Source organism: Rhizophagus irregularis, chromosome 2 (genome assembly GCF_026210795.1).
Source record: "Rhizophagus irregularis chromosome 2, complete sequence".
Lineage (NCBI taxonomy): Eukaryota > Fungi > Glomeromycota > Glomeromycetes > Glomerales > Glomeraceae > Rhizophagus > Rhizophagus irregularis.
In genome coordinates this window covers 1,121,055-1,247,233 of record NC_089430.1, presented here as the reverse complement: position 1 = coordinate 1,247,233, position 126,179 = coordinate 1,121,055, and the positions used below count along the sequence as shown (strand labels likewise).

Here is a 126,179-nt window from a genome sequence, read left to right as displayed (position 1 = left end):
CGCCCATTACATGATTACATCCTATTAAAGACGGAGATTATATCGGTTGGGAAGCTAAGTAATAATAATGGATGAACATGAATCCGTACGATTCTACTTCAGCTAAACTCTCGAAATATGATCTTTGATACAAACTTAAAAGTCTCAACTTTTCTCTACATATGTCAGACCTTCTCAAAGGAACTGGTGATTGTAGTCACCGTGGGTGATGATCACGTGGCGGACAGAGAAATTCATGTGATCGATTTTTTTTTCCATAGTGCGCAGACATATCATGATAGACTATGACGCGCCGTACTGATCAAAAATCCAGGGTAGCTACCCGGGATGTATCCAGGATTTACCCTGGATCATCAAACGCCGTACTATTCAAAAATCCAGGATGACCCTGGATACATCCCGGGTGGTCACCCTGGATTGATCCCGGGTAGCTACCCTGGATGCATCCAGGGTGATCACCCGGGATTTTTGAACATTTACCCTGGATGCAAATTTTACCCTGGATGATCATTGAATTTCTACACCGGTTGTTACATATTATCGGTCACGTGATACATCACATTTGTCGTTAAAACTTCAAATTGAAATATCTCAGCCAATAAGAATTCAATTTTTATGATATTATCACCCTTAAGCAAGATGAGGCCAATGAGATATAAATTATTAGTTTCTAATATACAGTACATTATTTTTATTATTAAAAAAAGGTAAAAAAAATTTCTATAAGATTTTGTTATATCTATTGGCATTAAAAAAAAATTGGAAAATTTTATTTATGATACAATATTTGTCTTATATATTATACAATCATTAGAAAAAAAAATTTAAAAAAAGATCTATAGTGATCTATTAATATTATTAAAAAATAAATCAAAAAATTTTATTTATGCAATATCTGTCTTATATTATATCGACTGTTATCATTAGAAAATAAAAAAACTTTTAAAAAAATTCTGATTTTGTTATTTCTATAGCGATCTATTGGAAAATTTTGTTTATACATGTACACTCCCCTACAAAAAGTATCCGACCACCCTAAAAATTAAAAAATCATAAAAAATTCGGGAGGCCCAATAATAAATTTATATCTATTTTAAAAGTTCAAGACATGAGACACTTTTTAAAAGGGTTTTTTTAGCTTAATTATTAGTAAAAATTGGCAGAAATTTTTAATTTTAAAAATGGCAAAATTCTTAACTTTTTAACTAGAGCAGTTACGGCCAAATGAATGCCAGAAAACAATTCTTTGACTAAAAAATAGCTTATGTTTAAAAAATCAGAAAGGTTGGACTGGTAGTTGCCGAAAAATCCACCACTGAAGATCACTAAAATTTGGCAAAAATGGTGATTTTTACGGTGTACCGTTTGGATGAAAAGTGCCAAAATTTCGAAAAATTGATTTTTCGAATTTTTGAATTTTAAAATCTCCTTATAAGGAGATTCTCCTTATAAGGAAAATCTCCTTTTATGGCAATGTAACGTTACACAAATGTCTAAATAAGGAAGTTGGTGTTACCAAATTTCCTTTTTGGACGTTTTGTGTAACGTAGATCTATCCTATAAAAGGAAAATTTCCTTATAAGGCGATTTTAAAAGTTCAAAATTTCAAAATTTCGAAATTTCAAAAAAAAATTACCATAAAAGGAATTTTTTTTTAAGATTTTTGAAATTTCGAAATTTCAAAATTTTGAATTTGAAAATCGCCTTTTAAGGAAATTTTCCTTTTATGTAAGGGATCTACGTCGCACAATATTTAATTTATAGTGCCAGCCAGAATTATAATCTCCTTATACAGAAATTTTGTTTAAAAATATTTTTTTAACAAATCTGGTGGCTAAACTATTTACCCGAATTCCAAAATCATGTGATTGTAATTCTGGCCGGAATTATAATTGATTTTATTAATTTTACAGTTACTTGTGATCAATTTTTCAAAAAAGGAAATATTTAATTTCTACCAAAAATTGGAGTAATTCTGGGCGGATTTAAGAAAATTATTAATGTAACGTTACACAAATTTCCAAAAAAGGAAATTTTACTTCTCGCAAAAAATTGGAAATTTGGTTTCACAAATACTCCAAAAAAGGAAATTTATATGGAGATCACTTAATTCCGGCCAGCATTATAGCTTAATTATAGTGTGATAATTTTTTTAATATTCTTTTTAATATTCTTTTATATTCTTTAATTTTTATTTAATTTATTAGTAGTATTACTACAAAATTTTTTTTTTCATGATTTTTTGGCTAGCATTATGAACCATATGATAAATAAGATCATAATAAATAGATTTTAATTACTGAAAAAATTCTGTTTTTAGAATACTTATAAAAATGGAAATGTGAAGAGTATTTAAAGTATTTATTATATAAGGAGATAAATTTTTGCTATAATTATATAAGAAAAATTTTGTAATAATACTAAAAAAGCTATTTATTACAGACATTATACTTTCTATTTTTTATTTTCAATAATTAATCTGTTATTATTTATTATTAGCTAGTGGTAATGTTGTAGGCTAAATTTTAACAATTGTTTAACTGCTAAATTTTATTTTAGATAATTTTACCTAAAATGCAAATTAATAAAATTTATTTTTTTAATAAATTTTTTATATTTTTTCCAATAAGTCTCTCCAATATTTGCCTTTAATATTCTTTTTATATTATTTTATTATAAGTAAATTTATTCATTACATATATAATGCATTACACTTTCCTTTTTGAAGAATGTCTAAAGTAGAAGTAAATTATATAATTTCAAAAAAAAATTTTTTTCTAAATAAAATTTTCACCATATATATAAAATAATACAATCTCTTAAACATACACTACTTGGAAAAAAGTAGGCGGACGTCATATTTTATTAATTACTCCAAGATGTACATAATAATTTGGGCTGAAATTTTATCACGTGATAGTTTATGGTATAAATAAACAATGACGTAATTGTTATTTCATTTATAGACAACCATCAAATGTGATCGACAAATTAGGATTTTGTACTACTTCGCACCATGTATGATTTAACGGAAGCTGAACGCAACCAGATTATTGGTCTATTTAAAGGTGGCGCCACCAGACAAAAAATTATTAAAATGCTTGGCTTTTCTAGAACAGCAGTTTACCGAACTATTCAAATCTTTTGTGAAGGAAAAAGTCTTGAAACTCAGCCACGAAGTGGTCGTCCTAAACTTTTAAATTGCCAACACCAAAAAACATTAAAAAAAATTGTCAAAACAAATAATCGTCAATCAGCTGAACAAATAAAAAATAATTTTCAAGAGAAAACTGGACTACAAGTTACTACCAAGACTATAAGGAAAAATTTGCATGAACTTAATATTTTTTCACGTATTCCAGCATTCAAACCTCTTCTTAATGATAAACAAAGAGAAAATCGTTTAAACTGGTGTATTGAAAGGAAAGACTGGTCTGTTAGAAAATGGAAGTCAGTTATTTGGAGCGATGAAAGCCGCTTTACTATATTTAAAAATGATGGTCCAGGTCGTGTTTGGAGAACCCCCGGAACAAGGTTTAATGTTAAAAACATGGTTCCTTCAATAAAACATGGTGGTGGAGGTGTAATGATGTGGGGTTGTTTCTCAGGAAAGGGGTTAGGGCCGCTAATAAAAATTAATGGTAAAATGAACCATCGTGACTATATACAAATACTCGAATCACATTTACTTCCATTTATTAATAATAATTATAATGGACGAGGTTATTTATTCCAAGATGATAACGCCCCTGTCCACACCGCTAAAAATGTTAAAAAATGGATAGAAACAAAAAAGGTTAAAATTTTAGAAAATTGGCCGAGTCAGTCACCTGACTTAAATCCTATCGAGCACCTATGGTCAGAGCTGGAAAGGCGCATTAGAAAACGTCCCAATCCTGCAAAAAATGTGAGAGAATTGGAGTGTGCTTTACATGAAGAATGGAATCAAATTCCTAATAATACGTTAATTAATTTAATTGAAAGTATGCCACGCAGGGTTGAGGCGTGTATTAAGAATAATGGATGGCCAACTAAATATTAGTTTTGTATATGGTTTAACTAATAAAATTTAAAATTTTGACCCCACTTATTATGTACGTTTTTGAGTAATTAATAAATATGGTGTCCGCCTACTTTTTTCCAAGTAGTGTATATATTAAATGTACTATTTTAATCTGCTCAGTATCTGCTCTATAAGTTTACTTAAAATACAAAATGAGGTTTTAAATGCCATTTTCAATTTATTTAAATTTTTATTTTTTGTTTTTCTATTTTTGGATATAATTAGCAAAATCTTTGTTTAAATATAAAGTTAAAAATAGTATTTAAAAACTATTTTTTTTCTTTAAGTAAACTTATAAAACAGATTAAGATATGCTTATTTTATGATTTTCAAATTTATATTAATTTTAATTTATAAAAAAAAGAATATTTATTAAAACAATTTATTAAAAAGAAAAGAATATTTATTAAAAAGAATATTTATTAAAAAATTTTATTAAAAAGAATATTAAATAAGTTTATTATATATTGTTTTCTTTTCATTAAAAATATGTTTAATATATTACTTAAATACAAATATTGAGTTATTAATAAAATCAGTAATAATTATTTTGTATAATTGAAAATTTGATAAAAAAAATTAACAAAAAAAATTAAAAAAAATTAAAAAGCTTATTAAAAAAAATTAAAATGTTTATTAAGAAAAATTAAAAAGTTTATAAAAAAAGTTTATTAAAAAAAATATAAAAATTATTAAAAATTTATTAAAAAGAATATTATATAAGTTTTATCATATATTGCTTTTTCTTTATTAAAAATATTAATATATCGCTTAAATACAGATATTGGAAAATGCTAGCCATTAGTAAAATTGATAATCATTTTGTATAATTGAAAATAATTTGACAAAAAAAACAAAAAAAAATTAAAAAGTTTATTAAGAAAAAAGCTAAAAAGTTTTTTAAGAAAAATTAAAAGATAAAAATATAAAAATTATAAAAAAATTTATTAAAAAGAATATTAAATAAGTTCATTATATATTGTATATATTGTTTTCTTTTTATTAAAAACATATTTAATATATTACTTAAATACAAATATTAAGCCATTAGTAAAATTAATAATTATTTTGTATAATTAAAAATTTGTTAAAAAAAAAAAATTAAAATGTTTATTAAAAAAATTAAAAAGCTTATTAAAAATGTTTATTAAGAAAAATTAAAAAGTTTATAAAAAAAGTTTATTATAATTTATTAAAAAAATATAATAATTATTTAAAAAGAATATTATATAAGTTTTATTATATATTGCTTTCTTTTCATTAAAAACATTAATATATCGTTTAAATACAGATATTGGAAAATGCTAGCTATTAGTAAAATTGATAATTATTTTGTATACAGTCAACCCTTGATATAGTGAATTTTTCAGACAACTATAATAAATTTCCCTTGTTATAATAAATTAACTAATTAAATCTCTTAAAATCTTCACTATAGCCTTATAGCGAAGTTGAGGTCTAGAATCTAGGGTTTGTTATAACAAGGGTTGATTGTAATTGAAAATTTGATAAAAAAAAAAAATTAAAATGTTCATTAAGAAAAATTAAAAAGTTTATAAAAAAAGTTTATTATAATTTATTAAAAAAAATAAAAAAATTATTTAAAAAGAATATTATATAAGTTTTATTATATATTGCTTTTTCTTTATTAAAAACATTAATATATCATTTAAATACAAATATTGGAAAATGCTAGCCATTAGTAAAATTGATAATCATTTTGTATAATTGAAAATAATTTGAATAGGATACGGAAAAATGCACAATTCCATATCACCAAAAATATGGTTTGGATATGGAATTTGCACGGGATTTATATGGAATTTACATGATTTGATCACTGATTTTATCACGAAATTTATATGATTTGGTCACTGAATTTACTATTTGTATTACAGTTTACTATAATTGTATTTACATAAATCTAATTTCACTTTATTAAATTAAATTAAAAATAAAAAATAAACAAAGTACAAATACATTATGAAAATTCCCTCTTTATTAAAACCACCTATTGCAACCTAAATTATCTATAAGTCCAGGTTCATTTGGATCAAACAACCTAAAAGAACAAAAAAAAGAAACATAAGAACGTCTAACTTAATTGGAAACAAAACCCCCCCTTCATATAGTATCTGCAATCGTCCAAGTCACCAAAGGTCAGCATTCCTACAAAAAAAGAAAGAGAACTCCAGAATGTCTGACCTACATAAATGAAAAGAATTATGAAGCATCTGATAAAAAAGAAACTAAAACAACAAAATAAATCCAAAACTGACCTACAAAAAAAGAAGACTCTAAAGCAACAAAACTGAAACAACCTACAAAAAGAAAAGAATTTGAACCTAACATACAAAAAAACAAAAAAATTTGAACTGACTTAAAAAAAAAAAAAATCCTGAATCATCCTACAAAAAGAAAAGGACTCCCAAACTGATCTACAAAAAAAAAAGAAACTGAATATTCTCACAAAAAAAATCTGCTGGCCTATGAAATTAAATATAAATAAAGAAGAAAGGGGAATAAAGAATAAACCAAAAAAAATATTTTTTAAAAAAAAGGAATAACGAAGTTAGGAAAGTTAAAAAAAAATTTTTTTTTAAAGGGAGGACGTCAAAGTTAGAAAAATAAAAATTTTTTTATAAAAAGGAAAAGGAAATAGAAAGAAGAAATTTTTTTTCAAAAAAAAGAAGAGTGGAAATAAAAGAAAAAAATTTTTTTTAAGGGAGCGACAAAAAAAAATTTTTTTTCAAAGGAGAGTGACGAAAAAAAATTTTTTTTAAAGTGAGGTACGAAAAAAAAAATTATTTTTAAAAGGGGGTGACAAAGAAAGAAGAAAAATTTAGAAAAAATAACAAAAATAAGATAAGAGAAAGAGAAAGGAAAGGAAAGACAGAAAGGAAGATCAGAAGATCAAGTAAGGGTTTATATAAAAAACAAAAAATGTATCATAATAAAACAATAAACAATCATGTGATCTTGTGTTATGATAGGTAAAATTATCTTAAGTTTAAAAATTCCGTATACATTCTGCATGATTAATTTTTTTCGTATACATTAGTTTTTTTAAAAAATGTTCAAAAATGAATTGCTTATTAAATATATGGAATTTGTATACGGAATCTATAAAAACATACATAAAATGTATACAAAACGTATCCTTTCCGTATACATATTTCTTATAAGGATTCCTATAACATATTACATATAAAAGTCAAAATGACAATTTAAATCTCTTTTGATATATTGAGAAAACTTGCAGAGCGGTTAAAAATACAATAGTATAAGGTTTCTTATAGTACATAATAAGTGCATAAGGTTTCACACCAGGATTTTTTAAAAAAATGGGAAATCTTAACAAAGTTATATGATCAAAATGATCAACATAATTAATATATAAAAATTACCAAAAAAAAGGAAGATGTGACATATTGCAAGTGAAAAAAAAATATATTCCTATAAAAATTATAAAAAATTTTATTAAAAAGAATATTAAATAAGTTTATTATATATTGTTTTCTTTTCATTAAAAATATGTTTAATATATCACTTAAATACAAATATTGAGTTATTAATAAAATCAGTAATAATTATTTTGTATAATTGAAAATTTGTTAAAAAAATTAACAAAAAAAATTAAAAAAAATTAAAAAGCTTATTAAAAAAAATTAAAATTTTTATTAAAAGTTTATAAAAAAAGTTTATTAAAAAAAATATAAAAATTATTAAAAATTTATTAAAAAGAATATTATATAAGTTTTATCATATATTGCTTTCTCTTCATTAAAAATATTAATATATCGCTTAAATACAGATATTGGAAAATGCTAGCCATTAGTAAAATTGATAATTATTTTGTATAATTGAAAATAATTTGATAAAAGAAAACAAAAAAATTAAAAAGTTTATTAAGAAAAGTTAAAAGTTAAAAAGTTTTTTAAGAAAAATTAAAAAATAAAAATATAAAATTATAAAAAAATTTATTAAAAAGAATATTAAATAAATTCATTATATATTGTTTTCTTTTCATTAAAAACATATTTAATACATCACTTAAATATAAATATTTATTTTGTATAATTGAAAATTTGATAAAAAAACAAAAAAAAATAAAAATTATTAAAAATTTTATTAATATAAATTTTATCATATATTGCTTTTTCTTCATTAAAAATATGTATTATTCAAATACAAATATTAGAAGATACCAGCCATTGGTAAAATTGATAATTATTTTGCATAATTAAAAAATTAATATAATGCTAATAATAATAATAATTATTATTATTATTATTAAAAAAAATTAAAAAGTTAAAAAATTAAATTTTTTTAATTAATAAAGAATATAAAAAATTTATAATGCTGGCCGGAATTAAGTGATCGACATGTAAATTTCCTTTTTTGGAGTATTTGTGAAACCAAATTTCCAATTTTTTGCGAGAAGCAAAATTTCCTTTTTTGGAAATTTGTGTAACGTTACATTAATATTTTTCTTAAATCCGGCCAGGATTACTCCAATTTTTGGTAAAAATAAATATTAACACATGATTTCGGAATTCGGGTAAATAGTTTAGCCACCAGATTTGTTAAAAAAATATTTTTAAACAAAATTTCCATATAAGGAGATTATAATTCTGGCTGGCACTATAAATTAAATATTGTGCAATGTAGATCCCTTACATAAAAGGAAAATTTCCTTAAAAGGCGATTTTCAAATTCAAAATTTCGAAATTTCGAAATTTCAAAAATCTAAAAAAAAATTTCCTTTTATGGTAATTTTTTTTTGAAATTTCGAAATTTCGAAATTTTGAACTTTTAAAATCGCCTTATAAGGAAATTTTCCTTTTATAGGATAGATCTACGTTACACAAAACGTCCAAAAAGGAAATTTGGTAACACCAACTTCCTTATTTAGACATTTGTGTAACGTTACATTGCCATAAAAGGAGATTTTCCTTATAAGGAGAATCTCCTTATAAGGAGATTTTAAAATTCAAAAATTCGAAAAATCAATTTTTCGAAATTTTGGCACTTTTCGTTCAAACGGTACACCGTAGATTTTACCGTTTTTACATATAAAAATTCTGATCTTCAGTGGTGGATTTTTCGGCAACTACCAGTCCAACCTTTCTGATTTTTTAAACATAAGCTATTTTTTAGTCAAAGAATTGATTTCTGGCATTCGTTTGGCCGTAACTGCTCTAGTTAAAAAGTTAAGAATTTTGCCATTTTTAAAATTAAAAATTTCCGCCAATTTTTACTAATAATTAAGCTAAAAAAAACACTTTTAAAAGTCTCATGTCTTGAACTTTTAAAATAAATATAAATTTATTGTTGGGCCCACTGAATTTTTTATGATTTTTTAATTTTTAGGGTGGTCGGATACTTTTTGTAGGGGAGTGTACAGTATATCAATCTATTGTTACGATTAGAAAAAAATTTAAAAAAAATTCTGAAAGATATTTAATGAACTATTGACATTATTAAAAAAAAAATCAGAAAATTTTATTTATACAATATCTGCCTTATGTATTATTATACTATCTATTGTTATTAGAAAAAAATTAGAAAAAATTTCTGAAAGATTTTGTTATATTTATAATGATCTATTGGCATTATTAGAAAATTTTATTTACACAATATTCTTATGTATTATAAAAAAAAATTTTTAAAAAAAAATTCTGAAAGATTTTATTATATTTATAACAATCTATTGGCATTATTAAAAAAAAAACCAGAGAATTTTATTTATACAATATCAGTTATATGTATTATACAATTTATTGTTATTATTAGAAAAAAAAATTAAAAAAAAATTTCTGTAAGATTTTGTTAGGTTTATTGGCATTATTAAAAAAAATCGGAAAATTTTAACCTATTAGAAAAAACAAATTCAAAAAAAAATTCCGAAAGATCCATAACGATCTATTGCTATTATTAAAAAAAATTGGAAAGTTTTATTTATACAATATCTGCCTTATTTATTATTATACGATCTATTGTTATTAGAAAAAAAAATTTAGAAAAAATTTTTGAAATATCCTATTATATCTATAACGATCTATTAGCATTATTATAAAAAAAAAATTGGAAAATTTTATTTATACAATATTGTCTTACGTACTATACCTATTATTAGAAAAAAAAAATTTTAAAAAAAAATTCTGAAAGATCTATAGCGATCTATTGGCATTATTATAAAAAAAAAAATTGGAAAATTTTATTTACACAATATTATCTTACGCATTAAACCCATTATTAGAAAAAAAATTAAAAAAAAAATTTCTGAGATCTATAGCGATCTATTGGCATTAAAAAAATAAATCAGAAAATTTTATTAGAAAAAATTTAGAAAAAATTTCTGAAAGATTTTATTACATTATCTATTGGCATTATTAGAAATTTTTATTTATACAATATCTGTCTCACGTATTATACCTAGGGATGGCAACGGTCACGGTCATTAACCGGTTATGACCGGTCATGACCGTGACCGATATCGGTCGGTCAAAGACCTCTGACCGACCGTTTGACCGACCGGTCTGACCGACCGGTTAACCGACCATTTGACCGACCATTTAACCGATCCTGAAAACGTTTGCGAAATGTAATTTAATAAAAAAAATGTTTCACAAACGTTTTTTTAATTATTTTAATAGAAAACGTTGCGAAAACATTTTTTATTAAGTATTTCAATTAAATTACGTTTCGCAAACGTTTTCAGGATCGGTTAACCAGTCGGTCAAACGGTTGGTTAACCGGTGGGTCAGACCGGTCAGTCAAACGGTCGGTCGGTCAGTCAAAGGTTCTTGACCGGTTATGACCGACCGATGACTGACCATGACCGACTGTTGCCATCCCTAATTATACCTATTATTAGAAAAAAAAATTTAATCTGAAAGATTTTATTATATCTATAACGATCTATTGGCGTTATTAAAAAAAATGTTTTTCTATCTTTTTTATCAATAATAATATAAAAAAATGTTGTGAAACATTTTTTATATTAAAATACTAAAACACTTTAAAAAAAAACGTTTATACTTAGAAAAAAAACGTTTCACAACGTTTTTTATCAATAATAATATAAAAAAATTTTAAGTGTTTCAATATAAAAAAACGTTTCGCAACATTTTCTTATATTATTATTGATAAAAAACATTGCGAAACATTTTTTTCTAAGTGTTTTAATATAAAAAAACGTTTCTTAATATATTTTTATATTATTATTAATAAAAAATGTTGCAAAACGTTTTTTTAAATGTTTTAATATAAAAAAACATCCTGCAACATTTTCTTACATTATTATTGATAAAAAACGTTGCGAAACGTTTTTTTCTAAGTGTTTTAATATATAAAAAACATTTTGCAAATATTTTTTTATATCATTATTGATGAAAAGCGTTGTACAAAATATTGCTTGAGTTATCTTATAACATTAGGAAATTTTTCCAGGTGATATATAGCAATATATATCACTTTATCGATATTTATCGCTGTAAAATGCTGATAATTAACAAAATATGATAATTAATAATAATTATCTGCGTTATCTGCAGATATGATTATCGATAGTTATCATCAAGTTATTTCATGATATTGATGATTATCAAATATTATCATAATGATAATTTGGGATACTGTCAATTATCAAAAATTATCACAAAGTAACTGTTAGTAATTGAAAGTTATCCATAATTAAGTTAGCAATATTGTTTTATAAAGTTAATTGGTGATATTTAATGTACATATATACACATATTTTAAATCTCAATATAACTATATAAAAAAGAGCCACATCGCCTGGGTCAACAGCTTTAATATTTGATTGGCCAGATTGGCCACATGATCACGTCATGTTTATTTGTTCGTTCCCCATCACTTCTTTTCGTCTCCCATCACTCCTCTTCATTTCTTTTCGTCTCCCATCACTCCTTTTCGTCCTCCGTTACTCCTCTTCGTCTCCCATCACTCCTTTTTATTTTCCATCACTCCTCTTCTCCTATCACTTCTTTTTGTCTCCCATCACTCCTCTTCGTCTCCCATCACTTCTTTTCGTCTCTCATCACTCCTTTTCGTCTCCCATCACTTTTCTTCATCTTCCCATCATTTCTTTTATCTCCCATCGCTACTTTTCGTCTCCATTAAGCAGTATAACGAGAACATCGCTCCTCTTCACTTCTTTTCGTCTCCCATCACTCCTCTTCATCTTCCCATCATTTCTTTTCGTCTCCCATCACTCCTTTTCGTCTTCCATTATTTCTTTTCATCTCCCATCACTCTCTTCGTTTCCCATCACTCCTCTTCGTCTCCATCACTCCGTCCTCTTCGTCTCCCATCACCACTTTTCGTCTCCCATCGTTTATTTTCGTCTCCCATCACTCCTTTTCGCCTCCCATCACTCCTTTTTGTCTCCCATCATTTCTTTTCGTCTCCCATCACCATTTTCGTCTCCCATCACTCCTCTTCGACTCCTATCACTCCTTTTCATCTCTCTATTTCTCCTTTTTGTTTCTTATCACTTCTCATTACTCTTTTTTACTCCCTTTCATCTTTTATTACTTTCCATTACTCCATTGTTATTTCATTTTTTATTAGCATCTTTCTCCTTGATCATTGTAATTTACTTATCTTTTTTATTTATTGATATTATTTTTTTTTGTACCACTTGATTAAAAATAAATGCGGGATTTTTTTCTTTAAAATCGTAAATGTGTGACTTAAATTTTAATATAAAATTCATTAAATAAGATTATTTTGAATAAATAAATATGTTTGCAAAATAATTTTTTTAAAAAATATTTTTGCAATAAAATTTTAAGTTTCACCGATAACTGAATCCCCTCTATTCTTATAAAATTATGTATTACGCATATTACGTATCACGTAATACTAATAATCTACTTTTTTAAACTATTTTTAAACTTTTTTTAACAAAATACCCCTCCCTCTCTTCCATTTTTCCCTTTCCCCTTTTTTCGTTCTTCTTTTTTCCTCCTCTCCTCCGTTTTTGCCTTTTCCCACTTCTTTTGTTCTTCTTCTCTCTCCGTTACCCTCTCTCCCTTTCTTTTATTTCCTCCTCTCTTTCATCCTTCCCTTCACCTAAATTAACCGCTTTTCACCAAGTAAAAAAATTACGAATTTTTTTTAGGAACATTTTCATTTCAGCTTGTGAATTTTTGGGTTTAATTTTTTTTTTTGACCTTACTAACCTTTCTTTTTTTTTTAGGGTTTATCACATTTTGACCTTTGGACGCGTGGAAAATTCTAGACAGCCAGGTCTTTTTTAACGCTTTGGAATTCAGTGGTTAGTCCTTATTATTTTTTTTTTTACAGTAACGAAGCGTTTATTAACGTTTCATATTCTTTCTTTTTTTTAGATATTGGCTTTTCTTCCTTTTGGGCTTTGGAGTTTGGATAGGTAAGTTTTAAAGTGAAAACTTTCGAAACTTTAGTAATATTTTTTTGAAAAAAAAAACTATTTTTTTTTCTTTTTTTTTAGATATCGGCTTTAATCTTCCTTTTGGGCTTTAGATAAGTTTCGAAAGTTTCTTTCTTTCTTTCGAACTTAGGTTTTTTTTTAATAAAATAATCTAATTATTTTTCCTTTTTTTTAGGTATCGGTTTGGTTTTGCGCTTCAGATCAGTAAGTTTTGAAAGTTTCATTTCAAAACTTATTTCTTTTTATTTTAAAAATAAAAAATTTTTAATTAATTTCTTTTTTTTTAGGCATATATTGGCTTTAATCTTTCTTTCAGATTGGTAAGTTTCAAAAGTTTCTTTTCGTTTTGAAACTTTTTTTGGCTTTTTTTTAAAGTAAAATTTTCTAATTTTTTTTTTATGTATGTATCAGCTTCGACTTTAAATTTTGGATCGGTAAGTTATAAGGGTTTCATTTCGAAACTTTTTTTTTTTAAATAAAATTTTTAATTTTTTAGGTCTTTCTTTTTTTTTTAGACGGCTGGGCCTTTAGACATGAGAAATTTGGTGTATAAGTTTTGGATTCTGCCATTTTGGTTTCGCAACATCCTGTTGTGAACCATTTATTATTTTATTTTATTTAATTAGAAATATATTTAATGTTGTATTTATTATATTTTTATTTCGTTTTATTTGTATATTACAATAATTAAATAAAATTAAATTTTGATGTGTAAAATTTGATATCTATTGTTTAAGTTAAATATCGATTGTTGTTAAATATCGATTGTTTATTATTTGTTAAATATCGATATTTATCATTTAGGTTTAAATTTGATGATTTATCGTTTTTATCTATATCGATACTACTCGACGAGTGCGATTATTATCAATATATATCACATTTTATAAATAATAAGATATATATCGATAAAGTGATATATATTGCTATATATCACCTGTAAAATTTCCTGATGAAACTAATAATTAGAAACCAATAATTTATATCTTATTGGCTTCATTTTTGCTTAGATGAATCTAATGGTAGTAATATAAGAATGATGATATCACAAAAATTGAATCCTCATTGGCTAAGACGAGCAATGTGATATATCACGTGACCGATAATATGTAACGACTCGTGTAGAAATTCAATGATCATCCAGGGTAATGTTTGCATCCAGGGTAAATTTTCAAAATCACCCTGGATGCATCCAGGGTGGCCACCCGGGATTTTTGAACAGTATGGCGCATTATAATAGACTTTACCAGCGTAACCTGAAAAAAATGTCACGAAAAATCACGTGACTTTTTGTGTCACAACCGTCACACCCCACTGCATTATTTGATTGGTTATCGAGTTCATGTGTACGTTCCAAACTTTAATAGGAAACTTTTTTTTACTAATTAACGAAAAAAAGCTTAGTTTGTATTACTAACTCGATACAATGCGTTCGGTCAGTTCCAGTTTTTTTTTAAAACCGAATTTTTTTTTAATTTTTTCAATTATTTTTTAATTTTATTTCCTTTATAATATTCTATATTAATTATATTAATGTTTTTATACATATATTTTCTATATATAAATGTATTTAATATATTTCTTCTTTTAGGCTTAATCGGTGTTCAGATCGATGATCGATGTTGCGGTGCTACAGTGTTTTCCGAATTTTATTTTTAATAATTTTTTTCTTATTATTTTTACTAATTTTTTTTCGAAATTTTTTTTTCTTTTCATTCTTATGCCTCTTAAGTTTGGATCAGTGATCGGAATTTATTCAAATGATTATGTTTTGTAAGTTATAGAATAAGTATAGAAAAAACATAAAAAAACAATATTAAGAAGGTTTATTTGTTTAAATTAAAAATAATATAGATAATTTTTTTTAATACTTATAATTTGTAAAATTATTGTACACAATAATGTATGCAAACAGAGTAAATTTTAAATTGTTTACTAGTTTATCCGAGACCATAATCTTTTACCATAAAGGAAAACGTATAAATTATTAGATTAAACAACACTTAGTAATTTATCCCATGCTTACAAAAATGGTATAAACTAATCAATTTCCTTCATGAAAATACAGATACTTTCTTATTTCGCTTCCTTTTTTTCTTTCAAAATTGAAAAAAATTATTCTTCATAAAAATGACACGCCACGAGGTAAAACACGACTCTTCACTTCATAGACCAGAGGACCCCGAGCAATACTAAATAGGTAACGAAATAAACGCGTAGGATATGTCAAAATAGCCATGAAAATCTTTCCTTTTTTAGATAATTTCCAATAATGTTGGTCAGAATTTTATTACTTATTGTAGTAGGTGACTGACATTATCATAATTCCGGCCCTGAAAAAAATGCGTAGAGCTAATAGTAAATTTTTGCTCCTTTTTTAAGTATGGATAAAGGTATATGTAGATCGCTAGACAAAAAATAAATGGCTTGGGTTGACTGGTTAGCATAATTAGTATACCATTATTTCAGTAATTGCAAAATTTAAGGTAAAATTTCGCAATGAAACTTGAGTATTAGTTTTTTTAATACATTTATATCATTCACACAAAACTGTACATTCAATGAATATAATGGTTAGGGCTAAACAGAAATTAAAATGAACCAACAAAAGGGAACAAAGCTATTGTAGAATGCGTACTCAAATATTTTATGCGTGATAAGTATATAATGTAAATTACTCAAAGAAAGTATTGAATATTAACAAAAATTATTTTTTTATTATTTATAAAAACTATCTAGAAGGTTTATTTAATGAAGCCAAAATTAATTCTAATTTAGAATTCAGAGAAGTTTGTGCTTCCTGCATAGCTTCAAGTTTAGAATCTATGGAAGATTTAACTAAATGAATTTCAGATTGAAGATAAGATTTAAGATCTATTTTAAGAGCACTGACTTTAGCTTCAATTAAAGACTCAATTTGAGTTTGAGCCTGCATGACCTCAAGAATTTGAGCAGTTTGTAACATGCTATTTTGTTTGCATTGAGGAATAGGTTTTGGAGAAGTTTCAGGACCAAGTTGTCGCAGGAAGGTTGTACCATCTTCCAGCAGTTTGTCTAAGACTTTTAGGTAGGCATCTTTCATATAGGTTGAAAATGCCTGTGGTTCTAACACCTTGGAATGATTCTTTCGCAATGCTTGAATACAAGAATGGTAGACTTCTTCTTCGATGAGTTGAATGCGCCTTTCCTGGTTTACAAGTAGCCGTTTTAACAGTTTGAAAAATCCTATATGCACACCTTGATCTTGATAGGTTTCTTCACCATTCCAATTCCCTGGGACGTACAAAGAAGGCTCATAGATGCAAATGGTGGTTGATTTTACAATGAATGCCGGAAAGCATTTCTGAAATGTTCCATTGAGTAAAACTGGAATGATACCATGATCTTCTTGCTTGTAATCATACCGAATATGCAAAAAGGCCAGTTCTGTTAACACATGGTGAAACTCCTTTTCCTTCAGATTGTGATTAACGACCTCACGTAATGCCTCCTTGATGCTGTCGATCCCATCAAATTGTTTTAAAGCTTTTTGATAGGCACTTTTGAGTGACTGATAATAGCTCTGGTAATATGAAGTTTCTATATAGCGTCCCAGTACTTCTGATCCACATAAAATAACTCTATCTACAGACTCTGAGTGATTCGGCAATAAACAAAGCTGACTGGACAGTACGTCATCAGCCTTGGCTGTATTCATCAAAGTGGTTTGAAACGCTAAAGTATTATATCCGCTTACCGTGCAGTCAGAATAAATATGGAAACGTAAACTGGACAACCATTGAATCAAATTCCGGGAAACCCCAGCGTCAGCTCGACCAACAGAGGGATTGTCATAGGCATACACCAGGAAAAGGCTGGGCGATTCTCGACACAGATCCCAGTCCCGAAATCTTTCTAAGATCTCTTTAAAGAGACCAGCGACCAACTCATGTTTTCTCTGTATTTGAGTTTTAGGCAGTTGAAAAGCTGAGAAAGAGGTAGGGGGCATTTGAGACTCTTGAACTTCCTTTAAATAGATAGGCTGATAATGAAGAGTAACCTCAAAGTTAAGCGTAAGAGATTAGAGGAAGCTAAGTAGAAGTAGCATGAGTAAAGAAGGTTAAATTTGATCATTGTTAAAAACAGTTACAAATAATTACTAGGAGTTCTTTTACAGAAAAGGTAAAATTTCCAAACACACCTTAAAACTTTTTTGATGTAAGAGTATTTTGTTAATAGGTTTATTATCCTACTGACAAAAGTTCATTTATTACACCGATATTTTATAAAATTTTTGAATATGCGTATTACCATTTTGATTATTATGAATACATATTTTGATTCAGCCTCAATGTATCAAATAAAATACAAAGTACACATTTTTCTGAAAAAAAAAAAAAACTAGTAACATAAAATAACAAAGAATTTCTTTTAATTCTATTATTTCTATAAATAACGTCATTCTTTTCCACATAATTGGAAATAAAAAAATGGAAGTTAAAATAAAGTTTTCTTAATTATCAATATATGTATATACACATTATTACAAGTTTCTGTATATAATGTATGGCTTGACAAAAGTGTGCATCATTTCGCGACCTGTTTTAGGCGCATAAATCTGCATAAATGTGCCTGAATGCGGCTGGTGCGGCAGTTAACAGCAGGAATTACTTGCTTTGGAAAATTAAAATCACTTGAAACTTTTAGTATAGATCTACAATTAATTTATTTTACAAATTTAGGAATTTACTATGGCAAACATTTCTATGCCAAAAAGTCTGCTAGTTTCAGCCGTCCCCCGCTGTAGTTGCAGTCAGGTGATTGTTACACAAGCAGATCAGCAATAAATTTCATCTTTACCGAATTTTTTAGAAAATAAAAAATGAATTTGATAATTAAAGTAAAAAGATAAATTTAGAATAATTCGTCCATTATTCATCTGCAATTTATATTCGTCTAAAATTGTTTAGAATTTGCCTCATGTATATATTTCATTTAGATACTCTAAAGATAAAAATTCTGCCTTATATACTAATTGATTTATATCTTAAACGAAATTTCTTGTTGCTTAATTTTATTAATTTAACTTGCCAAAATAAATTATACTCCACGATAGTTCTTGAACATCTGTTTTCATAAATATAAATGTCAAGTTTATCAGATAGAAACCGGATATTTTTTTTATTTATTCATTTATCTGGACAATGTTTTTTATCCGGATCAAAACATCAAATAAAATTCTATTCGATTTTTTAGGCTATACTAGAGACTTATTTAAATAAAAATAAAAAAAAGTCTTAATTTCAGTAAATAAATAAATAGAAAAATAAAATTCTATTTAACATATGAAAAGAAGGCATACCTAATACATGAAATGTCTACATTAAGAATACAAAATTATTTTTACAGTAAAATAAAAAAATTGGATTGCTAAACTATAACAGATAATGACGTGCAGAATTACGAATGATAAATCACGTGACAATCGGACATGGGTTACACTAAAGTCTTAATTCTGGCCGGAATTATAAGCTTGGCCAGAGTTACCGCCGATCACTGATTATTATTATAATAATCAAATGATTTATATGTTAAATTTGTGGTCATCGGAAATTTTCCTTTCACAAATTTAATGTTGCACGATCGATTAGAAACGATTAATCGAAATCGAAAATCGAATTTTAGAATCAAAATTTGAGAAACGATTAATCGCGATTAATCGATTCTAAAATTGATTCTAATTATGGAAATCGATTCCAATCCCCTAGATAAGTTATTATGGCAAGAATGATTATTCTAAGATTTAGATGATCATCATTATCAACCAGAATAAGATAGGCTTTTTTTGGCGCAAGTATGGAATCATCTATCTATGCTTGATCGACCGAAATAGGAAAATTGAATGAGTCAAATCTTGCATGAAATTTGTGATACGAAAAAAGGTATATCCAAATTTTTCATGTGTAAATATAGACAAACAAGTAAAAAATAATAATATCTAATTTGTGAACGAATACTAAATTTTATTATTTCAAATACTTATTATATTTTTATATCTAGTCTGATCACCGCTCCGAAAAGTAATTAATTTCAAACTTTAATTCCAAATTTTTTTATAGCAAAAATGATTCCCTGTCGTGCTTTGAATATGTGTTAGTTGAGAAATTTATTTATAGCAAGAATGAACCATGTAACAATTTCACATAAATTATGCTATTCTTTTTGTAGCTCATTGTGGTTAAGGATTATAAGCTTTTATGGGAAGAATCAGTATAAAGTAGGCGATAGAACCCTATTTATGGAAATAAGCATACCACTATACTGTATTCCTCCGAAATTAAGCACTACCGGAAAATAAAGCGCCCTGACCAGAATTATGATTTTGACCTAAATTATGTTTATTCTGGCCGGAATTATATGCAAAAAGAGGTGCTTAATTTCGGAGAAATATGTTACTTTGATGATGATATTAATTGATCACATTTCTTTATTATCTCGTAAATTGTTTGAAAACTGCTGATTATATATTGATCTTGTTTATTATACTTAATATTATTTGTATTTTCCTACGTAAAGAATGGTTGATGCAAATAGTTCTTGAAAATATATATATTTATTTATTTGTATTATTTATTTCATGGGTAATTCCCTGGAGCGTGTCACTCATTAAATATTAACTATTTTAAACTTAACTATTTTAAACTAAAATTAGTAATTTCCCGGCTATCTATATGAGGCCGGGAAATATCTAAACGATGATTCCCAGTCATTTATAAACTCAGCTAATCACTCGCAATTTTTAAAAATTAGTATGAAGGTGATCATGAGTGCGACAGGGGATTAATTTCGTAATTTCTGGGTCAAAAAATTTATAAATCATAATTAACCGCACAACTTATAAATTAATCTCAGAAGATCATTAATTTGTGAATATTCACGCCTACTTATGAAATGAATGAAAATTTATTTAGTGTAATAATTTTATATACTTTCTCTTAAAAAACATATATATATAATAAAAAATAAAATAAATATGCATATAGAGAGAGATTTAATGACGCATTCTGTTTATCAATATAGCAATCGTTTGAGTTTAATAAAATATATTAATAATTTTTTTAATGCTGTATTCTTGTTATAATTGTCCATAACGCTCTAATGGTATTAAATATTAATAAAACTTAGTTTTTCAATCATGATTGTTTAAATTTGGGATACCATCAATTTGTCGTAATAAATCACAAATCTACGTCCTCTGAGTATAATAATTGATAATTGAAAATCAAATAATGTATTACACTAGGATCCAGAAATATATATATAAGGGTCAGGTGGCGAAAAATTTTTTTACTATGAGCTGTACGCAGGGACTTTTCATATGAGTAGTACGCATAATTGACACCTGATATTGAAAATCCTACAAAAATACGCAAATAAATTAAGTTCATATTAATTATTGACCTTTATACATCAGCAGTTATATTTTTTATAGAGTTTATGTAATGTCTATAACCCTATATATACCCAATATAAATTTTTTATATAAATTTTTATAAGTCTATAATACGTATATATTTTTTATTTGGTTTTTATTTAGCTATAAAAATTTTATAAATATTTTATTTAAAATTTATATAAATATAAATCTATTTAAATATAAATTTATATATAATTTATGGTCAAGTACACATTACGCAATTATTAAAAGTAAAATTATATAGATATAGAATTATATAAATATAACTTTACATGTAAATTATAGTCAAATAAATATTATGCAAGTATTTCATATACTAATTATATAAATATAAAAATTTAATACATATTTCATATAAAATTTTTGTATAAATTTTTATAGGTTTAAAAAATATTCATATATCTTTTGATTTTCAAATTTGTTTCATAATTGAATTTGTGACTTGTCAATGATTATAATAACTTGTTGAGTGATCAAATGTTTTAAAGCAAATATTACATGTCCACATTATTGAAAATTAAAAGAACCTTTAATTAAATTTGATAATATAAATAGTGTACTATTAATTTTATAAAAGTAATAAAATCATGTTAAATGATCAAGAAAAAACATTTAACGCACTTATACTATAAAATCATTATTAATGGCCATTTATAGTAATGAATCAGCCCATAGATAACTTAAACTAAAAAGGGTAACAAATTTTATAGCGAGGTCAGTATATTTTCTATAATGATATCATATCATTTTATACTGTATAAATAGTTTATTTTAGTAAAAATAAACTTTTTTACTTTTTCGTCTCCTTTTTATATCTATTTTTTTTCATTTTTTCGTCTCCTTTCCATATCTTCTCTATTTTTTTTCATTATTTTCGTCTCCTTTCTCTCCTTTCCATATCTCCTTTTTATATCTCTTTTTTTTTCATTATTTTCGTCTCCTTTCCATATCTCCTTTCCATATCTCCCAATCTTTTCATTATTTTTTTATTTAGTAATAGTATAAATAAACTTAAACTTTCTAAAATAGTATAAATAGGAATAAACTTTTTATCCTTTTACTTTTACTTTTGCCTTTACTTTCTCGTTTTCTTTTTAATTTTCATATTCCCTGTTATTTACTTTATCTTTCATTATTTATTTTATTATTCCTTTGTTAATTTTTTTAAACCATAAGGAATCTTAGATCAAATTCAAAGCGTAAAGTGAAAGATCAACAAGACATTGAAACTGTAAATACTATTGAATAATATTTGTCATTTGTATATTTTACAGTACATGTATTTTTTTTTATTTAGATTATTGATAAATTTGAAACAAATACGAACTCTGCATTAAACAATGAAAAGAAAAAACGGAAAACTCATACACAGAAAGTTAACAAGCCACTAGTTTCAAAATTTACAATCAATAACACATTGACTAGCGATGATACATCTAAGCCATCTAATTTGAAAACTATGCTTAATACTAATGATAATTCTCCCACTCCAAAATTTGTGCTTGATATATCATCATTGACCGATGATATAATTAGTATTACAGATGATAATCTATTGAAAGATTCATCTGAACCACAATTACCAATTACAGTTGAAGATAGAAACGTAAATGCTCCCTATTTACCATTGGTTGACATTGACCAAAATCAAATTCATACTGGTGTTACCAATCAAAATATTAATGGTATGTTTCAAAACTAATATAATTAATAATTAATATATACTAATTTTTTTAATAATTTAAATATTCAATATAGTTATTGAAGATCAAATAAAGAGACTTTTTGACCTTCATGAAAAGATGTTTGATCAAACCATGATTATGTTTCAGAAACAAGAAAAGTCTATGAGCCAAATTCAAACACAAATCAAACAAATTAGATCTATAACTGAAAAATTGGAAAGTAATATAGAAGGAAAGAAAAAGTCTGAGTGGTGGGAGGTATGCATATTTGTAAAATACTTTTTATATCTATTTTTAATTTTTATTTATATAGCAATATGTGGAAGATGGAGTTAAGGAAATAATAAATGATTGCTTATATCAGAAGGAAGAATCCCTTTCATTACATATAAAAAGACATTTAACGGTAATGGCTCCTGAGAAAATGCAAAAATATGAACAACCAACTAAATGGAACATCTTGTGGCGGAGAATTGAGGAAAAGGTAAATTTAAATGGTTTATTAGTAATTTTTTTTTTATTTATTCATATTATGCTAATAATTGTGCAATTATATGAATAATTGTTTAGGTTGGTTCATATTGCTGTTCATATCGTGGAAGTTTATTCGGAACAATACGTCGACATACATGGTCATGTTTAAAAGGTCAATTAGATAAAGTGGATACATCTACTAGCCAAACAGAACTTGCTATATGGAAATCAAGTGATAAAGTCCGGTAGTGGTACAAAAATCTTGAAACCTCCGATGAAGATAATGAGTCGCTACTTTATCAAATTGTTACAAAAGTGTTTGGTAAAAGTGCAACTAAAAATAACACTTTTGTAATTAAGGCATGTGTTCAAAATATGCTGGATCCTGAACATCCAAAGATTGAAATGGATGAAGACTATATTATTTCAAAATTAATTAAATATGCAGTAAGTACAATGTAAATTCAATATTAATTATCGTATATAATATTTTTTATTAATGTCACGGGAATTTTTTATATAGTTATTCTTATATGATTTATTTTTTTATAGTATATTTTATTTATTTATTTATTTATTTATATTTAGTTTATTTTATTTTTATTTGATATAGTTTATTTATATAGTATAGTTTATTTTATTTATATAGTTTATTTATACAATTTATATATATAGTTTATAGGAAATGTGGCGTATGGCTTGGTGGGAATCAATTATGGCTGTGATGGGCGATTCGTACAATGGACAATTTGACCGGAAAACGAGTTGTACTTTGGACGATTTGAATAACGGGCGAGTTGGCCAAAGCACTAATCGTCCCAAATTTTGAATAATATTTAAGGGAAGAAATTCCGCTGAGGTTTCGGGGAAGTGATTTTTCGATTATTAACACTTAGATAGAACCTTGGGAATATTACAGAGCGCCGGCAGAGGCAGTAATATTAGGAAATTCTTTTGTAATTGTTAATAAAGAACCCGCCGATCACTCCAATTTTATACATTTCGTTATTGTTTTTATTGTCAATTTTATTTCCGATTGTTATACATTCAATAAATATACATTGTTTATAAATCTATTGCTAATTGTTGATAAACCCTACCCATTTCCTCACGATTTATTGCCGATTACTGCCTATTGTTAGTCAAATTCTATAAATTAACCCGTATATATTTCTGTTACTGCCCTCCCGAACTACACAAATCGGTGGTAACAACTTGGTGCTCCTTATAAGGATCGGCCCTTACTATTTTGTATGGTCGATTACGAGATATTATTTACGCAGAACCGAATACATAACCGTTGGCATCGCCTTTATAACCGAATAGATCAAGTTACCTTTTATCATCGCGACCCATCGTGTATCCGTTGCCATCCGCCTCTACCCAATACATTACAATTTGACCATTTCTGGAACTGGTATTCCGTTGAGAATCCAGCTATCGAATACACACGAAATACCCAACAGGCTCTGATAAACCTTGACGCCTCCCTAACTGTTGTAGAAACTTGGGAAGCCATTTACTCGATTGTTTTTAGTATCCGGTATTCTATTGAGCCTCGACCCTACACTCAATTACGACAAGAGTTATATAACGCGTATATCCTTACCGATACTTTTCGAAAGGATCCCTTTGAAGAATTATACCAAATTAGCGAAGCAAACGCATCAACCGACTCCGATAGTTCCACCGGAAGTTTTGATATCCCCAACAATTTTCATCCCTTACTTCACGGATTATTAAACCAGGGACCGGCGACCCCAGGACTATTATTTACTGACGAATACTTACACATCGAAAGTCTTTTCAGGGAAGAACCAGTAGGATTATTATTTCTTGACGAAGATTTAAACTTAAACCGATTATTCCCTGAGCCGGAACCAGTTGGGCTATTATTCGCTGACGAAGACTTACATCTCAACCAGCTATTCGAAGAACCAGAAGTACCCGGAATGGCCGCCCTTGGTGGAGGATTCAATCCTAATATCTTGTTGAACGCCCTAAATAATTTAACGAACGCTCTTGGCGCTGGAGGAAACAATTGGGCGAATGTTAATAATGCCGTAAACGCATTAAACGCTACTCTTACCGCCAATAATAATGCGATGCATAACCGAGGAACACAAGCTGCACAAGTTCCGACCTTCTACGGAGGAAATCAAGACCCAATCGCCTGGTTAAACGAATTTAATTTAGCTTGCGCGGCCAATGGATGGAATAACGTTCGTAAACTCCAAGTCGTTCCAGCGTATTTAAAAGGAGCTGCCGCCGTATGGTATCAGACGGTAGTTGGGAATCCTATCAACGCCTGGGACGGTGCTGCCAATAATAATACGTTCGAACATGTTTTTAAACAAAGGTTTCGAACGCCCGCTTTAGTCGAATTATGGTCAACAGAACTCGATCAACGACAGCAGCAACCCGGAGAATCTGTGGATCAATATGCGTCCTCAGTACAGGAACTATACCAACGAATTAATGATGGAGCGTTTGCTTACCCGGACAATATTCAAGCGCGGAAATTTATCTCCGGATTGCTACCCGAACTATATGTAGCCGTTAAGCCTTTTGCTGATCAGACATTACAGGCAGCTATCGATAGAGCTCGTGCATGTGAACTCACTTTGAGGGAAGGAAAGAAGAAGCCGAGTAATTATGCAACTACCGTCCAATCAGAAACGACCGAGTTAGCAAAGATTGTCTCCACCCTCGTTACGCAAGTTGGTGAATTGACCAGGAAGGTCGAAACACAACCCAATCGATATCGACCTCCACGAAATAACGATCCTAATCCTCGAGATAATGTAAATAACCGAAATGTAATTCCTGGCAACCCTTCGGTTACTTGCTATGCTTGCGGACAGCCCGGACATATCAGTCGACGATGTCCGAATAGAGGAACAAATACCATTAACGATAAAGCGGCCATAGATCCAAATACACTTCAGACTTTAATACAACAGTTAGCAGCGCAAAATCAGCTCGGAGCTACCAGTCAGTCTTTAAACTAGAAGGTGCATCCTTTGAGGGTAAGGGTGCGAAACCGGAACAAAACCCCTCATTTTGTACGTTGTTCGAAGCGTATCCTGCTGAAAGAAATCGACCGGTCACGAGGAGTCATCCTTATGCAAAGACCAAAGAAGAGAAAGAAGATCCCCCTATTACGACTGATGTTGCTGTTGAACCGACCGTAAGAATGGAAGAAATTCGACCAACAGGGAGTACCGAATCTGTGCAAGGGAATGTACAAAGAATAGTCCAACCTACCATCTCCACAGTTCAACCTACTCCAATCCGACTGAAGAAAAAAATGGTAGCCCGAAAGAGGCCACTACAAAAACCTCAACCATCTATTGCAGCCCACATTCAACCGTATAATATTGTTGCCGATTTGCAACAGCAACGAGCGAATATTTCGTTCAGACAGTTGTTCCAGATTTCGCCTAAATTACGAAGTGACGTCGGAAAGAGTATACGAAAACCGGGTACCCGAACAACTAAGTTAGCTGCCCAATTTTCCGATCAAGATAATCCGAATGCGACGGCCTTATATTGTGACGCTAAAGTAAAAGGACAAGAGATCCCTTTGATTCTCGATAGCGGGGCAGCTGGAAGCATTGTTTCATGCCGACTATTAAATGACCTTGGAATAGCTATCGATCGGCCTTCGACCACTTTGATGATTAACGTTAACGGAGAACGAAAACGGCCTTTAGGAGAAGTACTTAACTTTCCCATTACTATTAAAGGAGTGACCATCCCAGTTGATGTGGTGGTCACCGACGCTATGACCTATAGTGCGATTGTTGGAAACGATTGGTTATCGAAAGTAAAAGCTAATATTGATTATGAAACTGCCAACATGCTCATCCACTGGGAAGGAAAAGACATTGAAGTTCCGATCGAATATTTAGAAATACCAATGGAAAGACGGAGGAAACAAGAGGAGACAAATCGAAAAGGAGAAGAAGAGGAGGAAGATATGAGCGAAGAAGAAGAGGAGACAGAGGAAGAATACGAGGAAGAAGACCTTGACGAAAAAGTATTCTGTCATTTTAAAGTAAAACAAAGGCCTTCCCCGCGCATCGAACAGAATTTTTCGCTCCAATTGACCTGCCGATTTCAAGAAGTTGTAATCAACGGAATTTACCCCAAGGAAAATTTTGTATTAACCAAAGGAGGAGTCTATTTAGACAAGTCTTTCTATCTATGGACCTATTTCGCTCGACTAAATGAACAGTTTCAAAGAAAGCCACCCAAACGAGCGACCTGGACATATGACTGGAAAGGGCCTACCGCCCGATGTTGGTGTGGTGACCGATTAGTTTCACCAAGCGATTCCTGCTCCCGATGTTATGAAGAATTAACTAACTACATTACTGTACAACGGTTATCGCCAAGAATCGTCGCAGAAATCAGTTCCGATTTCGAGAACCGAAATCTGGATCCTGACAATTTAGTACAAGATGCAATGCCGAGCGAAGTACAGTTAGAAGAAGTAGTTGACGTCGCTAATGAACATGATCGACAACTCTGTTTCTATTGCAAAAAGAAAGATCCTGACGAATGGAAACGCCAGAACGAGGTCCCTTTACACTTCGGACATGCCGAACTCACTCAAGAATGGGACGCCAAATTATTTGAGTTACCAATGGGAGATTTGACGAAGGAACAGAAAACGAACCTTGTAGACCTTCTGCAACAGTACCAACATTTGTTTGCGTGGGATGCAACTCAGTTAGGTCGGACTGATCTTGTGCAACATACGATTGACGTCGGAAACGCTACTCCCATTAAAAAACGATGGTATCGAACCTCAAGAATGGAAAGAGATTTATCGCTGGTGAAATTGACCGAATGTTGCAACAAAATTTGATTGAAAAGTCGCGAGGACCCTGGGCTTTTCTGGTAGTTTTGGTTCGTAAGAAGAATGGAAAGCTTCGATTTTGTGTTGACTATCGTCCGTTAAACAAAGTGACCAAACGGGACGAATATCCTTTACCACGCATCGATGACATGTTGGATTCGCTTGGAGGATCCGCCTGGTTTACCTCGTTGGACCTGGCCAGCGGTTATTGGCAGGTAGAAATGAACCCTAAGGATAGGGAAAAGACCGCCTTCATTACCCAGTTCGGCACTTTCCAATTTACTGTAATGCCGTTTGGGCTATGTAACGCACCCGCTACTTTCCAACGTCTGATGGATGAGGTGCTTCGCTGATGAACTATGGAAATTCGTCGTTGTATATTTGGACGATTTGAATATCTATTCCCGAACGTTTGACGAACACCTCCAGCATTTACGAAAAATATTCGACCGGTTGAGGGATGCAGGGCTTAAATTAAATCCCGAAAAGTGCAAGTTTGCTTCTACCGAATTAGCTTTCCTTGGACATGTTATCAGCAAGGATGGAATCCGTACTGATCCTGGAAAAATTAGTAAAGTCAAGGACTTCCCGCGACCAACGAACTTGACGCAATTACGCGGATTTTTAGGATTAGCCTCGTACTACCGACGATTTATTAAAGATTTTTCAAAAATCGCCAATCCGCTAAATAAACTATTGAAAAAGAACGTCCCGTTTAATTGGACCAATGCGCAACAACAGGCGTTTGAATATTTGAAGAACTGTCTCATTTCTTCTCCCATTCTTACGTATCCTCAATGGAACCGACCTTTTATTCTGTTTACCGACGCGTCTACGTTTGCCTTGGGAGCTGTGTTATCGCAAAAGGATGAAGACGGTAACGAACGGGTTGTTGCGTATGCTAGTCGCTCCTTACTACCCGCTGAAAAGAACTACACTGCTACTGAACTGGAATGTTTGGCCGCTGTTTGGGCCATTGGAAAATTTCATTATTATCTGCACGGAAGCCACTTTTCGCTTATTACTGACCACTCTGCGCTTTGTCATCTATTTAATATGACGACTCCAAACGGAAGATTGGCCCGTTGGGTCATGAAACTACAATCGTACGATTTTGATACTATTCATCACGCCAGAAAAAGACACTCTAACGTAGATAGCTTATCGCGCATCTGATAGAAGTAAAATCTTTTTCCAAACAATACCCGGGACACACGCATTTTTTGATTTTGATTTTCGGATTACCCTATTGATTTAACCCAGCCATGGATACGGATACATACTACCGATTGATACGATACTTGGATGACTTAACGCTACCTGCAGACTTCGATACTACTCAATTAAGGAATTTTAAGAATAAAGCCCGCAGTTATATAATAAAGAATGGCATATTATACCGACGAAATATAAGAAATCCTCAACGACCGATGCGAGTGATCAAAAAGAATGAAATGGAAATAATATTGCGTGGCTTCCATGATGATCCACTCGCTGGACATTTTGGATTCAATGAAACTTTTCGCGCAATAAAGGAAAAGTATTTTTGGCCCCAGATGGGCGACGACATCAAAGCTTATGTACAAGCATGTGATACTTGTCAAAGAAGGAAGCGGCCGATCAAAACCGAACCTCTTCACCCTATTAAAGTGGGTCAACCTTTCGACCGGATTGGGATGGACATCGTGGGACCCCTACCATTGACCAAGAAAGGCAATCAGTATATTGTAGTAGCCACCGAATATCTGACAAAGTGGCCAGAAGCACGTGCTCTTCCGGACGCAAAGGCTACTTCGGTAGTCTCGTTTTTCTACGAAGATATTGTTTGCCGCCACGGGTGCCCCAAGGAATTGTTAACCGACCAAGGGACACACTTCGTTAACGAGATGCTCGATTCGTTGTGTAAACGCCTTGGTATAACGCACCGATTGTCTGTTGCCTATCATCCACAGACGAATGGTCTCGTAGAAAGGTTTAATCGGACCCTTTGTGAACTTTTAGCGAAATATTGTATAGAAAGAAAAGATGATTGGGATTTATTCATCCCTTCGGCTTTGTTTGCCTATCGAACCATGCGTCAAAACATTACCCGTTATGAACCTTTTTACCTCACCTATGGGCGAGACGCAGTATTGCCGATCGAACTGGAAGTTCCAACTTATCCTTTTGAGGATAGATCCGATCGAGGCTTTGAAGATTTATATTTCCGACGATTAGGTCAGCTAGCCGGAAACTTGATTGATGATCGACAGCAAGCAAATGAGAATATTCAACATGCGCAAAAACGGCAAGTAGAACGACATAACAAACAAATTAAGGAACACCGGTACCAAATTGGTGAAAAGGTCCTATTACGCAACTTTAGAGCCAAGAAACTTGACTCAAAGTGGCATGGCCCTTATTACATTCATGATGTGAGACCAAACGGAACTTACAAGTTAAGGACCTTAGAGGGAAAACTTCGGAAAAAAGTTGTCCACGCAGACCAGATTCGCTCATATTATGAAAGAACGATTACTAATTAATAGCGTGAGAAGAGACCAGCCAAAAGACATTTAAATAGCCGTGACTCTTCAAAGGACGAAAAATGACAGTTATCATGGAAACCTTCTCCGAAAAGTTCAAAGGACAACTGAAGGCTCTCTTACAATTGTGGTTAGAGGAAAAAGGGGAGTATGAAGAGTTTCACATCACCCCAACGAATTTGTTGCTTTCTGATGCCGAAAGAATCGTTTCTATTGATTTTAAGACGATTCTAGACTACGATGAACAAAGCGAAATCGTGCATCGTTGTAAGATAGACCTTCATCACCTGACAAATTACGAGTATCAAAGACCGAATTATCTTGGAGGGAACGAAGATGAACTATTGAGGAAATTAACCCGAATGATACGACAGACCACCTTCCGACAGAAAAGCGTTCACGAAAGATTAGAGGTCTATTATTATTTAGGCGAGCTCTTGTCTCTTCGAGGATGGACGAAGAAGGACTATGGAATCCTTCAAGAACAAGTTGGACAACGATTCGCTAAAGATGTTAAGAAAACTTCTCGGAGAGTTTACGAACTCTTCGCGATAAGAGGAGTCCAATGTCTGACTAAAGTCGCCTACATTTGCCCGACGCGTTTAACTAAAATGAGTGAAGGAGACTTTTATGACGAATTATTACCGGAAGCTCGACGAATAATGCGCGAAACCTTGTAAAAGGTTCGCAGGGGCTCACCCTTCTTCAGGGGGTAATGTCACGGGAATTTTTTATATAGTTATTCTTATATGATTTATTTTTTTATAGTATATTTTATTTATTTATTTATTTATTTATATTTAGTTTATTTTATTTTTATTTGATATAGTTTATTTATATAGTATAGTTTATTTTATTTATATAGTTTATTTATACAATTTATATATATAGTTTATAGGAAATGTGGCGTATGGCTTGGTGGGAATCAATTATGGCTGTGATGGGTGATTCGTACAATGGACGATTTGACCGGAAAACGAGTTGTACTTTGGACGATTTGAATAACGGGCGAGTTGGCCAAAGCACTAATCGTCCCAAATTTTGAATAATATTTAAGGGAAGAAATTCCGCTGAGGTTTCGGGGAAGTGATTTTTCGATTATTAACACTTAGATAGAACCTTGGGAATATTACAGAGCGCCGGCAGAGGCAGTAATATTAGGAAATTCTTTTGTAATTGTTAATAAAGAACCCGCCGATCACTCCAATTTTATACATTTCGTTATTGTTTTTATTGTCAATTTTATTTCCGATTGTTATACATTCAATAAATATACATTGTTTATAAATCTATTGCTAATTGTTGATAAACCCTACCCATTTCCTCACGATTTATTGCCGATTACTGCCTATTGTTAGTCAAATTCTATAAATTAACCCGTATATATTTCTGTTACTGCCCTCCCGAACTACACAAATCGGTGGTAACATTAATATGATATTTTTTATAGGATGATGAAAGTAATAATAATGATTCTATTTCAGTATCATCAGATGATTACTAGTTAGTCATAAAATGTAATAGCTATAGAAAGACGTAATATTGCATACTATTTAAAGTAAATAATAATAAATTCGCAATTTACAATTTATAATATTAACTATTTAAAAAATACATAAAATTTATTTGAATCTAAATAAAAAATTTATATAAATTCCATATAAATCAATTTTACACGTAAAATCAGATCCATGTGAATTCCACGTTGGGTCCTTAAAACTACATAGAATAGCGTATGTAGATTTTACATATATTTTTTCACATAAATCTACATAGAATACAACTCCCGATGTATTATTTATAAAATCAAATATTAATATGAAAAATAAAATTTGTCCTATTTTACCATTTTTAAATAATATTTTTCAAAATAGTCAAAATTATACTTTCCAATCCTTAGAATTTCCTTCAATTAATACTGAAGATTACAATGCGGTTAGCTAAATAAGTACGTACAGTTAATATATTAATATATATAAAATCAACTAAATTTAAGCCAAAATTCGCAAATTAATTTTTTACATATAAAAATTTTTATAAAAATACGCAATCTTGATGACATAACTATGGATGAAATCTTAAATTGTGCGCAAACCATCCGTCTAACTCCATTATAATGGTGACGCATCTGTGTACCCTACCCTGTATATATATTTCTGGGCCCTATCACACTAAGTGTTACTGCATCATATGAAGACCCGGGTAATTTGGTACGGCTTAAATTTTATTGTTAGTGAAACTAGTCATTAACTTTTAAATATGGAAATTATATCATTTATAGATCTTTGAGTAATATAAATTTCATTTTTTCCTTTAAAATATTAGTATGCATTTCTTTGATGTTACATTGAAAAGTTAGAAATTAATTTATTCACATTAAAAGTTTTCTTGTATGATTCAATATATGGTTGAATAGTATTACTTGCGTCAACACTGTTTTATTTTTCCATAAGAAGCTAACAACTTATACAAATTGAGATGTCTATCAAGATGAATCACAAAAAAATTCATTCTTTCTATAAATGTAGTTAATCTATTTCAGTTAATAATGAAATAAATCTCGGTAAGAATGGGAGTCCTAAACAAGTTTCATTTGTCGATCCTATCAATCATGCTTATATACTCTACATTTGTTGCGATTTTTTTAATAAATTTTCAGTAGAAAACATACAAATAATATATTTAAGCTATGAATCAATTGAATGAAAAAGAAATAAAATACAAAAAGTGTATTCGATGCAAACAAGTAGATTCAGAAACAAAATTTTGTGAGACGTGTTTTTCAAAATATTGTGAGAAAAAATATGGAAAATGTTTTGAATGCAAGCAAGTAAATACACAGAAAGAATGGTGTCAAATTTGTAATTCAAAAAGATTTCAACAAAATTTTGGTAATTGGACTAGTGGTAATGATGACATTGATAAGTTAATTCAAAATACTCAATTAACAGCGAGAAATCGTTATCAAGTATTAGAATGGATACCTTATGATAGATTTTATAATATTAAATATGTTGCAAAAGGAGGATTTGGTAAAGTATATAGTGCAATTTGGAAAGACGGCTTTATTTTACTTTGGGATAAGTATAAAAATCAACTGCAAAGATATGCAAAAGTACAAGTAGCTCTTAAAAGTTTAAATGAATCGCAAAATATTACATTAGAATTTATTAGTGAAGTATGATAATATAATTTAACTTATTAATAATTTTGATTATTTTTAATTTATTAATTTATTAACCAATTTTTTAAAAAATAATTAGATTACATCATACCTTAAAATTCATGAAAATGAGTATATACGAAATGTTATTAAATGTCATGGAATATCTCAAGATCCCATTACAAAGGAATATATTATAGTTACGAATTATGCTAGAAATGGAAATTTACAAAGTGCTTTGAAATTGAAAAGATATAAAATTTATAATACGAGTGAAGAGGCTTTGTTGAGATTGTGGATAAATAAACTCTATATTTTATCTGATATTTCAAGTGGACTTAATGGAATTCATGACAAAGAACTAATTCATCGAGATTTACATGTTGGAAATATAGTATCTGACAAAATAAGCTGTATAACTGATATGGGATTGTGTAAACCGGCAAATTATGATGAATTAGAAGATAAGAAGTATGGTGTTTTACCTTATATGGCTCCTGAAATTTTAAGAGGAGGAAATTATACCCAAGCTTCTGATATTTATAGTTTGGGTATAATTATGTATTTAATAATTTCAGGATTGCCTCCATATTATAATGTTGCTCAGGATGAATTTTTAGCACTAAATATCTGTCAGGGATTAAGACCTAAATTCGATACCACCAAAGTACCTCAATTAATTGTGTACTTATTTAAAAGATGTTTAGATGCAAATCCATTAAACCGCCCACGAGCAAAAGAATTAGCAAGGATTTTTCGTCAATGGATTAAAGAGATTAGAAGTCATAAGAAAAGTAAATCAGAATTAGTTGAACAAATTGAAGAACTTAATAATAGTTTATCGGCTACTAGTAATCCACCTTTGACAAATAAAATGATACATTCAGAGGATAGTACTTATAAAAGTAGAGCACTTAAGTTTAATAATCTTCCCGAACCAAAGAATTCTGATGATTATTATGAATCAAGTGATAACATAATCAAGTATTCAGGTATTAAACAATTTAATTTAAACAAATTTTTTATTTGTTAACATATTATTTATATTAATTACTTAATTCTTTTACAGAGTATTTTCTAAAATTCAGTAATGACGATTGTTTAGAATGTGCAATTACTGATTAAATTTACGAATACAAGTTAAAAATCATAGAATAATTAAGATGCATTTTGATTTATTTATATACTTTTTTCGTTTTTGATATTAAATGATATTATATGTGATTGAAAACACACATGGTTTTCGTTCAACACCGGTCATAGTTTATTATATGATTTGCTTATTTTATTTTTATTTTGTTTTATTATTATTTTTTTTATGCTCCTGATAATTACAGTATATAGCAAGTATATAGTTTATGTTTAACACTAATTATAGTGTATCATGAAACTTTTTTTATTTTATTTATTTCTTATTTTATTTTATTTCTTATCCTTATTTTATTTTATTTATTTTTTTCATGCTCTTGATAATTACAGTACACGACAAGCATCTAGTTTATGTTTAACGCTAATTATAGATTTCTTTACATAAATAAAATCAGTTTGTAATTGAACAATGAAATTTGTTGCTCCCAAATTTCTTGATTGATTGATTGATTGGTTTCAGCAGTCCATGATTGAATTTAAAATTGATTGGCCACCGTTGCACAAGCATCCAAAGATACTACTTACAGTATTTGGCTCGTCTGAAGCTATTAGTGACAGTGAGAACTCGGAAAATACTATCAGAAATAAATAAATTAAACAACATAAAAAACATAACGAAAAAGGGTAAGACACTCGTATGACTGAAAATAATTAGCAACTTTATTGAACCTACTGAGTTTCCTCTAGTAAAAATTACAAATAATACTATCGCCTCAATTACCATTACCCAAGATCCACAATGTCGTCAAGGTCTTGACGATTCTATTCATAACCCTAATATGATTATCGAAACTATAGGGTCATGTGATCAAGGTAAACAAATTTTACACTGCATAAAATAAAAATTTTATAAATCGCATGATGTGGTGCCGGTCACCAGTTCTAGAAATAAGTGTAATACCGTAGTTTTCAATTTTACATTATATATATATATATTTTTTAATAAACTCACTAAATATAATAAATTTATAAATATGAAAATGAAAATATTGTTCAATTACAGACTGATTTATTTATCTTAATTATATAAGGAAAAATTATGATTCACTATGATTAGTCAGCGTTGTACATACATCCATTTATCAAAATAAAATTTCCAATGATAAAATATCTCTCGTAAAAATAACTTATACAGTTAATTACGAATGAATTAAATCTCTTTGTATTTCAATCTTTGTATTATGATCAAATTAGATGATCATAAAATGATTTTGCTAAACTTAATAAAAAAAAAAGTTGTAGATTTCGAACAATATATTTGTACCCAAAAATAAACAACCCTATAATAAAATACTCGATATATTATCATAATTTTCATAATAATCGTCAGAATTTTTTGGTTCAGAAAGATTATTAAAATTAAGTAATTTACTTGTATAAATATCTTTAGAACACAGTTCATTTGTTAAAGATAAATTAGTAGAAACTGTTGAGCTATTATTAATTTTTTCTGATTCCTCAATTTGTTTAATTAATTCTGTTTTAGTTGATTCTGTTTTTTCCCTATTATGTCGCTTAAATTCATCTAACCATTCATGAAAAATTTTTGAAAGATCCTTCACATCTGGTCGATTTAGTGGATTTGCATCTAAACACCTTTTAATTAAATGCAAAATTAATTGAGGTACATTAATACTAAATCTCGGTCTCAACCCTTCACAGATCTTCAATGCTAAATATTCATTATGTTCAATTCCATTATATGGAGGTATTCCTGAAATTACTTCATACATAATTATACCAAAACTATAAATGTCGGATTCTTTAGTGTAAGGTTGTCCCCTTAAAATTTCAGGAGCTACATAAGGTAAAACACCATACACACTATTATCCGTAATATTAAATTCCTTGTAATTTGTTGGTTTACATAATCCCATGTCAGTTATGTAAGCTATTTTTTTAAAGACTAATATATTTCCAACATGTAAATTTCGATGAAGTATTTCTTTTTCATGAATTTTCTTAAGTCCATTTACAATATCTAGCAAAGCAATAATCCTACGTCTCAGTTTTAAATCAAAAGGCTGTTTTCTATTATATGGCGCTTTACGTTTAAAATAATTTTGTAATTTTCCAGCATACGTCAAAACTATAATATAATCTTTAGTGTCTGGGTCTTGACTTATTCCATAATATCCAATGTATTGATTTGGTAGAATTAATTCAACATGTGGTATAATCTAAATTATTAAATAAATTACTGGTGAATTAACAAATAAAAATAAACATAAAAAATTTTCACAATAATTAATTTATACCTCATTAATAAAATCCAATGTGATATTCTGTGAATTATTTAAACTTTTAAGAGCCACATGTTTATTTGAACCACGCCTTTCCCAACTATTTTTACTCAGATTCCAATGTGATATATGTCCGTCCTTCCAAATTGCGCTATATACTTTACCAAATCCTCCTTTTGCAACATATTTAATATTATAAAATCTATCATAAGGTATCCACTCTAATAATTGAAATTTATCTTTTGCTAACAACTGACAGTTCTGAATAAATTTATCAACGTCATCATTGCCACTAGTCCAATTACTAAAATTTTGTTGAAATCTTTTTGAATTACAAGCTCGACACCAAAGCCGTCCAGTATTTATTTGTTGACATTCTACACACCATCCATGTTTATTTTCTTCTTCGTTTGATTGATCCATAATACGAATAGTATTAGTAATTAATCAAAATAATTCTGCTATGCTTTTATAAAAATTTATGTGATCCATGTGATCGACAAAATCCAATAAATGAATACGTGATGATCATTATCAATCGGCTTTTTTTGGCAAGTATGGAATCATTTATCTATTTAATTTATGCTTTATCGGCTAAAATAGGAGAATTTTTATGGAAAGAATGAGTTTCTATTAATTATTAATCGATAAGACTATTCATGAATTTTATAGGAAGTTTGTGGTACGAAAAAAAGTATATCTTATGTTTTTGACCAAAAAATCATATTCCCTATATGATCACGGAATTTATGTGTCATGCAATAATTTTGCAATAAAGCGCCAACCCTAAGGGACACAAGGGACATTATACTTACTATCCGTCCAGTACGTGACATTGCATAATTATTAATTTGTAAAACTAAATTTAAATCAATACGAATGAATATTAAAGATTATTATTTTAATATTTATTATATTTTTATATGTTCAAAAAAAAATGTAAGGTTATTCTAACTTTCAAATTCCGAATTTGAAATTCGTATGATTAACAAAATTGATTATGAAACTTTTATAGCAAAAAAGGTCCTATTGTGCTAATCAAGTATCAAATATAATGTGAATATTTTATGCCAGCCGTTCTTTCTATATTTGTTAATCGAGAAAATTATTTATAGCAAGAATGAACCATGTAACAATTTCACATAAATTATGCTATTCTTTTTGTAGCTACGTTGTGGTTAAGAATTATCAGCTTTTATGGAAAGAATCAGAATGAAGAATAAGATGCAGGCGATAGATCATAGAACCCTGTTTATGGAAATAAAGAAATACAATTCCTCTGAAATTAAGTACCATCAATCAAGCTTGAAATTAACTTTAATATTATGAATTAGGATTAAATCATATTTAAAATCTTGATTATCATTATATTATTATTTGTTTTTTTTTCTACATAAGGGATAGTTATGTCAACTGAAATCAAGAGAATAATTTTAAAATCCTTATATTAACAATTGCGTTAAAAGAATAATTTTTATTATCCCACGGTTTTTACTAATCAATTTCTGTGACTTTTTTTACTGATATTTTCACGGAACATGTTTATATCACATAATAAATTACACTTTTATTATTAAACTTATTATTATACTATTGAAGATAAAAAATGATATTATATTATTTGCATTTATACATAAAGAATTATAAAATCGAAACTATTTTTGTATGTAAAAAGAAACATTTGAAAAGGTACAATTTTGAAATATAGGCATTTCATTTCCTAAGGAATTTGGAGACAAAGAAATTTTTTGAAGAGGAACACATGATTTTGTAATTCAACATTATCATTAATTGAATTATCTTGTGAGGATGAATTATTTTGTTTAGAAGATAATTTATCATCAGTAATATTAATTAATGTCTTTAAAGTATTTAGTTGTTGCCTAACACTCAATAAAAAAAAAATAAATATAGTTATCTAAATAACAATTTCAACAAAATTCTATTAACTTTTCCAAATATATAATTTTTAAGTATATTATAAAACTTTAAAAGAAATTGTTACTAGAATTAAATATTGTTAATATAGTATTACTGTATATGGTAAGTATAATAATAACTGGTCCACAAATTTAGGACATAACAATAGTTGGAAAAGTTCATAAAATGCTTATAAAAAGTTCATTTTTTGACACCAAACACAATACCAACTTGTTTTTTGCTCCTTTACTTTCGGTTTGAGCCTTTTGTCATGGATAGTTGATAAGAAGAAAACTATTATAGGCCTTTTGCAAGAGTTCTACTTGCCAACAACCCTATAAAAATTTTTATCCGAATATTTCCATTATTTCTCCGTGTCTTCCGTAAAAATTCCGTGAAAATGATACATTCACGGATATCCATGTTAGCGAGATGAAAATTTCCATGATTTAAGGCTATAAATTCCATTAAAATGATACATTTACGGAGAAAATATGTAAAGATAAAACACGGATCAGATTTTTTACAGGTCAAATGACAAGCGTTCTTTACCATATAAATATAAAGGGCTTTGCGCACCACGCTGTTTCTGCGGTAAACTATAAGTTTTGAACGAGGACCGACAACGTTTTCTCGATTTCGGCTATACTTGGATTGTTTCTGGGCTTCGTGTTTCTAAGGCTTCTTGAGAATTTTTTCAGTTATGTGGCGCAGTACAAATTTTACATGTGCTTGGAACAAATTCGGAAGTTTTGGATTGTCGTCAGCACCGCGGTGATGGTATGATCGATAACGATTACGTAATTTTTGAACCACATTTAGTTCGCACAAATAGATTACATCATCTTTTTTTTTGTAGCCATCCTTTGCGTTAATAGTGTTTGTTTTTTGTTTTAGATTCTATATGTAGGGTGGCGTCTGGTATTTATTTTCGTTTAGAAGGTTACAAATATCCTAGGGTTTTTATGTGATCTTGCTTTTCCTCCCGAATTTGTGACTTTCTTTCTTTAATATAATTTTTTTTTTGGGTTATTTGTAATGGTTAAAGGTGACTGGTAGGGGCCAAAGTTCGCTCGGAATGGAGAGATTCGTTATTGTATAATTTCAAGTATTTCTATGTTCACTATATAACTTGTTCTCATACATTATTTACTTAATAAAGAAATGCGTTTAGCTGAGTTGTTTACTTTAAAAAAAAGATAAATAAATTTATGAGTTACTAGTTCTTTTATGTGAATTCGACCTTAATGGATAAATTAAAAAATATCATCAGTAAAGCTGTAATATAGTAATTATGGACAACTGAACATTTTATTCCATTTTGCAATATAATTTAATTTTTTTAATTAGAAACAAATTATTAATTTTATTACTCTACATTTTAGTTTTAAAAAGTTTTTGTTTAATTAATGAATTGAGTAAATATAAGATAACTGAATAAAAATACATAAAAGTTAAACAATGAGACCAGTATAATTTAAAATTTTATCTAACAATATTTCTATTCCTTCTCCTATTCTTCCATTTTATCATTATAACTACTCAAAAGTTGCAATTCACTAATTATTAAATGAAAAGCAAAATAAAAAAAGAAAAAATAACCTCTTCTTTAAACTATAATAAAGTTTAAATTTATCACCTTTCTACGAAGATTAATGATAATTAAATTTTTAAACCATAATGGTGAAAATATAATTAGAAAAAAAATTCTACAATAACTAATAGATATAGCAAAATGGTTATAGTCGGTCTAAATTTTTTCTTTGCCTTTAGATTGGCTATCCTGGTCTAAAAAACGAACAAATAAAATAAGTATATTCTACATATATATAATAGCTTTGTTTTCTATTTATATTTAAGACCATTTTTACTAACGTTCAGTTGAGACTTGAGAAATATCAATTTGTAGAGATTCTATTTAATGAATAATAAATTAATTAATATGTACTATTTTTTAATTTTTTGAATACTTTTTTAATAAATACCTGAAGAAATCATATCATCATTTTTTTCGTAAGAATAATCAGAATTATCTGGTTCAGCACCAATTCTTAATTGTAAATTATCAATTTGTAAGGATTCTGCTTAATGAATGAATTATTATTAGTATAGTTATCATTAATTTGGAATATTCTTTTAAAAATACCTGAAGATTCCATGCTAATCATATTATCATAACGAACATCAGGATTTTTTTGGTTTTAAAAGATCATTAATATTCAATTTAGAAATATCAATTTGTAAAGATGCTATTTATAAATAAAAATATATTAGCATTTTTTACAATTAATTCAATTATTCTTTAATATATAATACCTAAAGATTTCAAGCTAATTATATTATCATTTTGCTCATAATAATCATCAGTATTTTTTGGTTTGGAAAGATTATTAAAATTAAGTAATTTACTTGTATAAATAGCTTTTGAATGCATTGTATATGATAACCCTAAACTGATTGAAGGTGTACTGTTCACTGGTAAATTATTATTTATTTCTTCTGCTTCTATAATTTGCTTTCCTAATTCTGTTTGATTATTAAACACTTCGCAACACCATTGCGCCAAAATTTCTTTAATTTCTTTTGCTGTTGGACGATTTAATTGATTTGCATCTAAACATCTTTTAATTAAATTTACAATTAATTGTGGTACTATAATATTAAACCTTGGCCTAAGTCCTTGGCAAATTCTTATTGCCAAAATATTGTCATGACATACATCATGATATGGAGGTAACCCACAAATTACTTCGTACATAATTATACCAAAACTATAAATATCAGAAGCTTTGGTATAATTGTGCTTTTGTAAGGTTTCAGGCGCCATATAACATAATACGCCATAGACATTATTTTTTATATTTTCTGATGCAGGTCTACATAATCCCATATCAGTTATATACATCCTATTTTCATTCATCAGTATATTGCCAGCATGTAAATCCCGATGGATTAAGTCATTTTGATGAATACTTTCAAGCCCAGATACAATGTCATATAAATTCTTTATTTTATTATACCACCCAATTTTATTGTAATTTGTATTTAAACATGTTCGTAAACTTCCATTCTTTGCATATTCTAAAATCATTATATAATTTTTTGTTTTGGGATCTTGAGTTATTCCATAGAACTTAATAATATTATGTGAATAATTTATTTTATGATGCAATATAATCTATAATTAAAAATGAAGATTATTAACAAATCGAAATTTTCAAGTTTAAAAATTACAAATCATTTATACCTCATTCAAAAATTCTAATGTAATATTTTTTGAATCATTCAAAGTTTTCAAGGCCACAACCCCTTCCATAATCCAATTTGCTCTGTACACTATGCCAAATCCACCTTTTGCAATGAATTCAATATCATCAAATCTATCGTAAGGTATCCATTTTATTGAATAAGCAGTATGTGATAGCTGAGTATGAATGAATTTATCAATATCATTATTTCCACTAGTACAATTTTGGGAATTTTGTTGAAAACGTATTGACATACACGTTACATTACATTTTTCACATATATCATTCAAGACTACCATATAGTTCTTGGTTTCTGGATCTTGAGTTATCCCATAAACTCTACTATGAGATACCGCAATCTACAATGTATTAAAGTTAGAAATATTAGTAAAATAAAATTTCAAATATGTTTTTTAAAACAAATGGCAATTTTTTTCACAAAATGGCACAGTACAGTATGGTTAATTTATATTATGATTCACAAAATGGAATATTATTATACCTTCTTTTTAAATTCTACAAATTCTAATGTAATGCTTGATGGATTATTCAAAATTTTCAGAATTACAAACATATTTTGACCTTTTCTTTCCCAATTTTCATCATTCCGTTCATTCATGCATCCATCAATCCAATTTGCTCTGTGCGCTTTGCCAAACTCATCATCTTCTGCAATACATTAACATCATAAAGTCTATAATAAGGTATCCATTCTAATGCATTTTTCACCTCATAATAAGTATGTGCTGATAGCTGAGTATCTTGAATGAATTTATCAATATCATTATTTCCACTAGTCCAATTTTGGAAATTTCGTTGAAAATGTATTGAATTACATACTTTATTACATTTTTCACATATATCATTCAACTACCATATAGTTCTTAGTTTCTGGATCTTGAGTTATTCCATAAACTATATGAGATTTCGCAATCTACAATATATTAAAGTTTAGAAATATTAGTAAAAATAAAATATTCAATCATTTGTTTCTTAAAGCAACTTTTTTTTTCGCAAAATGGCATAGTAGTACAATGTGATTAATTTATATTATAATTTACAAAAAAAAAATGAAACGTTTGATAAATTTATTATACCTTATCTATATATTTTGATGTAATCCCTATAAAAAAAAAATTCTTTAAAATGTACTTAAAATATACTTATGTATTTTTTAAAATATACTTAAAATATACTTATATGTTTTAAAATATACCTAAAATATACTTAACATTTTAAAATATACTTAAAATATACTTAAAATTGCAATTTTAAGTATATTTAAAGTATAAAATTTTGCACTTAAATTATACTTAAATTATATTTAAATTGCAATTAAGTATATTTTAAATGTAATTTAAGTATAAAATTTTATACTTTAAATATACTTAAAATTGCAATTTTAAGTATATTATAAGTACATTTAAAAATTTTAAGTATATTTTAGATATATTTTAAAATATTTAAGTACATTTTAAGTATATTTTAAAGAATTTTTTTTTCATAGGGAATACTTGCTGGGTTATTTAAAATTTTCAGAATTACAAACATATTTTGATTATTTCTTATCCAATTTTGATTTTTATTATCCCAACTACTGTCATACTCCCAAAATCTATAATCATCATTAATTATACATCCATCAATCCAATTTGCTCTGTACACTTTGCCGCCAAAATCATCATCTCCTGCAATATATTTAACATCATAAAGTCTATTATAAGGTATCCATTCTAACAACTTTCTTGCATCATCATGAACTGATAGCTGAGTATCTTGAATGAATTTATTAATATCATTACTACCACTAGTCCAATTTTGGAAATTTCGTTGAAAATGTATTGAATTACATACTTTATTACATTTTTCACATATATCACTCAACTACCATATAGTTCTTAGTTTCTGGATCTTGAGTTATTCCATGAACTTCATGAGATACCGCAATCTACAATATATTAAAGTTAGAAATATTGGTAAAAATAAAATATTCAACCATTTGTTTCTTAAAACAACTTTTTTTTCACAAAATGGCATATTACAATGTCAAAAAAAATGAAACTTTGGATAAATTTATAATACCTTATTTATAAATTCTAACGTAATACTTGATGGATTTTTTAAAATTTTCAGAATTACAAACATATTTTGACCTTTTCTTTCCCAATTTTCATCATTCCATTCATTCATGCATCCATCAATCCAATTTGCTCTGTACACTTTGCCAAACTCATCATCTTCTGCAATATATTTAACATCATAAAGTCTATCATAAGGTATCCATTCTAATGCATTTCCTACCCAATAATGATTATGGTCTGATAGCTGAGTATTTTGAATAAATTTATTGATATCATTATTACCACTAGTCCAATTATTAAAATTTTGTTTAAACCGTATTGCGTTACATTCATAATCACAATCACATGACTTAATCTTCTTTTTAAAAATTTTGATAAAGGAATCCATTAAGGTTGCTTGTCTAAACCTCTTCAAAATCCTACAATTAGTTTCATCAAAATTTTACTATAGATTTATTATAGTTTCGGCAGAGTTTTGGCAGTTTCGGCATTTATAATAAGTTTTGGCAGTTTCACCATTCTCCAAAGTTTCGCCAGTTTTTTAATATAACTTTAATATAGTTTCGGCAGAATTTCGCTTTTCGGCGAAACGCCATCTTGCCTAAACCCCTAGGTTTCGGCAAGCAACCTTAGAATCCATTGAGTGTTTTCTCAACTAAAATCAATACATATAAAAGGCAGAAATTAAAAAAAAATTTCCAGTAGTAGTAAGAAAAAAATAATTTCGCCTGATACTGGAAGAATACTTATGCATAATTACGTACTGCTGATCAGCCATAATGTGGGCTGAATTTTTACAACCGATTATTGCTGATCATTTTTAATTTAAACGCTGTAATGCCGTAGTAAATTTATTAATTGTGGGGCGCAGTATTATATTTAGAATTAGTATATAAATTTTAGTAATTTAGAATTGTATAATGTTACAAATTTAATGTCTAAGATGACGCTAAACTAGAAAATATGTGATTTGGGGATTTTACAGAATGGATAATTTAGGGATCTTACAGAAGGGATAATTTATGAATATTACATATTCTGGAAGTGTAAAAATTGAAAAGATACAAACTGTAAAAAGGTGAAATTGACAGGGGATTTTATTTTTTACAGAGAGGATTTATTATAAGGTTGTTATAGTATATAAAAAGGGGTGATATTTGACCGAGTGGAAAACGATACGAATTTTGTGGATGTGTTTACTAAACCAAGCATATTATTGTATTTATTTATATTACTAATAAAGTATTATTTTGTTAAGGCTAAGGTGGCAGCGTGATCTATCACGGGCTTAGACTTTACAACGCACTTGATAGAATTGAAATAACACGATTGTTAAGAAAATTGGGGAATGTAATTATTCCAAAGCCATAAATTAGATACATAGACAGAGCATTTTTTTTAATTTATATCAGTCAATTATATATTGAAGTAAGAACAATACTTATGCTGTTATGCATAATTACGTATTTCTGATCTACCATGTAACGATTGTAACGTGGGCTGAGAATTCTATAAAAAATTCGGCCGATCATTTTTAATTTTAACGCACGTGAATTCTTATTTATAGAATTAAATAATTGGGAAACTTTTTGAGTTAAAACATGATGTATTCATTTTGAAGACATAATTTAGGTATAGATGAAGCATTTCTAGGTTATTTATGCCATATATTATTTGTTTATAAAGTTATAAGCTAATTATCGTTATCTAAAACTTAATACTGTAATAAATATCAGTCAATGATGTATTTAACTATGAAAGAAACCATCATGTGGAAATAACTTTTACTTCTAACTTTCTGAAAACTTAAGAACAGAAAATTGAATTGAAAGAAGCAGAATCCTATCTAATCAAAGGTCAAAAAAAAATTATTACAATTACCAATGAGATCCTAGCCTATTACATAATTCTTTTCCTTGGCTTGACAATGAAAATTTGGTGGAGTTGTTTTTATCCCTAGTTCCTCATGCAGCCAAGGGATGCAACCAAATACTAATTGATCTAATCGAAGAAGCAAGTAGCAACCGTATTCCTATATTGGGAGTAAAAAAAGCCGTTAATCCAATTATTGGCTCAGCAATACTTTGGAATATAGATATAACCTGGACAATTTCCAAATAAAAAGTGCTTAAATTTTGTCAGAAGAAACACGTCAAAATTTGAAGTACTACTACTAAGCAGAGTTATAAATATTACTCTTGTTGGTTGATTTTGAATTGTAGAAATAATGTTCAAAATATGAAATCGTTCAACTCTCTTAAATGACAAACAAATTAAAGTTATTCTGCGTCCCAAACATTAGTATACTTTTTCAAACCCTTAGTTTATTAATATGGAGTATTCATCGTGTGGTTTATCCGTTTATGACCAGTCTTCCAGTTAACTTTATAACATGTAAAATTAGGGCAATGACATATATTAGCTAATATTTTAGGGGTGGGGGAGTAAAAGATAATCTTAGGTCACATAATATAAACCATGTGAAATGGTTGTGATTGGTCATAACATCTTACTATTAAATTAATATTAGCTAATATATATCACTGCCCTTATTGTAACCTTGTTGCGTAAATATTGAAATACAATAGTATATTATGATTTTTATTCAAAATTTGAGATCATGAAGCCAAAAATTACATTAAATGAACATAATCATGTATACGGAACATTACAATTTTTTATATAATAAAATTAAGACTTTTTTTTTATATTCACGCTATATTGAAAGTTGAAAATTTTTGATTCGTTAGTGTATTAAATTGGAAGCGACGAAAAGAATAAGGTTAAAAGAAACTTGTCATTTAAAATACTTTTCGCCCGCTTGTTCTCTATATTTTGACTATATAAAGGAACAAATATTGAATGCAATATTTGTTGTAAATATATTATAAATTTAATATCATTAATACATAGTAGTTATTCAGCACTTCAGGAGCCCGGGATCAATCAGTCAAATTTGATTTACCAAATAAGTGATTTATCTAGGATACATGATTTTAATTGCTTAGTATATGATTTTTTTTTCTAACACACGAATTATCAAAATAAAATAAAAAAGATATTAAAGTCAAATAATTTTATTTTTCAAGACAATTTAGTTCCTAACAATTCCATATTACTATATTATTATCCATAAGATCGAAAGAATTAATATAAAGAGTTGTCAAGCTACACTTAAAAGTAAAATTATTGTAATTTATAGTTTAGAAGTTTTCAAAATATATAAAATGTGAATTTTATCAATTAACAACGACCTCTTTAAAAGTGATAAGCGAAAGGTTTTCCCAAAGACTAATATTAGACCAAAACACACTTTACAGAGAAATTACCAACTGGCTTTTGTAAATTAAGAGGTAATATAGTAAGTACATAATACAGTAATACACATACCGGTAATATATGTACTTTGTACAGTATGTACAGCAGTGTATTTTATTAAATTATACATATATAAGGATAATTTTTTACAGTCATTAGATGTTGTTGCATTATGAGTAACCACTAGTATTTAATCTATTTAATCTCTCAACAAATTCGTGGTGTATTGACAACAATAGCAGAATATCAACTGATTCTCTTTTTCAATCGAACTATCGGAAATAAACACCCCAAAATGCAAAGTAGAACGTTCAACAAATTTGTCACGTTAAGATTTATAATTATGGAATATGTCAAATTTAATCGAAATTTAATAATAATAATAAATTTGGAAAAAAATAAAATAAAGTAAAATAGGTCATCATTTAAAAAAAAAACCAATTAAAAAATCGAAATTAATTGTTACCTAAATTTTTTGCCAATTTTTTTTTGTAGAAAAAATTTGTCGATTAATCATAAATATAACTAAAAAATTAAATTTGATTTCATCATAAAGAACGTAATTACAAAAATATCTGCTAAAATTAATTTTAAATTCTTCTCTTTCATTATCCTAAAAAAAAAGAAAAAAAGAAATAAAAAAAGTCATTGATTTTTTGATTGCAAAAAAATTCATCATGTTAATTGATATAGTTTTGAGATCTAGACGAAAATCAAGTTAGAACAGGTTTTTCATACAAACAATAGGACCCAGAAATATATATATAGGGGTCAGGTGATGAAAAAAATTTTTTACTATGAGCTGTACGCATGTTTTCAGGGCCGGAATTATGATAATGTCAGTCGGTTACTATAATAGGAAATAAAATTCTGACTGAAATTATCAAAAATTATCTAAAAAAGGTAAGATTTTCATGATTTTTTTAGTTCAAAATACGCAAACTCAAACCTGACCCTTTTATATATATTTCTGGGTCCTCAAACAATGCAGGAATTTATTTTAATTTTTGGTTAATTCCTATAAAGTAAACCTTTTCCTAAAATGCCTTACTATCGAAATGATCTTACCGATAATACCTACGTATAATTAATCAAAATGGAAGTTTTTTTTTTAACTTTAATTAAAACTTAAAATTCGATAATTCAAATAATGAATGAGTATAGTAAATTATTTTCAAACTGAATCCTGTTTCCCAAAACAAGTGTATATTAGGGCTGTTAGTATATGAAAAATACTACTACTTCATTGGATATGGTGAAGGTGTGGTATTAAGACTTTTGTTTATTTTCAAACTTCAGTTTTACTTTGGTTTTGATTGTATGTTCTCTATCATATAATTAATACGTTCACCACTAAAAAAAAAATAAAAAAAAAAGGTACAACCCCATTGCGAAACAGTTTTTCATCAGAGTTCAACTTACTTCTCAGGCCATACACCAATTCAAGTAAATTGAACGTTATATTCAACCCTATCCACTCGAATGTCTTGACATACTTAACAATATTTTTCGTCTACTTGATCTATAATTCTCAATTTTACTAATTATTTATTTTATAATTTACTTTTTAGGTTGCATAATGAACTGAAATTGGGATGTATTATAAAATGGATATTTATAAGCGTTTTTTTTATGCAATAGAAATAAGGGAATACTTGTGTAATAATAATAATGTGTCATACATGTGTATTATTTTTTATAACCGGAAAACATAGTTAGGTCAAACTAAGAAAAATAATAAAAATTAGAAATAAACTACATTATCCTAACAAACTCCAATTTTGTGTTTAAAAAAAGACTTTTAATCTATTTAACAATAAGAAAAAATTGCAAAATCAAAAATGAATAATAGTAAAAAACCTGAAAAGTAAAATAAAGGATAAAAAAAAACCAATAAAAAAAATTTTGAACCAAAGAAATAATATTGAACTTTTAAAAACCAAAAACAAAAAAAAATGATTAGAAAATATTTATTTTGGTATTGAACTAAAATACTGAAAATAAAAAAAATGATTAATAAAATTTTTTTGATATTAGACAAAAACTATTGAAAGAAAACCGAAGAATAAAAAATACTAATAAAAAATAATTTCAGTCTTTGAAGAATCGGTAAAAAAAAAAAAGATAAACAGCAGCTGCGGCTGATTACATTATCCCAAGAGGCTAGTAATGGAGGTTTTGCATTACATCATTTTTTATAGTTAAGACCCGCTTGATCAGCAAGTCATGCATGTTGTTCATCTAATCCAATGAAATTTTTTTTTTATTTTTTTCGTTTTTTTTTTCTAACCGATCTAATTTTTTCGGCTCCCCCTTTTTTAAATTTTTTTTTCTTGTACCAATAATTCTTTTTCATAACAATATATCACTATAATTAATTTTTATGGGGAATTTTTTTTTTCATGACAATAGATCGTTATTATTAATTTTTCTGGAAATTTGTTTTTTCATATTAATTAGTGAGATAATTTTTTTCTATAACAATAGATTGCTATAATGAATTTCTTTAAGATATGGTAACAATATATAAGTGTGTTATTATTACTCTCTTACTTGATGGCAAGTATCATCCTCGACGGGTTACGCCTAGTCATTCCTTAAAAAAAATAAATAAATAAATAAATATGCATATCTCTGAACGTTACCTCCATAACATAAGAAATGAATTTCTCACGTTAGAGATATTTCCTGTTAATGATCTTACTGTATCACTACTCACTAATATCAACGCTGACTTATTCTTCATCCTATTCTTACATTCATCATTTTTTAAATTCATAGAAGCCATTTAGAATAAGAAGCTTTTATAGTAACTATTTTGATTTATAATGACAAATTTGATGACTATTCATTATAAATTTTTTTTAACATTTTCCGGCAGTTAAGTTTACTAAAAAAAAATTAAAAAATTTTAATGGTAAACTTGCTGATAAACTAGTTTATTTGCGTTATTAATCAATTAAATTGAGAAGAACTAAATACGTATGTGTTCGACACAAAGTCGCAAACAAGTAGTTAAAGATAAATATTGTGGTTCTTGTCATTCAAAAAATAATGAAGAAAAATTTGAAAGATGTTTTGAGTGCAAGCAAATAAATACAGAGAAGGATTAAGTGTCAAACTTGTAATTCAAAAAGATTTAAACAAAATCTCGATAATTGGACTAATGTAACAATGATATTAGTAAGTTCATTGAAAATATTATTTTAAAATAAAAATATATTTCGCACGTAGGAAGTAAATTTCGCTTGTCATATAATGTTCAATTAATGATCTCTTTGTTGAAGACCTAGTTTTTCACCATCTGATGTAAACTAGGATGTTGACTTAGTATAGGATAATATGAAATTTTTGCTTGCTTCAGAATAGATATAATTTGACTCCAGCATTCTTACTGCATAAACCATCAGCATTACTTTTGAGCAAATTGAGGGAAAACACTTCTCAAATATATATATATATAAAGCATTAAGTAATAACATATTGAAAACTTGCTATGAATATGCATAAAGTATTTTTTTTGAATACATTGCTATAGTAATCCAATAATTTGCAATTTACAACTAAAATGTATTATTTGTTCTATTCCATGTTGTTTGAAAAATTCTTTTATTACGAATTTACAATAATATCATACTTCACTAACCATTAGATTTTACACTTTTTATCCATTTTAAAGCATTTGGATTATTATCATTCATATTAAGAATATAACTTGCACAAATTTTATTTATAAATATTCTTCTTTTTCAGCAGTAACAGCAACTATTCCCAGATTAATATTTAGATCAATTTTATTCAACTGGCTCAAAAAAATCTTGTTGTAAATTGAAACTAATTTAAATCGTCATTATAAATGAATGAATATTTTGTATTTCTTTTCACCTAGTATTTTATTATATGAAAAAATTAAAATATTTTTAAATCTTATTTGGCGACCCAAAGGTTCTGAAATGATTAGAATATTTAATCATTTTACCTTTTGATATTAAATTAAATTAAATACCTTTTTAAAATAATTTGTATAAACCGGCACCTACAAGATTTTTTTTTGTGACAGTCTTGAAAAATCAAAATCATTGTATGAATTAAAAACTAATAAAAATGTATCGTAAAGAAAGGGGGAAGGAAAAACATAAAATAAATTAAATTACGTTGTTATAAAAATATGATACTATAATACTATAAACATACTATAAATAGACTATCACAAAATAGTAGTACTAAGGTAATAAAATCCTTTCAAAAATAAGATAATAAATTATTAGATTACCTGTGTGTGGAACAACATTTCAGTAGTTTGATTTAAATTATTATAAAGATTACGTAAAGATGATGTAAGTTTATCAGCAACGGAAGATCCACTTGTGAACCTATGTAAAAGTAAAACATGATGGAATTGTACTGGAAAAACCTTAAGTAAAAACAAAAATATGAATAATTGTTGGTTATCAATTATTTCTTAAAATATGTTTACGTTTCAAATCATAAAATCATTTTGATTGGTTCGAATAATTCTAGCAATCAGTGGCGCTTGAAAATCAGGGTGGAAATTTTATCAGGTGTTCTTTAATACTTATTGCTTCCTTTACTTCTATTGTTATTATAATTGTATACTTCATTATATTTTCAATTTACTATTTATCCAGTGGAAAAGATTTTTGTTAGATCAACATCTTTGTTTTATTATTATTAGTTGTTACATTATTTGTATTATCTCTATTTCTCTATAGAGAAAGTCTAATAAATGATTATTTTTATGGATATTATTCCAAAAAACTTGTATATATGATCAACTAACAATAAAATTTTTTGTAAAATATAAATTAAAAAGTCATATTTTGTGCAAATACCTTTTACATAATCAATTATCAAATGTGAAGGATTAAGATTATTAAAAAGATTTATTTAAAATTAGCTTATAAGACAAAAATAACCTTCTGAATTGAATAGGCAAATGTAAAATTAATTGCTTTTTTGTCACTTAGACATGCTGAATAACTTCCATATACATCTTTATTAGGAAATGTTAATATGATCTGAATAAAAAAATTCTAAATAACTACTGAAATAATTTTACAAATGCTGTAAGCAAAAAAGCTTTAAAAAATTTGTATTTCACAATTTGACCATTAGACTGCCTGTCATTACTTTTTATAAAGTTAGAGTAATTATGTATAATTATGTATAATGTTGTTTTAATAATATAATTTCTTAAATTGATAAAGAATATTTTTGCAGGTTTTAAATATAATATTAAGAATAAAAGTTAACAATATAAATAAAATACAATTAGCTATTGAAATAATGAATATAAAAAAAATTTTTATTTTAAATTTTATATTTTAGAATTATTTTATAATTTATATTTAATATTTGGGAAAGTTAAAAAAAAATTTATTTTATCACAAACTAAGAAATTTGTAAAATATTTACTACTCTAGCCTTAGTGTTTAAATAATTCTGAAAAAAGAGAATACATATATGAATAAAAGAATAAAATATAAAAAAAGGAATTATTTAAATTACAAACTAAAAATATCACATAAAAAAAACTATAAATTCTTATAAAAAGACAAATAATTATTACTAGTTATTTTTTATCTGTTTTAATATCTAAATAATTAAATAAATAAAATTAATTTCACATAACTGAAATAATTTGCAAAATTATTTCTTTTTATGTACTATATTACATACCTAATGACTTCAAATTAACTATACAATCATCTAAATCTTTATTTACTAGCATTTCATTTAATTTTACACTAGCTTGTGAATCTTCACTTTCTTCATTCACTTTTCCACTAGTAGATTGACTTGAATAATAAGCTTGCAAATCTCTATTTTTAAGAGTTTCATTCAACTGTTTACTAGTAAAATCAAGTAAGCGACTTGTATAATATGCTTGTGGATGAGACTCAGTAGCAAGATTATTGTTATGCTCAATTGGTGCATTTATAAATTCCATAATATTGCATTTTAATTCTTCATTAATATCTTCAACTTTCACATTAGATGGAAGAAAAATCCAATCACTAATAATATTTAACACTTCTTCAGAAGATGGCCTTTTTAATGGGGTTTCATCCCAACACTTTTTCATCAAATCTACATAACATTGTGGAGCATTTTCAATAATTTCAGGACGTTCACCTTCACAAATACTTAAACTAAGTTGAAAATCATGTGCTCTATTATTAAATGGTGGTACCCCAGATGTAAATTCCCACATAATCATAGAAAAACTATATATATCACTAGCTGGAGTATAAGAATTGCCTCTTAAAACTTCTGGTGCCATAAATGGTATAACACCATAAATATCATATTTTTTCAAAAATGATCTTATAGATTTACATAATCCTAAATCACTAATATAAACTTTTCTTTCATTATGATTTAAAATATTGCCATCATGAAAATCACAATGAATAAGATTTTGTCTATGTATACCATTAAGTCCAGAAATAATTCCAAATAACATATATAATTTTTTATTCCAACCACTTTTGATTATTATTGTTAAGTTTCCTCTTAAATTACCCTTGTTTGCATAATCCATTACTGCCATATATTTCAAAGTATCTGGATCTTTTGTAAACCCATAAAAATAAATAATATCATTTGAATCTAAACAACTTACGTGATATTCCCACTATAAAAAAGTTGATAATATATTAGTACAAATTAATTATGATTCAAATTAAAAAAATAAATAAAATATTATCATACTTCATTTAAAAATTCATTCAAATTTTCACTTAAATTATTATGACATTTAAGAATTACTTTATTATCTTCATTATTATAAAACCAATTAGCTTTGTATATAGTACCAAATCCTCCTTTATCAAGATATTCAATATTTTCAAATTTATCATAAGGAATCCATTTTAAATTTTTTTCCGAAATAAAATTATCCATAATTGCATTTCCACTTTTTCCATATCTATATAGATTTAAGCAATTAAAATTATTATTGAAGTTTATATTAAAAATTACACTAAAATTTAAGATTAAAATCAACACTTACTCTAAAATTTAAATAGAAATTTAAATATAATATATGTCTTATGTCTTAGTTTTTGTATAAATGTAAATAATAATAACTTATAATTCACAACTTACTAACTAAATTAACGGAAATTTATATGAATAGAATTCAATTAACAAATAAATATTTATAAAATAAATAAACAATAGTAACAACAAATCACTTACAAGCTATATTATTAAATAATTTTTATAAGTAAAAAGTTAGTATAAATATTATAACAATAAGTAATAATAGATTAAACAAATAATTACTCCCTATATTACAAAATATTTTTTTAAGAATTTAGTTAGTTTAAATTATATGAAAATATTATAACAATAATATAGAATTAAATAAATAACTTACTCTCAATATTATTGAATAATTTTTTAAATAAAAACTTTAGTTAGTTTAATTATATGCAAATATTATAACAATAAATAATAACAGAATTAAATAAATAACTTATAACTTACGATCTATTTAATTAAAGAATTCAGTTAATTTAAATTATATATAAATATTATAGCAATAAGTAACAATAGAATTAAACAAATAAATACTTCCTATATTATTAAATAATTTTTTAAGTAAAGAATTTAATTAGTTTAAATTATATGCAAATATTATAACGATAAGCGATAGAAATAAATAAATAACTTACTCCCTATATTATTAAATAATTTTTAAACAAATAATTTAGTTAGTTTAAATTATATGAAAATATTATAACAATAAATAATAATAGAACTAAATAAATAACTTACTCCCTATATTATTAAATAAATTTTTAAACAAAGAATTTAGTTAGTTTAATTATATGCAAATATTATAATAATAAGTAATTATAGAATTAATTAAATAACTTACTCCCTATATTATTAAATATTTTTTATTTAGTTAGTTTAAATTATATGCAAATATTATGACAATAAATAATAATAGAATTAAATAAATAAATACTTCCTATATTAATAAATAATTTTTTAAGTAAAGAATTTAATTAGTTTAAATTATATGCAAATATTATAATGATAAGTGATAGAAATAAATAAATAACTTACTCCCTGTATTATTAAATAATTTTTAAACAAATAATTTAGTTAGTTTAAATTATATGAAAATATTATAACAATAAATAATAATAGAACTAAATAAATAACTTACTCCCTATATTATTAAATAAATTTTTAAACAAAGAATTTAGTTAGTTTAAATTATATGCAAACATTATAACAATAAGTAATAATGTAATTAAAAAAATAACTTACTCCCTATATTATTAAATAAATTTTTAAACAAGAAATTAGTTTAATAGTTTAAATTATATGCAATTAATGCAAATATTATAATAATAAGTAATAATAGAATTAATTAAATAACTTACTCTCTAAATTATTAAATAATTTTTTAAATAAAGAAATTAGTTAGTTTAAATTATATGCAAATATTATAACAATAAGTGACAATAGAATTAAATAAATAACTTACTCTCTAAATTATTAAATAATTTTTAAATAAAGAATTTAGTTTTAAATTATATGTAAATGTCATATCAATAAGTAATAACGGAATTAAATAAATAACTTATAACTTACTATCTATTAAATAAATAATTTAGTTAGTTTAAATTATATGTAAATATTATAACAGGCCCTATAAATAATAAGTGTCCGGAAATTGTCCAGAAATTGTCTGGAAAATTTGTCTAAAAGTACCTGGACATTTTCTAGACATTTTCTGGACAGAAATTGATCCAAAACACGCTCATTTCTGGACATTCATTTTTGTCCGGAATTTGTCTGGAAATTGACCTGAAATATTTTTTCATAAAATTTGTTACAAAAAGATGATCAACAAGTGATCATCATTATAATTGCTTTAACCTAAAATTTTATATCATCTTTTCCGGACATTTATTTTTTATAAGGAAGAAGTATTAATAGAAACAAATAAATATCTTACTCCCTATATTATTAAAATAATTTTTTAAATAAAAAATTTAGTTAGTTTAAGTTATATGTAAATATTATAACAATAAGTAATAATAGGCAGAATTAAATAAATAACTTACTCCCTATAAAATAATTTTTTAAATAAAGAATTTAGTTAGTTTAAATTATATGTAAATATTATAACAACAAGTAATAATAGAATTGAATAAATAACTTATAACTTACGATCTATATAAATAAAGAATTTAGTTAGTTTAAATTATATAAATAATAGAAATATAAAAATCTATAACTTAAACCCTAGTATTATTAATTAATTATTAGTTAAAAATAAATATAATATAAAGTATTTACTGTAAATTAAATATATCACTTACAATCTAGTTGTTTAATTAAAAATATAATTAGTTGAATTATAATAAAATATTAAACAAATAAATATGATATTGTAACTTACCGTCTGTAATACAATTAATTATTAAATAGTTAATTAAAAAAAGAATTTAGTTATTGAATATTATGTAAAATAAACAAAATAAAGAATTAAAAGTTTAAATAACTAATAACTTACTGACTATAGTATTTTAATCATTAAATGAATTATTTAATTACATGGAATGTAATAAAAATGATAAGTAATTCCATTATTATTCGATTATAAGATAACCTATTAACTTACGAGCTATATTTGTATATTATATAAGGTATTATTATAGATAGCATTTAAATGTATTTACAAATAAAAATTTAATATTTTAGCATATTTAATATACCTTTAAATTCCTTGGTAGTACTTTTTTCAAATTCTTTAAAGCCACTTTCTTTGAATTCCTTAGAGTCATTTCCTCCAAATTCTTTAGTACTACTTCTTTCAAATAATTCAATATTACCAGAAACTAGTTTTATTACATTAAAAATTTGTTTGAAATATTAGAATTCTAATTGTATTAAATGTTTATATTATATATATGATTATTACCTTTATCATTACTAAGAGCCATTACTATATAATTATATCAAAATTCTTTCTGACTGGAAAAGATAATGCAAATATCTTTTTTTTTCTTTTTTTTATTATTAGACGCCTTTATGGCTTTATTAGTATAGGAATATATTGGCAATAATATTTATGCAAAATGAATTATACTCAAAAGCGTTGATCATATAAGTACAAACATTGTATGTACAACAAACAAATTTTGTCAATCATCAAGCCTCATTGTTGCACAGAAAAAATCATAAAGAAGAATTTTTTAATATGTAATATATTATATTATTATGTACTTGTACATGTACATGTACATGAACATGAACATGAACATGAACATGTACAGAGAAAGTGAACATTCACTATGGAAACTTTTTGCGCTGAGTTTAACTGTGCTGCTCAAAAAGAATGTTAACTTGACAGATCATGAAATAGTATCATTTTTTATTAAAATGTGAAAAAAAAAATTTTTTTTTTTAATCAAAAACGTCAAAAATTTGACGTTTTTGTAATTGAAAAATCAAAAAAAAATTGATTTTTTTTTAATCAAAACGTCAGACTTAACATTTTTGTGATTGAAAAATCAAAAATAATTGATTTTTTTAATCAACCTGACGTTTCTGTGATTAAAAAATCAAAAAAAAATACAAAAAAAATCAAAAAAAATGATTTTTTTAATCAAAAACGTCAGACTTGACGTTTTTGTGATTAAAAAATCAAAAAAAAAATGATTTTTTTTAATCAAAAGTCTGATGATTTTGTAATTAAAATCAATTTTTATTAGCTAAAAACGTCAGACTTGACGTTTTTGTTATTAAAAATCAAGGAAAATGACTTTTATTAGCTAAAAACGTCAGACTTGACGTTTTTGTTATTAAAAATCAAGGAAAATGATTTTTATTAGCTAAGAACGTCAGACTTAACGTTTTTGTTATTAAAAATCAAGAAAATTTGATTTTTATTAGCTAAGAACATCAGACTTAACGTTTTTGTTATTAAAAATCGAGGAAAAATGATTTTTATTAGCTAAGAATGTCAGACTTGACGTTTTTGTTATTAAAAATCGAGGAAAAATGATTTTTATTAGCTAAAAACGTCAGACTTGACGTTTTTGTTATTAAAATCAAGGAAAAATGATTTTTATTAGCTAAAAACGTCAGACTTGACATTTTTGTTATTAAAAATCAAGGAAAAATGATTTTTATTAGCTGAAAACGTATGACTTGACGTTTTTGTTATTAAAAATCAAGGAAAATAATTTTTATAAGCTAAAAACGTCAGACTTGACGTTTTTGTTATTAAAATCAAGGAAAATTATTTTTATTAGCTAAAAACGTCAGACTTGACGTTTTTGTTATTAAAAATCAAGGGAAAATGATTTTTATTAGCTAAAAACGTCAGACTTGACGTTTTTGTTATTAAAAATCAAGGAAAAATGATTTTTATTAGCTAAGAACGTCAGACTTGACGTTTTTGTTAGCTAAAAATCAAAAAAAAATAGTGTACTTTTGTAAAAGTATACTAATAAATTAATAAAAGATTTTTTTATAAACAATAGATTGTGTTTAGTGAGATTTATAAAAAAATTTAATGAGACTTTTTTTTAATAATAGTTTGGTATAAAAAAATTTTCTAGGATTTTTTTTTTAATAATATAATGGTATAGTACAATAGATAGATATAATAAAATTTTCTGGGATTTATTTTAATAACAATGGGTATGATAACATTTTTAGTGATTTTTTTTTAATATTAAACAATAGATTGGTATCATAGTACAATAGATTTATTTAATAAGATTTTTGTGATTTTTTTAATAACAATAAATTGGTAATAACAATCATTAACTTATTAAGTTAATAATTGTTTTTTAGTAAAATTTTTTCCAGTAATACTAATACTACTAATAGGTAATAGATAACTTAATAAACTTTTATAAAATAGATTAAGATATATAAAAAAAATTTGAGATTTTTTTAACAATAGATTGGTATAGTTCAATGAATAGATATAAAAAAATTTTCTGAATTTTTTTTTTAATAATAGATTGATATAAATATATTTTCTGAACTTTTTTTTTAACAATAGAGTCATTAGATCAATATAAAAAATTTTTTGATAACAACAGATTGGTATGTTATAACTTATAATGGATAGATATAAAGAATTTTCTAAGATTTTTTATTAATACAATAGATCAGTTTCTGGAATTTTTTATGACAAATTAATTGGTATAGTACAAAAGATACTAGGTATAAAATTTCTTGGGATTTATTTTAACAACAATAGGTATGATAAAATTTTTGGTGACTTTTTTTTAATAACAATAGATTGGTAATAGACAATTATTACTGCGACTAGTAATTATTGAAAACCAATATGATTTGCCAATTCATTATTAATGTTTTTGCAACATTTTTTATTGTTACCAATCTATTGTTATTAAAATAAAACACAAAAAATTTTATTAAATCAATCCATTGTACTATACCATCCATTGTACTATGATACCAATCTATTATTGTTATTAAAAAAAAATCTCATTGAATTTTTTTATAAATCTCACTAACACAATCTATTGTTATAAAAAAATCTTTTATTAATTTATTAGTATACTTTCAAAAATAAACTCACTCACTATATCCAAAAGTACACTAGTTTCCTGTAAAATTATTAATTATCAAGAGAACAAACTGTTTTAAACAGTTTGTATTTTCGAATTCATTAATTAGCTATCACGTTTTTAGTTTTTCTACAATTACGGTAATAACGAAACTTTAAGATAGATTATTTATTATTCACGTAAAAATTTGATTGAAGGTAGAAAAAATAAATCTAAAAAAGAACAATATAATTATGTCAAAGAAGAATTCATAGAAATTCTTAAATCCAACATTAAAAAAATCCTTAAAATATAATTTTAAAATATAATTTGTTGAATTAATTATTCGTCGGTAACGATCACTCTTGATTAAATTCAGTTAATTAGAAAGTTGTAATGATGACTTTTTGGGCCAATGGACAATTGAACAATTGGATAATTGAACTATTGGACTTTGATAAGTACAAATCCAAATTTTATTGGATAAATTGTCACATACTATTACTAGTTATTCTAAATAGTCATATATAACAATTTAGTTTGAAGATTTAGAAGAATCAAAATAATTAACTAATTATTTTTATTTACAAAAATTATCAAGCTTGAAATAAAATTGTTGGATTAATAATATTAATGAATTAACTCAAAAGTACTGGAACTATAAGAATTCAATCGGACTTGGAATGGACTATCTCCAATTAGTCCAAGCCCAATAGTCCAGATTTTTTTCAATTGGACTCCCATAACTTTCCAAAAAAAAGTTCATTATATCGGGCATTTACTGTTAGTAAAGATTAGATAATATTATTTAAATTGTGATTATATGAATAGAAATGAGACAAAGAACACACATGCTTGTGAGGATTTTCAAGAGTGGATTAACCGCTAAAGGAATGTGGCTTTGATATTCAAATGAAAATCATGACATAAGACTTAACGCCTTTAGCAGATCATTTTCATTTTAAATGATCGTAATAATCATTTGAAAATAATATTTAAAGCGGCAGTATTCTCCTTCCTTCTACAAATCGTAGATGTTAATAATGTGTGAGTAAAATTGGTCGTTGAATCACTTGAGATTTTGATATGAGATATAACTTGCCTAATATTCTCCTATGCGTAGACTATAAACTAATTAAAATTTATTTATTATTATTTATTATTAGGCTGCTATTGCTGTGGAAGTACTGGCAAAACGTATGGGGATAGCTGTCACTGTATCGCGAGATTTGGTGAAGGCGCCATAAGTAATAAAGAAGCTTGTGAAAATTGCTACAAATGCTATGCTCATTGTAATTGTGGTAAGTAATAATTCTCAAATTTTTCAATTTCTATATGTTATTGTTATTATCATCAAAAATCTCAAAGTGATTCAATGACCTGAATTATGGCACATTTACATTAAAAACTATTATAACGTGTACGGTATAGAGTTTGGAATCGATTAAGGTTAATCGATTGATTAATCGACTAAGACTGTTAATCGATTAAGGTATCTCAAAAATCGGTTAATCGATTAAAATTATCATCCCATAATTCTGGTCAAATTATCTAATGCGGCCCAGAGCTGTGAATTTTTGGTCACGTGTTCTCCGAACTTGGAAGAATTTGTATTAATTTTTTAATGATAATAATAATAAATAAGACTTTCCTATAACTAAATGTATGATCAAAAACAATTTGGTGCAATCTGCGGTCAAAAAAAAAAATTGTTAATATTTTAATATTAATCGATTATTAATCGATTAGGGCCCTTAGTTAATCGATTATTAATCGATTAAGGTTTTTTTGGTCGGTTCCAACCTCTAGTACGGTAACGTAATTTTATCATCGATCGAATACAAAGTAATGTAAAACAATGAGCTGCTTTAGAATTTTAAAATACCTTTTTAAAGTCTTCCATTTTTGTTCTCCTGATTCTTATGTATATAGAATGGATTAAACCAATTTGTTGGTTCATAACGTTAATAAATGAAATTATTGGAACTTGTATCAAAAATATACATTAATCCATTATAAATTTATAGTCCAAAATATTGTAGAAGCAAATTTAAATTAATATATAATAGTCCGGTCGTTTGAAATACTGTTACAATCAAAAAGTAGTATACTAACTTGGTTATTAAAATCTTGAGACATTTTAACATTGTCTAATTAAATGATATACATTTTTTATATAACGCCAGATAGAAAAATTTTATGAATAAACACATGATTATTATAAAATTTTCCCACTGAATTTTTTAGATTTATAATTTATTATATTTTCTATAAATAATGATGCGTAAATTTAATTATTACGGTTTCAAAATTAGTCGATACGAATAAAATAAAAAATGAAATTTTATAATCTCGTGGAAATAAGAAAATTCTCTTGTATTTTTTTTTTCCTTAGACGGAGGATGTACAATTACCACTACTACCTAAAAATCTAATTTTGGATTTAAAACTCGTTTACTTTATTTAAAGAATATTCACGTTACATAATATTTACGATATTTCAAAAAATTACGAACTTGCCAAAAGAATTGATTGGTTACTTAAAAATCAATTTAAATAAATTTAATGTAAAATTATTTCTGAAATTTTTTTCATTAATTCCGTATTGATTATTTTGTATTTTATTCAAAAAGATTTTACTCGATACTATCAAAAAATTCTTTATTTGTCGACACTTATGGGCGAAGGATAATACCAAATTTTATGTCATATTATTTCAATTTGTATTATTAGTAATACTATAAACTTATTAGTTAGTTATTACTGCACTGAAACTTATAAATATCTTGAACATGTTACAATTATCTTTTTTATACTCTTTATGATTTTCATTATTTTAACGCTTAAACGCAATAAACCAAAAATTTATTCATACGCAGTAACGAGATAAATATATATTCTTTGTTACACATGAATTACACGAAGATGCAGCAGGTTTAACCATATTTATTTTTAGTCCATAATATAATGTTATGTTGCACAGAGTACAATGAAAATTATATAAGGTCTAACATTTACGTATTTGGATTAATACTTTTTCTTTTCGCTAACGTTAAAAAATTTATAAAAAATGGATGATAATAAACTTTTACCAAAATTATCACAAAATTTACTCCAAATATTAAATGATGAAGAATATTATGATATTACTATTGAAGTTGGTAATGACCCTTACGTAAAAGTCTTTCGTGCTCACATGGTTATTTTACATTATCGTTCTCCTTACTTGCGAAGAATTTTGTCAACTAATAAAAAGAAAAATGATGGTACTTTGGCACATATTAAATTATCAAACATTTTACCAGAAATTTTTCAAATAATTTTAAGGTAATTAATTTTTAAAGACGATTAAATAAATTTTATTTTAATAATATTTTAATTTAAGAATATTTTCTTTATTTCAGGTATATATACGGTGGAAAACTTTCTTTGAACGAATATGATACTTTAGACTTAATTAAAGTTTTAGTTGCTGCTAGCGAACTTAATCTTCAAGAATTAATCACATATCTACAATTTTATTTGATTGAAAATAAAACAAATTGGATGGAACAAAATTTTAATTTGATATATCAAACAAGCTATGAGAATGATTCTTTCTTGGAACTTCAAAAATATTGTACTGATTTAATTTCTAAAGGACCAGATAAGATATTTAATTCTTTAAATTTTTCTTCAATCCCAGAAAAACTTTTAGTTACAATTATTCAAAGTGATAATCGTCAAATAAGTGAAATTCAAATTTGGGAATATGTTCTTGAATGGGGACTTGCTCAAAATCTCGACCTTCCCTCTGATCTTACAAACTTTTCAAAAAATGATTTCAAAAGTTTAAAGAATACTTTACAAGGATGTATTCCATTTATTAAATTTTATAAGTTAACTTCTAAAGAATTTTTAGAAAAAGTATTACCTTATGAAAAAATATTTCCCAAAAATTTATATAAAGATTTATTAAAAGCTTTTTTAAGTCTTTCAGATCCTAATAGCAAACCAGTTGATAAATCGGAATATGATGAAAATGAGAGAACTATTGATTCAGAAATTATAACTTATCAACATATTGAATTAATCTCAAAATGGATCGATAGATTAGAAATCACGGACAAGTTGGCTTCTTCGTATAAATTTAAATTATTATTTCGCGCATCTCGTGACGGACATTCAGCAAATAAATTTCATTTAATTTGCGATAATAAACCTCGCACAGTAACAATTATTAAAGTGAAAGATAGTAACGAAATTCTTGGAGGGTATAATCCAATTGAATATCGATCTGATGGATATTATGAAACTACTAAAGATAGTTTTATATTTTCTTTTACCAATGATAGAATTGACAATTATGTTTTAAGCCGCGTAGTGAATGAAAAATTTGCTATATATAATTGGTCTTTATCTGGTCCATCATTTGGTGGAGGTGATCTTATTATATGGGATTATATATGTTGTTCTAGTACAAAAAAATATTATGAAAAATCGATTAGAACTGATAATTTCTTTAATATAGAAGAATGTGAAGTGTTTCAAATTGTATAGGAAAATTAATAGCGATGAGTTTTTTTTGAATTACTACTACTCATTTTAATTAAAATATAATTATTAATAAAGCTTAGAAAATTACTATGTTCTATTGATGTTATATTCTAATCAATTGATTATATATATGTATATTTATTCATTAGAATAATCTTGTTAAATTAAAAAGAATAGCTTCAGCAATACAGCGACAATAAAATAGATAAACTTACTTTTTCATATTTACCAAAAAAATCGTATTTAGAATTTAAATAAAGCTAAAAAAAAATAAAAATAAAATATATTCAGGAAAGTAAAATCGTCTGAAAAACTTATTCTTTTTACGGTAAACAAAATTTTTCTCCACCATAATATAAATTCTCGTGATTGAATATTTTCGAAAATTTATTTTGAAGACTAAACAAACTAAATTTACCGTAAAGGATAATCTTAAAATTTTTCTGTATGTCGTTTCTTTTCAATTTAATTACAGGAATATCGGTCATGAAAGATTAAATGAGTTTCAATTCCGATAAATAAAACTGGAGGTCTAAAACATCTTTTTTCCATAGGGTTACGCTGATTGGCTAAAATTTATCAATTATCATTGATGGGATAATTCAAGCACTACAAGCAACCAAGTAAGTCATATGGATCATAACCATCTCGTCCAAAAATTTGAAAATATGAAAAAAGAGACATCACCAGAATTCTGGATAGAAATCTTCCCATACCTAACAGATAAACTCCGGCACATTTTCGCATTATTCTTGCCTAATTTATTGTTACACAGTCGGAGACTCATCAACATTTGAAGGTTTGTGTAATCTACAAAGAGAGCATTTTGAATTACCGCTGGAGATATTTCTTTTGCTTGTTGCATAGTTTTCTTTATTTATTACGACTCTTTGAAGGACAATATGATAATTAAGTAAGCGAAGAGTGTTTGCTCAAAATATAATCGTGATCTTTATTTAAATTGGTCGTAATGATTGAGTATCACTATGTTATCCCATTGAGGAGTCGCTTGAGAACCCCTTAGAAAAAGTATTTTATATAAAGAGTTAATGCGGAATCTAAATACGTGCTACTAATAACAAGATTTCATGTCTGCCTGTCTGCCCATTAACTAATTTATACTTAATAAATTTTTATTATTTAACTTGAATGCCAAACTTAAGATTGGGTTCTTATGAAAGTATACGTTAATTTGAATCTGTTCTAATTGATGAAATTTACTTTCAAATTATAAGTTAACATTAGGTATCCTTTATGACTATAAGCCGTACCAAATTTATATAGCACAAATAGGGAAGTTAAAATTTGCTGATGCGAAACTTTTATGTCATTGTTTAAACGAATAACATAATAAATTGGAGACATGAAATGTAAATACTGTACAACTAACTCACGTCAAATGTGTAAGAAATTTCTCTTCTAGGCCACTTTTTAATAATAATGTGGGTCTGTGATTCATGCCATGTTTGTTTTGGAGCCTATAACAAGTAGTATAATGATAACCAGACCCAATCTATATTTAAAGATACGAATATTAAAAACTTTTAAGTATTTTAAGTATTTTTAATCAATAATTTAAATATTCTTTATTTGAATTTACCAAGATAAAATATAAAAATATTTTATAGTTTATGACACGTTGCAAACAAATAAATAAGAATTGCTTAGCCAGTTAATTAATAGAGTAATTAATTAAATGAGTAATTAATTAATTTTGTCCTAGTAATTGAAGTAATACAGTAATAAATAATCTTTTTTGTACTTTTTACGCTTCAAGAAATTTTTTGATAAAAATTTATTATTTCGTGTTAAACATTTAAACCCACACCAATATACGACACTCCCGACCTTATTATGACTTTAAATTAAAATGTTAAAACGAACGTACATGAATCCATATAACATAATTAATACTTTTTATTCTTTAACATTAAAAATATATATCTTAGATTAATTTATCATAAATAAAGAATGATACAATAATAATAGCTTAAATTTAGATTTATAGTGTATATTAACTATTTTAAACGTTCATTATGTTAAAAATTATTTGAAAGAAGTTTGAGTCAAACAATTTCATTTTCAACATTAATTTCATTATTATTTTCGATAATTATATTAATGGGTAAATCGTTTAATTCAATTGAAGCAGGACTTGGATAAGATTCCTCATCTAGTTATATACTTCGAATAATTTTGAATATCACTTTTTTTTTTTGTTAAAAACCAACTTAGAAATGATCAGTTACATCTAAAGTGGTGATCATACAGAATAAACCTTATTTTATTACCATAATTTTTTAAATTATATAATGTAATTTTATTTGTAATCTACATATTTAAATATTAATTATCACCAATCACTAATTATAATCTGAATAATAATAAAAATTAAAGAAAAATTTTATAGTTATATGCAACAGTTTTTGTGTTTTTCAAAATGATTCAATCATGAACCATCCTGTAACACTTTAAGAAAAGCTTGGACTGTGATCTGTGATGTAATAACTATGAGTTTGATTGGCTTTATATTGCATAATATTAACATAGAGTTTTTTATGTTTTCAATTTTTTTCAATAAAACAAAGTTCATGTAAAACTTTTTAAATCAGTTAAATAATATATTTGTATTTAAAAAAACAATTGTATATTATTGAAGAAAATAAAGAAAAGATAAAGTTAAATGATTGCACAAGAGTCTATAAGAAAAAAATATTTCAGTTACTATTAAATTATAATAATTAATCATATAACCAAAATTATCCAATCAAATATTTAACTAATCATGTAATAGTGACATGAAATTATTACTTTTTAAAATTTTATTTATGTTTTATAATTTTTGAACTTCTATTAAATAGTCAAAAATTACTTGATAATTTGGGTTAAATTAAGAGTCATGTAAGGGTGACCATTCAATCAACTAGTTATTTATATTTATATTTTTTTTTGTTAAAATTTGTGGGATAAGCAATAACTGATACTAAAGACTGCGGATTAGGTATTTAATTAACTCAAAAATAATCCTTAATGAATTGATCAATCTTGCAGATGAATGATCAATCAAAAATTGATTAATCTTGATTGACAATGTGCAATTGATTTCTTAATCAATTTCGTCGTTCAATCAAACAAAAAAAGGATATTCGATTGTCTAACATTTTAATAATAATTTTTCGCATAAAAAAACTAATTCATATTTATTCATCATCTATCTAATTAAAAAAATTGTCATATTTAGATTACCCATATAAATAATTTGAATTGTGTAACATTGAAAAGTGTGATATTCTTGCGCCCGATCTATTTCGTTTAAGAAAATCTTTAAACTGATACATTTCCGGTTAATTAAAATTTTAATTGGATTTTTTTTTTATTCTAATAAATTAATACTAACAAAAAAAAGTACGGTTATTACTACTCTCTTAGTTACCACAACTAACCATTTCTATTAGATAAACAATAATAATTTTTTTTTATTTTTTATTTTTCGGATTTTACCGTAAAAACTGAAACTACCTTTTTAATCTTTTTTATTAATTTTTTTATCCCTTCGGTTAACTTTAACCAAAATTTTTCTTATTCTTTTTTTATTATATTTTTATTGGATTTTTTTTAATCGGAATTTATCAAAATTTTTAGAATTTTTTTTTTAACCCAAAAGAACATTAATATTCTTTTTTAGTTTAGATCGGATCAAAACTATAATCAAATTAGAACTATGTCCTACAAATTTTTTGATGTTTGATGAGATTTTTTTTAGTCAATGATATTGTTTCTGACTAATAAATTCGTGTAAAAATATTTTTTTTTAGTATCAACAAATTTTTTTTTAGTTAATTTGTTTTTAATTATATAGATACATAACAATATTAATAATTTTGTAATGAGAACTTTTTTGTTTATTGAGATTAATTTTTTCAATATTATTTCCTGACTAATAAATTCACATAAAAATATTTTTTTTTTGATGAGATTGTTTTTAATTATATGGATACATAACAATATTTACCTGCATATTATTTTATTTAAATTAATTTATATTTTATTACTCTCATAATCTAATTATTAATCAAAGTGAACTTCTAATTGTGACTAAAAATTTAATATTATATAGTAATACTACTACTCCTGGTGCGAAGCAACGGGCAACTGCTAGTATTATATAATATAATATTACTATGATCAATTAGTATGGCTGGGTTTGTGAGGGTAAAATTGATCGTCCAATTTAAGCAAAATTTATTTGGTCAAGAAATCAATTTTAATTAAAGATGATAACTCGTGATCGATTAAATCAATAACCAAATCCTGCAAAAATGCACAAAAATCATATGACGAATTTTTTATCACTATGTTACCCCTGCTGCTGCTTTTTTGTTTTTTATAAGTATTTTGAGGACAGAGAATTTTTTCAGTTGACAAATTCTATTTGTTACTACACATTATTTGTCACATGAACGCTATACTTAATACGGGGCCAAACTCTTAATGCAGATCATTTTTGTGACATTTTTGTAGGGTACGCTGGAGTCTTAAGAACCTTACTGCTCATGTGATCTTTTACATCTACATTTCTTAAATATTTTTATCTTTAAAAATAACTTTTTGAGAAAAGTTTTATTTAAAATAAATTTCTATTTATTTCAAATTTAATAGATTTGCCACAGTCAACGGATCTAACCTAATATAAGAAGAAAAAAATTCGTTCATTATTGATTAATTTTTATAGTTAATAAAATAAAAAATATATTTTATTTTAGGCTTACTAAATATTTCACAGAAAGATAGCCCAATCTATTCATTTTGAAGTCAAAGGAGTAATCTAAAGACAAATAATTAAATAGTTTTTCAAAAATCGATCATACTGTTTGGCATGATTTTGGTACTAGATATAATCAATGCTAACAATAATTTTAATTGCATTTTTTTTTTAATAATTTTTTTCATTATTTAGTAATAAAAATATAGCAAAAATATTAATTTTAATTTAATGATTTTAAAATAGAAAATACCAATTTTACCATATTATATCAATCCAGCTAAATCATTTTAAAATTCTCCTATTTGATTCGAACCTAAGAGGTTTTTATTAAAAATAATTTGCAAACAATTAATAATGACTAAATATATTTAAATAGTGATTTTTTTTAAAAAAAAATAGTAATTAAACAATAAATACTAAAAAAAAAGATGGTATTTCTCAATTCAAATCACATGACGGAATATCAACCAATCAAGCCAAATTGACAAATAATCATACATTACTGTTATTGTCATACGACACGCACCTTCATTTTTTTTTTAAAAAATTTCAATACACTCATTTAAATCATTTTTTTTTAATATATATCAGCAGTAAATTCATGGTACAATAAATTTGATTCGTAAAATTTGTAAAAAATATTAAACCATATTATGTATTCTTTTAGATGATTAGAATTCCAGCTATTGAACTTAAAGACATGCTAGATAAAATACAGGAAAGGCTGTATAGATTTTAATTTGATGTATTTTGACCATTTAATAATTGCTATAGTTGGAGTTACCATTTGGACTTTAAAATCTCGGTAATACTGGTTATATGAATTCAGCTTTATAATATCTTCGAGTCTAGGTTCCTTAACGTACGCACCGTGCGTACGTACATCTCCTACCAGAGTTTAGGAGTTATGCACTTGCACGTGATAGCGTTAAATTTAATACCAGTCGGTGCGTACGTTAATATCATACACATGATGCGTAAGTTAAAGATGCTCCTTCGAGCCATGACAGAATTACAGGAATCTTTTAATAAGTGAACATAATTCCAAAATTTCATCAATGTACTACGGATAAAGAATCAATGTATACCATTAACAAAATTTTCCGATCAATTAACCTAAAAATTCGAAAAAAATTTAATCGAAATTTCCGCCACTTGCTATAGATGGTAAAGAAATGATTTCAATGATATTATAGTCCTCTCTAGATCATCAATAACCTAGTTTATTATCTTAGTTTATTATTTTTATTAATCATTATAAATAAAGTAATTTAATTTAAGGACTTTCTCTGATATAAGACTTTGATCGCCTTTGTAAAATTCACAGTTTTTATTTAAACAGAATAGATTTTTTAATAAATAAATTTAAATAATTTGTAAATTTAATATTTAAATAAATGAAAAAATTGATAAAAATTTAAAATTTTAGAAATAAAAAGTAAAAAAAAGATAAGAAAATAAAGCAAGTAAATAAAAACAGGAAATAAAAAATAGAAAACAATATCTAATATTTCAAGTTCTAAAAAAATTGATTTATTCATTATAACTAACTGACAAATATTAAAAAAACAAGTATATCCTAATATCTTAAACTTATTACAAACATCTTTGATTGATAAAATGATTGAATAAATATAATTTGTCTCATCAAATTGCCATGCCTAAACCTTCAGAAATAACTGAGATATTAAATAATCTAGACGTATAAATAGCTTGTGGATGAGTAACTGTGGAATTTTCTTTTTGAGACTTAATTAGAAGATTTGATATTCTATACTTTTCAGCTTCTTCAAATTGCTGTTTGATTTCAGCATACTTACGATATTTAGTTGTATAAGACCTATGAAATAACTCAATTAATTTACATATTTTATTAGTATCTGGTCTATTGTTCGGATCTGGATCCCAACATCTTTTCATTAAATCAATATAACACTCTGGTGCTTCTAACTTATTTATCTCAGGTCTTTTATTTTCTTCACATATATCTAATGCTAGATAGATATCATGAGCACAATTTTGAAAAGGTTGTCTTAAAGTTGCTATAAAATACATAATCATACCGAAGCTATATATATCAGCTGCTTGTGTATAAGGATTTCCTCTTAACACTTCAGGAGCTATATAAGGCATCACACCACAAATTTCATTATCTATATTACCAACTTTTCCACTTAATCCCATATCCGAAATGCGTATATCCAAACCAATATTTTTACCAGTTTTGAATAATATATTTCCTGTATGAAAATCTCGGTGAACCATCTTCTTTTGATGAATTTCTTTAAGACCATTAATAATATACATAAGCTTATTTAATTTTTTTGACCAATCAAAATTTTTATTCTTATTTATCCGGTAAGAAAGATCTCCAAGGTCTGCGTACTCGAGAATCATAATATATTCTTTCGTATTCGGGTTTTGAGATATTCCATATACGCTTAGAACCTTTGTGCCACGTCTAGCCTTTGAATATGCTCTAACCTATTTAATAATTAGAAAAAAAATTACACTAATTGTATAAAAAAGAAAGATTGAAAAAAAAAGTTTATAAGATCTAATACCTCATTTAAAAATTTTTTAGAGATATTCTTACAATTATCTAAACATTTCAAAGCAACATTTTCGCGGGCTACTCTTTTCCATTGACCATCAAAATAATTTGGATCATTTTTTTTACCGTCACAATGTAACGGACCATGCTCCCATATTGCCGAATATACCGTTGCGAAACCACCTTTTCCTATCTTTTTTAAATTTTTAAGCTGGTCATGGGGTACCCATTCAAATACTACATCATTCTTATCATTCAATTTTAATTGCATTTCTCGTATAAAGTCATCAATTTCTTCATTTCCACTGGTCCAGTTTGAAAAATTATTTTTTAAATAACTTTTAAGACATGTTCGACTACACCATTTTCTATCATTAAAGCATTTTTTACATTGTTTCTTATATGTTTTACCCATATTTATTTAACAAAGAGTGAAAGATTTATATAATTGAAAATTTTGAAAGAAAAGGGAATGAGGAGAATAAAATTATTTATATAATTAAAAATCTCATTATTTCTAAGTATGGAATTTTTAATTTGTACATTTTTTTGATTAATAAAAAAACGCCAAACATTGAACAGGTCATTGAATGTTGAAAATATGAAAATATCCTAATCAAACTCGTTTTAAAATAACTTTTTTAAGCTTTTGATTAACATGATTAACAACCATTTTGGTTATAGTCAGACCTCCATATAATCACCCTCTGAATAAGAACACCTCTTTATAAGCACCTATTTTATATATTATTGGATGGACCGAATGAAAATGGGCTACGTAGTGGCATCCATGGGCCCTGTGATCAATTTAGCGTTATAGCGCTTTTGAATTTTGATTATACTGTACCTTATTTTATTGATTACCCACCATAAATAAGCTTTATATTTTTCATTTACATTTTTTTTCCTTTTTTTTTGCTCCACTTTATTAAATAAGTAATTTACCATAAAATTATATTAATTACATATAATCACTAAAATAACAGTCTATGAAAATCTCATCTTCTCCAACAAATCTTAGTACCATGTGGCTGTGTTGAAATAATTCTTTAATGTGAATCCCATTTATACATCTATTCGGCACCGTCTATTTATGCTTAATATGACCATGATTTAAAGTATTCCGGATTTGTTATAATATGGATCTCAGCTAACTATTGATGTACAAATTTACAAAAATATTTCTTAATGAGGTTTATACTAACTTAAATAGATTACATGACTTATTAAAAAAAAAAAAAGACCAATTTCCAGAAAAAGTTCGTTGCATCTCTTTTATCTTAAAACTTGGTTCGCAGCAGGGTTAATTGAAGAAGATTTTATAAAAAATAACGATTTAATTAATGAATAGATATTGTTATTTACAATAAGCATTTTTTAATTTTTATTATTGAAATAGTAAATTGAAATAATTTCAGTATTATTTATAACAATAAATTATTCAAATTATTCAAATATTTCATCGGCAACATTTGATATAACCGAATGATCAATCATTCCAGATTTGGTTTAAAAAGTTAATTTTCAAATCAGTTAAATTCATACAGATCTTTTTCTTCCATTGATCTCTGAGAATTACAGATATAATATGTTATGATAGATATGTTCAATATGAACTTATATATGGTTGAGTTTACATGATATTCTATACAAAATCTCTATTGCATTACCTTGAGTGCAGTTGTAACATCAAAATATATAATCACAAATAATTTGTTTTATATTTAATTCTATTGAGTAGTTGAGAGAATTTATAAGATTATACTTTGATACTGAACAAATGTAATAAGAATAGTTGGAACTGATAAATTCAACAAAAAAAAAATTCGATATTAAACAGTCACATGACGTCTATTTTATTTACTGACAAAAGAAATGAATTTTTATATTTGTAAAAATATGCAAGGTTCAATTTATAATTGTAATGTAGATAAATAAGCGTTGATATAATGGTATAATATTGTCTTATTAAAATGTTCGAAAAAAATTTACAATAAATTGTATGAGGCACGTACAGTATAAGTTATAACATAATTCTATCATATCAATTTTTTATTAATAAATTTCTGTATGTTGGCCAAGTGTAAAATGAAATGAACATTTTCTTATCTTTTTGCTCATTATTGTTAACCATATCAGTAAAGGTTTAGAACGGATTTTGGTTCACAATTTGGGTTGAACAATCAACAATGTGAACATGTTGTGGCGTAATACGAACAACTCGAGATAAAAAATTCACGAAATTTCATTGCGTAGGAATTCCAACGAAAAATATTTCCTTTTTTATGGTTAATTTAATAAAACACTATCATACATTTTTTTTATAGAAAAAATATATATATACTTTTTTGATGATGGATTTTTTCTATTGATTTAATGACTTTTTTGATGACTTTTTCTGTCAACTTTGATAAACTTTTTGATGACTTTAAAATGTAATTGAGAAAAAATATTATTATATTTTTAAACGTCCAGATTATTTTTTATATTAAAATTTATAGATAGATTCATTGAATAATAAGAGAGATCAATACGATTTTTTTGTACCGTTCTAATAAATATTGTAATATAAATTAATAAATCTTTTTCCATAGTATCGTAATTTTCCGCCTTCCTTATATGTTCTGGAGATATTCCTCTTAAAAAAAAAATTGTTTTTTTAATTAAGAAAAAATAGTCCGTTAAATCTTTAAACAATGATTGTTTTCGCAAATTATTATTTGTATACTTTCATTTCTCGCTCGTTTCTAAAATAATTATTTACCATTTTATTTCTCATAAAGTTTATTGGTAATCGTCAGACTGATTACGGATCTACAACTTACAATTTTTCATTTCCTCATCTCAGAAAATATCACTGGGGTGAGCGTTTCTTCAATTTAAAAATAAGAAAAAAATCATGGTATTAATAAAAAAAACCTATAAATAAAAAAAAACCTAATTGAAAATATTTTTTTGTTTTGAAAAAGATCGAAAATATATATTTTCGACGATCGAAAATAAAAACTAATTAAAAAAAATTTTATTATTCAGTTTGAGCCAAAAAAAAAATATATATATAAAATGATTAAAAATTTATTTATTTTACGGTATTGAAAAAAAAATTGATTAAAAAAAATTTTTTTTTTGTTTGAACCAAAATATCTTTCAGTATTAAATAAAAAAAAATTGAAAATAAAAAACTAAAATTTTTTTTTCTGTTTGAAAAAATTTACAATCTATAAAAAAAGGCAACCGGATAACTTCAGCTACACAATCTGCTGTGACTGGTTGCATCGTCCCAAAAGAAATTAAAAGACAAATTAAACTTTTTTACATTAAATTTATCTCATTGGCAAAAAAAATCTCTGTTTAAAATTTCAATTAATTGGAGCTGTATTAGCTCCCATACTGTATCACGCGTTTCCATGTTGCGCAATTATTTGTAAATATCGGATAAATTTTTTGTTATATAGATTCTTCTTCAGTGTCACCCTTAATTATATCAAGAAGGATAGCATAGATTTATGACATTTACATTCTTGCTATAAATAAAGTTTGTATAACTATTTAAGGGTGGTTACGTCCTAGTTATGTCTATGACGTGCTTAAAAAAGTTACGTCATATATCATGCGTCTACATGTTTTAATTATAATATAATTAGTAATAGAATACAAACTTATCTTCCCCTTAGGATTACGTCCTAGTTACGTCTATGACGTGACAGTTTGCACCTTTAATAACTATCTCGATTTGAGTTTCATAATCACGCCGATCGTACTATATATATGTCCCATTATGATTTTTCTGTATCGAAATTTAAATATAAAATTTAATGATAAAACTTGCTGATAAACTAGTTTTATTTGCGTTATGAATCAATTAAGTGAAGAAGAACTATTTAAAAAGATTTAAACAAAATTTCGATAATTTGACCAATGGTAATGATGATATTATTGAAAAGTTCATTCAAATACTCAAGACAATCGCTGCATTTTTAATCGGAGTGTAAGACATGAGGTTACACAAATCATTGGCCATTCTTTTATTTCCATAATAGTTCTTCATTATACATTTAGTAATAAGATTAGCTTATATAGTAGCTTAAATAGTGTAATAAAGTATACTAACCAAAAAAACTAAATATTTTCTGGAAACGGTTCAGAAATTGCAATGTATAAAGGGGAGTTTGTACAGGAAAATATAAATTATAATTATCCACTTTTTTCACGCACGGTAAAAGTATACTCTGTCATTAATATTTCATTTTCTTACATTAACTGTTAAACACTTTCACTCATATTCCAAATTCAGGGATGTATTGGTCAAGATCTTTATTATTATACAAAACCTCCTTATTAATTAGCCTTTTCACTACGTTTGTATTATCATGTTCTCCAGAAGTCAATAATGGGGATGTTTTTTCAATAAATCAATCAAATACCAATACTCGATTGCAACTAAATCCTCGTGATGCGTAAGTTACAGTAATTTGTAAAACTATACTTTTATTAATAACAAAAATATTTTAAATCCAATTTTAAAAAACTGTACAGAAACCCGGGTACTACTATCTATACAGTAAATTCTAATATTATTAAACCGCTTTCTTATGAAATTTTTCTGTTAACACAACCTATACCTGGTTTTTATGAGTTTCGACCGTTTGAAGACTTTTACCGAACACTTGGTAAATACAATATATATATATACAGTATATATATATATATATTATTAATTTAATCAATCAAAATAATTGTTAAACAATCATAGTTAAAAACGTGGTCTTTTTTAATTTTAAATAATAGTTATTGAAATGGAAAACCCAGTTCTTTTTATGAATTATTTTGTATTAAATCATAAGTTAGTATTGTATTTAATCTTTTTACATAATTTTTATAATTTTTTGATCAATTCTGATTTAATTTATTATATTTTTCTTTTCTTTTTTTTAAAAAAATATTAAAAGTGCTAATTCAGATAATCAAAGATTTAGTATCAATTGTGCTAAATGTAATATCCAATCAAATTCTACTGATTGGGCAATATATCATACTTCATGTTCGATAACGGTAAAATTTTTTAACCTTTATATTTAATACTTGTTTTATTAATAAGCAATTTCTAAGTTGATTCTATTATTTTTTCTTAAACAGAATAAATCATCTAACCTTTGTATGAACAGTGAAGGTCCTAATAATACTTTGGCGCGTTCTAGTTGTGAATATGCGACAAAATGGGATCTTTGGGGGTATATTGAAATTTTTTTTTAATATTAAATCTTCTCTTATAATTCAAAAAATTAAATCAAAAATTTATTGAATGGAAATTTAAATAGGAGAGCATCAATTGATTCTGCATGTTCGAGTTCAACTGGTTCTGCATGTTCGTGTCCAACTGATTCTGCAGTTTTGAGTCCAACTGATTCTGCAGGTTCGAGTTGTAGTACGCCTATGATAAATACTGTTCCTAATAACGTTCAAATCTCAAAAGGTGGATTTGTAGCAACAGTTCTTGGATCTATCTTTGGAACAGGTCTTATTACTCTCGCGACCAGTTATTGGTTTATCCAACGTAAAAGAATTTATCCTGGTCATGCATTAAATACATAGTAAAAAAATAATAATTGATTTTATTATACAATATTTAAAAGTCTGTGCTTTGGTGATATATGATAAATTAAATTTTGATTTATATGAATTATCGGATGAATAAAAACTTTTTATAATGTATTAGGGAGGATTGTAACAATCTGCTCTTAGGAAAACAGGATTTGTTATATATAAACTTTTATCTTTATTAAATAAACCTCTATCCGATAAATGATCATTTTTCTAGTAGTTTTATTCCGAAGAAACTTAGACATGTGATCATTTTTCTGAAAAATTTTTTATAAGGTAACTATTAAATACAAAATTTCTAGATTCTAAATGCGTATCTTATATTTAACAATAAGAAAAAAATCATGGTATTAATAAAAAAAACCTGTAAGTAAAAAAAAAACCTAATTGAAAATATTTTTTTGTTTTGAAAAAGATCGGAAATAAAAGAATTAGAAAAAAAAAGTTTATATTTTCGATGATCGAAAATAAAAACTAATTAAAAAAAAATTTATATATATAAAAAATGATTAAAAATTTATTTATTTCACGGTATTGAAAAAAAAATTGATTAAAAAAAATTTTTCTCCGTTTGAACCAACAAAAAAATTTATCTTTCAGCATTAAACAAAAAAACTGAAAATAAAAAACTAAATTTTTTTTTTCGGTTTGAAAAAAAAAGAGCCAAAAAAATGAAAAAAAAATATTGAAAAAATTTACAATCTTAAAAAAAAAAGGTAACCGGATAGCTTCAGCAACGCAATCTGCTGTAGAGGTCTGCATTGACCCCTATTTTACAACCCGGCACGGACTTAATATATTAAAAACCTAGCCCGGACCGGACCCGGACTATTATTATATCATTTTATTGTAAAAACAAAAAAATCGGCCAACTTAATTTTGGCAAGTTTAATTTCGGCCAGAATTAAGCCGATTTTGGCCAGAATTACGAAAATCCAGGTTTACAGGTTTACAGGTTTACAGCTGATTTCATAATATACGGGACAGTCGGGACACCTAATAGTAGTGTCTAAGGCATTTATTAATTATAAACTGCAGCAATATATTTATTGTAGGTATATAACCTACGAATTTTGAAGTGTTTTAAAGTGAAATACATATAAAACCTCCTGGATCGTGAGGTTAAACTGATTCATATGCAATGTTTAGTATTGGATAGTTCTTAATACTATTTTGAGAAATAGTTTTAATTTATTACTTCGGGAAATAATTGATTTTATTAGTCAATATAATGAGGATGATGATATAATGTTTATTGACTGCGGGATACCATCATTATGACTATCAACCTATCAACCTATCAACCTTTTAATGAAGATTATTTTATTGGTTACTTAATGATCAATTATTGAGAAATAATCACGTAGAAATATGATGATCATAAGTTATATTCCTAGATATCGATTTCCTTCTTCGATGTTCACCTTTGTTATCCGTTCTCCATTTATTAATAAATCTTCTTTTTCATTGTTTATTCTAATTAGTTCATATAATAAGGACATAATGACATATAACAACATGAAGTTTGACCACCTTGAACATAACCTTCGACCTGAGAAATAACAACTTTTGACCTCAAAATTAATATTTTAGACATTCTTTTTAATATTCGATTTTTTTTGCCTTTTTCTTATGAGAATAAACTGCCACATTAAGATATTTTATATTTTAATGGTTTTTGATAATATGGAAGGGGAATCTATCGCATTTTGGTTGGAATTTAGGATTTGTATAATTTTTATTTGATGAATTTACGATTTTATTTTTATTTTAGTTCATTATTTTATTATTTTTATTGTGAATGTTTTATTTTTAGTTTAGATAATTTATTTTTAGATTGATGTTATTATATATCTCCCTATTAGTGGGGAGGAAACTAAGAAAATTAATATTTTATTTTATTTAATAAAGGAATATTCACGTAAGGCCATTGAGCCCCAGCCTTACATTACCGTCAGTACATTCGGTAAAACTCGGTAAAGTTTCGGAATAAGGTAAAACCATATTGTTAGATTCGGAGCACTGGTCCGAGCACAGTCATTTCCGGTTTCCGGGTCCCGTTTACAGACCTCTACTGCTGAGTGCATCTTCCCAAAAGGACCGAAATGAAATTAAAGACAAATTAAACTTTTATTACATTAGCATTATCTCATTGGCAAAAAAAAAAGATATCCGTTAAAAATTTCAATTAACAGGAACTCCTAACTATGAATAGATAGGCGCAGACATACTGTATCACGCGTTTTCATGCTGCGCAATTATTTGTGTTTCGAAATATGGCCAAATACAGGAAAGTCTAGGAATTTTTTAATGGTGAATTTGACTTTTATTCTATTTCGGCTAATAATTATTGCTTACCGATCTCTTAAGATTTTCTCGTCTTCAAAATTAAATATGCTCCTAAAATTTACTTCTGGAAAAACTAAATTATAAACTGATAAGCCGAAGTTATGTCGTTATTCGATTTTATATTTAGATTGATAATACTGATTATACTCTGAAAAATTAATATTGATTTATTTATAAACAGTCTACCACTAACTACTTGTATAGTATGAATCGAAAGTGAAAAGAAAAAGATATATTCAAATTTGTAGCAATTGGTAGCTACTAATAACGAAATTATCAATAAAAAAAAAAGACTCATATAATATAAAAGTATGTTTTTTCGTTCCAAAATTCTGGAAATTTGAAATTATACATATAAAGTTTAAAAAAATTACAATTTAACAATTAATGTTTTTTTATAAATATGCTAAATAAAGCAGTTAAATGTATTTTATATATTGATTTTTGTAAAAGTTGCATTTTTTCCTTCCTTTTATTTAACATGAATACCAACTTTTTTCATTACACACTATATTAGTAAAGTGTCCGAAGCAGCATAAAAATAAGTATCTTCCAAGTAACACCACCAAATTTTTCACACCACGTGACTTTGTAATGTTCATCACCGGCATCACACCCCACCGCGTTTTTCACTGTTTTGAGGGACGTTTTTTGCCTCCCAAAATTATTTTTTTCACATCCCCTTAAATGTGGTTAATTATAAACTTGGTACGGTAAATAAATAAAATACGTTACAAGATCATGTGATGCAAATTACTGAGCCTTGAAACTTTAATCACGTCCTTCCGTAAATAATTTTATTATATGTTATTTCAAATAAATTAGATCTCCTGAAAATATAAAGAAATATTTTAAAGTTCTATTATTTAAAAAATTATTTAAAAACCCTATACGTTAGATAATAGAGATTATATGAATCAAAAAATTTATAAATCATATACGATCAAGTCACGTTCATTATTTTGAAGATAGAAATAACCGACAATTCATAGATTAATTGAGTAATATATTTGCAACGACATGTTTTATGTTAAATAAAATAATAGATATATATGTATTTTTTTCTTAAAAATAAATAAATAACGTTTAATACCTACCGTACGTAAAATAAGAAATAAAATTTTCTCACACTAAACATTTTTCTTGTAAGATTTGTGAACAGTCCTATCACTTAGTGATACTTACCATAAATGTTTATAATAACTTTTATCCTGAATGAGCTTTCTATAAGTCTCAAGAAAAATAGCATAGATTATGTCATCATTCTCGCTATAAATAAAGTTTGTATAACTATCCCGATTAATAATAATGAAGTCTTCATAATCACGCCGATCGTACGATATATATACGGTAAAATGTCCCATTATGATTTTTCTGTATCGAAATTTACCAAATATGACAAAACCTGCTGATAAACTAGTTTATTTGCGTTATGGATCAATTAAGTGAAGAAGAACTAAAGCACATGTTCAATGCAAACAAGTAGGTAAAGGTTAATATTGTGATGCTTATTCAAAAAATAATGAGAAAAAATTTGGATGATGTGTAGAGTGCAAACAAATAAATACAGAGAAGGATTAGTGTCGAACTTGCAATTCAAAAAGACTTAAACAAAATTTCTATAATTAGACCAGTGATAATGATTATATTTATAAGTTCATTCAAAATATTCAGGACACTCTTCAGGCGATCATTAATGTAGCTGCATTTTAATCGGAGTGAGAAGTCCTGAGGTTACACAAATCATTGGATAACTATTTTTAACATATTCTAACTTTTTATCCATTCTTTTATTTCCTTAATTCTTCATATATTGATTATACATTTAATAATAAGATTAGGTTATTATTATTTAATAAGGAATGTTCAATAAAGTATGTTTATCAGTACAAACCAAAAAAACTAAATATTTCCGGAAACAGTTCAGAAATTGCGATGTATAAAGGGCGTTTGTATGGGAAAATATAATTTATAATTGTCCACTTTTTTCATGCACAGTAAAAGCATACTCTGTCATTTCACTCATATTCCAAATTTAGGGATGTATTGGTTAAGATCTTTATTATTCTACAAGACCTTCTTATTATTTAGCTTTTTCACTACGTTTGTATTATCATGTTCTCCAAAGGTCAATAATGGGGTTGTTTTTACAATAAATCAATCAAATACCAATACTCGATTGCAACTAAATCCTAGTGATGCGTAAGTTACAGTAATTTGTAAAACTATACTTTTATTATTTTCTATAATGAAATATTAAATTCAATTTTAAAAAACTGTACAGAAAACCGGGTAATGCTATTTATACAGTAGATTTTAGTAATAGTAAACCAAGTAAACCAAAAGATTACGAAATTTTTCTGTTAACACAACCTAAACCTGGTTTATATGAGCTTCGACCGTTTAAAGACAACCACACACTTGGTAAGTACATCATATGCATATATATATTTTAATAAATAATATTAAAAAGATATATGTATATTTTATTAATTTAATCAAAATAATTGTAGTTAAAAACGTGATCTTTTTAATTAATAGTTATTGAAATGAACGCCGTAGCTCCTTTTGTACTAAATCATACGTTAGTATTGTATTTTAAAATCTTTTTACATAATTTTACAATTTTTCGTATTTTATCGTTCAATTACTAATTAATCAATTCTGATTTAATTCACTATATTTTTCTTTATTTCTTTTTTAATATTAAAAGCACCAATTCAGATAATCAATTATTACATTTGCCTTTTCCTTTTTTTTTTAATATTAAGAGTATTAGTTCTGATAATCAAAGATTTAGTATCGATTGTGCTAAATGTAATATCAAACCAAATTCTACTGATTGGACACAATATCATACTTCATGTTCGATAAAAGTAAATTTTTTTAACCTTTATATTTAATACTTACTGTATTTTATTAATAAGCGATTTCTAAGTTAATTCTATTATTTTTTTTCTTAAACAGAATAAATCATCTAACCTTTGCATGAACAGTACAGGTCCTAATAATAATTTGACGCAATCTAAATGTGGAGATGCGACAAAATGGGATCTTTGGGGGTATATTGAAATTTTTTTTTAATTTTAAATCTTCTCTTTTAATTCAAAAAATTAAATCAATAATTTATTTAATGGAAATTTAAATAGGAGTTCTTTTGTAGATTCGAGTCCAACTGCTTCTGCAGGTCCGAGTCCAACTGCTTCTGCAGGTCCGAGTCCAACTGCTTCTGCAGGTCCTAGTCCAACTGCTTCTGCAGATTCGAGTTGTAGTACGCCTACGATAAAAACTGATCCTAATAACGTTCAAATCTCAAAAGGTGGACTTGTAGCAATAATTCTTGGATCTATAATTGGATCGAGTCTTATTACTCTCGCGACCAGTTATTGGTTTATCGGCGACCAGTTATGGGTTTATCGGTTTATCCAACGTAAAAGAATTTATCCCGGCCATGCACTAAATACATAGTAAAATAACAATAATTGATTTTATTAATACAGATTTTAAAAGTCTCTTTAGTGATATTATTAATAGATTTTTTTAAATTATGATAAATTAAATTTTGATTTATATAAATTATCAGATGAATAGAAAACTTTTTATAATGTATTAGGGAGGATTGTAACAATTTGTTCTTGGGAAAACAGGATTTGTTATATATAAACTTTTATCTTTATTAAATAAACCTCTATAAAAAAAAAAGAATTCTAGAAAAAACTCCGATAAATGATCATTTTTCTAGTTTTTATTCCGAAGAAACTTAGACACGTGATCATTTTTCTGAAAAAATCTTTTATAGAGAAACTAAATACAAAATTTCTAGAGTAAATAATATTTTATAAAATTCTAAATGCGTATCAAAATTGTTTGATATTATTAAAAATTAAAGTTCAACTAAAATGTGCATTTTGTAGGGAACTTCGTCCCCATCATCATTGCTTAATTTTAAAATACTGTTACTAGCGTTTTACCAAGATATTTTTTTTTTTTTTTTTTTAAAAACTAAATTTTTTTTAATAAATTGTTATTTTTCAGTTCTTTCTAGACTGAAATTTTTTTTGAATATTTTTTTTTTGGTTTTTGAACCAAAATTTTTTTGAACGATTTATCATAATTCACTTATCAAGATGAAATTAACTTATCATGTGAATTAGCGTTAATGCTAGATAGTGATCATAAATCAATAAATCATGGTTAGTATTACGAAAGAAACCTGACTTCATGATATATTCAAGTTGAAATATTCGAGTTAATCGAGTATATTTATATTTGTTTTTTTGGTATTACTAAAGATCACCGGTGGTGATGGTCACCATACCAGCATTATGATGTACTTTTGGCCAAAATTAAAAAGCTAATAAAATACTGGCCGGCATTACATCATAAATTCACCACTAGTAATCGTCACCACTGGTGATATTTAGCAATACTTTTTTTTTAAAAAAAAAAGAAAAAAAAACGGCCATTTTTTTTATTATAAATATGGTAAGATGATCTTTCAAAAAAATGACAACAGAAATAACAAAAAATTTATTGATCGTCTTTATTTTTAAAAAGTAGACATAATACATCTCATATGATTCATATCATACCACTAATATCACGCTCTACGATACCAATAATAATATATAAACGTCCATCAATAATCAATTATTTAAAATACATGAATTACGATCAAGGACCCCATCATCTATATATTTATGAAATATATCAGAAAATTCTTTTTTAGAACAATGACTACTTAAATCAAATTTAATATAAAGTAAACAATTCCTTTCTTTCCAATTATTTAAAAATTCTTCTAATTCTTTCACCGAGAATTTCCAATCACCATTAATTTCAATATGTTGTAATTTTTTCGAAATTGATTTTATTAAAATTTTTAATAATATATCCCCATCTAAATAATACCCATTCATAATGATTTTTTTTAAATCATTGCATTTTAATAATAATTCTTCTAATATATCACCAACTTTATCAACAAAAGGGAAACAAAAGTATTCAAGTTGAGGACAATGTTGATATACAACTCTGATAATCTTTATGATTTCTTCTGCTTCAACAAGTGGTTTATAAATTTCGATTCTTTTAAGAAATCCACCCGTATTTTGAATTAATTCTCTTACTTTTGTAAGGTAACAAACCTTAAGATATTGAAGCTTTGGAAGTTTAATTAAATGTAAATCGTTAATATAATTTGTTGAATATCCTAACATTAAAGTTTCTAAATTTATGAAAGAATTTAATGTAATAAGAGGAATACATAATCTAATTGGTGCATTAAAGTGTTTGAGCGTATTTGAATGCTTAATTAATGCTTCACTCATATCTTTACAAAAAACATCCCAATCGTGCGTTCGACTCTTTTTTCCTTTATAACAAAAATATTCTAATTGACGTTGAGCTTGTATTAATTTGAATAAACCATTATTATCTTTATTACGCTTTCTTATTTCAAGTTTTTTGATATTTACACATATTTCCGCCAAAGCATCAAAGATTTTTTCGTCAATATATTGAGTACAAGTGAATTCTACAAGATTACTTAGATGATCCTTTATTTCTATATAATTCACCATATCATATTTATTCTCATAAAATTCATGAGAAAGGTCAAGACATTTTATATTAGAACATTGATTAAAAATAATATTATAAAATTCTTTTTCTATAATTAATTTTTGATTTTCTAAAAGTTTTATATTGAAACAAATTTCAATAACTTTTGATATATCAAAAATTACGATAGATTTTATAAAACTTATATAATTGATTAATGGTTTTTGTGGTATAAAAGATAAATTAAAATCAATACCATTTTCATTCATTAAAATTTTGGATTCTTCAGATAAATATGAAAAAAATAGTTTAATGAGTGAAACATATTTAAATTTAAAAAGTGCGTAATTTAAATAATTTTTCCATAAGATTGGTATGGTCGTTTTACACCATATACTATTTACTAAAAGACAATTAAATAATGTATTATAATCATCTTCTAATTCTTCAATGATTAAAACGAGTATATCCAAAATAAGTTCAGACATCGTTGTTAAAAAAAGAGAAAAAAAAAATTTTGGGGGTGAAAAAACCGTATAATATTTAATATTTTGCTTTTGTACTTATTTTAAATGCAAGTAAATGTGGTAACACAAGTGACGTAATTATAAGACAATTAAATAATTTATATGGATAATTCAGTTTTCATGGGATCGCTGATGACATCACATGAAACTTACTGCTGTAATCGGCCTTAAATGCGGTCATTGTAACGTTCAGTATTTTTACAATTATTGTTTTTATATCAATTCTATATTTTATTTTATGATAAAATATTAGTTAAAAATATTAAAAATATGAAATATGAATAATTAATTAATTATATCCGAGATTATGAATAAATTTTTCTGTTATACTTAAATCTCCGATTTCGATTTGTTTGATTTATTAATAAAATTAAAAATGAAATTATTAAATTATTAAAAATAGCTGTTTCCGCCAAAAAATCATCAATTTTGCGATATTAATAATTTTCTTTTGTAAATTATCTTGCATTGTAGCAAAGAAAAGGAAGACGTATTTTTTTTTGATCACACATGATCAAAAATAGTTAATTATATCATAAATTATTAAAAATCAAACTAACGAATTCAATTTTTTTGATTGAAATTGTAATTTACTACATCTGAGTAATTCCTTTATTGTTTACTTAACTGTCGAAAAAAAAAAATAATGAAAAGCCGGAAAAAAAAAAGAAAAAAAAATATGAAAAAAAAGTACATGGATGAACTTATGGTTTAACGGATATGAATAATACCCCAGCTTAACCTTGTAGGATAAACTTGATAAATAGTCGCGCAATATTTGAAGAATAAAATTTGCAGAATTTTCCGCCATATATTGGAAACGAAAAATGTTTGTGGAACGGGTAATTCTACGCGATAACTTATCACTTCTTCGATGATTTTTTATTCTATTAAATTAATATGTAATTGTTAGTGACTTTCTTAATGTTGAAAATTTACAAAAAAAAAAATAAAAATATTACCGAATTTTTCAAATTTTTAATATCATTTTTTACATTATAAGTCCCACCATTTTCATCATATTTTTTATACCATTTCAGTGCTTCCTTAATATTTTGTTGAGTACCTTCTACGCCATCTTTATAAAAACTAGCCAAATGTTGTTGAGATGGTACAAATCCCTTCTCGGCAGATTTTTTATATAATTCAAATACTTTAAAATTATCCTTTTGTATACCATCACCATGTTTATAACAAGCTGCGAGATGATATAAAGCTATATTTAATTCACCATCAGCGGCACGTTGAAAATATTCAAATGCTTTATCATCATTTTTCTTAACACCACACCCTACACTGTAGCATTTTCCGACTTCATAATGACCATTTATATCATTTTTTTTGCTTGCTTTCATATGCCATTCAAAAGCTGTACTGTCGTTTTCATCTATTCCAAATCCTTTATGATAAAATATTCCAACTATCACTTCATAATGCTCTAGAGTTGTGTTACTATTAAGATAATTAAAAATTTCCTGAGATTTTGACACATACTTAATCAAAACTTGTTCAAAGGCAAAACTTTTTGTCCACCCAATGACATTTCTTCTTAAATAAGCTTTAATAATTTCATTTAAAATATTACTTGGATCATCATTAATGTTAGTTTCTGTTTCATTTAACAATATAAAATGTATCAAGTAAATTTTAAATAACCAAAATATCAACAATATCAAAAAAAAGTATGTCTTACCAATTTTAGTTTCGGTTTGGCTAACGATAGGTGAAACAGGTGATTCCGCCCCAGTTTTACTAATGGTAGGTGAAATAGGTGATTCCGTTCCAGTTTTACTAATGGTAGGTGAAATAGGTGATTCCGTTCCAGTTTTACTAATGGTAGGTGAAACGGGTGATTCTGTTCCAGTTTTACTGATGGTAGGTGAAACAGGTGAAATAGAAGACATTGATTCCGTTCCAGTTTTACCATTAGCAGATGAAACGGATGATGGCGGTGTATCTAATCATAATAATAATAATTATTTCAAAGTAGATTTTAAACAACATCAAGCAAATATACACTTACAAAATTGATTGTCGATTTGATTATTACTAGATGACGTTGGCGTACCTAATAATCATTCTATTAATATTTTATGGTTTAAATAAATATTAAGATAATCATATTCTTACCAATTTGCGTTCCAGTTTGATTTAGCGTATCTAATATTTTATAATATTAATTTTTAATAGATTAATTTTTAATTAAATAAAACAACAAATATATAGAGATATCACACACAAATCTGATTTTCATCTCCTTCATTGTCGTTTTCTAACAATTACTTTTGTTATTAATGTTATAATAAAAAAAAAATAGACGCTTCTATTTATATTAAAAATACTTTCAATTCACTTACTTAATTGATTTTCAATTTTGGATATAACCAAATCGCCATTTTTTGATTGTGGAAGTTGAGATGGTTGTGGTTGTAGTTGTGATTGTGATTGCGATTGCGATTTTGGATGTAGTGGTAAATGTGACGGATTTAATAAATTCGGATTTAGTTTACATTCTCTAAGCTCAGCGTCTCCTAAGGATATCTTTTCCAATGTATCATAAACGCTATCAATAGTTGGTCTTAATTTTGGTTCACCGTTCCAACATTTCACATAAAGTTCTATATAATCTGAAGGAGTATTATCTATCGGAACTTCTCTTAACTCTTCACTACAAACTTGAAGATATAAAGGAATTCGTTCATTATATGGAGTATTTGGAAAAGGTGGATGTCCGCTCGTTATCTCCCATAAAAGAACACCTAAACTGTAAATATCAGATCTCTTATCTTTTTTATAATTTTTATCTAGTAAGCATTTTGGTTCAATATATGCATGTATTCCATAAATTGTTGAATGTGATGTGGAATCAACGGTTGGTTCAATTGTTAACTGTTTAGACAATCCGAAGTCTGCAATCATCAATCTATTATCATGAACTAATATGTTCATCGAGTGCTAATAGATGAATAAAAAGTTAATTATCAAATAAAATTAATGAAATCAACGAAATAAACTAAAAAAAATTATATTACCAAATCTCTATGAATTATTTCTCTGTTATGTAAACACGTCAATCCACGAGCAATATCCAAAGCCATCCGAATTTTATCGTTCCATTCAAGCGAAGAAAAATTCTTTTTTAAATAATCTCTTAAATTTCCCTGAGTAGCATATTGTAATACCATTACGTATTTATTTAAAGATATATCTATTATCAAATACAAATTAATTAATTAATTTTTAAAATCTCGTAAAATTTCATATAGAAAGATAATATTAATATTAACCTTTCGTAATGCCACAAAATTGATTTATATTTGGATGAAAACCAACTATTCTTAAATTTTTTAACTAGAAACAAAGATTTATTTATATAGAAATGATTTAGTATGTTAATAATTTTTTTTTATTTCGATAAATTACATAATAATTATTTTAACTTTTAATTGAATATAATATTTAACCCTTACTTCTTTAAGAAACTTCTTCGCATTTTTTTCATCGATGGACTCGTTAAAAAGTGTTTTTAATGCCAAAGTAATCCTACCACTTTTCCAATAAGCTTTACTTACAATTCCAAACCCTCCTTTGCCAATTTTTTCCACATTAATGAATTCATCATATTCAAAATAATTTATGTCTTCATTTTCTTTTCTTAAGTTAATCCACTCACTTATTGTTTTTGACGCCATTTTCAAGGGTATACGTAAGGTTTAAAAACACGAATTTTTTTATTGGAAATTTTTGTGGTAAAGTCGAAGTATATATATATGTATGAGATGATCGTCATCAAGTTGTACAAGTTACGTAAATTGCAAGATTTTAATAACCATTATTTCCATAAACCTGAAGTTACACGTGACAAATTTAACAATCAGCAAGTTAATTACAAACTTTAAATTTTTATGTAAGGATCTACGCTACTAACGCTAGGGATTTTTTTCCGTTAAAATAAATTTTTTTTACAGTTGAGAGCAAGAATATTATGGCAAATTGAACCGAACAGTTTTATCCGAGTTTGAGCTTAACCGATATAGTTAGTCTCAAACTAGCTAGTACCAGTTTGACCGAGTTTATTAACCTGTTCTTTACACTAGTTTTAAAACCGAATTTTGATCAACCTGAATAAACTCGTCGAGACGTTTTCTATTATCACCTCTCAATTTATAAATTTTACAATACTTATTTTCTTTACTAATATTTGACTTCTGAATCCAGAGAAAGTTCGAGTATCTCATAGAGTCTTAATCTTTAAAACTTGGTTAATTTTAAAAGAAGATTTTATGAAATATAATGATTTAATTAATGAATATATATTTATTATTTATTATATGCATTTTTTATTATTTAATTGTATTGCAAATATTAACTAATATTTTTAATAAAATATTATATTTGATCATATGGAAGTTGGAACATATGAATATCAAAGTTAATACATTTTAACTCGCCTCCAGATTGGGTTTATTCATTAAAAGTCGGATTCAAACTAGTTTTTCAAAAACCAGAATACTAGATTTTAGTTTTGGTTAGATCTAATTTGAGCATCAAAAACTACCAGTTTTGAACCAATGATTAATTCTTTCTTGTACTACAAATAAGTTAGTATTATTTAAATGGTCGATAATAAAATTAAGATCACGTTCATAAAATTAAATAAAAAAATCGTGCATTGCTTATAATATTTATCATTCATATTATTTAACTAGAATAGGAAACGGACCCAGTGTGGGTCCGAAGCGTCTCTACTTTCGTATCCATAATTTTTGCGGGACATTTTATAAACGATCGACTAAAATTTGTCGAAGTGTAACAGTGTACTCAAGACGCATCTCACGTTATTAGTCCGAAATGTAACGAAGGACTATATACTATTGTTTGAATAAATTCATGTATAACGAATGGAATAATCCGTCATGATTTTACAATATTTATGACATAAATTTACGTTTAAATCACGGTAGTAAATACATTTAATAATTTGAATAAATTTATTAAAATTATTTAAATTACAAACTAAGAATTTTGTAAAACATTTACTACTCTAGTCTTAGTGTTTAAATAACCCAAGAAAAATAAATAGATAGATAAATAAATAAATGATAATAATTTAAAATATAAAAAAATATATTGTTAAAAGACAATTCAAAATCCATCTAAAGATAAAAAATAACAAATTATAAATCAATTATTTGCTTTAAAAAGAAATTTAATTTATATAAGAACTTACCATCAGGAATTTCCAGTTCATCTTGTTCTTCTGAATGAAGATTTGGATTATTATATACTTCGTCATCATCTATAAGAAAATAAATATACTTAAAATAATATAAAAATTATTTGTTATTACGTAAAATTTTCACCTACCATCGACATGTTGTTGAGTTATTTTCTTTTCATCATCTAAATTTTAAATAAAAGTCGCGTTAAATAAATGAAATTGATATAGTAATTTAATTCGTTAGTAATTTACTTACTATTTGAATTTATTTGCAACTTTTTAAATTCTTTGGATAATTTTTCACTATCTCCTAAAATTAAGATATAGATTTAATATATAAATCAATCTCGATTTGTCAATCCCTGTAAAAAATCTGATCCGTGTTTTATCTTTCCATGTTTTAATAGCCTTAAATCATGGAAATTTTCATCTCGCTAACACAGATATCTGTGAATGTATCATTTTCACAGAATTTTTACGGAAGACACGGAGAAATAATGGTAATATTCAGATAAAAATTTTTTATAGGGAATAATTAAAATACATTACCTCTAAAAATAGTAATTACTTTTGATGATTTGCTATTTCGCTTATTTGATTTATTAAAATCATTAACTAAAATAAATATTAATTATTAAAAATCATTATGTAATAATTAGGGATGGCAACGGTCACGGTCATTAACCGATTATGACCGGTCATGACCGTGACCGATATCGGTCGGTCAAGACTTCTGACCGACCGTTTGACCGACCAAATTTTTTTATGAAAAATTTAATAAAAAACGTCGCGAAAACGTTTTTTTTATTAATAATTTAATTAAAAAAAAACGTTTTTCGCAACCGTTTTTAATTATTTTAACTAAAAACGGTGCGAAAACGTTTTTATTAATAATTTAATTAAAATAAAACGTTTTCGCAACGTTTTTTTTAATTATTTTAACTAAAAACGGTGCGAAAACGTTTTTATTAATAATTTAATTAAAATAAAACGTTTTCGCAACGTTTTTTTTAATTATTTTAATAGAAACGTTGCGAAAACATTTTTTATTAATAATTTAATAAAAAAAAAAACGTTTTCACACGTTTTTTCAATTGCCTTAATAAAAACGCTGCGAAAATATAAAAAAAATGATCGGTCAAACGGTCGGTCAAACGGTCGGTCGGTCGGTCAAAGGTTCTTGACCGGTCATGACCGACCGATGACCGACCATGACCGACCGTTGCCATCCCTACTAATAATTCAATGCTGTAATATCAATAATTACTTACTATTGTTAGGAATGTTAAAATCATACAATTTACTATGAAACCCTATTAATAGTAAAATAAAGTAAATTATTACAGTCACCAAAAAATGATAGAAATTATTATTTATACGGTTAATACCTTCTTGTTCTTCTATTATAATAAAAAGATAACATTAATAATGTATTTTAAATAAATATATTCATTAATAAAATATTATACACTTATACCTTCTGTTGCATTTTTTGGTTCAGGTAGATTTCCAAAGTTGTGGATTTTACTTGTGAATAATCTGCTACTCGTATAATTTTCTTCTACTTTATTCATTTCTAAATTATTTTTTTCTGATTTGAATAAATCATCTGACATATTTTGATAATCTAAATGAATTCTGCTTATTCTTCTCATAAGTTTATAAGCGGTAGGTCTTTTTAATGGATCAGCATCCCAACATTCTTTTATTAAATTTTTATATTCTAATGGCGTTCCTGGCACAATTTTTGGTCTTATACCGTCAATAATATTCATTACAATATCATTTTCATGTTCATAATTTATAAATGGTGGTTGTCCAGATGAAATTTCCCACATAAGAATTGCAATACTATAAATATCAGATGCAAAAGTATATTCTCTTCCAAAAATGACTTCGGGTGCTATGTAAGGAAGATTTCCATATATACTTGTTGAAGATTTATCAGCAGGTCCACAAAATCCAAGATCACTTATACACCAATTATCATCTAACTGTGAAAATAATATATTTCCGGAATGTAAATCTCTATGAATTGCTTTCTCAAAATGAATATGATAAATTGCATTGATTATTTCATAAGTAATATTAATTCTCTTTTTCCATGTAAGTTGATTATGATTTTGTTGTAAATATTTTCTTAAATCTATATCAAGTTTCGACATTACAAGCATATAATTTCCATTTGATGGATTTTGCGTTAAACCATGACATCGAACAACACTCCCCCATTTATTACTTATAGTTAAATGTGATTTAGCCTAAAAGGTAATAATTTGTAAAAATGCTTATATTAATATAAAGTCTACATAATTTTATACAATAAAATTATACAAACCTCTTCAAACCAACTTTGATTTGCACTTTCGACATTTTCTAACGTTTTAAGTACCACTTCCTCAGCTAGATTTTGTACTCCAGGTCTTTTAACCCTTTCTAATTGTTTTTTTTCAGAATCCCATTCTTCATATCTTCCATTAATCCAATATGCTGTATAAATTTCTGAGAATCCCCCTTTTGTTAAATATTCAATATTTTTTAAATTACTATATGGGATCCATTCAACTACCACATTTGGCATGAGTGATTCCATTTGACATTTCTGTATTAAATCATCAATATCATTATTTTTAGATGTCCAATTTAAAAAATTTTCTTTTAAATAATTTCGGACACAATATTCACAATATAATGTGGCTAAACATTCTTGGTTACAATTTTCACAAATTCTTCTTGTACCATCATCATCCATAACTTTATTTCGATCATAAATTTTAGTTAACCTTCTTATTGCATAAGTTTTTTCATCATTTGTAAGAATTTTATCAGCAAGGACTGTTTGTTTTTGAAATTCAAATTGTTTGTGTATATTATTGTAAATATTACCATCTGTTAATATTATTGCTCTATTAGTTATTGCATAAATTAATTCATATCGAAGATTGGACATAATGTAATCAATAAGAAAGAAATAATGAATGAATTATTTTAAGTTTCGTTCCACTTAATAAATTAGTAAAATGCAAATTGTTGATCAAACTTCATGTTGTGCCCACATAAATTTTTGTGATCTTGAGGCGTAGCATTTTACGCCTCATAACCAAAAGAAGAATGTACTTATTAATTTTATTTTTATTTTTTTATTTATTTTTTCAGCGAATACAATTTGTGTTTAACAAATTTGATTGTCATACTTAATGAATAGATAATATTCCTTAATTATATTGATTAATATTCAAATAATTTGGTAAACAAAAATCAATGATTGTTATTCAATAGACTATTAATTTGTAGTTATTTTTAAATCTTACTTAAAAAATCAATATAAACATGATTGATGAAAGGTCAATTTTCTTTAGTTAACGGTTTCCGTTCCCTAATTTTACGCATTTTAATCACACTTATACTTTGATTATCCATATTTTTTTTTCTTTAATATGACAAGCAATTTAGTTAATTTGTTGGAATTTCACTTGGACATTATTTTAAAAGCTTTTTATATTTATTATTTAATAATTATATAAAGTTAAAATACATAATTAATTGAAAAGTCAATCACAGAAAATTCGCAGTATGGAGTTAATATAATAATTTAAGTCTGGAGTTTTAGTTAATCAAAGTTACTAAATTAACATTACAAATTAATATGATGCCTTTTGGGAGCGCTTTTTAACCTAACCCTAATACTTAGCCATCCTAATGCAACTATTTACATTATTTTATCTTATTTTATGGAGAACGAAAAAAAAATGTAGCATAATTGTTTTCACCAGTGATTTTGCGCAGTGATATATACGGCTATGATATGTAGCACATAATCTTACTGGTTGTAACAACCAAAATTTCTCGTCTTCCGCTTACGCTTCGGAGAATCATTGATTCAGTGTATTAAAAATCATAATTACCAAAAAAAAAATTATTTCGTAAAAAAAAAATTAAATGTTAAATTCTGTCAACTGTATCAAAATCACCATATATGAGAAGACAGAGAAGTAAAGTATTAATTAATTGTACCTTATTAAAATCTTTGATCGCAAAATAAAACGTTTATTCCTTTACTTAAAAATGAAATGTTTGATAAGTGTTTGATCGGTTCCTTTAGACTGCCGGGACTGGGTCTTTAATACATTGTTGTATTACTTAATTTTCAAAGAGAATGAAGAATATGTGGATTAGCTTCATTAGTTTGAACATGCATCTTTGACGACTATACGTCAAACAACATGTAGATTTATAAATTTACGACGATAGTTCTCAATATACTTTACTCTAAAAAAAAAATCAAATATATTTTTGTTTATACAGAATACAAATAGTAAAGTGAATGGTCTAAGTAGTTTTAATAAACTTCGGTAACTGATATTTATCTATGTCACCAGACCTTAAAGAATTGAACTGACGGCGGAGCCCAAAATGGATTGCCCTATAAAAAATAAATGTCCAGAAAATGTCCGGAAAAATCTAAAACCTTTTCGTTTGCGAATTCACAAATTATCTGCAGTAGACAAATTTTGGACAGAATACCGATAAGGTTGAACATTTACAAAGTTGGGTTCCTTTTATTTTATAAAGAATTTGTTAATGGATAGATAGTAAAAACAGAAAAAATTTAGATAGTAATGCGGAGTAGTGGAAAGGAACTGCCATTCCTTTTACTATGTAAAAGATGTCTAAGGAGGGGCGGGCAAATTCCTCCCTTGAAACGCCGCTACACGCTCATTTTTCATAGTAAATCGAATTTTTAACATGTATTATTCAAAATTTTAATGAAACTTATTATTTTGAAATTTTATTATTTGTGTATTTTTCGTGTATATGATTACATAATATAAAGTCACCAAACAGTGCTTGCCCAAATTTCTTGGCAAATGTAAAGATTCGCTTTATTAATACGGATAAAAAATAAATACAGGGCAGGTAAGAGAAGTACGAAGTAAAATTTGATCGTGATAAAATGTCTCAGTTTTTTGTAACCTAAAATTTTACTGATTTTGGCTCAACATCATCATAATATGATTCGCATATTTATTATCTATTTTTTTCCGGAAAGTTCTAGCATTGAATTAGCCCATGATTTTTCATAAAAGTGAATCTATCCCATTTTATTTTAGCATGTATTTATTTATTAACGGTCTTAAAATAGAACAATATGTTCTCGAGATCAAATTGCAAGAATTTGATCACGAATCCATTCAGTATTTGCATTCCATCCCTTATATTTGTCACCTTTTGTCGTAACATAGTAACATAGTTCTGTAAACGAAAATTATCAAAAATATGATTTATATTTGGAACAACGAAATATAGATGGATCGGTAGATTTCGGCCTTCTAACTTACTAAGACCATTTACCTACATAGTATAAATATATTCAGTACATAATAATAGATACAATGCTAATATATGACTTATATTTATCTTAGTATCATGTTTTTCTGCAGTTGTTATTTGAAATAAACGATGAATTCCATTTAATATCTTGAGGCGTGATAGCATACACGGACTCAAAATTTTTAATTTTAAAAATTATAATACCCGGTATTTATTTCTTGAACATCATCATACTGGTTGAGATCCAGACTTTTAAGATCAAGTGTTTCTTTGGGGTATTTAGAAGTTTTATCGGCTAAGCGTCGTACCTTAAAATTGCCACCTTTTCGCAAAACATCATGAGATCATGTGCTAACATTTCAAAAAAATCCCCAGCTAAAGTACCACTAAAACTTCGGATTATATTAATAATTTTATCTTTTGTATTATTTTTATAGTATCTGAACAAAGCCCTATATATTTCTTTCGAGGCATGAACATATTCTTCAGCACTGGGAATAATGTGTATTAGTTTTTCCAAAGAATCATCATCTAAATCCCTTCATTTTTTAGGAACTTATAAACATCACTATTCATCAAAAACTCGTTGTGGTATACATCCCCATCGTGTAATCAACTCCTTGACTCGGAACTCAGGTACCTTATTTTTATACCGATCATTCCATTTTCAAACCTTAAAAATTTTTTCCTCAGTCCAAATAGGCGCGTAATATTTCCTAGGATATTTCTTTATAAAATCATGCCATCAAAGATGTTTGGTATTGTAAATAGAAATGTGTATTTCGTTATCAATTGGAGCAAGAATTACGAAATCAACAATATAAAAGCTATCTTGTAGGTATCCACCCGCTAAACTAGAAATTTTCATTACACTCATGTTTGGTTTGATATAAAAAACCACAGAGCTTCTTTAGAATGGATGCTCGTAGATAATATCTTCTGAAGGATATCGACAACGGTGCTATATAAAAAGCTAAATATATTGAAAAATGTGTTTTTCCGATACCAGGCGATCCAATTATGGTACATGCTTTTTTATCATGATTAATATGGTCAGATTCAATATTTTCAATTATTTCTAAATATGACTTCTTTATTAATATGCCCTGTGTTGATATTCCAAATACTCCATTTGGTGATTTACAAAAACGTAGAAATTTTGCAAAATTTGTTATTGAACCCGTGAATCCGTCACAGATTCACCATCAACAATTAGCCCATCCTGTGAATTTAGCATCACATAGTCATTCAACACGATTTCGCTATTTTCAACTCTCATATATTTGGATAATGGCCCTGAACTCCTGATATTTGTTAACACCATCTGATGATTTAAGGACGATTTGCACTTTAGGAAGGTCATTCCAAAAATCTCTTTCAAAAGGAGCAACAGATTCACAGTTAGAATCTTGAGATTCACCAAGTCGTTTCATTGGAATGGAAGTGGTCCACCTATGGTTCCTGATCGAATAAAAAAAGTATAAGATGTAAGATAACGCGAATTTCTTGTTCGAGAGGTAAACCACTTACCAGTGGTAACGGGTGGAGGCGTTGCACGATGATGTGGATATGCCTACTAGGGGGTTGTTCTTTGAAATGATCTCCAATAGTACTGAGATTGCTGTCCAATTTCTCACCTCTGAATTTTTCTTTGATGTCGATTCCCTCATTTATCTCGTGTTTTTTACTTTCAGGAATATTAACTTTCCATAATTTCGGAGTGTTTGCATCAATATTGCCAAGGGCCACGCTTTTCTTCTCCTTGATAGCATTCTTGAGATGCCCAATGGTCTTGCTGATATCATAATCAACAGGAAATGCGTTTTTTTTCACCCAAAATGATACAGCCCAACATAATTTCATATATCTGCAATCGCGAAAATCAAGAGTTAAAAATAAAATTCAAAAAAGTAATTTTTTAATATACACAAACCTCTATAACTTTACCAATTAATGATAAATTAATAATTTATTTATTATATTTACATTACTGTATAATTACGCTCAATTACAAACTGATTTTTATTTGTATAAAAATATAAAGTTTACATAATACTCTATAATCAGTGTTGAACAAAAACTATATATCGATATATGTAAAATCGTCGTCAGAATCTTAGAAAATATATATAAATAATAACAAATAAATAATTCAAAATATTTCGTATATAGGTTCAATCATGAATTGCACATTCTTCAAAATCATTATCTTCGGAATCATTTGAAGAGTTGTCTGTAAAGGATTAATAATTAATATAAATGATTCAATAGATAAAAGAGCGAATGAATTTATATTATTTAATACCTGAATAATCTTTATCCGATATATTATCAGGTGATGGATTTTCATTGATATTTTTCACTTTTTCTATTTCTTCAATTTGTTTAATTAATTCTGTTTTAGTGGCCTCTGCTTGATTTTCTATACCCTTAATATACCTATTAAGTTCTTTTAACCATTTATCAAAAAAATTTAATAGATCGTTTGCATTTGGTCGATCTAATGGATTTACATCTAAGCAATTTTTAATTAAATTCAACAATAATTGTGGTACTTTAATATTAATCTCAGACTTTAATTCTTCACAAATATCTAATACTAAACATAATCCATGAGCATTATTATTATTATATAGAGTAAATTCTGAAATCATCTCATACATAGTTATGCCAAAACTGTAAATATCAGAGAATTGAGTACAATCTTGTCCCCTTAAAATTTCAGGAGCCAAATTAAGTAAAACATCATACATATTATTTTCCACGTTTTCAAATTTTTTATGATTTTCCGGTTTACATAATCTCATATCAGTTATACAATTATTACATACAGTATCTTCAATATGAAAATCTCGAAGAATCAATTTTCTACTATGAGTTCTTTTAAGCCCAGCTGAAATACGTTGTAAAATCATAATTTTATATCTCCACAATTTCAAACTCATATTTAAATTATTTTCATGTAATTTGTGCTGTTTATATAATTTTTTCTTTTTTTTGGTCAAAAAATTTGGTAAATATCCGATTTTAACGTAATTCATAACTATAATATAATCTTTTGTTTTTGGATCTCGAGTAATTCCATGACATTTAATAATTTGGTCTGATAACTTATATTCTTGAATTTTAAGATGCAACATAACCTAATAATTAATTAATTGGTAAAGACAATTATTAATAAATTAATATTGTATATGAATATATGATAAAAAATTCATACCTGATTAATAAATTCCAATGTAATATTTTGTGAATTATTCAAAGTTTTAAGAGCTACAGTGGTTTTACCATCTCTTTTCCATTGATTTTTCTTTTTATTCCAATATGTAATATAACCATCTTTCCAATTTGCACTATAAACTTTACCAAATTTACCTTCTGTAGCATAAGAAATATTACGAAATTTTTCATAAGGTATCCATTCTAATAATTGAAAATGATTTTTTGCTGATAATTGAGAATTTTGAATGAACTTATTAATAATTTCATTACCACTAGTCCAATTATTGAAATTTTGTTGAAATTTCATTGAATTACAAGTTTGACACCAGTTATTCCCCATAATTATTTTTTTACATTCTGAACATTTTTGTTTCTTTTTATTATTATTTGAATGATTATCTTCTAAAGAATTTGTTTCAATATTTGTTTGTTTGCATAAAATGCAAGTTCTTTCTTTTATTTCATTTTCATTTAATTGTTCCATAGTGTAAATAAATTAATTAATTTATCGGTAAGCTTACCGTTAAATTTTTATTATTCAATACCGGAAAACAGGTGACTATTTATATTAGTTCAAATGATCAGCAAAAATCGATAAATAAAACTTTTTATGGAAAAAATGGTTCCGTGTAACCAAATATAGATGCAATACAATGTGAATATTTGAGTACTCTATCTTTATCAATTGAGATAATTTTATAAACAGTAAGAATGAACCTTTAAAAATTAACTTTTTGAGATTCATAGAGAACTCATTCGGAAAAAGAGTTATAAGCTTTTATGGCAAGAATAAGGATGAAGAATAGGACAGTATTGTTAGCGATAAGGACTCGTCCATCCCTATTTGTGGAAAAATTAATTTATTATTTTATCAAGGTAACATTCGATATTATTATTATTATTATTATTATTATTATTAAAAAAATAAATAAGCGACGGTTAAACTTTTGGCGTTAACTAAATAAGATTTAATGCAAATAATTTCTGTGATCAATTATCGATCCTTTAGGATTCGGGTAAACCTAATTCCGTCTAAGCCGAATTTTTAACGTCGGCCAGAATTATGAATGAAAAAGATCGTTAACTCTGGTCAAAATATAATTATCGACGTCTGAAGATTTTCCATTTGTGAAATCTTTTTTATTTGTTATATATCTAAATATAAGAATGTTATAATTAGTGAATTTAATTGTTCATTCGATGAAACTTTTTCAATGCTTTCTTGTTTGATCATGTTTAAATTTTCATTTTTAAAAATATTTAAAATTTTAATACATAACTTAAAGATGGAAGTCAGAAATAACTTAACTATATGTATTATTACTATATAATCATTATAAAAATTAATAAAAAATGATTTTATTTAATAGAAAGATTAACAAAAATTGATTTTATTACATAGTAAGGAATTCTTGAGATATATTTGGTTAGTGATGAAATACTTTTTTGTACAACGATACTACAACAATCCATTCTTGTCATAAAAGTTTTTCCTAACCAGTTATTAAAACGTACAAGCGAATCTCATAAGGAATAACCATTCATGCCATAAAAATCTTGATTTCATTTATCGATTTTGTCGATCATCTGAACCAAAAACAGTAAAAACCATCCCTCATAATTTTAAGTAAATTTTGGCGTGTGTATGGAAAAATGTATAGAATACAAACAGAAGAATATGCTTTTGTGAAAGTCACTCTTGCAATCGGACTCACAAATCCTTACGTCAGACTCGTGATTCAAATTCAAACGAGAAAATACGGGACATAATTGGTGTTAAACTTGTATATCAAAAAGATTTCAACAAAATTTTAAAAAATTGGATGATATTATAACAACAGACATTTTATATGGTTTAAAATATATATTATTGAAATGTATTAAGTGTTGTCGTTGTTAAAAAATTAATGTTCTTGTATATAAATAAAAAATTGATCATACAGAAAATATTTTGACCTTTTCAATATAATCACTGTACTATCTTTTAAATTAAATTCTAGTTATAATGAATTAAATGAATTCCAGAAAAATTTATCATAAAAACACTTTGCATATTATATTGAAGTTGATATGGTTGATTTTTTTTATACTGTATTAAAGAATCTTTATAATTAAAATATTATTGATTACTAATAAATATAATTACAAATATTTGATAATTTTAAAAATTATTTGTTAGACGTCAAGGATACGTAAAAAAAGAGAGAAGCCACATCTCGTCAACTGGAAAAAAATTAACGATGTTGATTGAAGAAAAATTATGATGGTTGTATATGAAAGTGTTATAATGGATTTAAACCATTTTTGGAAAATGAAATATTTAATATGTTCTTGGCTTAAAAGTATATTCTTTTAGTCCAAGTCAAATATTTATCAAGAATATTTTATTTATTACTATAATTTATAATTAAGGTTTACAACAAAATTTTACTAAAAAGACTATTAAAAGCTAAGTATAAAATTACATAATTTGATAATTCGTATTATAATTACATGACGGTATTGTTACGCGAGGTTATTGATTCTTAACATACTACTTTGTTGGACGTTCCAAGAGGAAAAAAATGACCACTCTGAACCATTCAACTGTAGCAATACTATATTACACAAAATATTCAACTTCTAGAATAAATACACTCCTAACCCTGTATTCATATTTAATTTATTACATATTTGTATTAAACAGAACAATAAATAATTTTCGAATAATGGTACAAAATTTTAGTAAAAAATCAACATTTAACCTTTGAATGATTACGTTCATCAATCTGTAACTTCACATTCCAAGCATTCGCTCCTATCAGATTCTATAAGATCTTTTGTACGTAAAAAAAATTAAGTAATTAATATAAGTAATTTAATTAAGTATTTATAAAGATTTAAATTACTAAATACCTGAATATTCTACACTTGATATATCATCATAACTTACATAATAATCATCAGAATTTTTTGGTTTAGGAAGATTATTATAATTAAGTAATCTACTCGTATATATAGCTCCAGGATGCATTTTATTTGTTAAAGTAGTATTTGATAAACTATCATTAATTTCATTTATTTGTTTAATTAATTCTGTTTCAATTAATTCCGTTTCATCATAATTCTTATTTTTTGTATATTTATTAAGTTCTTCTTTCCAATCACAAAAAGTTCTTGAAAGATCGTTTGCACTTGGCCTATTTGATGGATTTGCATCAAAACATTCCTTGATTACATGTAAAATTAATTGAGGTACTTTAATATTAAATCTAGGTCTTAATCCTTCACAAATCTTTAATACTAAATATTCATCATGATCAATATCATAATATGGAGCTAATCCTGAAATTGCCTCATACATAATTATACCAAAACTATAAATATCTGAAGCTTCGGTATAATCTTGTCCTCTTAAAATTTCAGGAGCCAAATAAGGTAAAACACCATATACGCTATTCTCCATAGTTTCTAATTCCTTATAATTGACTGGTCTACATAATCCCATATCAGTTATACGAGATAAATCTTTATTACATACTATATTTCCACTATGTAAATCTCGATGAATTAATCCTTTATCATGAATTCTTCTAAGTCCAATTGAAATATTTCGTAAAATACCAACTTTATATCCCCATATTTGCAAATTTAAATCCAAATTAGTTTCATAATATTTATTCTTTTTATATTCATTATATATCTTTTTATTCTTTTCATTCAAATAATTTCGTAAACTTCCTTTATTAGCATATTGCATAACCATAATATATTCTTTCGTATCTGGATCTTGAGATATTCCATAACATCTAATAATTTGATCCAATGATTTAAAACTAAATACTTTAATATGTGATGTAATCTAAATTATTTAAAATAAATTTATTAACAAACAAAATTATTTCAATTTAATTAATAATAAATTTAATCCTTTACCTCATTAATAAATTCATATGTAATTTTTTGTGATTTATTCAAACTTTTAAGAGCTACAAATTTATTACTCTTTTCGCTAAATCTCTTCCATTGATTTTTACTAACATCCCAATGAAATATATAACCATCTTTCCATGTTGCTTTATAAATTTGACCAAATCCACCTTTTGCAATATATTTAACTTTTGAAAATTTATCATATGGTATCCACTCTAATAATTGATAACTATCCCATGCTGATAATTGAGTATTTTGAATAAATTTGTCAATATCATCATTACCACTAGTCCAATTATTAAAATCATTTTGAAACCTTTTTGAATTACAAGTTTGACACCAATTATGTCCTGTATTTTCTTGTTTACATTCTATACATCTTCCAAATTTTTGTGCTTTCAAATTTGAATCACAAATCTGACATAAGATTGATGGACCTAAGATTGATGTTCGCATTAGTTTACCCAATTTTTTGCATTCCATACATTTTCCATACTTTTGTTCTTCTATGCTTGATTGTTCCATGGTTTGTAAATATTGGGAAGTACGGGTTTTATGAAAAATCTTTGGTTCAGATAATTGATAATTTGACAAATAAGATCCTAAGATTTTTATATATAAAGATAATTAAATGTTTTCCAAAAATTTATACTGAAGAAAAAAATGAAAGTAAAAAATTCAAACTAAAAAAATGGAACAAAAAGTAAGAAAAAAGAAATGAATTAAAATCCGACCCAAAATGAAACAAAAACAAAAATAAAGCTCAGCTAAAAAAATGGTATAATAAAAAAAACCAGACTAAAATAAAAAAAATAATAGAAAAAATTACTGCTAAAATAAGAAAAAAATCATACGAATTTACAAATAAAGTAAAATTATAAGTTTAGAAAGAAAAAAAAATGAAGAATTAACGAAAACTAAAATTAGTGTTACAAAATATAAACAAAAAGTAAACAATCTCATTGATTTTGATCTTTCAATCTTATTGATAATCATGGAGGACAGTAGGAGTCACATGGTAACCCGGGTCGCCGATCTCATTTTCCCTGTTACATTGGTCATAGGACAAATTCAGGATCTGGTTCTACAAATCTACAATTCAAATAAAAAATCAGTGTAACGAATTGTGCAATATTTAATTCACAAATAAACCATTAAAATAAATAATTCCTTTCAAATATAGAAATAAAATTCTCTGATAAGTCTGATTACGAAATTATTGACGGGTACAGAATGGATTAATAACGTAAAAATAAAGTCTAAGAATTTACATTTGACCTAAAGTGCAGCCAAAAGAATTTATCATCTCTTTCGGGGCCGGAATTATAATAATGCCAGCCAGTTTTTAAAAAAGGAAATAATTTCCTGACTAGAATTGTCAATTATTTTGGCCCGTTCAACGACTTCAACGCTGACATATCAAATCAAATTATGGGAAATTCGATTTTTTTTTCAAATAATTTGAATAATTAAAAAGAGTACAATAGAACAATAGGATAATATCTTTTTTAATTAGATTTGACAATTTTTTTTGCAATTTTAGTGTATTTTTTATATATGTTTTATTTACGATGTGTTTTATATACTAGGGTAATATGAAGTCAAAAAAATTAAACTTAATGAGACTATTAAATAAACTTAATTTATTTTATTGAACGAAGCATAGTACTGTATAATTGCCCTGTCCTTCAAGAACCATTATACTATCATGTCAAACTCTAAACAACACCGGTAAAGAGGGAAATTTTGTTATTTTGATCGACGGAATTACATTTTGTGAAAAACTCTAAAATTGTATATCACGTGTATTACGTGAAATATTATTAATATTCGATCTCTGATTTTTTTTTTAACTAAACTTTCTCTCTTTTGTTCTTTTTCTTTTGTTCTTCCTTTTCCTCCCCTTTCGTTAACTTTAGAAACGTAAAATTCTAAGATACAATATCCCAAGAAGAAAAAAAAAATAAAGTTTACTGAAAATATGGAGACGGCCAGGTGGGTGTTTATTTTTTTTTCTTTTTTTTTCCTGTTTCTTTACTAACATTATTAATGTCTTACTTTTTTAGGTTTCATTTCATTTTGGAGGCTCTCTTGTGAAAATGGAAGTAGCACTTTTTTTATTATTTTGTTAGATTTTTTTTGTTCGTGGTGTTAATTTTTCTTTTTTTTTAGATTTTATCTTTGTTTCAGCTATTGGACATATTAGATTTTGGTAAGAAGAGAAGGTTCTCTTTTAATGAAATGTTTTTCTAACGTTTCATTCATTCTTTTTTTAGACGGGTCAGAGCGTGAGACGCAATTTTGATCTGGAGTTCTGTTTTCTGTAGGTTTTTAATGGACTTTATCTTAATCTATTATTTACCAAAATTTATGTTTATTTTTATTTTTTCTTTTTCTTTAGGAGATTGGCTCTTATGATCTTTATACATTTGGAATTTTGCATGTGGGTTTTTCTTTAAATTTTTATTTTAATAAATTGTTTATTAACTGACATTTTATTCATTATTTCTTTTTAGGCTTTTTATAGGAATCTAAATTTCACTGTATTTTGGTTCGCTTTGTAATTTAAAAATAAAAATAAAAATATTTTTATAGGAATCTAGCTCTGAACTCTGAAGACACCAAATATTCTGGTAGGTTATCATACCAATAACTTTTTAGTTTAAAAAAATTTAATTATTTGTTTTCTATTTTGTAGGGAACTCCAGCCCAATAATATTACAAAATTTGGTATTAATTAAAAGTAATGAATAAAAATATTAATTATCTTAATATTGAATTGGATGTTTACAACAAATTATGATGAATATTGCTAGTTCAACTTTATTAAAAAATTTAGGACAAGTTCTTCCTTATAAATTAGAACATTTATGTTTGATTCTTCTATTTAATATAAATGATTTGATAATATTTTTAAAAAATTCACAAAATACTTTTATAGAGAAATTATTAATTGGAAATATAATAAATATAATTCAAAATGGTAAAAGTGAAAATATTTCATATTATGTAAAAGAATATATCATGAAAAAAGAAAGGGTTAGATATTTGGCTTTTTTAGAGACAGATCATAAAAATTATGAAGAAGATGATGATGAAGGTAATGATGAAGAATTATTTTTTTAAAAAAATGAAGTAAATGAATTTAAACTACATAACATTATAGTTCAAAAATATGATGATTTAGGTATGACTGCATATAATTTTGTAAAGTAAAATACATTTAATAATCTTACAAATGTAAAAATTACATCATGAGGTTATCTAAATATCTGATAAAGTAAAAACATAATGGTACATGAATGAGTAAGTATGTTCAAAATGTAGTAAAAACATAAATTAAATTGAAAAAAACTTTATTATTTGCAGCATGCTTCAGTTTGACAATTCAACATATGATGACAACACAACAATCAAGAAATACCAATCATAAATATTACGTTCAAATTCAAGAATTCTAAAGAGGAAATACACAAGGAATATTAGAAGAGTTAAACTATATAATGTTAAATTTGAAGATGTGACTATAAAGTTAAAAAAATATAAATAATGATAATGTAATTTATTACTTCATTAAAATTTTATAATATACAGTACATATAGTAATTCATCCTATTTATGTTTGGTTTTAATTTATAAAAAACTTTATTTATAAAATTCTAATCATAATAATATATTCCAATAAAATACATATACTGTAAAAATGATAAAAAAAATAAATAGTAAAATAATAGACACAAATAAAGAAATTTATATTTTGAATATTTGTAAATTTTCTTCCCTAGTTGTCTTCATCTATAAGAACAAATTAAAGTAAATTGTTAATATTATTAGTAAAATTAATCATGCAAAAAGCAAGTTAATGTAAATGAGTACCTAGATTGAGTTTAGTGGAATCTTCTATGGATTCTGGAAAATAAAAAATAATTGTATCTCAAGAATACTTTTTTTAATATAAACTAGGATATTAATTACCTGAATATTTTCCAATTGAATTATCGTCATCTTTGTTATCAATAGCATTTTTTGGTTCTGGTAGATTTTTAAAGTTTAAAAGCCTACTTGTGTAAACTGCTTGAGGATTTGTAGTATATGAAAGAGTAGTACCATTATATGGTAATGAAGTAGAAGTAAACTTTTCATTAATTCTTTCTGCTTCTTCAGCTTGCTTTTTGATTTCACTATCATCACTATCATGTAATTCATCATATAAATTATATAATAAATCACGTAATTCATTTGCTTTAGGTCGTTTTGAAGGATCAGCATCCCAACATTGTTTAATTATGTCCAAAATTAGATGAGGGATTTTATAATTAGATTTTGGCCTAAGCCCTTGACAAATGCTAATAGCCAAGATTTTATCATGAGAAATATCATGATAAGGAGGAAGCCCTGTACAGACTTCATATGCAATAATTCCAAGTCCATAAATATCACTTTCTTGAGTATATTCTTTTCCTCTTAAAACCTCAGGCGCTACATAAGGTAATACTCCATATACTTGTTTTTCATATTCATTTTGAGAAGATTTTACATTTGCTGGTTGGCATAATCCTAAATCAGTAATAATAGTAAAATTATCACTAAATTTTAACATATTACCACAATGAAAATCACGATGAATTAATCCTTTTTCATGAATAGAATCAAGGCCTTGTACAATATGCTTTAAAGTTTGCAACTTATCTACCCATTTTATTGAATTAAATGTATCATTTAAATATTGTCTTAAACTACCATGTTCTGCATATTCCATTACCATTATGAAATTATTAGATTCTGGATCTTTAGTAATGCCAAAACATCGAGTTACACAATCTGAAATAATTATAGTATGTGATTCAATCTAAAAAAGAATCCATAATAATAATAAATAATAGTAAGTTTAACATTTATATTGTAACAGTAGTTTGAAAGTTATATACAAGTAACTTACTTCTCTTAAAAATTCGGATGTGATATCCTGAGAATTATGTAAACATTTTAAAACAACTGGAAAATTTTCATGACCTATCCACTGTTTACTTCTTATGCATTGATTATTTTCAGAATCCCATTCATCTATACATCCATCTTTCCATGTTGTTTTATAAATAGTTCCAAATCCTCCTTTAGCCAAATATTCAACATTTTCAAATCTATCATATTCAATCCACTCTAAAATTTCTTCATGATATTTAGCTTTGAGTTGTGTTTTTTGAATAAACTTATCAACTTCATTATTTCCACTAGTCCAATTTTTGAAATTTTGTTGAAAATGTTTAGCATTACATGACCTACACCAATTATGATAAGTCTTAGGCTGTTTACATTCTTTGCACAAACCATAATTTTTATAACGTTCTTTTAATTCTTCAATTAATATTAACTTATCAATTAACAATTTTTGTTCATCTGTTAATTCCCTATGTGTAAAATCTTTTATTTGTTCAATTACATCATCACTGAGCTTAAATTCTTCCATATTAGATTACTGGTCAATTTATGTAAAAGAGGATTGTTTTTTTAAAAAAAAAAATTTACGCCTTCATATGTTGTACTGCAGTGATCGACAAAGTTTAAATCAGCTGATGATCACAAAATAAAATATTGTTACACAAAAAAGCAATATTTTATAAGATTTTTTTAAAATCTAGGAATTATTATCTTTTGGAGCGTTTTGTTATTGATAGTGATATTCTTTTATGGTTGAATTACTGTGATTCAACTAAGTTATTTAATCATTAAATAAATGGAAGTACAATTAATATTTAATCTTTTAAAGTAATTAGGAAATTTCAACTGTTTGTAAAAAAATTGTAATGAAATCAGAAAATTAAAATTTTTGTTTTAACAACTTTTTTATATAACGTGAACTTTTATTGATAATTGATTTGTTTTTTTCTTTTAGTGTTTCCAAAAAAAAATATATATATATATACTGTAGTATTTAAACCTTTTTTTGAGTTTTTAATATTTCTAAAATATTGTAACTCAATAAAATTTTGTGCTCAAAATATTATGAATAAAACAAAAAAAATAAATTTATTTCTAGTAAAATAAAAATTTTAAAATATCATAATTTACTTAGATAAAATAATATTATTAAAATTTATTCCAAAAAGTAATAAAACATAGATTAAATAATTTCTTGCAATTATGATGTAGTGGCATGTCCAAACTATAGAATTCTAAGGATGGATACAACAAGGAATACTAAAGGAATTGAAAGTTGTAGTTGTGGCGCAGCATATTACAATAAGCAAGGATCGTTGTATTAAGATTTTCACGATTTCTTAATAATAGGTGGTTATTGATTTACTATTAAAATAAAGTTAGATTAAACTTTTTTATATTATGAGTAACTAACGTAAAATCTATTAAAATCTACATTTTTTGATATAAAATTTATAACTACGGCAAACGTTTTGACAACAAATTTTTTTTTTCTCACAATAAGAACTATATATACGACTTAATACTCATTGAAACTCATTTTAGAAACAAAAGAAAACGGGTAATGTGGAAAAATTACGATACTTTATTTGGTTAAAAAGAATTAGTAAATAGATTAAACAAAAGTACTCTTTAAGAAATTTAATACATTTTATATTTAAAGATAAATCAATATATTTATCTTACAATCCCATTGCCTTTTATAAATATATTGTATAACGTGAATCCAAAAATTGATGGTTTCATGGGTTCAATAATAAGTTTTGATGTGTCTCCATAATTTGAAAAATATCTAAATATTGAGTAAGTATACATAACATGATTGTTCGTTCTTCAGAAAATTTATTTATAAAAAAATTACATTTTTCTCCTAAAAGAAATAATTTTTATTTCTTTAATTTTAACAAACATTTTCTAGATGATCATTCATTTCTCTTCAAACTACATCTGCTACAGGTACGTGATTCTAGATTTATATTATCCTGACTGATTACTAGTAGAACTATATAATGTCTAACAATAAATTCTTCTGACCAGACAGCGATAGTGGCGGCGCCACCTTGATCGAACCCAAAAAAAAATGAAAATGGCAGGTACACCCTAAGGATGTAACCGCCCTAACCAAGGTATAAGTTAAAAAGAACTAAAAATAATTTTATAATTTGAATTTTGAAACCGGACGCAGAACAAATTTCTATCATCTATATGGTTAAAAAGTAAAACTATGTAATATAAAACAACTTCCGTCATAAGTAGCGTATATAGAGGAAGAATAATTCGAGCCACCGATGTCGTATAAGTGACTCTGTGACGGAGGTGTAGTTGTAATCAAGGTTGGATCGACTGGATCGTCTCAAAGTTTGTAAAGTTTGTAGGTCTTCTTGGTAGTACTTGTTTATTACGATTTACAAAATCTGACAAATTTTTTTTGCAAGTTTAGTGTATTTTTTTTAATAATAATTAATTATCTTATCAAAAGTATAATTTTCTGAAATTATTTTTTCGTCAGAAATCAAACAAAAAATGATCAACAGTCACGAAAGAATTTTTTTATTTTTTTTTAATGATTATAGATTGATTATTCTTTTTTATTAATTTTGACGATTTTTTTTTTTGCGAAATTAATATATTTTGAAATTAAACACTTCTTAATATTTGTATTGTTATTTACCCAACAAATATTATTACTATTTTTAGTATTAATATGCTTAACTTTCTGTTATAGCTAAGTTAACTTATAATTTTTTTTTAGAAATATAAGAATGTTATTTTTTCTTTTCTTTATAAATTTAAATATTAAACTTAAAAATTTATTCAGATAAATAAATTAAAGAATAAATACTGATAAATAAAAATGAAAAAAACAGTGCTAAATTAAAAGTTTTCTGTAAGTTATTAAAATTAACAACTGCATAAATAAATAATTAGAAATTATTAACATTATTAATATTCCTTTCGAAGAAATAAACTGAATCTCAAATTATACGATATGTTCGAAAGTGCAATATTTTATATTTAATTCGAATTCCAAATAAAGGTCTATCAATAATTTATTGAATTTATTAAATATTAAAATTTCACATTTTTATTAAAAGATGTGATTTTATTTTATTTATTTAATCATTTTCAAAATGAAAATTTTAGTGAAAATTGAAGTCAAAAACTAAGATTTTATAAATATTTCAAAATAATTTTGTTTTAATATATACAGTATATATATATTATAAAGATATATTATAAAGTTTTTTTTTTTATTCGCAATTCTTTATAAATTATTTTCAGATTTTTGTTAATACGATATCAATTCCACGAATTCTTTCTCAAATTTTCAAACTCTATTTTGGTTAGAATAATCAACATTCGTAAAAAGTTTAACTTAAACTCACATTGCCAAAATTGAATAAATTTAATTGCCGATCAAGATTATTGTGTTTCTGTGTGATCTTAAATAGTCTTTTTTGATAATTTTGTTGCCGATCTTGGAATCCTTGCAACATAAAGTAACGTTTCACCACTTTTTTTTTTCTTTTTTTTTTATTATTTTTTTTGTAGTTTTTACATACGAATTAATAACTTATTTTTGTTTAATAAATTATTTATTAAATGGCTGAAATTGTATTAAGTGATGATATAATTGAACAAATAAAAGATTTTCGACATCATTACTTGACTGAAGAACAAGAATCGTTAATTGATAAACTAATAACAGACAAAAAATTAAAAAAATGTTATAAAAAAAATGGTTTATGTAAAAATTGTAAGCAGCCTAAGAGGCTTCATTTTTTGTGTAGTTATTGTTTATTTCAACAAAATTTCAAAAATGGAACAAGTGGAAATCATGACGTTGACGAATTTATTAAAAAAGCACAATTGGAAGCTGAACGTCTGGATCAAATCGTAGAGTGGATTGAATATGATAAATTTGAAGATGTTGAATATTTAGCAAAAGGGGGATTTGGTACTACTTTTAAAGCAGTTTGGAAAGATGGTCCTATATTGAGTTGTGACAATAATCAATGGAGAAGAGAAAGTGAAACAAAAGTTGCTTTAAAATGTTTATATAATTCACAAGGCATTACAGCAGATTTTTTAAAAGAAGTAAGATATTTTCTTATGAATCTTTATTAGCCTTTTATAAATGGTAAACTAACTATAATTTTATTTTAAGGTTAAATCAAATATTTTAGTATATTGTTCTGGTTATACAGTTCGTTGTTTTGGTATTACCAAAGATCCAAAAACAAATAATTTTATGATGGTAATGGAATTTAAAAATGGTAGTTTAAGACAACATTTAAATGACAATTTTATTTCACTAAATTGGAAGCAAAAATTGTGGAATTTATATAGTATTACAGGTGGTCTTAAAGATATTCATGATAAAGGATTAATTCATCATGATTTTCATTGTGGGAATATATTAGGCAATTTTAATAAGAGTTCTTTTATTACTGATTTGGGATTATGTCAACCAGCAAATGTCAAATCCTCTCAAAATAGTAATAAAAAAACATATGGAGTATTACCTTATGTAGCACCAGAAGTTTTAAGAGGAAAAGAATATACACAAGCTAGTGATATTTATGGATATGGAATTATTGCATACGAAATTTGTACAGGTTTTCCTCCTTATTATGATATAGCTCATGATGATTTCTTAGCAATGAAAATTTGTAAGGGGTTGAGGCCAAAGTCTAATTATGAAATTCCTCAATTAATTTTTGACATCATTAATCAATGTTGGGATGCAGACCCTTTAAAACGACCTAATGCACGTGAATTATATACGTTATTTTATAGTTTATGGTATGATTGTAAAAAAAGGGATTCTGTAATTTATAGGCAAGTTGAAGAAACAGATGATAATAATAAAAAGTTATTATCTTCAATGGTTCAATCACCATTATCAACTACTAGTAATCTCTTATATACAACACACTCTCAAGCAGTTTATACAAGTAAACTTTTGGATTTTAAAAATCTTCCAGAACCCAAAAATGCGGATAATGATGATTTAGAATATTCAGGTAATTTTAATTAAAAATAATTATTTAAATCTATTTAGAGTAATAATTATTCTTTTATTTTACAGATTCCTTAAAAATGGATTTTACTAAACTTAATATTAATTCTAAAGGTAATTAATTTCTTTTGCATTTGGATATACAGTATTATTAAATTTTAATTAAACTATTTTTTTTTTTATTATAGAAGAAAATTAAAACCTATTTACTTTAATTGAAAATATTTAGTATATTAAAAAACAACATCAGATATAATTTTATTTTGAACTAGAGCGAGGATATTTTTTAATATTATTTTGGAAAATTTTGATGGAAATATAGTAAAGCTCATATTATTTATTATTTTTATTTGAAGATTAACATTGTAGTAAATTTTAAAATATTTATTTTTTTATTAATAAATATTATATTAAATTATCTAAAATATTAATAATTATTAGTGGTTGATAATTAAGTTTATTAATGTAAAATTATTTTTCTGTGGCACCTTATTACAGCAGAACACACCACTAGAGTTCATGCATTAATTGCGGCTTAATAAATTATTTCGTGTGTATGTTATATAAAAATGGTTCTAAATAAATTGTTAATTATTGCGAAATAAAAAGAATATTCTTTATGATAGAAAGTATCGGCCTTTTACTTTAGAGATTTGAACCGATTAATATTAATAGATGATTAATATGGTTAACGAGTATCTCAAAAATCGGTTAATTGATTAAAATTGTCTAAATCATGATTCTATAATGCAAGGTGAAATTTCGGTCACATATTCTCCAAACTCGAATTTTTAATAAACGGATTTTTTTATTAATGTTTTAATAATACAGTAAAATTAATTAAATATGGCTTCGTGCAGTTAAATATATGGGTAAAAACAAATTGGTACAAACTGCAGCCAAAAAAATTTTTTAATATTAATCGATTAATTAATTGATTAAGGCCCTTGGTTAAACAGCTTCTAATCGGTTAAATTTTTTTTAGTTATTTCCAAACTCTTTAATTTAGAACCTAAACATGCACTTTGCATCTTGAGTTAACTCATCAAGTTGAACTTTCACTCAGAGATTCTTTTACATACTAAAGAGCAATGATATAAATTATATGGATTGATATATTAACTATAGCGTTTAGCTATATTTTTACAATTTTGTTGTTTATAATCTTTAATTTTTATAAAGTATTTTTATTCTTTATTATTTCGTATAATAAAGAATACTTGGCGAATAAATTAGTAGTGAGAACCTTTAGCAGATCTAAAGTAATGATAATAGCTCTTTCACCATTCACTATTCTTAAAGTAATTTCAGCTTCTTTCGAAAGCATGACCAGAATTAACAAATTGTTTAAGAAATTTAGAATCTTCACATTAAATAAAACTGAATAGATTTAGAATACATCATTATTACCGAAAAAGAAAAAAATAAGATCTGTTATCTACTACTTTATAAGAATTAGGAACTATCATTCCATGTTATAATGTTGTTTTCTTCTGCAAATAAAAATTAAATTTTTTGAAAAGATAATATAGGATTTTTGTTTGAAAATGGATTTATTCCATATGAATAATTTAAGCGTACTATATATACTCTTTAATAAAAAATCTGTGATGTGAAATAATTAAAAAAAAAATTTTGTATTCTATGAATTTTTATTTAATGATTTAATTCGCTAATATAAAATAAATGTAGCTAACTAATCATCTTAATTTTATTATTTAATAAAAAAAGAAAAAAAAAGAAAATTTTGTTATTTAAATTTTACGATGTGAATTTGTAAATTAGCAGTATAAATAATTTGAATATATATATAACCAGTACGGCACGAATTTGCAAACCAGTACGGTACAGTTGATCAATTTTTGTGATAATCATTCTGTACCGTACCGTACTGGTTCTATATATAAAGAGATTATTATAGAACCAGTACATGAATAATTATCCCACTACCTAAATAATTTACATGGAAACGTGATATGTCTGCGGTTAATGTAATTTTGATTGGTTCTTTTTTAATTAATATTTCTTTCCCATCCTTTTGGAATGACAGAATGTGGAATTTTTTAAATTTTTTTTCAAACCGAATTATTCAAATTATATTTTTGTTCTCTTTTTAAATCTGATTTTTTTTTTGGTTCTTTTTTTTTTAATCATTTTTTTTTATTTTTTTCAGACGACCTTATCCGTTAGAGCTGTCTGTTGGGCTTCATAACCCTCATCAATGGGAGCTTGTCCGTCAGATCATTTCATACCAAAGAATAATTTTTTTTTTGATCCGTTTTTTATTTTCATTTACCGAAAATAAAATAATTTTTTTTTTACCGAAAATAAATTTTTAAAGTCATTTTGAAGGTATTTATCTTCAAAATTTTTTTTTAACATTTTTTCAGTATTTTTTCTCTTAAATTTTTTGTAAGTTAACCCGATTTCTCTTATTTAAAAGTTTTCAAAGTTTTCCCTTTTTTTATTTTAAAAAAGTCTTTATTTTATTATTTTTTTAACCTTTTATTATTTGGGGGTTTTTTTATTATTTTGTATTTTATTTTTTTTTGTACCACACTGGGTTTCCTTTTTGTAGGATCAAACTCTCGAAGATTTAAATGAATCCAGATTATTGGAAGTACTATATAAAGAGTTATATTTTCGATTGTATTAAGAAATATAATAACATTCTTTTTTTTTGTTTTTAGACCGCTGGACATTCTAGAGACTTAAACGAACCTGGACTTGGGTACTGTATATAGAGAGATGTTGGACATAGCAATAATATACTGTCACATTTAAATTCCATTGTTTACACCATTCCAAATGACTTTATTTTCTAATGAAAAAAAAATATTTTTTTTTTTGGAGTGATTTCTTTCAAAAAAAAATTTAATTTAAACTCTAATAATAGAAACTTATATAATAATAAAAAAAAAATAAAAATGTGGATTACTGATACAATACTTTTTTCTAATTTCTTAACAAAAAAAACGAAAAACGAAAAAAATGAAATAAAAATATTTTTCTTAAAAAAATAAAAATGAAATAAAAAAATGATATTTTCTAATTTTCTAAATAAGTAAATAAATAAATAAATAAATAAATAAAATGAAAAGAAATTTTTTTTTCTAATTTTCTAAAAAAAAAACTGTAATTTCTAACATAAAAATTTTCCACGCTAGACATTTTTTTACAATATAATACCTTTAAATGTCTTTAACCAATAAAGTCATAGAACATCAAAACTTGTAAATATTTTTTGCATAGTGTCTAGGAAGCAACTCGATGTCTTATGATTTTAATACATAATTAATAGAGCTAAATTACTTTGTTCTAAAAAGACGATTGTTCTTGCATAATTTATATAATTTTGGAATAATAATAATATGCGAGTGTAATTGTTATATTTAATGTTTATTGTAATGAACTTTGCTAAAGAGCCTATTTGTCATACATAATTATTTATTTTATATGCAAAGGATTTTTTTTTTTATTTTCCACTTTTGTACAAATAATTTCATCACTTTATTTCCGTTTCCTTACTTCTAGTTTGTATTTCTTCTATGTTGAAATTTTTATTAATTACGTCAAATACTTTATAAAGATATTTCCACTAAGTTATACTCTTAGATTCTAATTATATCTCAACACACTGAAAGGTATTGCAAAATGTTTTTAAATGACGTAACTTAATTATTCGAATTTATTTGTCATCACAAAAATTTAAGTTCCACGTACAGAGTATGTAGCAATTTTTAATGATTTTTATCAGGTTTTTCATTATTAAAAGAAAATAATTAGAATTCAGATATCTGATATTCGTCAAATTTTTATTTCACATTACTTACTTAATACTTGTTAATTATAAAAACGAATATTGTAATATTAAATTCAAATTTATAAAATTGTACTTACTCATTTTGACGTAAATTTTTTATCAGCAATACCAAATACTGTTAAATAATATGAATACTGTAATAATAAAAAGTATTTCATTCAACAAAAAATTATAACCAAAAATTCATAAAGATATGCGATTATATTTTATATTTGGCAATTTTTATGACTTTTTTAATAAATTAAATAAAGTACTTGATTTCTTATTTTAGTTAATATTAATATTTAATTGTTTAATTTTACAGACAACGTAATTTTCTATAATTTCCATTTAGACATTATTATACAGTAACAAGTAACAACACTTACTGGTTTTTGAAAAAAAAGTCGCTTATGGTCACTTTTTATTTTTAAAGATTATTGAGGAGAGAATTATCAATTTGTAAAAACATAGGGTTGAATTTAACTAAAATATATGAATAGTAGTTACACCCAATAAAATCAATACATTTGATTCGAGAAACGTGATTTAATAATACTTAATGTATACGAAATCCTAACCGAAACCTGAAATTGCATAGTAATTTTTTATTGGACGATAAACTTGCTTATATAAAGTTAGATAATTAAGGAATTTTTATCTTTTTTTATTGGGTTGTGCAAATAATCATATATGTATTATTTAATAATAAGAATTTACTTTATTATTGTTTCAATAGGTCCATTGACAAAGGAGTTATCCTTATAGTTCACCTCGAGTCTATAGCTGTGTAATTAACAATTATTTAAAAAAAGGAATGATTTACATGTTATTTTTGGTTCTTTTGTTGTTTCTTGTGGAATACTAAATAAATTGTACAACTCCTGAAAATTGAATCTCAATTTGATTTATCATTATAACTAGTTTTCGCTCGGCTAATATAACTCAGGCGATAATATAATATCTATCAGATATGGATAGTCTATTTTTTAAACGTCCTTTAACATCCTTTAACGTCCTTTAATTTCCTTTAACGCCCTTTAGCGTCCTTTCTTTTCTCTTCTTAGACTCTTAGAGGTAACTTTTTTTTTCATTATATTCGTTTTCTTTTTATTTGTTATTTAACTATTTTATTTATTTATTTTTTTGTAGATTTTTCAACTTCGGTATCCTAGTAAACGGTGAGTTTCAGGCTTTTAGGAATTTCAGAAGTCTATTTTCTTTCCACTTTATAGTAACTAACCATTTTTCATTCGGTTTATTTTTTTCTATCGGGTTTTCCTTCGATTTCTTCTTTGGATTTCTTTTTTGGGTTTCTTTGGTTTCTTTTTTGGTTTTTATTTTCTCTGGTTAGAATCTTTTCAATTTTATTTTCTTTATACTTTGTGATTTTACTTTTAATCTCATTTTACGTTTATGTTTTGATTTTGGTTTTTTTATCTTTTCATTCATTTTTATCTTTGGTTCCATTTTGATCTCATTTAATTTTGTGTTTGCATTTATTTGTTCTAATCTTGTATATTTTTATCTTCGGTTTCGTTCTCATCTCATTTATTTAATTCTGTCTTTGGGGCTGATCTTGCATATTTTGACTTTGGTTTGTTTTAATCTCAATTATTTTGATTTTGATGGTGAAGTTCAAATCACGTAAACCAGACCTTTTTGATGAAACGGGATTATAGATAAAATTTTCCAATCACTATAAAATATGTTTTAGATTATAAATAAAAAAAAATTCAATCAATTAATACAATATGTAAAATTATTTTTGTGGATGTGGTTATTTAACTCAGGAAAAGTTAGTTTTTATACAAGTGTTATCAATTATTAAAAATTTTTATACATGTGAAACTGAAACTGAAATTATGCAAATTATTTACAGGTGATGTCCCATCGCCTGAGTATTTTCACCTGGAGAACAAATTAACAACATTCTTTAAAATATGCTCACATTGGGGTCTTCACAAAAAACGTGATTGAGATTGAGATTGAAATTTAGTATAGAATTTCAATCTTACTAACATATTAAGATTGAAAATTCTATATGAAATCTCAATCTCAATCTCAATCACGTTTTTTGTGAAGACCCCCATTATTACGTTTGGTTCATTGCCCACAATAAATAGTGATACTAGATGATACTAAAATAACATGACATTAAAAAAGTTATTTGGTACGATTTTTAATTCTTATCAAGGCCAGTAAAAATCCCAGAACAAAATTTAACTAATTTGTCTTACAGCAATTTCTGGCACATACGTGTAAATGTGAAAAAAATTATAAATTTACTGTATATATTTTGATTGACCGCCAGAGTGCAAATTATTTAACCTTTGATAATGTGACTTTATTGACTTTTGTACTATTACTATTAGCGATAACAGAAAATGAATAAATAAATTCGGTAAACTTGACATATAATTGAGAATCGGAAATGACCAGCGTTCCTTTATTAAAAACGAACCATAAAATACAGCAATATTATTACTACCTCACTAGGTACTCGTATTTTTTTCTAAATAAAACTCATTCTCTTCTGAAACCCTTCTTTTACATCCTTCCATTTTATAACATCTAGGTAACTTTCGGTACATTCTTGTTTATTGGACAACTTTCCGAATGTCCAAATCATCTACCGAGCCACGCCACATGATTACTAAACTTACACTCTATGTTAATTTATAGTAAAATTATAGTAAAATTATATTGAAAATAATAAATAGAGGAAATTGTTTATTTTATCACTTAGAATATTTCGTAATATAATAAATATTAGGGCCTGAATCTAGGAAGATCAAGGTTAAAGAATTTTTTTTCAAAATTGAGGTTTTTATTGAATTATACTTTTTTGATATGACTAGATTAAAATACAATAACTTTTTAAATTTTAACTAAAAAATTCTCTTACCTTGATTTTTCAAGATCAGTCCCCTTTATACAAAATTATTACAACGCAAAGTGACATTCATATAAAATATACTAATTCTCGCACTTTTTTTTTCATGATTTGCCGATCATCAGCTGCGTGGCGCAGTATCAATTAAAAATCGAATCAAAAACTAAAGAAAAGAAATCGTAAAAGACTCCTAAACTCTTCTACAAATTTATCTATAACTTGAAACCAGTAAAAAAAAAATTAATAATAATTCTAAAAAAAAAGAAAAAATATCATAAAGTTAGTTTATTGAAAAATAAAAAAAAAAAACTTTCCAAGATTAACGAAAAAAATTAAAAAAATTAATTAAAAAATTAATCAATAACAAAATTTAAATGCTAGTCAATATATTATTTTTAAATTCATTAAAACCTAGTAATTAACATTAAGAGTTTATTTACCGTACCGCACTGAATAAGATACCCCGGGTATAATACAAAATACCTGTTTTAAAAATTATATAGTACCCGCGGGTACTTTGTGCGATATACGGCCAAAATTAGCCTTTTTTTTACCAGAATTAAAAAATTTAAGCTGTATATTATACCCGGGTCTTTTAACGTGGGGGTACTCTTAAAAGGGGATATCCTGTGCAGTGCGGTACGGTATTGAAAGATTTCTTTTTTTTTGAATATTTTTTGTTGTCTAAATAATATCTTTTCATAAACTATTAAAAAAAAAATAAAAAAAAGAATAGTTAAGATATATTGCTATTAATTCATTATATAAATTCCTCAAACCTCAATTAAATCTAATTCGTTAAATTCCACAAATCAAGGTATTATTCATATTAATTAAACGTGATTTCCCCAGGTTCTAAAATTTGATACTTTATTATTTTTACACATTTTTTATCCAAAGTTTTATGGCAAATAAGACAATAAAAAAAAAATAAATTAATAAAAAAAATTAACATTGTCTTTTCAAGACGAACTTGAGCAAAAAAAACAGTGTATCGGTAATACAAAATAGTGTACTTATAGATTTTAATTATTCATTGAGATTAATAGGTCGAATAGAATATTCAAATGATAAATTATTATTTGCAACATGACAATACAATATTTATTTAAAAGTATATAGTTAACTATTTTCAAACTATATATAATAGTTACACAATAACAACATGTTTAATATATTGTAAATGTAAGTAAAAAGTTGCCTACGAAAAAAAACTTATTGATGATAGCAAACTAAAAAATTTAAAAGCAAGTGCACTTAAGGGTTCGTCCAAGCGCTCTAATTGCATCCGCATATTCTCCAGATTTCCTAGAATCCAATGAATATGTTGATGAAACTCGAGCTTTAATGAGTTCAGTGTATAAATTTGTAATTTTTGTGCGAGCTTCTTCATGGAATCGTATTTGATATTCAATCATTGAAAATGCTAAACTTGATACAAGAAAGACCCCGAAACAAGATAGCATCTAGATAAACGTAAAAGAAAAGTGAGAAAAAACATTATTTTTTAGCAAGCGGATATTTAATTTACTTACACAGGCGAAAGTAAAGGCATTTGGATTTACGATGGACGCAGCAGCGGATGCAACTGTAGCTCTATAAACAAAGATATAGTAAGTATTTTCTGTGTCATTCTTTTTCGAATTTTAGAGAAACTTACATTAAAGAAGCGTTCCGGGTCTTTCGTGCAGAATCGCTCAATGGTCTTAGTTCGTTTAAACGTTCTGAGAGAATTTCTTGGGCTTTAATAATACCAATTTTCAGTTTATCGGTATTTTCAGCCAACCCACTTACGTCGCCACCTAAGTATAAATTTTTTTTTTTTTTTTTTTAGTTATAAATAGGTTAAAAACAAATATTCATTGTTTATCTTATATTTACATTCTAATTGATCATAAATTCTTTTTAAAAGACTACAGAAATCATCGTCACCACCTCCCCTGCTAAGCTTGACAACTGTGCAGCTTTCATAGAATTGAATCAAAGTGCAAATACCGTTACAAGCACTATCAAGTGCTCTCGCAACAGTATTCAATGATACACCTATCGTTGAATTTTCACGACCTCCCTAGAATGTTTCAAATAAAATTAACAATTATGTTTCTTAAACCAAAACACAAAGTCAGTTTTCGTAATTTACTTACTAAAAAGTAATCTATCGATTTTTCCATCGTGTCTTCAAGATTTTGAAAAAAAAAAATTATTTTCAAATAATTTTATTCATCAAAGTGCTAATCACAGCCTATATAAATATGTTCGATTAAATAATATTAAGAATATTAAGAATATTACATTTTTTCGATTCTTTGTACGCATCATGAAATAATATCGAATTTGGAAAAAATGAAATGCTTCATTAATGAGGTTATTTGGCAAAGTGAACAATTTATGTTTGAAATTGAAATAATATGAAATCAAAAAAAATATTATTCTTCTTATTACCAATAATATTATTCAACCCGCCGTTATATTACAGTATCTTTTTTACAACAAATATGCAATTACATTTAGATTAGTTTATTTATGAATTGAACCATTTATCGCTTGTTTTAAAAGAGTATAATTTGAGATCGACCCTGTTCTTAGAGGCGTATTTATTTACATCGCATGAAATTTAAATCAATTTTAATTGTACGTGACTACATTATCCAATTTTTTTTCTTGCGTGATTTAAAACTCTTTATTAATTAATAAAAAATTTTTCTTTCGATAAAGTAAGATTATATAATTATTTTGTGCCAATTTATTTGTAATTATCAATATACTTTCGAAACATTAATACTTTTCGTTTATCTTAAAAAATTTGTCTACAGTATATGTAATGTACAACGTGGCTTGTGTAACACAGATCTGGCTTATATTTTTATCATCACAAATTTGGTTTGTCTGAAAAAAAAACATGCATCATGATGTAATTATCGAATTTGGAAAAAAATGAAATCTTCACTAGGTTATCTGGCAAGTAAACAGTTTATGTTCGAAATTGAAATAATATGAAATTAAAAAATATTGTTCTTCTAATTATGCAATATTACTATAATATTATGCAACCCGCTATTGTTACAGCATCTTTTTTAAAAACAAATATATAAATACCTTTGAACTATTTTATGAACCATTTACCGCTTGTTTAAAGAGTATAATTTGAGATCGGCCCTGTTCTTAGAGGCGTATTTATTTACATTGCATGAAACATAAATCAATTTTAATTGTACGTGACTACGTTATCCAATTTTCTTTCTTGCGTGATTTAAAACTCTTTATTAATTAACAAAAATTTTTCTTTCGATAAAGTAAGATTACATGATTATTTTGTGCCAATTTATTTGTAACTAGCCATTGAAACGGTTGCTCCGCAACGTCAGATAAACATACACGTGATTGGCACGACGGTTAAATGTTATATACAGTCTTTCGGGTGCACAGGTATAAATTGTAGTCCAAACGTTACGGGTACACAGATATAAATATGTAATCTAAACGTTACTGTCACACAGGCAAACAATTATTATAAAGTAGATTATCAAACTATTTTCGAAACACCGTATCTTAAAAATTTGTCTACAATATATGTATTGTACTACGCATCTGTGTAACGCAGATCTAGCAGTGTATTTTTCTCATCAACAAATTTTGTTTGTCTAAATAAAAAAGAATATGTATTATGATATAATTTTCGAGTTTGGAAAAAATGAAATGCTTCAGGTTAACTGGCAAGTAAACAATTTATGTTCGAAGTTGAAATAATATGAAATTAAAAAATATTGTTCTTCTAATTATGCAATATTACTATAATATTATGCAACCCGCTATTGTTACAGCATCTTTTTTACAACAAAATATGTAAATACCTTTAAACTATTTCATGAACCATTTACCGCTTATTTTAAAGAGTATATTTTGAGATCGGCTCTGTTCTTAGAGGCGTATTTATTTAGAAATTTAAATCAATTTTAATTGGACTTGACTATCCAATATTTTTCAATCGTGATTTTAAAACTCTTTATTAATTAATAAAATATTTTTTTTTCAATAATGTAAGATTATATGATTATTTTGTGTCAATTCATTTGTAATTATCAAAATACTTTCGAAACATTAATACTTAAAAATTTATCTACAATATATGTATTGTACAACGCACTTGTGTAACGCAGATCTGGCAGTGTATTTTTCTCATCACAAATTTGATTTGTCTAAATAAAAAAGAATATATATCATGATATAATTTTCGAATTTGGAAAAAATGAAATGCTTCATTAGGTTAACTGGCAAGTAAATAATTTATGTTCGAAGTTGAAATAATATGAAATTAAAAAAATATTATTCTTCTAATTATGTATTATTACTATAATATTATGCAACCTGTTAGAGCATCTTTTTACAATATGCAAATACATTTAAACAAATTATGAACCATTTATCGCTTGTTTTTAAAGAGTATAATTTAATATCAGCCCAGTTCTTAGAGGCGTATTTATATTGCATAAATTTAAATCAATTTTAATTGTACATGACACGTTTTTTGTGAGATTTAAAAACTCTTTATTACTTAGTTGTAATTATCAAAATACTTTCGAAACATTAATATTTCTACAGTATATGTATTTATAACGCAGCTTGTGTAACGCAGATCTCATTCAGCATTTCTTTATCATCCCAAATTTGGTTTAACTGAATAAAAAGAATATGCTTCTTTAAGTAATATGAAATAAATCAAAAAATATATTAATATTCTAATTTATGTAACTCGTCGTTGTTACAGTATCATTTTACAACAGATATGCAAATGCCATAAAACGATTTCATGTCATTTATCGCTTATTTTAGATGAGTATGGCTTTGAGGCGTATTTATATTGTACGAAATTTAATTTAAATTAGGAATTGGTTTTATTGCACATAATTATGTCATTCATGTATTTTTTCTTTATTTACAATTTCTTTAATACTTAATAATAATTTTTTCAATAAATTAATATTTTATATACTAGCAATTTGATATTAATTTATTTATATATACTTTCAAAAATTTTATATTTTTCGATTATCATAAAATAATATACCCAATGTAGCGCTGTATAATGCAGATTTGGCTTATCTTTCAAATAATTTTTTTTTTTCTCATCTCAAATTTGGTTTATCCGATAGAAAAAGAATATGTATCATGGTATAATTATCGAATTTAGAATAAATGAGATTACTTATTAGGTAATCTGGCAAGTAAACAATTTATGTTCTAAGTTGGAAATAATATGAAATAAACAAATTAAAATAAATTATAAAATTAATATATTAATATTAGTTACAAATAAATTTACCATAATAGAATACAATATGATGTAATCTGTCGCTTTAATTTACAAGTCTATAACACGTTTAAAGGACCATTTATAGATTGTTTGGGATGTCGATCAAAATTTTTTAAGACAGATTTACATTGCATGAAATTTTTACGCGTGATTTAGGACTACGTCACCAAAATGTTTGTTGGTTTGTTTTTAAAATTCTTTAATACTTTATAAATTAAAAGGAACAAAATAGAAATGGGATTAAAACATAAATTAGAGTAAAGACTGTTGGTCAAATCATTAGATGTTAATGTCATTACCAAAGTTCGTCGTTTATACTGAATACATAAAATGAGGAATTTGTGTGTAACTGGGGCAATAAGAATCACGTGACCAGATTTTAGTTTGTAACGAGCTTACATTTTACCATAA

At 26.0% G+C, this 126,179-nt stretch overlaps 17 protein-coding genes across 17 annotated transcripts; 7 read left to right on the top strand and 10 right to left on the bottom strand.

Moving 5' to 3' along the window:
- Positions 1–16,236: 16,236 nt before the first annotated feature.
- On the bottom strand, positions 16,237–17,493 carry OCT59_011699 (uncharacterized protein; the record flags this gene model as incomplete). The annotated part of the gene is made up of 1 exon (XM_025328971.1): positions 16,237–17,493. One exon carries the CDS (start codon positions 17,491–17,493, stop codon positions 16,237–16,239), a length of 1,257 nt encoding a protein of 418 aa, XP_025164471.1.
- Positions 17,494–22,420: 4,927 nt separating this feature from the next.
- Positions 22,421–23,369, top strand: OCT59_011698 (uncharacterized protein; the record flags this gene model as incomplete). The annotated part of the gene is made up of 4 exons (XM_025308274.2): positions 22,421–22,646; positions 22,720–22,904; positions 22,960–23,130; positions 23,217–23,369. The coding sequence occupies 4 exons, from the start codon at positions 22,421–22,423 to the stop codon at positions 23,367–23,369; spliced, it is 735 nt and encodes a 244-aa protein (XP_025164472.2).
- Positions 23,370–34,234: 10,865 nt separating this feature from the next.
- On the top strand, positions 34,235–34,800 carry OCT59_011697 (uncharacterized protein; the record flags this gene model as incomplete). Its single annotated transcript, XM_066133948.1, has 2 exons — positions 34,235–34,667; positions 34,745–34,800. The coding sequence occupies 2 exons, from the start codon at positions 34,235–34,237 to the stop codon at positions 34,798–34,800; spliced, it is 489 nt and encodes a 162-aa protein (XP_065989261.1).
- Positions 34,801–40,737: 5,937 nt separating this feature from the next.
- Positions 40,738–41,745, bottom strand: OCT59_011696 (uncharacterized protein; the record flags this gene model as incomplete). The annotated part of the gene is made up of 4 exons (XM_066133947.1): positions 40,738–40,775; positions 40,863–40,901; positions 40,973–41,071; positions 41,304–41,745. The coding sequence occupies 4 exons, from the start codon at positions 41,743–41,745 to the stop codon at positions 40,738–40,740; spliced, it is 618 nt and encodes a 205-aa protein (XP_065989260.1).
- An 11,482-nt stretch (positions 41,746–53,227) lies between these two features.
- Positions 53,228–54,561, bottom strand: OCT59_011695 (uncharacterized protein; the record flags this gene model as incomplete). The annotated part of the gene is made up of 4 exons (XM_066133946.1): positions 53,228–53,250; positions 53,335–53,745; positions 54,181–54,292; positions 54,370–54,561. 4 exons carry the CDS (start codon positions 54,559–54,561, stop codon positions 53,228–53,230), a joined length of 738 nt encoding a protein of 245 aa, XP_065989259.1.
- Positions 54,562–63,288: 8,727 nt separating this feature from the next.
- OCT59_011694 (uncharacterized protein) lies at positions 63,289–64,757 on the top strand (the record flags this gene model as incomplete). Its single annotated transcript, XM_066133945.1, has 2 exons — positions 63,289–63,545; positions 63,623–64,757. 2 exons carry the CDS (start codon positions 63,289–63,291, stop codon positions 64,755–64,757), a joined length of 1,392 nt encoding a protein of 463 aa, XP_065989258.1.
- Positions 64,758–76,369: 11,612 nt separating this feature from the next.
- On the top strand, positions 76,370–77,665 carry OCT59_011693 (uncharacterized protein; the record flags this gene model as incomplete). The annotated part of the gene is made up of 6 exons (XM_066133943.1): positions 76,370–76,530; positions 76,610–76,743; positions 76,862–76,916; positions 77,023–77,125; positions 77,210–77,304; positions 77,392–77,665. 6 exons carry the CDS (start codon positions 76,370–76,372, stop codon positions 77,663–77,665), a joined length of 822 nt encoding a protein of 273 aa, XP_065989257.1.
- A 4,399-nt stretch (positions 77,666–82,064) lies between these two features.
- OCT59_011692 (uncharacterized protein) lies at positions 82,065–83,491 on the top strand (the record flags this gene model as incomplete). Its single annotated transcript, XM_025333247.2, has 6 exons — positions 82,065–82,225; positions 82,308–82,447; positions 82,565–82,607; positions 82,737–82,899; positions 82,991–83,085; positions 83,173–83,491. The coding sequence occupies 6 exons, from the start codon at positions 82,065–82,067 to the stop codon at positions 83,489–83,491; spliced, it is 921 nt and encodes a 306-aa protein (XP_025174075.2).
- Positions 83,492–84,575: 1,084 nt separating this feature from the next.
- Positions 84,576–86,097, bottom strand: OCT59_011691 (uncharacterized protein). Its single transcript, XM_025319333.2, has one exon. It carries the CDS (start codon positions 86,071–86,073, stop codon positions 84,670–84,672), a length of 1,404 nt encoding a protein of 467 aa, XP_025174074.2. The 5' UTR covers positions 86,074–86,097; the 3' UTR covers positions 84,576–84,669.
- An 878-nt stretch (positions 86,098–86,975) lies between these two features.
- On the bottom strand, positions 86,976–89,844 carry OCT59_011690 (uncharacterized protein; the record flags this gene model as incomplete). Its single annotated transcript, XM_025319332.2, has 10 exons — positions 89,583–89,844; positions 89,400–89,463; positions 89,145–89,320; positions 88,470–89,067; positions 88,352–88,384; positions 88,243–88,272; positions 88,136–88,180; positions 87,806–88,069; positions 87,075–87,721; positions 86,976–86,999 (listed from the first exon to the last, which is right to left on the bottom strand). The coding sequence occupies exons 1-10, from the start codon at positions 89,802–89,804 to the stop codon at positions 86,976–86,978; spliced, it is 2,103 nt and encodes a 700-aa protein (XP_025174073.1). The 5' UTR covers positions 89,805–89,844.
- A 1,237-nt stretch (positions 89,845–91,081) lies between these two features.
- On the bottom strand, positions 91,082–93,092 carry OCT59_011689 (uncharacterized protein). The gene is made up of 8 exons (XM_066133942.1): positions 92,811–93,092; positions 92,722–92,733; positions 92,605–92,646; positions 91,883–91,948; positions 91,590–91,643; positions 91,480–91,515; positions 91,343–91,411; positions 91,082–91,268 (listed from the first exon to the last, which is right to left on the bottom strand). Exons 1-8 carry the CDS (start codon positions 92,986–92,988, stop codon positions 91,258–91,260), a joined length of 468 nt encoding a protein of 155 aa, XP_065989256.1. The 5' UTR covers positions 92,989–93,092; the 3' UTR covers positions 91,082–91,257.
- Positions 93,093–97,932: 4,840 nt separating this feature from the next.
- OCT59_011688 (uncharacterized protein) lies at positions 97,933–98,527 on the bottom strand (the record flags this gene model as incomplete). Its single annotated transcript, XM_066133941.1, has 3 exons — positions 97,933–98,125; positions 98,195–98,237; positions 98,302–98,527. 3 exons carry the CDS (start codon positions 98,525–98,527, stop codon positions 97,933–97,935), a joined length of 462 nt encoding a protein of 153 aa, XP_065989255.1.
- Positions 98,528–98,838: 311 nt separating this feature from the next.
- Positions 98,839–99,579, bottom strand: OCT59_011687 (uncharacterized protein; the record flags this gene model as incomplete). Its single annotated transcript, XM_066133940.1, has 2 exons — positions 98,839–98,897; positions 98,970–99,579. The coding sequence occupies 2 exons, from the start codon at positions 99,577–99,579 to the stop codon at positions 98,839–98,841; spliced, it is 669 nt and encodes a 222-aa protein (XP_065989254.1).
- Positions 99,580–102,649: 3,070 nt separating this feature from the next.
- On the bottom strand, positions 102,650–104,323 carry OCT59_011686 (uncharacterized protein; the record flags this gene model as incomplete). Its single annotated transcript, XM_025311184.2, has 4 exons — positions 102,650–102,702; positions 102,782–103,094; positions 103,407–103,674; positions 104,115–104,323. 4 exons carry the CDS (start codon positions 104,321–104,323, stop codon positions 102,650–102,652), a joined length of 843 nt encoding a protein of 280 aa, XP_025174069.2.
- A 2,274-nt stretch (positions 104,324–106,597) lies between these two features.
- On the top strand, positions 106,598–106,924 carry OCT59_011685 (uncharacterized protein; the record flags this gene model as incomplete). Its single annotated transcript, XM_025326840.2, has 1 exon — positions 106,598–106,924. The coding sequence occupies one exon, from the start codon at positions 106,598–106,600 to the stop codon at positions 106,922–106,924; it is 327 nt and encodes a 108-aa protein (XP_025174068.2).
- A 5,415-nt stretch (positions 106,925–112,339) lies between these two features.
- Positions 112,340–113,958, top strand: OCT59_011684 (uncharacterized protein; the record flags this gene model as incomplete). Its single annotated transcript, XM_066133939.1, has 5 exons — positions 112,340–112,834; positions 112,905–112,956; positions 113,488–113,763; positions 113,829–113,873; positions 113,948–113,958. 5 exons carry the CDS (start codon positions 112,340–112,342, stop codon positions 113,956–113,958), a joined length of 879 nt encoding a protein of 292 aa, XP_065989253.1.
- A 7,740-nt stretch (positions 113,959–121,698) lies between these two features.
- OCT59_011683 (uncharacterized protein) lies at positions 121,699–122,628 on the bottom strand (the record flags this gene model as incomplete). The annotated part of the gene is made up of 5 exons (XM_025326839.1): positions 121,699–121,923; positions 121,993–122,053; positions 122,118–122,259; positions 122,339–122,525; positions 122,602–122,628. 5 exons carry the CDS (start codon positions 122,626–122,628, stop codon positions 121,699–121,701), a joined length of 642 nt encoding a protein of 213 aa, XP_025174065.1.
- Positions 122,629–126,179: the final 3,551 nt, after the last annotated feature.

What these genes read in the sequence shown, in the direction of transcription:
- OCT59_011689 (XM_066133942.1), bottom strand. Translation starts at nt 92,988, where the DNA reads ATGAGAAGAATAAGCAGAATTCATTTAGATTATCAAAATATGTCAGAT. An exon ending in TTTTAACATTCCTAACAATA is followed by an intron (nt 91,949 to 92,604) that starts GTAAGTAATTAT and finishes TATTTATTTTAG; the next exon opens with TTAATGATTTTAATAAATCA. An exon ending in AACTCAACAACATGTCGATG is followed by an intron (nt 91,412 to 91,479) that starts GTAGGTGAAAAT and finishes ATTTTCTTATAG; the next exon opens with ATGATGACGAAGTATATAAT.
- OCT59_011691 (XM_025319333.2), bottom strand. Translation starts at nt 86,073, where the DNA reads ATGTCTGAACTTATTTTGGATATACTCGTTTTAATCATTGAAGAATTA.